The sequence below is a fragment of the Electrona antarctica genome, assembly GCF_951216825.1.
Source record: "Electrona antarctica genome assembly, chromosome: 12".
Lineage (NCBI taxonomy): Eukaryota > Metazoa > Chordata > Actinopteri > Myctophiformes > Myctophidae > Electrona > Electrona antarctica.
Window position 1 is genome coordinate 44102302 of NC_136793.1, and position 144179 is coordinate 44246480.

The 144179-nt window shown below is 43.5% G+C and overlaps 3 protein-coding genes across 3 annotated transcripts; 2 read left to right on the forward strand and 1 right to left on the reverse strand.

Moving 5' to 3' along the window:
* The first annotated feature begins 14143 nt into the window (after positions 1-14143).
* cabin1 (calcineurin binding protein 1) lies at positions 14144-93295 on the forward strand. The gene is made up of 38 exons (XM_079515541.1): positions 14144-14279; positions 15089-15142; positions 15347-15439; positions 15559-15672; positions 16191-16325; positions 16424-16604; positions 17042-17171; positions 17485-17634; positions 18118-18425; positions 18520-18691; positions 18786-18919; positions 19501-19718; positions 19820-19892; positions 19988-20169; positions 20286-20423; positions 20562-20750; positions 21867-22109; positions 22900-23053; positions 23474-23589; positions 24106-24276; positions 25870-26076; positions 26618-26763; positions 27451-27712; positions 28172-28342; positions 30740-30829; positions 31029-31189; positions 31296-31504; positions 42319-42501; positions 42607-43019; positions 44526-44639; positions 54212-54375; positions 54550-54646; positions 54749-55474; positions 69809-69883; positions 76193-76460; positions 86457-86618; positions 90112-90317; positions 90814-93295. The coding sequence occupies exons 2-38, from the start codon at positions 15140-15142 to the stop codon at positions 90955-90957; spliced, it is 6702 nt and encodes a 2233-aa protein (XP_079371667.1). The 5' UTR covers positions 14144-14279; positions 15089-15139; the 3' UTR covers positions 90958-93295.
* Positions 93296-97816: 4521 nt separating this feature from the next.
* Positions 97817-101460, forward strand: tbx16 (T-box transcription factor 16; the record flags this gene model as incomplete). The annotated part of the gene is made up of 7 exons (XM_079516990.1): positions 97817-97998; positions 98828-98930; positions 99368-99532; positions 99654-99800; positions 99925-100093; positions 100199-100403; positions 100671-101460. 7 exons carry the CDS (start codon positions 97817-97819, stop codon positions 101080-101082), a joined length of 1383 nt encoding a protein of 460 aa, XP_079373116.1. The 3' UTR covers positions 101083-101460.
* Positions 101461-106237: 4777 nt separating this feature from the next.
* On the reverse strand, positions 106238-111718 carry klhl22 (kelch-like family member 22). Its single transcript, XM_079517339.1, has 8 exons — positions 111576-111718; positions 110766-111102; positions 110475-110640; positions 110084-110395; positions 108895-109304; positions 108391-108583; positions 107662-107895; positions 106238-107574 (listed from the first exon to the last, which is right to left on the reverse strand). The coding sequence occupies exons 2-8, from the start codon at positions 111041-111043 to the stop codon at positions 107233-107235; spliced, it is 1935 nt and encodes a 644-aa protein (XP_079373465.1). The 5' UTR covers positions 111044-111102; positions 111576-111718; the 3' UTR covers positions 106238-107232.
* Positions 111719-144179: the final 32461 nt, after the last annotated feature.

Consider the following 144179-nt stretch of genomic DNA (forward strand, 5'->3'; position numbering starts at 1 on the left):
AAAAATAAATAAATATATATATACTGTACATATACATAAATATTATATATACATAAATATTATATATATATATATATATATATATATATATATATATATATATATATATATATGTATGAGATGAGTAAAGAGAGCCTACTGTCAGCTGTCCAGCAGTCCAAATATTATTAAATTAAATTTCAGAATGGTAGACCTGAGGCCTGAGGCCTACCATACCAGGCCTGAGGTCTACCATTGCGTGGCACATCTTTGCACGAAATGTCTATGTTCACAGGCTTCTGTGTGCGGCCTAGAGGGCATCTGAGCATGTGCAGCACTACAAGTCTTACATTATGCGTTTGGGAAACCCAGCCAATGCCCACTGCGAAAGTAGGGATCCATTACAGACTGTGGAACTTGTGATGACCAGCTGCCCAAAATAACCACCGAATGGTGAGCGTGGCTTAATTTACCTACTGTCTATACTCTATGACACAATGGACTGGCTTGCTGCAACGGAGCTGAAGGTGTAAGGGTATACAACAGAAGAATAAGAAAATATTTTTTTTTAAAGATTTGTTTTGGGCTTTTCTTCCTTTATTGATAGTATTGAATGAAGATGGACTGGAAAGAGGGAGAGAGAGAACTGGAGAGACATGCAGCAAAGGTCGTCATGAACGGGACTCGAACACGCGACACGCTGTCAGGCCAAAGCCTATATGTGGCATGCACCTGGGGTAGAGTGGCCGGTAGAGCAGCTGGATGGGAAGCGCAAGGACCGCAAGGTTCCCAGTTCGAGGAACTGGGCTCCCCCAGAGTTAGTGTCGAAGTGTCCTTGAGCAAGACGAATTGCTCCTGATGTGCAGGTGCCTTGCATGGTTTCCTCCGCCATCGGTGTATGAATGTGTGTGACTGTGACTGGGTGACTGTAATGCACATATATGTGAAGTGCTTTGGATAAAAGCGCTATATAAATGCACCATTTACCATTTACAAACAGTACAGCAGGGTTCCCCAATTAATTTTTCTCAAGGGCCATTCCTCAAGGGCCTGCCACTAGGGTTCCAGGCTGGGGGCCCAGTCCACACGCGCAAAAAAATAGGGTTTTTATTTTTTCATGAATTAATTAAGCTTAGAATAGATGTAGAACAGTGGTTCTCAACCAGTGGTCCGGGGACCACCAGTGGTCCTTGAGGGGGTTCCAGGTGGTCCCCAGCTAAATGATGGAGAGTTGGTAAATGGTAACCAAATGGACCCTTATAGATCTTTAACTCTTGAGAGTGTAAAATGAATTAATTTTCAGGGCAAGACCCCATTTGAAAAGGGCAGGGCAGGGCTCTATAGCAGATTCTCATCATTTTAATTTGAATGATGTCCAGTTTGACATGCATAGGCTACTGACCCCCATTTAATGCCATTTATATCTGGCACATCAATTTATTATAACTTTTATTTAATTATTTTTACATCATAAAATCAATGTCAACTTAACTCTGAGAGTACAAATGGAACCAAATGGACCTGTTGTGGTCCATTTGGTTCCATTTGTACACTCTCCATTTGTACACTCTCCATTTGTACACTCTCCATTTGTACACTCTCTGAGCAACTTGAATATAATTAAGTATTAATGTCATTATGGTAATCTCACACTTCATATCGCACACACCATACCTGTGACTTTCATTAGCCCTTCCAGGGGCCACAAGGTTGCCTATTGGGGAACCCTGCAGTACAGCAAGTACAACAAAAGGATCACACAAAAAGCCCCGTGTGTGTTTCCATTGTAGTCTGTACATCCCAGTCCATGTACAAATGTGCCAGAGCCAGCAGGAGTCATTAATCAAAAAACAGTATGGGGCATGGTGGAGCTGGAGCACGAGAAAGACCTGACCAGGTTGCTCTTATCCTACCAGGGGACGAGGAGGATGTATGTAGGCCTATGTACTGTATGTACACCTGAGCAGTTTTTGTCCCTTAAAACTGTGGGTACAGTTTTATGGAATCTTAAAGAATCACACTGACTTTATTTGCAGGCATGTCACAGTTAAAAATCACACCTGTGTGAAGTGAGGGACGCTAATATATTAAAGTCTAACTCATGTTGATTAGGTGATGTAATGGTGATGTTAAACAAACGTTGCCAACACTAATGATTTGTATTGCATTAGGTATTACTAATGCTGAGTAATTTAAAAATGTGCTCTGCCAAGCAAAGTGTGGCACATCATTGAAAGTCACCTTCTATGCTGTCAGATGATCTGCAGTGGAAGTTCCCTGATATCCAATATCGAAGCAAAGTGGTCTAGCTGTGTCCATGATCCAAGAATCTGTCGAGCATCATCACTGGCACAGAGGTTTTCCCAGGGCAAGAGAACATTTAACTACCAACATTTTGTTTTTGTTTTGTCTTGTTTGGAAATATGAAATATGAAAAGAAAAGAAAGGGAACATTACAGTCATATTTTGAGCTCTGCTCTATTGCTTAAAGACTTACCCAAGTCACCTTGGGACAAATTCATATGAAATCTAACCTCTTCCCTGTTAAAAAATAAACACTGCTTTCCTTGAACCTCCAACAGAGAATTATCGGTGAGGTTGATGCACACAGTGTAATTTTTCATATTCCACCCCAATCAATAAATCAATAAAAGTGAGGCTCACTTGCTCTAGAAGAAATGTGATCCATCTTAAGAAATGCCCATGCGGAATCTTGCTACAGTACACTAATTGAAAAGGGGACGTTCGTTGTGCAAACCACACTGTTTGCACAAATCTCTCCATGCACAATACCTACTGCATGCCATAGGAAACACAACGCACTATAATTACCGTACAGTTTGCATTTGACTGAAAAACTATGTTATTGCGCAACATTTTACTGTGATGCACATTACATCACATTTTCTGTTTGACCGACGTAGAGTGCCACAGCCAGTACAGTACACTAGTACCGTACCGTACCGTACCGTACCGTACCGTACCGTACCGTACCGTACCGTACAGTAACCATGTCATTACACAACAAATGCTATCTTATTTCCAACTACTTCCCGTCTGCTTTTACACCCTTGCTCACTACATGTAAACAATTAGCAATGCAACATCGCAAAGGTGACAACGTCGCAAGGGAGCCACCGATGTGTGGCGCTAGAATAGGATAGAGCAGTAATCACCAGGATAACAGAGTCCATGGAGCTACATCGGGACCCTGGACCAAAGAAACATTTCAGAGAAGATGACACCCAGTGGGCATACCGGTACATCGGCATTCAGCACATTGCAGAAGAATTCAGAGAAGATGTGATTATAATAAGATCTTACTGCCACTCTCCATACTAAACCTAGAGGTCAGAGTTTCTTTTCTACACTGAACATAATATGGTCACACAAAATCATATTTGTTTTTGTTGTAAAATCTACTTTTACAGATATCTGCAAAAGTTGATTTTACAATGAAAACAGATGTGATTTTTCTCCTTATTGTGATTTGATCTATAGCCCACTTTTTATAGAAGGGTCTCTTAGATTTTAGAAAGCTCCAATTTCCTTAATTAATTTAGCTTCTCCTCTAATTTAATTTAATTTAAACAACATTTGAAGATATAGGTTATGCAGATATTCTGATACAGAATGATGAATCTGATAGGTCATATGATATAGGGTATGCGCATGCATAAAGTGAATGGCAAATCGAGTGGCAAATTGAGTGGCAAAGTGAGTGGAAAAGTGAGTTTAACATTGTTAACGTCGTTTAATGCAATCAAATAGGACTTTTCTGTTTGGATGTATGGGCTGTCAAGGCCAGAAAGTAGTTTTTTGCCACTCAGTAGGTGTTCCCCCATAACTTCTGGGTTTGATGATGATGGCACACGCATACCCTCTATCCGATAGAGGGTATGCGTGGGCTTAGGTTAAATCAGGTTGTGGTTAAACCTGATAGAGACTATCGGGTTGATAGAGACTATCGGGTTTAACCACAACCTGATTTAACCTAAGCCCATAACGCTTTGCATCATGACACATTGTAACTTGTGAGCTCACCTTGTAGATCTGCTATTTTCAAAAATATATTGAAAGATTGTGACTAAGTCTCCACCAGGCCGAAGGCATGGGGAGAGAGTATGTTTTGCACTCCGTCCGTCCGTCCGTGTGTCCGTGTGTGTGTCCGTGTGTCCGTCCGTCCGTCCGTCTGTGACCAGCTAATCTCTGGCACCGTTGGCTTGATCGCAGCCACACTCTGCACACACACTCCCTGAATGCCAGAGTTGAACCTCTGCCCCAAAGTTTGCACATTGGCCTGTTATAGCGCCACCAGGAGGCCGCTTTGTGCAAAACAAATATTTGGACAGTACACCTACAGATTTTGTCCAAACATAACGCAAATTGGTACACAGTCTCTCTAGAGCCATTCCACGAAACGGGTCTTTCAGATTTTTCTGGCTCCATCCTGATTGGCTAAGATTGGCTTCCAAAGTTTGCAGGAGTGCTCCGTTTCAAACAAAATGCTGCAAATCATGAACACATTGTGTGAGTTCCGTGAAATTTTGCATGCACATTCCCACTAGGCCGAGAAAGAAATGCCACTTGAAAATTTCCAACTCAGCCTCATGGTGGCGCTATAACTGGCCAATTAGTGTTTTGACCTATAACTGCACCGATCTGTGTAAAACCTTGTATGCACACTCCCTAGAGGCCAAGGAAAAACCTTTGCATGGACATTTTCACATCTGCTCTTTATAGCGCCATCAGGAGGCCGACATGTGTAAAAGACATTTTCGAATATTACTCCTTCAGATCTTATCCAAATTTCACGCAAATCGGTACACATGATCTCCATAGTCATGTGATCAAGACAGGTTTGTTTGATTTCTCACATTCCATCCGGATTGGCCACGATTGGCTCCTACAGTTTTCAGGAGTAGCCCGTTTTGTACAAATCGCCACAACTCCTCAACGCAGTGTCCGATTGAGATGAAACTGTGCACGCATATTCCCACTAGGATGAGGAAGAAATGCCATTTGACAGTTTTCAAATCAGCCTCATGGTGGCGCTACAACAAGCCAAGTCGCGTCATGCACACACACACACACACACACACACACACACACACACACACACACACACACACACACACACACACACACACACACACGCTCTTACATGTGGGAACTGTCTTTATGACCTCTAGCATTTGCACTCAATATGATCTCAATTAAAGTGTTGACAAAGCATGCTCTTTTTGAGATAAGAGTTTTCTGGAGCATCTACATAACAAAGGATACTGTTTACAGCTGTCCTCGGAAAGCCTGACTGAAGTCATTGACCTACTGTAGTCAAACCAGCATGTTTACTCAGGTAAACCTTAATTTTGCAGAAAAGTACAAACTTAATACACAATATTGCATTGCAACATGGTGGATCTTGAAGATCAAGTATTGTCAGAACAGATATTCAATGCAACGTAAACACAAAAACACATTCATACACTGATGGCGGAGGAACCCATAGGCCTATAATAATAACAATAGTGGTGGTAGTTTGAGTAGTAATACTAGTAGTACTTATTAGTTAAGTAGTAGTAGCACTTACATTATTAATGATAATAACACTTATTATTATGACTGCATGCCTATTTTAGTTCCTATCCTAATATGAATGCCTTTATTATAAAACAGCAAACTGTTTATTTGTATCCGAAACTTTCATGGACTGTGTGAATAGCAAGGTCACTGTTTTGCCATTACAATGACGTACCTTGGTCAATAACATGCCATTTGTATAATGCATGCCATCATATGCCATTCATCTTTATAACATTACTTTTTTTTTTTTAAGAATTTTTTATCCCACGATTTTGTAACCCATTTTTCACCCCCGTGTCAATTATCTAATGTGATCCTGGGCTCTACACACCCTCCGCCAACCTAGTCCCCATATATGGGGGACATGGGGAAAGCAACGGACTTGAACTCATGCTTCCTTCATGCCTGAGTGTCCAAGTTGCTCCTTTACACCTGACAGGGGGGAGTTTCCCTGGTTGGACGTAACGCGTGGAAGGAACACGTTATTCCAACCAGTTCCTTTCCCCTCCATCAGGCGCCCCGGCTGGCCAGGGGGAGGCAGTTTAGAGACCAGGATTACTGCATGTTTTTTGTGAGGGTGCCTACCCTAGGGGACACGGGGAGAACATGCAAACTCCACACAGAAAGGCCCTTTCGCCAACCCCGCCTCGGGTATGGGCACTGATGACGCGGAGGAGGAAACACGCCGCCAGCACCCACAGCGTCCCGAGCGGGAATTGAACCCAGGACCTTCTAGCTGTGAGGCGACAGCACTACCAACTGTGCCACCGTGCCCCATCTTTATAACATTACTAAGCATTGTTATTACATGTTATATTATTCACTTTTGTTGCCCTGTTATCCAACCACCAGATGAAGGCAAGCTGCAATGTCTTACATTCCTATCCTCCTGGTGGTGCCCAGAAGGGCACTTTTTCTAGTTCAGAATGTTTTTGAAACATTTTAACAACACAAATCTTGAGGGGTCGATCCATATGCTGCAGCACAAACATATTTTCAGATGGAGGTCCACAACCAAAATACACATCAATTTGGGGGACCCTTAACATTTTTTTTTTTTTTTATCAAACCCGGAAGTTATGCGGGAACGCCTACCGAGTGGCAAAAACGACTTGAAATGAAATGAAATGATTACTATATTTACCCAGGGTATCTGGGCTAAGCTCAAGAACTTGTTTCCAGCCAGGCCCTGCTCATAGAACACATTTCATCGTAGTGGTTCAATGCCTTGTTCAAGGGCACTTCAGTGGTGGTAATTTTAACGTGTCGGACCGCTGATTCGAACTGGCGACCTTCCGGTATCAAGACCGCTCCGCTAGGTTCGGCCGCCGCTGCCACCGCTGCCACTTCCTGTTCCTGACCTTGACAGCCCATTCATCCAAACAGAAAAGTTGTATTTGATTGCATTAAACGACGTTAAACAACATTAAACTGACTTTGTCACTCACTTTGCCACTCGATTTGCCAGTGAATTTTGCCATTCACTTCATGCATGTGCATACCCTCTATCTATAGTATACTAACAAATTAGTTCGATAGTGCCCTCCTGTGTCAAATATGAAGTGATGCAGATTATTGTGAGTCTGCACATCAATTCAATTCAATTCAATTCAATTCAATTCAATTCAATTCAATTCAATTCAATTCAATTCAATTCAATTCAATTCAATTGAGCTTTATTGGCATGAGAAAACATACGTTTACATTGCCAATGAAGTGTCAAAATATCATAACAGGGAAAATGGGGAAAATATATACAGTTGGAGGGGTATGGGATCATATTGATGCCAATATTATTTTTTATTCCTAAAAATATGTGAGCACCTGTAAAATAATGTGTGCACTCTTAAAAAGTTGTTTTGTATTCAAAACAAAATGTATATAAAATAAATAAAACAGATTTTGTATTCGTAAAAAATGTGTGCATGGATGGTAACTGCAAGGTTGCCAGTTCGAACCCGGGCTCCCCCAGAGTTGGTGTCGAAGTGTCCTTGCACTATATATTTCTAAAACTATGAAACATTTAAAAGATTTATTTTCAGGCAAACATGTCCACCGTAAGATGAACCTAAATAGGTTTGAATGGGGTTTCTAGGTGTAAGTATGTAGGACTAGTAGCATGCCAAAGTTTGTGCTATTGCCATTGAGAATGCATTGGGCGTTTAAGTTAAATAACTCAGAAACTACAAATCATTTCAAAGTAAAAAGTAACAGCATTTGTCTCCACAGTAAGCTGAATTATAAAATATGTGAATGGAGTTTCTAGGTGAAAGTCATTTTTTTTTACGTGCCATAGAGCTGCCATTGAGCCCCATTATAAATTTCTCAAATTTGAAAGCACTATATATTTCTAAAACTATGAAACATTTCAAAGATTCCATTTCAGGCAAACATGTCCACCGTAAGATGAACCTAAATAGGTTTGAATGGGGTTTCTATAGGTGTAAGTATGTAGGACTAGTAGCATGCCACAGTTTGTGCTATTGCCATTGAGAATGCATTGGGCATTTAAGTTAAATAACTCAGAAACTACAAATAATTTCAAAGTAAAGAGTTCCAGCATGTGTCTCCACAGTAAGCTGAATTATAAAATGTGTGAATAGAGTTTCTAGGTGAAAGTAATTTTTTTGACGTGCCATAGAGCTGCCATTGAGCCCCATTATACATTTCTCAAATTTGAAAGCACTATATTTCTAAAACTATGAAACATTTCAAAGATTTATTTTCAGGCAAACATGTCCACCGTAAGATGAACCTAAATAGGTTTGAATGGGGTTTCTATAGTGTAAGTATGTAGGACTATAGTAGCATGCCAAAGTTTGTGCTATTGCCATTGAGAATGCATTGGGCGTTTAAGTTAAATAACTCCGAAACTACAAATCATTTCAAAGTAAAAAGTTCCAGCATGTGTCTCCACAGTAAGCTGAATTATAAAAATCACACCCGTGTGAACTGAGTGGTGTAAGGTTTTATATAGCATGATCAGCTGTGGTCTGACGTAATGTCTGACGTAATGAAATAAGGTAAGGTATTATGTAGCCTGATCAGCTCTGATCTGACGTAATGAAATCACACCCGGATGTGATTTCACAACTGGCTTTTTCTGTGCAGAGAAAATGACCATGGTTGCTACGGTCATCCAGTTCACCCGGGTGTGATTTAATTACGTCAGAAATTATTTTGAACATAGCAACCATGCTCATTTTTTTCTGCACACAAAAGCCAGTTGTAGGAGTGGTTTACACCACTCAAAAGTGTGAATGGAGTTTCTAGGTGAAAGTGCTTTTTTGACGTGCCAATATCTGCCATTGAGCCCCATTGTGAATTTCTCAAATTTGAAAGCACTATATTTCTAAAACTATGAAACATTTCAAAGATTTTTCAGGCAAACATGTCCACCGTATTGAACCTAAATAGGTTTGAATGGGGTTTCTAGGTGTAAGTATGTAGGACTAGTAGCATGCCAAAGTTTGTGCTATTGCCATTGAGAATGCATTGGGCGTTTAAGTTAAATACGGGGGCATTTTGACAGCAGAAACTGCCTGTCATAATTTCTCCCCCCTCCCTATTCCAAAGCCCCCTCAGGTACATTATATATTTAAACTATTTTCAGTGGGTAGATCTTGTTGAGCTGGTCATTTTGAAAGTAGATCTCACGTCATAAATGTGTGGGCACCCCTGACTTAAATTCTCCATTCATTGTCAATGGCATTTAATGTTTGTGTTGTCACAAAAAGCTGATTTGTTCAGACACATAAATTCTACTTTCATTGACAATGGCAAATGTGACACGAGTTAAGGACAAAAAGCTGTACCTTCCTGTCAGAAAGGTATCAGCTCTCCAACCGGCCAGGAACAAGGAAACACTGCAACCAAAATCTTACCAGGACTCCATTTCAGCCAGGAGAAGTAAAGACACATCCGATGCCTTACACGTGAACCATGTGTAAACAGTGTGACAAGAGTTTCAATCAGATTACCGGTAGTAAACTGAAGGAGAAAACCTTTCCACTGTGAACAATGTGACAAATCCTTCAGTCACTTACATCATCTGAGGAGACACCAACTTCTCCACATCGGAGAAAAGCCTTTCCACTGTCAACAATGTGACAAGAGCTTCACGGACACAGGAGACCTGAAGACACACCAGTGTGTTCACACTGGAGAAAAACCTTTCCACTGTAAACTGTGTGACAAAAGTTCCAGTCGCTTAGATAGTCTGAGGAAAAAACAACTTCTCCACACTGGAGAAAAACCCTACATTTGTAAACAGTGCGGCAAGAGCTTCAGTCAGTTAGCTCACCTGGCTAGTCACCAGCGTACGAGAACAACCTTTCCGCTGTAAACAATGTAGCAAGAGTTTCAGTCAGTTAGCTAACCTGGCCAGTCACCAGCGTACCCACACTGGAGAGAAATCTTTCTATTGTAAACAATGTGACAAGAGTTTCAGTCAGTTAGCTAACCTGGCTAGTGACCAGCGTACCCACACTGGAGAAAGACCCTACCATTGTAAACAATGTGGCAAGAGTTTCAGTTTGTTAAGTAATCTAAAGCGACACCTGTATATCCACACCGGAGAAAAACCTTACATTTGTAAACAGTGCAAGAAGAGTTTCAATCATTTAGTTCACCTGGCCAGTCACTCTAAGTAATTAGTCTCATGTCGCGCAGCTGCGCATAGTTTCTCCCGGCGGATCCTGCCGGGAGCTGCCTATGCCATAAAAAGCATAGGTGAGTTCCAGGCTACCAGCGTACCAACACGGGAGAAAAACCTTTCCATTGTAAACAATGTGGCAAGAATTTCAGTCATTCAGGTACCCTGAAGAAAGTGTCCACACTGGAGAAACACCCTTGTAGTGTAAACAATGTGACATGAGCTTAGATGCTCTGAAGCCACACCGGGTTTTCCTAACCTCCACAATTCAGGCCACCATCAGATGGTTGCTGAAATCAACAAAGCATACATGCTCTGAAACCATAAAGTGTAAAACAGATGGACGAAGGGAACGGCAAAATCACCTATACTAGCGTAATCCAATCACAACAGTATGTATGATGATGTAAGATGATGAGAGCGCCCCTCACTTCACACGGCTGTGATTCTTGTTTCTATGACATAAATTGGGTGCACTGACTTTGATTGATTGATTGATTGAAGAATTTATTAACCAATTAATCAAAACATTTAGAGACGTACAAATAGACACTTCTATAGACAGAACAGGAATTCATCATAAAGGAGGTAAAAAGGGAAAAGAAACATATACAGTGAGGGAAAAAAAGGGGTGGGCGGTGGAGGGGATTCACGTTCAGCTCCGTTAATTTGTTTGTTTTCCTGGGAGGAGCTGCGTTGGGTCCCCAAGTCGGCTCCGTGGCCGTACCTTGAGTTGGCTGTGTGGCCGTGACCGTCTCTTGTGTTGTCCTTGTGTTGGGTCCCCAAGTCGGCTCCGTGGCCGTACCTTGAGTTGGCTGTGTGGCCGCGACCGTCTCTTGTGTTGTCCTTGCGTTCGTGTTTGGGGGATTCCGATTTTACAGGGGCCAGTTTCGAATTGCAGCCGTCCGTAGGTGCCCTTTGAGAGCGGTTTTGAAGGAGTCAAGGGATTCGCATGTCTTAATGACAGTTGGTAGGGCGTTCCACATTTTGGTGGCATAGGAGCGAAAAGAATTTAGTCCCTTGTTTGTGCCGAATCTGGGTTGTACATGGTTCGTTGCACTCCCTCTGGTGTTGTGGGTGTGGACTTCGTTAACATTAAGGAAGTATCTAGACAGGTACATGGGTATCTTGGTGGTGTATCGAATCTTGTGGACCAGACCCATTGCAAGATGCTGTACTCTGTCGTCGACCCTAAGCCATTCCAGCCTGTCGAGCCTGACCAGTTTGTTTTGGGAAGTCTGGAGCCTGGTTTTAAGGGCCTTTGAGGTGCTGTGGTACCAGGAGGTGCATGCATAGTCAAAGAAACCCTGTACAAGGGCTCCTGTTAAGGTCTTCAAGGTGTTTTTGTTGACCAGTGAGGAGATCCTGTAAAGGAATCTTGTTCTATGGTTGAATCACCCTCTCCGCAGAGCGTATCACCCGTTGCAGCTTGGCGAGATCTTTTGCAGCTGCAGTGGGGAACCAGGTGATGATGGAGTGTGTGAGGATGGACTAAATCATGCCTAGGAACCGACATGACTCTACTGGGGTCACCTGGGTGCCTCCCAGCATGATGGGAGGGGGCGGGGCTGCGTTCCTCCTGAAGTCCACCACCATTTCCACTGTCAAAGTTGTTGTTGCTGCACCAACTCCGCAGCCGCTCGATCTCCCTCCTGTAGGCCGACTCATCCCCTTTGGAGATGAGGCCCACCAGGGTGGTGTCATCCGCAAACGTCAGGAGCTTGACGGATGGGTGGAGGGAAACACAGCTGTTGGTGTACAGGGAGAACAGGAGTGGGGACAGGACACAGCCCTGCAGGGAACCGGTGTTGGTGGACCTAGAGCTGGAAATGCTCTTCCCCAGCTTCACCCGCTGCGACCTGTTGGTGAGGAAGTTCGTAATCCACCTCCGAGTGGAGTCCGGCACTTGCAGCAGGGACAGCTGGTGCTCCAGGATGGATGGCAGGATGGTATTGAAGGCCGAGCTGAAGTCCACGAACAGGATCCTGGCGTAGTCGCCTGCAGTGTCCAGATGTTGTAGGGTGTAATGCAGAGCCATGTTCACGGCATCCTCCGTGGATCTGTTGGCTCTGTACGCGAACTGCAGTGGGTCCAGTACAGGATCTGTGATGCTCTTCAGGTGAGCCAGGACAAGGCGGTCACCTTCATGACCACAGAGGTGGCGACGGTCTGTAGTCATTAAGGCCCGACACCTTGGTCTTCTTGGGGACGGGGATGATGGTCGAGACCTTGAAGCACGCTGGGACGTGACACTGCTCCAGCGAGGCATTGAAGATGTTGGTGAACACCGGGGCAAGCTATTTTTCACAAATTAATTAAATAATCTTCAATTAGGCAGGCTTTGCCAATAATTTAAACTCTAAACTAATATTCGACACAATATTGTTTTGTGCAAGACAAGCAATATAAATTCCAGGGCTCACTTGTAGCAGAAGCAAAAAGAGACGACCTCATAATTTTCTTAAGGTGTACTCAAATATACTACACGAGGCAAACTGAAAATGTAATTTCATCAGTTAATGTACGGAGCCCCGTTCAGCATCCTGAGTGAATTGTCTCCCATCTTACACTCTAACCATAACCACCACCACATTATTTCCTCAAGTTTCTCCCATTCTCTCGTCCTATCGCCCGGGTTGCAACCATAGTTGAGAGGATAGGGCCATATAGGGAGCCATATTTCTTACCAGATAATTTCCTCAAACAGTTTGTGGATGATAAGATGAGACAATTGGTCACCACAATGAGCAGAGTCACATGAGTCCAACCAAACTGAGGAAGACAATGACAGAAATTATCGGTAGCAGAATACAGTTGGAGCAGATGATTGACAGTTGACCAAGTGCCATAATGCCATGCAGCTTGAATGGTTTGTGTCACTTTTAATTCAACACTATAGTAGGCTATACACAAGTGGATGGGCTTTATTACTGTATAACCCGTAAGCCACATTAGCAAGAGAAGCAGGCTAGTGACTAGTTCAAATCCCTGGTATTGGAGTATGCTCTACCAGACTCTACTGCAGTCCCAGAATGCCGCTTCAAAGGCCAGCAGAAGACATGGTGGAACATGTAGAGCAGCATGTGTACTCCTCCACACGTAAAAATACTGAAGAGCAATGCAGACAGGTTTACAGTTGGATTCATTTTTCATTGTTTGACATTACTTGAATTAAGAAATGGTTCAATTAGGTATCTATAGTGTGTGTAATATCTGCTATAACATCAACCAATATTTACAATGGGGAATGAATACATCTTCTCTTCTGTTCCCAGTTACACTAGTTAAGTCAAGATTATTTTCAAATCTTGTGAAAATGTTAAAACATTTAAAGTTTATTTCAATCAACTACTGAAAGCCATCCTAACGAATCCCATCCTCACTACGAAGAGCGAGCATTGACATTTATGACATCTTTTTGGAGGATTGTGTGTTTTGTAACATGCTGCTGGTCTGGATGGATATTGGATAACCCGCAGCAGCCTCCAGGCAGGGGATCTGGGAGGAGGCAGAGTGTGGACCTGGTGTGGACCAGTGTGGACACTACCCTGCAGCAGATGTTTTGATTGATTGATTGAAATATTTATTAACAGTTTGCAGAATTACAGTACATTTCAAGCACAACTCAATACAAAGACTGTTAACTGTGAGTGGACCACCCTTGTCTACCCAGTTCCAATAGATGGCGCTCATGGCGGTAAAATTATGCCAAGTGGTGCCAACCAGATATCTATGGTGCCAACCGCCGGTCTCTGCAGCACACATGCAGTTAAAGCTGTTCGCCGAACATCAAAGTTCATGATTGGCCATATGAATACGCCCCCAGCTTACGTCGTGGTTATTGACCAATGAGTCACGACGTTACTCGAAGGTGATGACTCTGTTACATCAAAATTACCGATGATACACACACACACACGCGCACAAAACAACAAAGGAGGGTATTATTATAAAGTTATGCATGGACTTTGTAAACCCGTATCCTATCTATATAACCAGCATCTCCAATGTTTATGATCCTAACATTTTCACCATGCCATTGAAAAGGGGAACAAACCGCGTAAGTCATTTCACATTTTGCAGGTATTTTAGCAACATTGCTAACGCTAGCTTTCAGCAGAGATCACTTGCTAGCTACTCAAGCTTTTTAATGTATATTCAGACGTTCTTTTAGTTTTGTCCATTTGTTATAGTATCTCTTCCATTAGCGAAAAAGCGACAAAGCAAAGGTACGAGTTTTGTGTACTAGTGTATACCCTGCGCCTTGGATCCCCATCAAGAGTTAATGGACTCAATAAACTCATACAAATGCATTATTATTCAATCAGGATGAGCGCTAAGTGGACAATGGGGCATGAACATTCCGATTTTGTTGTAAATCCGTAGTATGTATGTATGTATGTATGTATGTATGTATGTATGTATGTATTTGGAGCAAGTGAGTTGACATCACTTAAAGTGACTGAAGTGATGACATCATGACAGTCACTTCAAGTGACTGTCATGATGTCATCATGGATTATACAATATACACAGTAAACATCTTAATATAACTCTGTCTGTGACAATGTACAATGGATGGTGAGTGAGTTGTCGCCTATACACTCTTTGGGAAAATAAATAGCAGAGATGATTTCAATAATAATAATACGTATACACTTTATTTGTTTAGCACCTTTAATGACAAATGTATGCAGCCAAAACCCAAAGTGCTTTACATAAAATCAAAATGCCGTGTATATGCATGCATATTATTCACACTATTCATTCTCTGCATTTTAGTATTTTATACTTAAATTCTGAATGTGTATCTTGTTTCTTACTGCTCTGACGGGCCTGTGACGTTTACTTTTTTTGATACACTTGCAGGTCCTGTAAAAAGCAATTACGTCTGCAGTGAGATCTACTGTCTATTCTAAAATGGTATGGGCAAACATCAGAAATTATGCATCAACTCAACTGCATCAATTCTGCATAGTGATGGCTATCGGTGTGAACTAGTTATTGTCAATGAGATAATGAGTAACAATATTTTACTAATATTAACATATATATATATATATATATATATATTTTATATATATTATATTTTATATATATATATATATTTTTTTTGCCCTTGTCCAGATCCGGATAGCAGCATTGAATGCTGCCTCAGCAGCTGCAGATGAGTCTCAAGACCCCTTGAGAAGTCGCAAGGGTCAAACAAAAGAAGCTCAGGTCCAGAATTACAAACCATACAGTTGAATCAAGTTATATTTGTCTTTCCTTAGTTTTCATGCAGACATGCATTTCCCTGGATCTTTTTTAAATAATGTTGTCACATTTGTTTTCTACAGGAAGCTGGGGCTTTTGCTCTGTATCACAAAGCTTTAGATCTGCAAAAACACGACAAGTTTGAGGAGTCTGCCAAGGCATATCATGAACTACTCAATACCCCACTGCTCAAAGAGGTATTATGTCACAACATATACATATACATATACATATACATTTACATATATCATGAACTACTCAATACCCCACTGCTCAAAGAGGTATTATGTCACAACTCAATACCCCACTGCTCAAAGAGGTATTATGTCACAACATTCAGAGATTAAAATAGGGTGCATTTTGCATCCCAAAACGCAGTTTATAAAACAACATCTGCATCAACGGGATGCACTACTGTACTACTGTACTGTTTTTTATTCTAGTTTATTTTGCTAGCTTTAGTTATAATAATAATTTCTTCTTCTGTTTTCTACATGAATATAACCACATTATAACCATATAAAATGAAATGGGAGTTAAATGCTGCAATTTGTAAATGGCAAAATATGACTCCTAACGTCGTTGAAGTGGGACTCATGAAATGTCCCTGGGACTCATCTAAAAGACCATCCCTGCGTCCTGGGACTCATTACATTGAAAACCTATTTACATCACTGCACATTTGATAAATCCTTATCCTGATGTTTATTTTTAGGCTAAGCCCTCAGAGGATCAGAGAGTGGGTCTCAAGCATCCCGGGCTGATGTTGAAATACTCAACTTTCAAGAACTTGGCTAGCTTGGCTGCGTTGCGAGATGACCTTGAGACGGCTATGGAGTTTTACTTGGAGGTAAATTAATCAAACCCAAAGTCAGGAACGATGTAAGTTGGAAATGCAATGTCCATTGCATCATTTTCTTTTCTCCTTCCTTTTTATTTTTTCTCCAGGCTGTCATCCTGGATTCCACTGATGTGAACATGTGGTATAAGATTGGTCAGGTGGCAGTGAAATTGGTGCGTATCCCTCTGGCCCGACATGCTTTTGAGGAGGGTCTGCACTGTAACCCAGACCACTGGCCCTGCCTGGATGACCTCATTACTATTCTGTACACGCTTAGCGACTACAGCTGTAAGTATATACCTCCCTCATTGTGTTGATAACCCTTTGAATAACGGTTTATATTGGCATTATCTTATTGCCAAATCACAATTTATAACATTTTTGAGTGGTGTAAACCACTCCTACGACTTTGTTAGTTTACGTGTCTGTCTGTCTGTCTGTGCTCAAAAAATGAGCATGGTTGCTACGGTCACCCAGTTCACCCGGGTGTGATTTCATTACGTCAGACATTACGTCAGATCAGAGCTGATCAGGCTATATAATACCTTACACCACTCAGTTCACACGGGTGTGATTTTTTTTATTAACAGCCTGGTTGTTAATAATTCTCCATACAGACTTGATCTTTTGTAAGTGTGTGTATTACAAGTGACTCACATTTATATATTGTTTAAAGTTCAGACGGAGAGAAGCATGTATCATTTATGTATTCTGTTACTTTCTAGGCTGTTTGTATTTCATCGCCAAAGCCTTGGAGAAAGACCACTGTTACACTAAAGGCCTGGTGTTGAAGGAGAAAATCTTTGACGAGCAGCCGTGTCTGAAGAGAGACACCATGCACATGTTCATGAAGTGGTGAGGCCCACATGTTCCTAAACTAGTGGCAGGTTAGCATAGTGCCTAATAGACATAATTATACTGTATGTTACAGGGTTCCCTTCAAAAGGCATTATCTGCAGCTGCTATGTTCTCTGGTTAATGTGTATGTGATAGGAAGCTGAACCCAATCTTCTTACTTGTAGTTAAAGTAGCTAATAGATTGTAGAATGGAGTTACATCTTTTGGAGTATGTAATTCATCTTTTAGAATTGTGGCTCTAGTGGTGTACATTAACATATCTGAATCTCTCTGCTGCTGTAGTCTTGAGCCTCTGTGGTTTTGTTTGCAGTGACATGTCTATTCACTATGTGGATGTGGACGAAGAGGTGAGCAAATCCATTGTACAGGAAGGATCAGACTTAAGGAAGCGCAGACAGGCTCTGTCTAACCGTGAGCCTAAACCTGACCTGATCCTTGTTCAGCCCATACGCTGCTTCTCGTGAGTGATAGCCTGATTTTTCTCTTTTTACTTAAGCATTTAACCCATTTTGGGCGGGAACCCCTTTTGGTGTTAGCATTATGTTATGCTTTAGCTATTTAAAAATAGCAGATCTACAAGCTCATAGCACGCCACCGAGTGGCACGCTACGAGCTCATAGCGCGCCACCGAGTGGCACGCTACGAGCTTGTAGGTCTGCTATTTTTTAAAAATCGAAGAATGACTGACATTTTTAGATATCTGTATAATATTACAGATTATACTTCCACTGACAATAGATATACGTAGGTATAAACAGAATATGCATAATATAGGGCAATGTTAAAATTCTATTGTATCAACTTCACAAAAATGTGATATGTATGAATCGTATCATTCTATTGTGAGGAGGATGTGTGTTCTCTCTTTGCCCCGTCACAGCATGTTTTACGTTTGAAGTTGCCCTTTAATAACAATTCTTTGGTTGCATTTGTTGATCTCCAGGTGGAAACATGTGGGAGAGTGCTTTCTTGCAATGTACAGACATCAGACTACATGTGAGCCTCCACACCCAAGTCTGGGTCGCAGGATTGACCTGTCGGAATATCGCGAGTCAAACTGCCTCCAGAACCTGCCCCAGCCCAGTAGCCCGGCCAGCACAGTCCAGACCACTGTGCCTAGCAGCAGCCCCAGCTCGTCCCTGCCCCCAATAGCCATACCTGAAGCCCCTGCCTTGCCACAACCCACCACGCTGGCTCAGGCCATCCCCAGTCAGACCACTGTGGAGGTCACCACAGAGCCACCTCTTGTTGGTCAGTGCAAATACATTGCTATTGATTTTATGTAATTATTATGCAGTATGAGTTATTGATGATTAGATTTCAAATGCTTATGGCACCTTTGCAGCTATGGATACCTCCCTGACTGACAAGGGAAAGAAAGCCCCCAAGAGGAAACGCGTGGTGGAAGACAGCGGGGAGACGGCCAAACGGCGGTCGGCCCGTGTCCGAAATACAAAGTGCAAGAAGGAAGAGAAGATTGATTTTCAAGAGCTGCTTTTCAAATATCTGCCTTCCAGGTAAATCTCGACAAACCTAACAAACGCACCTAGCATGCATGCAGACACTGATGTAATTCTAACAACCACAGTTGTTTTCTTCTTTTTTTTTTAGGCTACGGAAGTTTGATCCTGAAGACGATGACGAGAGCCTCAGTAATCTGGAGGCCCAGTGTGATGTCAAGGATGACGCGCAGCATCTCCATGGAAGTTGTTTGCCCATGGACTCAGTTCAATACATGGAAACTGGTATGTGGTACAGGGTTCTCAATGGGCCTGATATTAAAACCTGAACAGACTGGAGTGAGTTGAAGGCTCAATAATAACGTATAATAATGTGCCTGGTCTGACCCATAACCAAAACCATTACTCTTCAGAAAATGGAATAAAGAACCCGTGTTCCAGTGGATTTAATGTAGTAGTTATTTTTTTGTATTCACAAGTAAGCTGAGTAAGTTTAAGTGGTTAAATATGGCATGTAAATCCTCCTGATGCTGTATTAACAATGGTCCACTAGTGTTTGTTGTCTCTGATAAACATCCCCAAAACAGTAACTGTGCCATGGTCCTGTTGTGGGCAAACCTTTCCAGAATTCTTCTAAAATAGATAAAATGGCAGATCAGCAAACCTTTAGCTACTTTTGCATGTTGTGAGCTTGTAGATCAGCAATTTTAGCTACTTTTGCATGACTCACTCGACAGAGACAAGGCATTAATTGGGAAACTGTTGAAATATAGAAATGCAAGGTTTCTGCCCTTACAGGGACAACATTCTTCTCACATGTCGCCTATTTATCAGGTTAACAAACTATGCCATCCACCTATCTGTAGAAAAACTGGATGTCCACAACTTCCTGCTGAATAACATGACTAATGGTGGCATCCTGGAGCTCATGATGCGCTACCTGAAGGCGGTTGGTCAGAAGTTTATGGAGGAGTGGTCCCGGGGGCTCGCCGCTGTGGTACTGGATGTCTATCAGACATGGAGGAAGCACAGTGGTGGACTTCCCAATCCTCTGCTCAGAGACTGCAGCAACCAACACATAGGGGTAAATGAAATCTGTTAATGTTAAAGTTCAACTTCAAAGATATATTTGTCACACAAACGGTTGTACTTGCACAATACAATAACTAGATATTTCTTGTGCAGGAAATGTTGGAGATGAGCTTAGCATGCATGGAGCTACAATTGGAGCAATGGTCGCATAGCAAGGGGAAGACGGGTATGTACCAATAATTGACAAACTGATTATTGTCATTGTCTATTCCTCAATAATGGTATGAAACGTAATTTTCTTTTTATATTCTACGTTCATAGTGTCTCCAAGAATGAACGGTCAGGGCAGCGATGCAGCTGACACAGAGTTCCCCGGACAGCACTTTGAGGGTGATCTGCTGCTGCTGGCCTTAGGTTCTACCCAGAGGGACATCTTTGATGATGGCTGGCTAGACGTTATGGTGCGTGTCTACTGGCTCAAGGCAAGGTTCTTAGCTCTTCAGGTAAGACCTTTATGCTGCCTTTGCCTCAATTGTCATTACTGTATGTGGGATTCTCTATGCTTGACATAAACCAGTAACTCAAGTCTTCTTTCTGGGTGCATCCATATCTTTCTCAGGGGGATATGGAGCTGGCCCTAGAGAGCTATGACGTGTGCATAGGCCTGCTGCAGAGCAAACCAAAGACCTCTGATGAGAAATATTACACCATCAACCTGCCCAATCTACGAGTAGATGCAGCAATTTCAGTGGAGGAGGTTGGTGCCGTTTGATTTCAATGTGAATTTGAGATATTGTCGAGTGTACTTGCGGCAAACCAAATGCACAAGTGAAGCCATGGCAACCCTTCTGTTTTGTTGCTGGTTCAGTGAAAATCTATTCTCTCCCATTGACAGATTGATAAGAGACTTAAGTCCCTTGAGCGTTGTCAGTCTCTGGAGGAAATACAGCGCCTCTTTGAGTCTGGGGATTTTGAATCTGTTGTGCGTCTGCTACAGCCCACCCTCAATTATGGCGGCAGAAGCAAACCTCTTGAATTTGTCAGCGCAGCACCTGAAAGGCCTGCTCAGTTAATGCTGTTGCAGGTAAGATATTCTACAAGTTTGACACAGTGACATACATGTAGCTTTGGCAACACATTTTAATAAGTCTGCATAATGAATCATGTACTGAATAGTCTACACACCATACCACCTTTTAATAAGCATAAGATATTGGCATGTTGTCATACATACATATACTGATATATGTATGACAGCACTGCTATTTTGGAATCTCCAAATTAATGCACGATCTGTAACTAGTATCATTCAGTTGTCCATAATTGTCTCCACCAGGCCGAAGGCATGGGGAGAGAGTATGTTTTGCACTCCGTCCGTGTGTGTGTGTGTGTGTCCGTCCTTCCGTCCGTCTGTGAACAGCTAATCTCCGGCACCGTTAACCTGGTCGATGCCAAACTTTGCACACACACTCCCTGGATGCCAACGATGAACCTCTGCCCCACATTTTCCAGAACGGCCTGTTATAGCGCCACCATGAGGCAGCTTTTGACATTTTTTACCTAAAACTGCACCGATAAACGTTCCATGCACACTCCCTAGAGGCCAAGGATAAACCTTTGACCTGCATTTTCCGCATCTGCCATTTATAGCGCCACCAGGAGGCCGACTTTTGTAAAACAATTTTTTTGATATTACTCCTCCAGATTCTGTCCAAAAATCTCACAAATCGTTACACAGTATCTCTATGGTCATGTGCTCAAGTCGGATCTGTCCGATATTTCATATTCCATCCTAATTGGCTATAATTAGCTTTCACAGTTTGCAAGATTGCCCCGTTTTGAACAAAAGCCTCAAATCATGAACGCAGCATGCAATTTACGTGAAATCTTTCACACATTTTCTTACTAGGCTGAGGAATATATCCCACCCTTTTCACATTGGCCTGTTATAGGTTGATTTTTGCAAAACACATTTTTGGAACAAAATGCCTCAAATCATCCAATTGCCATCAAAGGCATATGAAGAAATGGCACCCTTTTCACATTGGCCTATTATAGCGCCACCAGGAGGCCACAACCTGACCTGCCCTGGTGGAGACCTGTGCCCCGAGGGGCACCTTTTCTAGTTTGAAATGAAACTGCCCGCTCAGTTGACAGACACAGTTTGTTGTCCTCCATTCACATCTGTGTGTGGCCTTAGAACTCCCTGTTGAAGCAGAAGGATTATCAGCAGTGTATGGAGTGCACCGAGGTGGCCCTGAACGAAACCATGCAGCAGCTCAACTCCGCTCCGACCAGCTCCCCGTGTGCCAAAGAGGAGTGGGTCAGCACCGTCACACAGCTACTGACTGGCATTGAGGTCTGCTTCGCCGAGGACCCACAGCTTCTTGCCAACGTTCCTCGCTCCTCCAGCTTGGCCCGTCTGGCCAACAACCTCATCCAGGTGAGAAGTGTTAAACTCGGGGGCTGTTCTTTATTTATCTTTAGTTAATAAACTGTATGTTCATGTTGTAGAATACATGAGTATCCCAAATCACAGCCAGGACTCAAATATTACGAAAGATTACGAAAAAGATTACGAAAAAACTAAACAATATACAATAACATCAATCAGCGAACAAAGTATAGAAAATGACCTAAGTGCAGGTTCCATGTAGCCCATGGATGCCACACCTGGGTCAGAGTTAAGGTATGTGCGAGCAATGTTATTTTAAGACTGTGTGATTTAGCCTGTTTAGTTAGTTAGTTTATTTTATCATCTTCACCAGTATCAATACAATCCTACATCAACATAAGCAAACTCTTACATAGTTAAAGGTGATGAAAAGGAATAGGCTGAAGCTAAAAGCTAAAAAAGAAAGCTAAGAAAGTGCCTAACTTGCATACAAAAAACTATTTTAGTTACAATGAGTAATCAATCTAAACAAAATAATTTCCAGATTGAAATACATAAACCAAAGACAAAAACAAGCCCACACCTATCTTTCAATACCTGTGTCATTATAGATCCACCTGGATCCATACAAGCTATACACTACTACTTAACCATTTTTTAATATTATTATTATATCATTATTATAATACTTATTGTTAGAATTAATACCATTATCATCACCACCATACTACCCTCACTGCTTACATAAAACTGTGAAATGAAGGTAGCGGCTCAGGGAGTGACTGGAGCATTGTGTGATTGCTACACGTGTTCTCTAAACGTGATGTGTTGTCTCCAGCTGATTGACCTCAGCATGACGATACCTGACGATCCTAAGGAGCCTTGTTTCTCCTCTGTTCTGCCATGGATCATCCTGCATCGTGTCATCAAACACGAGGAGGCTGCTTTTGACTGCATGCTTCGACAGCACATATCTGTAGGGGATGAAGAAGGTATGGTGGTTGGTTGGTCACACAAACTGGAATTTGTATAGAAGGAATGACCCACTGTTTGTTTACTGCTAAAGACTACCATCTAGTGGTGACATAAGTTTATATGTCATTATTTAATAGCAATAGCTCATTGCAATTCTTGAAATATTGGTGTTGCAAAGCCTGCATTTGACGAACTTGACTTGACATTGACTGATTAATTCATACCCAGTGGTACACATACAAATGGCCACCGCACTGCCCTTTGGTTAGGAGACTCCTGTGCTTGTCTTGCCTATTATGTAATTTGTCTGTTTACATGCATCTCTTGCATTTTATATTATCTGATCTACAGCCATTTCCACATATTTTATTTTTTAATACACCTAACTCTTTGGGATATTAAAGGAACTGTGCATTGTTGTGACCTTTTCTCCTCAGATGGCACTGACACTCCCATGCTGCCTTCCTCTCTGATGTTGCTGAATACAGCCCATGAGTACCTGGGCCGGCGCTCCTGGTGCTGCAACTCGGATGGCACGCTCCTCAAGTTCTATGTGAGTGTTATCGTAACGCGTCACCTCAGTCAGTCGTTTTTATTTGAGCCATTGTTGCGTTATACACAAAAGGCGTCATAAGTTCCACATCGAACAGCCCGGAGCAGTTTGTATTTCTATTGTCACATTTGTGGATGTACTGCAAGTAAATTGTGCTTTAAAATTACAATATTCTCAAAACAACATTATTGTTTAAAGTACCAAACCTTGAGAATGTATTTAAAGTGATCCTGGAATATTACGTTTCAGGTCAAACATTAGGCTAACTCTTCAACATCATGCTATGACTTCCAACCTTTTGACTATCTCTTACTTTATACGGCAAATAACATTATTAAGCCAGTAGAGACGATAGAATAGAACGTTGCTCACAAACAGTACATGAAAATAGTTGATAATTAATTATATGACACTACAGCATTTGAAAATCCTTCAACCATTATGCCTTTGTTTAAATCCTTTGGGCTCAGCATCTAAACTTGTTTCACACGACTACATGAAATATGTTTGATGCAGATCGGTGTTCTGGAAAAAGAGTTTGCAGCCGCAGCCGCCGCCAGCAACAAAGACTCCCATCCGTTTAAAGAGGAGCTAGAGATGGCCTTGGAGCAATGCTTCTACTGCCTGTATGGCTACCCCAGTAAGAAGAGCAAGCCTCGTTACCTCGAGGACCACGCTGCGCCACAGGTCACACACACACACACACACACACACACACACACACACACACACACACACACACACACACACACACACACACGCGCGTCATCCTAGTCATGCTGCTTGTGTGACGTGAGTTACAGTGTGTGTTATATGTTATATGAAGTCACTATGACCTGTAGTACACATATCTGGACACTAGGTGGGTATCAACCCCACATTTTAATGTAGATAAACCTTGATGACTGGCGTTGTAAGTCACAGTAGATGCATGATGAACAGATTATGTTAGCTGACTTAATTAGCCAAATTTAATGAACTGGTTGGTCATCTGTGCCATACGAGTTTGAGAATGTCTCACAACAAGTCAGTACACTGATAAGCAAATGGCTTTACTTCCAGGGGGCTTGAAATTACAATGCATCAGACATGAATTGACACCGGTTTTGCACACTGCGACGTTCAGAAAATCAATTTTCAGGTTGGGATAACAATTTCATCTAATCAGGACTAAGGAGAGAGATATCATTCAGCATAAACTGGATAAACATTTGAAATCGGAAGTGATGAAACGAGGGAGAAGAAAAAGAGCAGACAGAATTGGAAGACTATAAAACTGAAGCTAATAAATGGATTCTTTCTCCTGACCCACCTGAAAACGTATTTTCTGTTTATTCAAGTGCTGGAGATTACCGTTGCTGAACAAACGCTATCAGAAACAGAGCTTTAACTTTATAACAATAAATTGAGGCCCAAACGTGCAGTGAAAGCGCGACGCGTCTCGTTGGCACCGTTAACCCGGTCGATTCCAAAATTTGTACACACAATCCCTGGATGCCAACGATGAACCTCTGCCCCAAACCTTCCAGAACGTCCTGTTATAGCGCCACCAGGAGGCCGACTTTTGTAAAACACATTTTTGGATATTACTCCTCCAGATTTTGTCCAAAAATCCCGCAAATCGTTACACAGTATCTCTATAGTCATGTGTTCAAGACGGATCTGTCCGATATTTCATATTCCATCCTAATTGGCTAATATTGGCTTGCAAAGTTTGCACATAAAGCCTCAAATCATGAACACTGTGCAATTTACGTTACATCCTTCACAGACTTTCCTACTAGGCTGAGGAATATATCCCACCCTTTTCACATTGGCCTGTTATAGCGCCAACAACAGGTGGATTTTCGCAAAACACATTTTTGGAACAAAATGCCTCAAATCATCCAATTGCCATCCAAGGCGTAAGAAGAAACCCTTTTCACATTGGCCTATTATTGCGCCACGCCACACACACACAAATATTAAATATTAATGTGCACCCCTACTTATATGAGACAATTTAAAATGAAACTTCTATGACAGTGCTGACATAATGAAGTGACATTATTCCGGTACAGCCTTAAGGCGTCTTACTGGTAACAATACGTTTTATTTAACCAATGAATATCAATTAGAGCTTATAATTCTTTAAGTAGCATACATGATGCTATCGTTTGGCACTGCACTCATAGTGCACATTAGCACTCTCACATTAATCACCGCAGCAGCACATTACTGCCATGTGACTTAAACATTACAGCCCGTAGTATTTAGTATTAACTCATGTCTGAACTGCAGGTGGAGCTCCTGTGGAGCAATGCTTTCAACATGCTGCAGTATTTTAAGCCGAAGACGTTGGCCGAGTTTGACAGTTACAAGACCAGTACGGTGTCTGCTGACCTGGCCAACCTTCTGAGGAGGTTCTCTGGCATGGCGCCCCCCAGCGACACCCCTACTCTCTCTATGGACGAAGTGGCAGCGTACATCGAGGGCATGACGGCAAAGGTCAGCAATGCATGTTATCCCTATCTTGAGGCAGGTCTTTATACGTTTCCCTCACAACACTCACATTGCTGTGTTATCAGCTTGTAATTTGGCTATTTTCACCACGTGATGGACCACGAATCAGGAAATCACGTGATCGCTAAAAACAGCTCGTTTAGCTGCGCTCCTGTATCGTTCCTCTTTTTGGTACGCCATTATTGGATTTTATTTTTTAGAATTCCCAGCAAATGTAACCATGTAATTATCAATGATCAGGGGATTGATCATAGAGGACATAAATATTCTGTGAGTATTTAAAAGGCAAGGACAATCAGAGAATCTGCACTGGGTGATTTCAATATTTACTCAGTGAAATAATATATCACTAGTCCATGCCTGGGGATGGGCAGTCTTGGGACTTCCAAATCCCATAGACAATGACAAAGATGATACAATTTGGGAAAAGTTACAAATCTGGCACTTGCCAATCCGTCATTGGCATATGTCAATGCCCATGTGTAATTTAAGTGGTCAATCCAATTTCTGTTGTATTCTCTTTAAGACTCCATGTCTTCCTGAGGGTGGTGCCACAGCTCCTCCAATCATTAATGAGATCTACTACCTCCTGGCCGACTACCACTTCAAGAACAAGGAGCAGTCCAAAGCCATCAAGTTCTACATGCACGATATATGCGTGTGTCCCAACAGGTTGGCATCATCAGTGATGGTCTCTATACCAGTTCAAAATGTTAGACTTATGAGCAAAAAAACAAACAGTATCTGCCTATTTTCTGGTGTTTTACAATTCTGCGTGCTTCAGAATTTGTCTTGGTGGCACATTAAGTTTTATGTGTATGGCGTCCTTCAGACTGATTCTGAACTCAAAGGTGCTTTACATAAAAACAAACGGCACACAAACAAGTAGCTTTAGAACCACCCTTTTGTTTTATATCGCTATAATTATTCCAAATTGATTTTTAGTCTGCGTATTACTCTCTGGTGATACTGTAGGTGCGAGTAAAAATGGGAGCAAGAAAGCAACGTAAGCATAATTGGATGATACAAAGTTCAGTTTGTGCACTTTATTAAACATTTACGTATGCTAAAAACTATCATTGAAAGTTCCAACGGACTGTTTTTCATAGTCATTCATAGTATTTAAAAAGCTACATTATTTATTTTCAATCTGAATATTTACATTTACAATCACAGTATCGAATCAGTGTGTTGGAACTGATCGTATCGGGAGAGCCCTGATGATTCCCGTCCCTAGTATACTACCAACTCTGTTTGAATGTGCATATTATGTGCACGGCATCCACAGAACATACTATTTTTGTCCACTGACATACGATACGATGCACGATCGTATGTCATGTATGTGTATTCGTTCAGGTTTGACTCCTGGGCTGGCATGGCACTGGCCAGGGCCAGTCGCATCCAGGAGAAGCTGAACTCCAACGAGCTGAAGAGCGACGGGCCCATCTGGAAGCACTCCCAAGCAGTGCTCATCTGCTTCAAAAGGGCCCTGGAGATAGACAGCTCCAACCTGTCTCTGTGGATCGAATATGGCACCATGTGCTATGCCCTGCACTCCTTCGCCTCGCGGCAGCTCAAGCAGTGGCGGAGCGAGCTTCCCCATGACGTGGTTAAACAGGTAACCTGACGACGTGCACTTCATGCCAGGGTGCAGTTTTGCACTGTCCACTGTCGGGCCCAGTGGGCACGTTTCCCTCCCTGGTGTGCTAAATGCCATGTATTATCACTTGTGGTCATGCCACATGAGAATTCACTGTTGAGTTAATGTATATCTGTTCCCTTGAGGTACATCAGTCTTGATAGTCCCTCTTCCTCTGTTTGAGCTTTTAGCGGCTGATAGTGACTCCCAATGAATATGTTCACCCGGCAGGCTAATCCTGGGTGATGGCTCGTCAAATCGAAAGCCCTACTTCAGTCAATCGCCAAATATTACAATACAAACTTCCAATAAATCTGTATACATAAATATGTGCAAAGAAATAAATGAAACGATGAGCATTTCCCCAAATTGTGTGTTGTGGGTATCTGCATATGCCTGCGCCTAAACTACGGTACGTCGGTCCGTGTGCTGTTCCAGATGGAGGAAAGGAGAGACTCCATGCTGGAGACCGCCTCGCAGTGTTTCCAGGGGGCTTCTCGTTGTGAGGGTGACAACGATGAAGAAGAGTGGCTGATCAACTACATGCTGGGAAAGATAGCAGAGAAACGCAAGCAGCCTCCACGGGAATACCTAGAACTCTACAAAAAGGTACAAGCAGCCTCCACGGGAATACCTAGAACTCTACAAGAAGGTACTCGGCAGGGAACTCTACAGACCTTGCTCTTAACCCATTCAGGCCTGACGTCGAAATAAAAAAAAACGTTCGCTCTGAAAGAATATATATTCAAAGATTTGTGCCGCATTTTTACGATTTTTCAAAAATAGCAGACCAGTGGCGCGCTATGAGCTTGTAGATCAGCTATTTTTCAATAGCTAAAGTATAACATAATGCTTGGGAAAGATAGCAGAGAAACGCAAGCAGCCTCCACGGGAATACCTAGAACTCTACAAGAAGGTACTCAGCAGGGAACTCTACAGACCTTGCTCTTAAAAGCTATAATATGACACAGATGCGTCCTCAGGTCTAAATGGGTTAAGATTAGAGTTCTCATCGGGCCCGAAATTTGAAGCCCGGCACGGCCCGGCCCTAACTGGTTCAGCCCGAAGCTCGGCCCGACCCTAAAGATTTCCATAATGTTAGGCCCGAAGCCCGATGAAGCCCAAAAAAAAAAGAAAAAAAAGAACGCCACTTTAATGCATGGCCAGCGCAGCGGCGTGCGCCGTCAGTGGTTCAGTGTGTGTGTGAGTGAGAAAGGAGTTCAATGGACTTATCGCCGAAATAAAGGATTTATGTAGCTCACGTTAGACTGTTAATGTACCATTTCCATATCATTCTAATGGATTCCATTTCCAGTGGTGGTGAGTAGCTCCCCTTAGTTTCCTCTGAAGTGAAGCAGCTATGTCCAAGACCCCAAGTATCGTCCCCGTTGCGTTCGGTGTCCAAAAGAACAAACATAGCCTACAAAGTTTACAAACCATCCACGCACCCGCTCATGGCGTGTCTCGACAGCTTAGAGATCTGTTATTTTAAATCGGGCACATATAACGAGGAGCGCCGCCGCACTGAGGGACGGCGGTTATAATACTAATCATTTTGTAAATCAAATAGCCTGTAGCCTGCAGTGGACTGTAACATTGCGTGGTCATCATACACTACAGAATTATATGGAACGGTTGGTGACTATATGACGTTGATTAGCTGGCCTAATGATTAGGTTATTCATTTCATCGCAGCCAGCTGGGTTTAACGAGATGGCTCAGTGCAACTGTGCAACTGTTTTCGTCATGTTGCAGTCACACGATAGCTGAATCAGATATCGTGTGATAATCCGATTGATTTATAAAACATTTAGTATATGAACTGAAGCTCATTTGGTGCGCCGCAAACCAGAGGCCAGCCAGCGGTATAAACAACCACCCCACCGTTCACTTCTCTCTGCTCATGCCTGCGCACTGTGCACAGTCAGTAATCCAAGCCCCCTGCCTCCACTCCTCCGTCTTCCTCCTGTCACAATTAAGTGAAGCCCTCTTTATAATAAATACATACTTGTAGGCAGTATAGCCTACACATTACACAAATAACAGAATTGCTATTTTTATTATAATAACATTCTTGAAAAAAGGAGAAAGAAAAAAGAAAAAATCACGGAAAATCACAGAGCCCGAGGCTCGGCCCGGCCCGACTAATTAGCATAATGTTTTGGGCCCGGCCCGGCCCGAAAATGTCGGGCCGGGCCGGGTTCGGGCAGAAAATGAGAACTCTAGTTAAGATAACCACCTGTCATAAGAACTGATTGGCATAAGATATAATCAATGCGAGTGCCGAGGAAGACGTGGCGTCTTCCTAGATAAAGGATTTATAAATAGATAAAATAAGCAACCTTGTTAATGTGGAGTTGATTGCGGGCGATCTTTGAAAATCCCCCATGAGTGGTTACATAACCCACCTACCCCCTCATCCCTAGCCTGCGTGATGTTTTCTACCATAGAACAATGTATGGAGAGATAGGTCTGTTCAGAGTTGATCAGTGGAGGGCAGTGAGCTCACAGGAACAAGAAGGGTTTGTGGAGGTCGGCAAAGTGGAGGAGGTGGAAATGAGGAGGAGGGGGGCCATTGGGAACACTGTGAACTCACCATGTCAGCTCATGAAGCTCTGCTACAGTGTTTATTCCCTCCATTTCATCTCTTTTCCATGGGTTGTCTCTAGTCCCCTTTGGTCTGAAGTAATCGTGTGTGTGCATTGCTTACCACAATTCTTCTATCGTTTCTAATCAAGTCAAGTATCATTGTTTTATTTAATTTAGAATGCCTGCCTGCTGTGGTTGAAAATATTCACCCTAGTAATATAAAATGCGAAAATGGTTTAGCGTATATTTATTCCCCAAGTCTGTGAGACTAATGAGGTGTAAAGGATAATGGTGTTCTCAATTTTAATGCAGAATAATCATGATTATCTCTTTAAACCTTTTTGTCCTTTGTTTAATCTTGTGGATCCCTGAGGGACCTTCGGAGAAAGGTGTAATGAGATATTGCTCTCTGTACAGGCTGCACACTATTTGCATGAGGAGGCAGCCAGGTACCCACGGAAAATCCACTACCACAATCCTCCTGATTTGGCGATGGAGGCCTTAGAGGTAAGCTACTGTACCGTCCATGTATATTGTGGTTCAACAGTGTGAGTGGGTGCATGTTAAAAACTCATGTAAGTATACTTACTTTATACTGTTTTTCCCCCTCCACAGCAGTTGACCAGCAAAAATTCCCTGAAGGTATAATAAACTAAGTGGAATATAAACCTCTAACTAACCCTTGTCTCCATCACCTCCCCTCCAGTTGTATTTCCGTATGAGTGCCACCATCCTGAAGCTCCTGGAAGCCAATGAACCCGACCTGGACCATGAGCTCTTTTTCACCCAGCTGGTGGAGGCGGCCTGTGGGCCGTTTGCCAGAGGGGAGGAGAAGAGCATGCCAAGCATGCCCAGGTCGCATGAAAAGTGAGATGTGAAAACATTTAACCCCCTGCCCAAGAAGAAACGAGATTCCTTAACTGTTGTTGAAGCCTCCATACTGACCCTTTCTCTCTCCACCTTTTCATTCCAGGGAGAAGCCCCTTTCTGCGTTGGACGAAGACTCCCTGGGTTCGTCCGTTTGCACGGCTGCCATCATGGGTGCCTCCCTCCCGCACAGCGCCGCACCAGGTCTGACATCCCCTCCTTACATCTCCACACCGGTCGACCACGATTACGCCAAACGTAAAACACTCCGGCGGCAACAGTGGCAGCAGCAGCATGAGGAGCAGCAGGCCGATGGTACAGTCCCAGTCCTAGACACTAGTCTCTGGGGATGGGCCCTTTGTTTGCCCCCTTTTTGCACTGGGACAGGAAGCCCATCATAGGGAGTGCTCAGAAGGCTAATCACAATGCTAATCGCTTTGGTTTCAGTAATAATGATAATCCCCTGTCTGCACACTGGGTGATTGGGATGCGGTAAAATGGGCAATATGGCTATTGATTATTTCTTGCTTTGCTGCACTTGAAAATAACAGAAGTATTAATGTAAACACTACATGGGTGTGAGGAGGTTTGGTAGACAGCATCTGTGTCTGCGTGCGTGTGTGTGTGTGTGTGTGTGTGTGCGTGTGTGTGTGTGTGTGTGTGTGTTGTGCCAGTTGCATTATTCTTCACCATTCTTATTTTCCTTGCCTTCCCTCTTCCCTTGCATCTCTAGATCTCCAGTTGGTTGTAAAAAGATTTACAACAGAGAACTTTACTTGAGCCATTTTGAAACGACATTGGCATGAAATACTGCTGCATAATAGTTTGTCAATCTTACAGCTGTAAGTTTGACACCCAGGTCATTAAACTTGACAAGTAGTTACCACCATACTGCTTGGCATAAAGCAATTTAAAGCAGTTTATGCCTGCAACTAAGGTTATTGTTATAGTCAATGAATATTTATTTTAGTGTGCAGTTAATCTAAAACCAATTCATTTAGAACATAAAATTAATGAATGATTAATTTCTTTAACTAGCGGTCAATAACATTTTCATTTATGGAACAAAGATACAGTAAAACAATTCCAAAAACGTAGCACATCCAAAAATTAAACAAATGGCGGACAAAGTACTCACATTTCCATTTCTTTATTGGCACATACCAAAAAGGAACGCTTACGCGTTTCGGCTATGCAGCCTTCATCAGAGCATGTCAGTCACATATTTGTTTTTGTTTTTTTTATTGTAAATGGCATGATTAGATACATTTTATATCCATTAATTTATGTTCAATTAAATATTTGACCCCTAAAGTAGTTCTATTTAACCATAAGCTTAAGTATTTGTTTTGCTCATGGTATGTATGCTATAGTATAATATACTTTTGCCATAGCCTCCATGACAATTAATTCAGAGGCTTAATATAGGCTAAGGCTATGCTAGTCTTTTTGGTCATGGACAATCCTAGCAGAAATTCCAGAATGGAGAATTGTAATATTCCTTATTATGCATTGGAACAGAGAAATGGTGTGCATCTACATTATTGCTGTTAGACTTCATAGTTGAGGACCTTAATGTGTATTGAAAGGAAGGAATAGATTTAGTTCACATCGCGTACTATTTATCATGTACTCAATCTCATTTACATTCTCTATCATACACATATCACATCATATTTATATCCGTTTAGTGAACTGTTGCAGTGGTGTTGAATGGCAGAAACATGTCAAAGAATTACTGTAACTTGAGAGCAAAGCAAAAATGGTTTGTATTCTACAATACTCATAAATAGGGATGCAATTATAGTATATTTGTATGGAAAAATCACGGCTTTGCGGTTATTACATAAACATTTATTCCACAACAATGGATGTATAAAATTACATCACATGAGCATTAGGTTTGCGGTCTTTCAAAACAAATTATACATTAGCCAAATAATACATACAAAATAGAAATAAACGTATACCGGTAAACGTAAAGTATGTCTTGTGTTAAATATTAATAGTTCTACATTTCTTTTGAACCTGAGTAGAGAAGGTTGTCTATTTGCAATGCAACATTTGCTGCATTTTGAAACCTCTCGGGATCCACAACGGTGTGGCTCTAATGTGAACCTGGACGTATTGTGGCCAGCCTGTGACGTGACATACAGTATCTGTGACATATGACTCCCAATTTGGGTGAGATTTCAGCCCGATAAGAGCCCTTGACTTCCATTATAAAATTAAAGTTACATTTTCAAAAAATGAAAAATATGTGCCCTACTGGTCGTGTGCACTAGAAATGTGGTGCTGTTAGGTCCAGTCCATTGTGAGATTAGCAGCCAGACACACAGACACTCCCTCTTCTAGACGGTTACGGCTCCAGAACACTCAAACGGAACAAGAACTTTGTTCAGCATCTGCCAGAGCTTGCCGACGTGGAACAAAGTTCTGGACAAAAGCATTTTTATTACTTCCTAAATTCAGTTCTGTGTTCTGAACGCTAGACCCAGCTCACTCTGCAATCTGCCTTTCAACACTGCGGCTCGCTCCGTCGCTGGAGCCACTGAAGCTTTGTGTACAGTGCTGTAACCGCTGGTTTCACCATGCCTACGCGCTGTGGCATGCAGATTTTGCCATTTATTGCCACACATTGTGTTTATGGTCACTGGGATCATAGAGCTGCTTGTACCACAAGGCTAGTACCTCCTAATCTCTCAAGACAGATTCAGAGCTCTGCAGCTGAATCTGTCGGCAACTCCCATTACGTGTAGAGTTGTTGCTATTAGGTATGTAAACAAAGGAGCACCACCGGAAGAGGAGGGCTGAACTAGAGTGAACGGGCCGACATCCGGTCTCTACACGGCGAGCAAACTCGAAGGAAAAACTTTCATTTTATTTATTTGGGTGGATGGGTTCCCAGATTGAGTACCTCCAACCTCCTCAACCAACGTCTGTTCTGGCAGAATCAAACCTTGGACAGTAATCGTGCCCACTTCTGATCAGTCACACATGACGTTTGGCTAAGATCTTAGCTCGGCTAGTTACAAAGTCTGAGAGGTCCATGATCTACTATCCAATGTTCTGAAAGGCACTTCTGAAGTTTATTGACCTACAGTACCGTAGCCAAACACACATTCGGTTGGATTATGCTGCAGACTTTAGCCTTTTAGACTCTGATGAACCATTCTAGGGTTTGGCCCTGAATGGTAACCAAACTTGAAGCTGGTTGAAATAAATATAACGGGCACTAGAACAAACTGGTCTGGAAACAAAGATGCCGAGACACTTTGGGGAAATCTTTCCCTGGCTCATTCATTTCCATGGAATAAAAGTGCAACTGAAGACATTCTTTCACCCATCCCATACTCTGAATCATGTTTAACTTGGATGTGTAAATATTGCAGCCATATTGCCCATGTTGCCAGTTTTGTCACCCTCCAGATTCCTTCCTACCTACCTACCTGCCTGCTACCTCTCTGCCTGCTTGCTTCTACCACCTGCTTTATCATTTATTATATATGCATGTAGATCTAACGGAGGGATTGCCTCTACTTTCTCTAGGATCACTTAATGGTATAGTGTGTCTGGCCACATTCGATTTGGGTTTGGTGTTGGCTTGAATGCACTATTGCCTTTCTAATTATGCTCACTTAATTTGATGTTGGAAAGAATGTAGATGGCCCCTTATTGGCACACAACTCTGATTCTGAAGACACAAATAGTCTTGTGTGCAGGTTTGCTGGTGGGTGTCACTGTCATATCCTTGTTGTCTGAGGCCTGTTCTAACTTGGAAGAGCCTGATTCAGACACACAACTCCATTTGATTGCCATGAAACTTAAATCGCTTTCCTTTCCATATAAACTATTGTATGACATACCTATAATGTTATTGATTTGTGATATTGAATTAGAATTAGAAAAGCAGTGGAAAAAATTCAATGTACCATTTTTGTTTTCCCTTTTTTTGTTTACCCCCTATTAGTTAGTTTCTCCCCACACACATTTCTGTGTGTTGTCACTGCTGTTGTCCTACTGGCTCACCTGTCGGTGAGGAGCCCCCACTGGGAGGACATGGAGCCTCCGTCCTGATGGGTGCAGAGCCAGCCAAAGTACAGGAGTCGCTCTGCTGACAGCAAATGCATACATTTCTTTTCAGCACTTTATGTTAGCGCTGTGGTCAAATGAAGCTCATTTGGATGTTAAACGTCATACATTAAAGAAGCCAGAAATTCACTCCACTACTGCTCCGTTCCAGGGCCAATGCCGCAACTGCCGAGCCCGAGACATGCTTTGCCGGTTAAAAATCACCATGTCTTCCCTGTGGGGTAGGGGCATAGAGTATAAAGAAGGATAGAGACTTAACCGGCACGATAGCCCAGCCCCCGCTATTCATGTCAGTGGAAGTTGCTCAGTGGTGTTTTGAAGCACCCGGAAGAACCGTCTACTTCCGCCTTTTTTCGATTTGGACACCAAAATTTGGTGTCCAAAATGCGGAAGTGAAAACGAGCGCTCAACGTTAAAGCCCAGCTGCACAGGGTTTCCTCGTCATACCTCCACGGTATGCCTGCAGTCCCTCCTCTTACCACTAGGGCCCAGTGCTTCAACGTTGGAGAGCCTCACTGGGGCCTTGGGTAGGAGTCAGCGTCGCTGGTTAAAACTCACCTGTAGCTCCTGACATGCGCTGGCGTCCGCGGGTGTTGTCGGCAATTGGCGGTGACTCCACGGCATCAGCCGCTGCCGGAAAATGCACTCGCTCTCCCTCTAATTTGCAACCAAACTATTCACGGTGTAAAATCAAAGCTGTTAATTAAAACCTAGCATTAAGGTAATTTCAGATGGGCTCTGCCTAGTAATTAATCAATGAGACCTGTGTTTTTTTTCTGTACGCACGGAGAAGTCGAGGGTGAGAAGTAGAGGGGCGGTAAATACGCAAGCGTATTTACCTGAGTGCGTTCCCGTGAAATTGTCACGTGCGTGCTCGTTTTGTGCACACGCCCGCGACTAACTAGACCTGGATTGAGTTGAGCTTTTTCTTTTACGCTTGCGTTAACTTGTCACGGCCCACTTGAGCAGACCTGGAGCAGACCTGCGGTTGATCCAGGCGACAACGTCTGTAAATCGATGCCTGTCTGAAAGCACCTTTTAGAAAGAGTTCGGATATTCAGTAACAGTGTTCATAACGGACATCCATGATCACGTACTTGATTTTTTTTTGTTCCTGAACGGTGTTTGTTTGATTCTGAAATTTCTTATGAGTTCTGATGTTATGATGGGGAAGTTCACGCAGTTGTGAACAATAGTTATTTATGCCACCTCATGTTATTTCTGATGCCTCTGGTTGACAGTAATTTACAAGGTGTTAAATTTCAGGACATTATTTTAAGTAAATTCAGGTTCTCAGGAAAATCACAGCTTATCAATTAGTCGACATCGATTGATTAGGTCAGGGGTTCCCAACCTCTCGGTTTCCACTGACTGGCTAGTAGGTAAAAGAAAATGTGCGGACTGGCATTGTTCTTGGGGTGTGTGTGTGTGAGGGTGTCGTGCGGTTTAGTCGTGAGACTCGTGACTGGCTGGCTGCTATTTATATGTTATGTTATATCATTGACCTGAATGGCGTTATATCAACAAGGATTAAAAAAGGTTCATTTTGTCTATCACAAATTACTTTGGACAGGTGTAAAACTTGCAAAGTGACACATTACTTTACCCGTGTTACATCTTCTGATAGTTGTACTTGAATGTTGACATGAAATAATAATAATTTAGTGTTTAATTAGCGTGACCGTGACAAAATAGGACAGCTTCTTGTGACGCATCTGTGCATGAGCGGATTGAACGCACATGAAACTAATACTACGATAAAGATATCAAGGATTAGACAGTGATGCCACTCACTGTTATGCAACACGGAAGTAGCACAGACTCAACTGTTTAAAAAACACAGTGACACTGACGATTCATGAATCCTTGGTATTGGTATCTCACGAACGAGTCAACTTCTTTCTGCTGGAAGGTTATTTTCACTCGCACCTCGCTTAGCGGTGGTACATGTCCCGTACCGGTGGTTGGGAACCTCTGGATTAGGTCAATCAACGATTGATGATAGTTAGTGATAGTAATGATGATTTGCATCCCTACCAGATGTAATCATTGAGAAATATAATATTATATGCAGTTGAACTGAATCCAAACCATTATTTAGTAACACAAATGTTATAGCAAGACAGACGTAAAAAGGCGACAGCCCTTGTTTAATCAATTTAGCAACCGTTGCTAAGGATGGTCAAGCTTTCGTCACCTCATAGCTGTCAGTGTTATTTTGCATGGCTGTGTTGTTGAACACATACACAGCTAACGTCGGGAAAGTTACACGACTGGCGCTTTGGCATGGGGGGTCAGATCAACATATGGAATGAATTCTGTACTGGCCATATATGGAGTGTGTCTTGAGTGTACAGGGTTTGATAAGGTCAGATCAACATATGGAATGTCAGAACAGGTCAACTCCATATCTAAGGGTGGCAGCGTCTTGAGTGTACACTACAGGGTTTGATGAGGGCCCAGGTAGGGCCGGGCCTTAATTTTCGTGCTTGTTGAATGGACGGGTATCAGTCAAAAGGGAGACATCAAAGAGGAAGGACGGGTGGGGAAGGATTAAGGATCAACATATGGAATGTCAGAACAGGTTAGCTCCATATATAGAGATCTAAGGGTTTGAGGTCAGATGTAGAGTTGCTGGCCGGCTCCATATTTGCAGATCTAGATGTATGGCTATCCAGGGTTTGATGAGGTCAGTGTCGTGATCTTCATATATGGAGACGGCCATATGGAGACGTGATGTCACGAGGTGTGATGTCACAAGGACTGATAACCATATATGGAGGCGTGACACGACTGCCGGGTGGGTTTCGCAGGTTTTCATAGTAATCTGCGACGGTCACAATCACTGTAGTCTTGGTCTTACCGTGCATTACATGAAAACTTTGGACGTTAAAGTTGATTGAGGATACTGTTTCTCCCTCTGATGATCGATCATTTATATGGAGAAATCCCGTCATTTAACATGCATCTCAATGGGTGAGAAGGAAAGCTTGCCGTGTCGCCTCTCTTAACCATTGCTAACGTGCCTATTGGACAACGACGGGTTGGGGAGGGACTTTGTGAAGGGCTAATTGGCCGTGTTTGCGGGAGGTAAGCCGGACGGGTTGATCTCTAACTGTGCCAGCTACTCCTAGGCTGCATAAACACATATCAAACGAACATGCTCTGTTCCGTCTGTGTTTCATGGCCGCCTCAATGCTTTTCCAATGGAAGTCATGTGGTTTGACCAAACACTTGTGTTTGATGGCCCCCCTCCCCCCATTAAACAAGTGTTTGGTCAAACCATGTGACTTCCATTGGAAAAGCATTGAGGCGGCCATGAAACACAGACGGAACAGAGCATGTTCGTTTGATATGTGTGTATGAGGCCATACAGAACACGTGTTTGATGGCCTCCCCAATGCATTTCCAATGGGAGTCACATGGTTTAACCAAACATTTTTGTTTGATGGCTGTGGTCTGCCCCCTCCCCCCATCAAAAAAAAGGTCAAACAATGTGACTTCCATTGGAAATGCATTGAGGTGGCCATCAAACACGTGTTCTGTATTGGCTGCATTGTGTGAATGCAGCCTGCTCAGTTGGTTGTTGAACTAGCTGGAGCAGTGTGTTCCATATGAGTTGTGTCCTCTCAGTGAAACTCTTCACTGTAGGATGAAAAGAAGCAAGCCTTGATATCACACGTATCGGAGGATAGACGTGATGGTCTGTGCTCTCCCTAGAACCGACTGTAGGAGTTAGCAGTGACAAGGGGCTAGAACACATGGGGAATTGGTCAACCTTAGGCAGAGGTTTGGGTTGTGTAGTTACCTTGCTATGATGCAACTCCAAATATTGGGAAGATAGCTTCGATATTGCTCCGTTGATTAGAAACTGATCACTCTAAATATTGTCCACTTTGACTTTTACTGCAGAGTGAAACGGGGGTCTCAAAGTAATTGTGTACATAAACAAATGCATTGGTACATAAACAAATGCAAGCGGATTCTGACAATGTGCAACATTACGAAACCTGACACGGTTTTATGTCAACGTCCTTCTGGTTCTACTATTTGAATTAGGATGAAGATTCAGACTGGTTCCATGGATCCAGATTCAGACTGGTTCCATGGATCCAGATTCAGACTGGTTCCATGGATCCAGATTCAGATCTTAACATAGTAAGAAGGAATCTAAAGAAATCCACAGGAAGTAGGAACAATGGGCTCCATTTTCGTCACCGCTAAACCCCTTTATATCCCTAAACTTCTTTGCCTTTTTTTTTTTTTTACTATTTTGCTAAACATTTTTTAATAGTTAAAATGGCCAGTCTACAAGCTCACAACGTGTCAATATAGATTGGCTAGTTGAACTATTCAAAAATGTTTTTCAAAATAGTAAAAAAAAGGCAAAGAAGTTTAGGGATAAGGGGTTTAGCGGTGACGAAAATGGAGCCCAATGTCTATTATTGAAGATCTGTCGCCAATATTTGATTTTACATGGCACGGTATCTACATAACTCAAACCATAGTGTGATTTTACTTAATTTGGGATGAAGAAAATGGGGGGGGGGGGGGGATAAAAGGAAAAACATTATTGCCAAAAGAAAAGGATACAGCTTGGCTTGAATATGTTTTTAAACCTCCCCGTATCTTCAACAGCCTCCCCAGAGTTTGATCATGATTACTGCCTGCCCAGGTCTACAATATGGCTGGCTTCCCTGAATGGTACTGCACTTAATACCCACTGAAATCTAAGAGGCTATGTATTCCATCCAACAGAAATGTTGCTTTAGGTTATAGGACCTGTGATACTTTTTAATTGTGTTTTTTTCTATTGATTTGATCATTAAGGTCCACAGAATGAGAGGTCTGGCTCTGCCACAGCCGCCATCACAAATGACGGCACAAAATCCAATGGGATTCAGAATCATGAGAACCCCCTTGTTTGACATGTCACATACTACTTAGGAAATTTGGAAAATTTTGCCTTATATTGGTTGTCTGTGTGCTATACAAAAATTGCCATAAACTTTTTTCGTGATGTTTCCGGCAGAGCAGACCTCTCATTCTGTGACCAAGTGAATAGAAAAAACACAAATAAAAAGTATGTCATGACATCACAGGTTAATCTCTATTCCTTGAGCTTTTGGGCCTGGGCTCCCCGGCTACATTCTGGGCGGGAACCTCTTTTGGTTTTTTACTGTTTTACCCCTTCAGGCCGGGAACCCATTTTGGGGTTCTGTACAGTATGTACATTATTCAAAAATGTAAAAAATTTGATGCTGCTATATAAATATTTGAAGTTTTTCAGAAAACTTCAGGATTTAGAAGGCCTTTTTAGAATCGGCCTCAGGCCTAAATAGGTTAAGTAAGTTTACTTCTATAGGAAGCACAAATCACTTGGAGGCTAAATGAAATCCCACTTGAGTTACCTGTTAGTAACTTATGATATCTTATTTGGTTTATATGCTTTATGTTTGCCATATATTTTCCTCAGTCTCGTGATATTAATTGGAATTCAGGCTACTGTGAATCTTTTGAATATTCCCATGCGATCATTTATCTCTGAAACTGCAGAGCCCTGTTGTGCTCTTGTTAATTGTGTTATTTACAGTCGCCTGCAGAGGATCTTTCTTGCTGAGGCTGCACAATGTAGCCTAATGCAATTAAGAGGAATGCTGCCATTTTACTTTTGGCCACCTTGTTTTAATAAAACGATTAGAACTTTGTAGTTACTGTTGTAAAGATTCTCTTATTATGAATTGTTTCTCATAATTCAGTTTCAGCAATTATCTAAGTGTCTGTTTTCTTTAGTTTTATCTGAATGTAAAGTTGTGTTTATTTTCCGTCTCCATAAATCTGCATGCAGAACTTTGACAAAGGCCCACACAACATCAAAACTAGTACATGATGACAAAGGCCCACACAACATCAAAACTAGTACATGATGACAAAGGCCCACACAACATCAAAACTAGTACATGATGACAAAGGCCCACACAACATCAAAACTAGTACATGACAACAGGCAACAGCAGTTCAATCATTATGTAGCACAGAAGGTGCAGCAATAATTTCGCGCAATACAATTTTTTGTTTTATTTAGTCTTAGTATTTTGGGTATCATGAGGAACACCTTGATTTATAGAAGATCCCATGGATCAGATGAAGAATGCATGACATCACATTTTATTTACAGAACATGTCCATTCCAGTCAGTTCCACCAGATATAACGAGCACCACAGTGCAATTCTAATTCGTTTTTTTTTCTTCTGCTTATTATGATTTTTGGTATACAGGCATTTCAAGAATGTTCAACCAGTAGGTTACAGATTGGAAAAAATAGCAGAAACATACAAACAAAACAAGAGACTTACAATAAAAAGAGACAAAACATAACCATCAAAGAAAAAGACAAACAATACAATAATAACTAACATGGCTGACTATAACGCAATTCTAATTTGTTTTAAGTTGGTTTAACATTGTCTTTAATTATGCTATATTTAATAAATATTAAATGCCCATTTTGCGGTTTTCTAGTATTTGAAGGCTAGTCTAGTGACTAGTTTATAGCCTCCCTGGCTAGCACAATTTCTCTCCAAAAAAGTGGTATACCTAGTTCCTACTTCCTAGTAGGTATAGCAGCTTGCTGCTGGGGAACCACAAACGGCAATGGGAGTTGAAGGCCCTTTTTTACCCAATTAATTTAAAAACCTCCCACTTTATTGACTGATACCACTGTTGTCACACTTGGAAAACAGGAAGGGGACTCCAATTTTTATTCACAGCAGCAACAAAAAAAACCTTTTTGAAAAAAATATTTTTAAAGTGAGTTGCGAGCCCCCTTTTTGTTTTTCACGATTCTGCTGTTTTGCATTTTGGCTCGGCACCAAAGACCGAGGCTCTGTGTAATTTTTGTATTTGAAAAGTCTTGCCCATCGGGACCTCCAGGGTCTCCTTGATATTCCAGGGGTCTGGCCTGGATGTGGGTCTGGCCACATGGCCAGGCAGCTTGCCACATGACCTATGTTTTGTGCCACATCCCCTCTGACAGAGCGCAGTCAGGACAGTGAGGTAGTGATGCTCTCTGACTCCAACTCTACACAAGATGCCTTCACAGACCCCGCCAGCTCCCAGGACAGCGGCCACAAACCAGCCTGTGTGAAGGCCAGCTCCTCCTCTTCATCGGAAAACACCACGCCTGTGAAGGAAGGACAGCCTACGACTGATGACACAGGTGCAGAAAAGTGTAGTGCATTTTGTGTTGATGTGTGTTTGTAATTCGATAATAGTTGAATTATATACATAATAATATATCATTTGTATTTGAATCTTGCGTTAGCTTCTCAAGGTGAGGAAAACAACGAAGGAGGCAAAGCTTCTGACGCCCAGATGGAGGATAAAGCTACCCAAGATGCAGTAGCCGTGTCGGCACCACTGATTGAAACGGCCGCCCCCAAGACCACCGCAGAACCAAGTCCTCTTCCTCTACCAGTCATGGTCACCCCTCCCAAGCCAAGTCCCTCCCAACAGGCTACCCCTCAGACCCCGGCCAGCGACGGGAAGAGGAAGCCGGAGGCACCCCCTGAGGTGGTGGAGATCCCAAAGGCCCTGCCTGCGGAGCGGAGCGACCAGAGGTGCATGCTGGTGGAGATGTGTGTCCGTGCTCTGTTCCTCTGCCTGGGCCGCTTCCCCCAGCATTACAAAAGCCTCTACCGGCTGGCCTTCTTCTACACCAACAGCAAGGCCTATCAGGTCAGTCCAAGCTCTGCAGTAGCCAGCTAAATTACAGCACCACACACACCACATTCTACTCGGTTTCTATCACAGGGTCAGCTCACTCTGATGAACCTGTCATCAGTGTTTCTTGCCATTAAGGCTGACATTTACAGAAGATGGAGCCATTATTTCCCTACGTCAATTGCTATTATCCCATGACAGACACAATAACCTTCTATTGTTTGTTGCGTACATCACACCGCTGTCATGTTTATTTAGTTTAGTTTTTTGTTTTTTTTGCCTGTGGGCTTTTCTGCACTGTACATGAGTTGCTGATACTGTGTGTGTAGGACACAAGGCACTGTGGGCAGAGAAGTGCGTGGGCGATAGCGCAGTGCTCTCTCAGCCAACTTGGCACAGGGAGATTGTGATGAGCTTTACTGTGGTGGCGTCCTTCTGTCAGCATTCTGCTTGTAGAGCACTTTTACTGCATCTTGTCCTTACTCAATAACGCCAGGTTGGGGAGGACGTAGCAGTAGTTACTCGACTCAAATGTATTTAAATCACTGTTACAGTCCCTGAGGGTTTTACAATATTGAAATAAAAAACAAACAAAAGACCTAATCTATTAAATATTTTATGTTTATAGAAAGTGTAGTAGAAAACTTTCGCACACCTAGAAATCAGGCATATGCACAGGTGCATAGGCCAGTGGACATCAATGAAAGCAATAAGGTACACCTGCACACTGTGTATTTGCTCTGTACATGAGTATTTTCTTATTTAATGAAGCAACGTTCCGGTCCCTCCGGACCTTCCTCAGGCCGTTTATAGAAAGTTGTAATTGTATTAATATTCTTTGCTAATGATGACCGGCAGTCTTGCGGAGTCTCCTTGCCAGTCATCAAATTATTGGCTTAGGAATGTGCCGACAACCAAAAGATTCAAGGCTTCATGGGGTGTGTAATTAATAGGAAATTTGTCGTTTTTTTGGGTGAACTACTCCTTTAACAAGCACAATTAGGCTTGAATATGTCTGGAAACATTGCAAAAGAGGGACTTGTAAGGTACCCTGGGCTGTGTTGACGTGCCATTCGTGCACACACCCCCCCTTACATCTAAAATGTGTCCACAGACCTCTTGTTCACAGGACATTACCTTCATCTGCCACAGCTGTAGTCCAGTGTGGCTTTCACTAGAAAGAAGGAGAGAGCTGAGAGCATGTGATCATGTTCTCTGCCATGCAGGGCGGGGGCGCAGACTCAGAGCTCCAAATGCATCGTGTTGTGAGCTGGCTGTAATTTAAAACAAAGAACTGGTGTTGTAGGCACTGATTTTTGAGTCACATTATGCTGCTAAAGGACTCTATCCTGTCTGCATGATCTTATCAGCGGTGTCATTTATGTTTTAAATATGTGATTTGTCTTTGCTCTAATATGTCAATCCTTGTTCAATGGATGAGCGGGAAAACCCTTTTTTTGTTAACCTATATTTTGAAATTGTATTCCTTTTTAATTATGTAACCCCCCTCCCCCTCCACAGAACCTACAGTGGGCCCGAGATGTGTTGCTAGGAAGCAGTGTCCCATGGCAACCGCTGAAGCACATGCCAGCACAAGGACTTTTCTGCGAGAGAAACAAGACAAACCTGTTCAATGTAAGTCAGAGATTTGAAGCCTGCTTGGATTCTTCTCCACTCCCATCACGCACTGTACTGAAATATGCAGTGACGTAGTCACCTTTGCTAAGTGTATTTTGGAGACACCTGTAACTAGATGCATATCGTTTACTGTTCTTTGTTTGCTGTACAATCTCAATTATTTTCACTTTGATAGATTTATCTTAAAATTATATTCATTGATTAGTCATTGGCATTCAAATACAATAAAAGCAACGTGACCTTTGTGCAATAGGGCCTTGGTTTTTGTTGCCATTGATGCAGGAATATTTAGATTTCACTGCTTCAACATAAGGGAACGCCCCATCTCTTTCATGGACACACCTATTGCAAAGGAATATTTCTATTTTCACATTCAATTCATGACTCCAATCCATTTGATGCACAAAACAAGTCTGAATCATGGGTCTAGGTACAAAACACGACCGAATGTGAAGACACGTGAGGGTCATTGTGGTATAGTCAGCTTCCCAGAACAGAAAGGCCTCTAGAGGTTTGTACCGACAGGTGGACTGGGGACGAGGGTGGTTACTCTGTGAATCTGTCATTTACCGCTTTTCACATTTAGCTTGAAAGGAGTACCAAAGGACACGTTGGCACTATATCAGAATATGTTGGAAATTGGTTTGCTTTGTGATTCTGCCTCCCTCCTTGTGATGCTCTATTTTTGTCATACAAATACAAGCTTCATTGCAGTCACAACAACACATTTTGCATGTATGTCTGCAGGTTATGGGGTTGCCTCCATTAGGCTCTTCTGGTGTGTGTGTGTGTGTGTGTGTGTGTGTGTGTGTGTGTGTGTGTGTGTGTGTGTGTGTGTGTGTGTGTGTGTGTGTGTGTGTGTGTGTGTGTGTGTGTGTGTGTGTGTGTGTGTGTGTGTGTGTGTGTGTGTGTGTGTGTGTGTGTGTGTGTGTGTGTGTGTGTGTGTGAGAGATGGAAAGCTTGAAGACACAACACTCCCTATTTTTACCAGCACTGCTAATTTCTCCTGTTAATCTTCCTATTTCGTCATGGGCGACACTCTCTCAATGAATGCTATTAAGGCACCAACGTATTCGCAAGCAGTTCAGGATTCCCAACTTCCTACGGTCATGAAACCTGTCCTGGAAAAGGTTTATAAAGTGTTCTGGAAAGATATTTGGCTATGCTTGTTTTGGGCTATTGATTTTGTTAATCAAAAAATGTTCCAAATATGTCTAACATGTAACATATTAACCCATTTAGTGCGTGTGTGTGTTGGGGGACAGGCCTTGGTTCCCACTGAGAGTTCTGAGAGAGCCCCCTTCTGGAGAGAAATCTGCTACCCTGGCAGTCAGAGCCATAGACATATAAAGGTAGACGCCCCTTTCGGCTCTGGAGCGTATGTGCTCAAGGGAGGGCAAAATATTCCCGAGATTCCTTGCGAAGCCCCACGGAAGCATGAGAGTGCGTCACAGAGTGCATGTTCGGGTCTGATAAGTCCCGGAAAAGCTGTTGCCAGACTTACCAGAGAGCCGCGGGCATTTTCTGCTGTCTCCCGGCTTCCTTTCCGGGGTTTTAGACAGCTGGTGGATGGAACTTAAGCTCCACCCACGCGGCTGACTGCCGCGGGGGCGTTTCCGGAAACGTCGGCGGCTGTCTGGTAGGTCTGGCAACAGCTAAAAGATGCGCTGTGACGTAGTGTGCCGTCCACTCTTCCGGCGCCAGTGTAAATTCTTCCACCCTCCTGTCAACACACATGGCTCCAACGAACTGCAGCAGCCAATGAGGCATCTATGGTCAGAGCAACTATGACATCTTTAAGCCTGATGTATACTTCATTGCACTCCAGTGACACACGGCAATATATCAATCGAGCCTTACAAATCGCTTTTGATCTAAGGCCGCTCTTTCCAACACGATGCTGTGGAACCTCCATCCATCATGAATTAAAATAGACGTATTCTTAGTTCTAGTGATTATTTGTAACAGTAGAGTAATTTATAGTAGCCCTACGGCTGGCTTTGATTGGCCTGTAGTATCGCATTCACATTGGTTGTGACCCATCTGCGATCAATCACTGCCCATGTCACATGATTATGTTTTGCCCTGTGCTGGGAGGAGAGAGAGCACAGCTGTTATGCTGTGTTCTGTCAGTGACGGGATGACCAAGTGAGGGCATGTGTACTGGCAGAAGTTGACACAGACTGTGGATCATCAAAAAGTTGTGAGGGCATGGATGTCCAAGGGACTTGTCTCAACAGGATATGCACTTCACTGAGTGTGTTGGTGAATACTTAGTCTTATTATGTAGGTCATGGCGCCCTACTTTCCCTCTTGCTTTGGCTGGTTTGTATCAAGCGGGCCTACATAAAGTAACCTATATAACTGTTGTTTTGAAATGTTCCAGATCAGTTGAAGCCCGGTGTTGCATTATTTATCACTGTTAAGCCTCCAATGCCAGTGGTCTTTGGGAGGACCAGTGACACATTCAGCTAATAATGAGCCCATAAGTATTGGCAATCGTGCAGTCACTTTCTTTCCTCTAGTAAAAGTCATGGTGCTTTGACAGATGTTACGGTTTGTTTAGGGGAGCACATAACAGGATTATGTAAAAGAGGTTGTGAAAGGTTGAGAAGTTAATACCCGGGCTGAGGTCACGTGACTAAATATCGTATTTCATTAAATTGCTGTTGGCCGTAGTAGTGCTTACTCGTCATGACAGGAAATCCCTCTGGACCCTCTGACTGCACAGTACTGCTATTGTGTGATCCTGTGGAGTCACCATGTGCTTGCTCAGGCAGAGTGGCCCGTGTTCTACGCGCGCACACATGCACGCGCGGCGCACACACACACACACACACACACACACACACACAGTTGCATATTTCACCACCCACTCACTATACTCTCTTCTAAGCTCCAGTGAAAATGGATGCACTTGTTGACCTAACAGTGTTCCATTACTATTTAACTTTTTGGTTAAGGTTTTTTGCATCGTTCCTGTCTCTTCGGGTGGAGGGGCGGTGATGGGTGGTTGGCTTCATTTAAACTTGGTCTTCAGTGCCTGGTTGCTTCAGGGTATTGCAGTCTTTTCATGGATACATGTTCTTGCATTACTCTCTATTACATGTTGTGTGCTCAGCTGTGCAGCATTGGAGAGTAGGTGGAGCTCAACTATTTTTTTTCACTCTTCGTTTTGAGTGAGGAGTGTTGAGCCAGATGAATGCATGTGTTGAAGAAGTTGATGTTTTGGTTCAAGTCTACCTGTACCCGCCAAGTGCTGTGTTCTCCACCAACGTGCGCTGCTCTCACTTCTGGTGAGCTCAACATTCTTTCAGCAGGATTTTTCTTTTCTTTCTTTTTTTCCTGCCTCTTGACTCGAGCAGCAGCAGGAAGCAGGAAAAACAAGGTACGTTTTCCTAGTGTGTGTGTGTGTGTGTGTGTGTGTTTATTTTCCTTTTTTTCTGATTATACTTTAGTCTTCAGTTTTATGTAAAACACTTTATAAAAGCGTTTTGATAAAAGCGAATTATTAGCATATAATGTTTGTTGCCCGGGTGGAGAGAAACGATTAAAGATGGATGAGAGCCAAAGTGGAAGGTGAGGTACTCAGTGTGCCGAGCTTGCTTGAGGTGAAAACATTTTTGTTTACCCTTCTCTATCTTGTCTGCACAGGCAACGGCACTCTTCTTCAGCCTGGGTCTTTTATTTCCTTGTTGATCACGAAGGGCTTTTATGTACGTTTCTTCCTTCCCCGTCTTTGGTTGCAGCTCTCTGCATTTCCCACAACATTGATCTGCTTGCTATCTGGTCCATTTAATGTTGTGTTTTGTTTTTAAACCAGCTCAATGTTCTTGGGTTCCTTCCTTTCCTGTTTCTCTCTGTCTTGAGGGTGATCGTGCCTAGTTTTACCCCTCCCTCTTGCTGGCTCTACCCTCGCTCACTCCCCCTCTCTCTTTCTGTTGCACTGGTGGTGCGCTCTTTCCTCATTACTTTTCTCTCTCTCTCTCACTCACTCCTCTATTTGTGTATGTATTGTGTGGGTGTGCACTAATGGGCGGGCTCAGTCTCCGATTGGAGGCCGGGTCCTAAACGGATTGGCTGCTGCGTGCTGTGTATAGTGAGAGGGAAAAGAAGGCGAGAGGGGGAGGAGGAGCCGGGGGCAGGCTCTGGGGTCAGGGGAGAGCGGCGATGGAGGGAGTGCGTGGGTGTTTTTGTTTTGAGATGGCAGGGCTCGAACGAGGGAGAGGAACAAGTCATCTCGCTGTCTGTCAGCGGTACAATGATTCTACAGACCCTGACGCCAAGCTCAGTTTCTCCTCTTATCAAGACTTGCCGCTGTCCACTTCATCTTCCTCTCCTTCTCTCCCCATTCTGTTCGGTGCAGCTGTGCTTCCCTCCTCCTTCCTCCCGCTGCTCTTGTAGCCCCGGCGCTTAAATGCAGCCCACCCCTCGCTGTCTGAGCGTGAGCTGCTTTCAGGCTGAGAGTGGCTGCCAGGGGGCTGCTGCTGGTGCTGCACCAGCCAGCAGGAAACTGTCCAAAAGAATACTAACACAGACGCCAGTGGAGTAGCTTTCCTTGGTGATGGTGAGTTGCTTTCCCTTTTTAGTGTACGGTCGTTGTCCGTTTATATGAGTAGAGTTGCTCTGCAATGTTGTGGAGATGGTGATGTACTTGGAGTCGAGCTGTTTTACTCCGTCGTTCGAGTGGCCAGTAGAAAAACTGATGTGTGTTTACGCTCTGCCTGCTTTTCTTGTGCAGTTGATAAACTTAGGCCAGTGTTGCTGCACATGGTCGGGCCAATGGGACCTGGGGAACACACCGAGTGGTGTGTATTGTGAGTGTTTATATTAGTTTTGCCCTGCCAAGGTCTCAGGAATTGTTCTGATATCTTGACTAATTAGGCAAAAGTGTGGAAGGTTGAAACTACCAGATGTCAGAACTCGGAACACAGGACTTGGCTTGAGGTGATGTGAGTGTACCAAGATCAGCATACAGAGGGGTGGTTTAATAGCTCATGGAATTGAGTGCAACAATGAATGCAACAATACTGTGATTGAGTGGGTGGGCTCTCTAATTCAAATGTATCTCTCTAATAATGCATATGGAATGACGCCCAATAATTTGAGGATGACAAAGTCGAGAGACTGTCATCTTTTTGCACTCTGAACTGTACAGATTGCTAAAATCGATAATACACTGTGTGTGTGTGTGTGTGTGTGTGTGTGTGTGTGTGTGTGTGTGTGTGTGTGTGTGTGTGTGTGTGTGTGTGTGTGTGTGTGTGTGTGTGTGTGTGTGTGTGTGTGTGTGTGTGTGTGTGTGTGTGTGTGTGTGTGTGTGTGTGTGTGTGTGTGTGTACACGAAGTATCTGTAATTCTGTATCCATGGTTATGCTTTATTGTGCACAATGCAGTCTATAAATCCAGACACTAAGCTACCCCCAACCCCTCAATTACTGGTACAGAAGTTCCTCATAGAGATTTATCTTTGTTATTGTTGTTCTTGTTATGTTGCTTTAACGCAGTGTTTTTTAACCTTGCCACAATGGCATTTTACTTGCACCTGCATGAGTAGTGACAAACTAGAAAGAAATGAGAAGAGTTGAGTTGGGTATGTCACCTGTATCCAATCACATGAGGGCAAAGCCCACAAATGCCTTGGGAAGAGTTCCGAATCACTGGCCAATCGGAGGGGAGAATGGAGAGTTATTGCACGATTTAAACCTTTTTCAGAGCTGGAGTGTAATAACATAACAATAGTCTGCTTGCCTATAGGGAACCACACTAATAAACCTTATGATTGTATCAGAAACCGACCGTGGATGTTTAGCAGCACCCACTTTGGCAGGTAACCAACAACTATCATTTGGTGGCTCTAGTCTTCTCTGTTCTGAAAGTCTTTTGAAAGTCTTTTAAGATGGTGCTGCAGAGGTTTGTGGCCACCATTTATGAATAATTAGCGGTGTTCTGCTCTGGTTGTTGGCTTTATAGAAACATGCATGTTGTAATAATTTGATTCCCCTTGTTTCCAGCTTTGGCTGAAGATGTGATGAAGTGAAATATTTTTTTTATTATGTGAGTCGTGACTGTTTTGACGTTGATAACGATGTTGAGGTTATAGACGTAGTACTGGCTCCAGTAATTGAATAGGAAGCCATAGTTGGTTGCTGTAATATTTGATTGCTGTAAGACATTAGGAATGATTTGCTGCCCATCTCTTCGCTGGCGATTGATTGAATACTTTGTTAGACATTTGAGCTAAAAGGATAACACAAAAATTGTCCTGGGGACTTGTTTCCATTGTGGTCCTATGTATTAAATTCATCCACATAGCATAAAAATAATGCAAATATTATATCATCAACAAATATAAAACTATAATATTATGTACAGAGTATAAAAAGGGAAGAAAACTGGTATTGGTGGTGTACTGCAGAGAGACTGTGAACTACATGGCTAAGATGTCATGCCATGGGCTTTCCTGAGACATGCTGTTTGGGAAACATCCGGTGTCATGGCTCAGGATTTCCCAGAGGGAGAATCCCCTGTCTGTATCACAGTGTTACAAGTTATTTAATTTTTTGCATTTATTAAAAGTTTCTCAGTCTTTGTGTCTTGTTTTTCTTAATATACTGTATGTTTACAGCTTTCTTAATATGCTTTAATGCTTGATTTAGTTGGCACTTAAAACGTAATTGTTTTGATGGCGTTTCAACTTGTTTGCCAACAATTGCTGGACTTGGCTTGAATGTAATGTTCCTATTGGTAATCCATCCCTAGTTCCTTCCTCTTTTATAGTGAAACTTAATCTCTCTTTGCTTCCTGAGTGATCTAATTTGTTCAGCCACATGTCTGTACCAAATAGCTGCTGCTACAGTTTACTGTATGAGTGTATGTATATGTAGTTTACAGGTATTAACACATAAACACCAATTAACGTAAGCTAAGTTAATTGATTTGTCTGGCCGACCCGTAAATTACGTTAATTCAGTTTTATACATGTTTTGATCCGATCTAGTCGAAACGCTACTCACTTTAGCTTCGGATGGCTATCTGTTGTTATCCATAACACTGGACTGCGCCATCTTGATCTGCGCGTGCACCCACGCTTTCAGGTGCTTTTATCTCCAATTCCCCATCCCAGGCGGCATTTCAGGTCAAAACGAGGCTTATTGCACGGAGCATAGCGGTCGCTCTAATGGCGCCGGCCTGTACTCCTCATCGGCTAGCGAGAGATCAACACCTAATCCGACAACACACACACCATTATGTCAACATCCGGTCATGGTGTTTTGGATCTTCAAAATAAGGGTTGAACGGGGGAAAATAGTAGTAATATATGGTTACTATATAGAAATATAGTATACCATTACTATATAGACATATAGTAACCATTCTTTAATTAATCGTGGCGGTCTAAGTGTTAAATGGCTCTCTATTCCGATATGAATCATTGCTAGAGATTAGTTTTTTCTTTCAGTAACAGTGGTCTCCCAATCTCTCCAGCACGTTACTTAACGGAAAATACAATTTCAGGTTTGGATGCCATTTTCAAGGAGGGAGAACTCACAGGATACAGGATAAACAAGTGATGAAACAAAAATGAACTGGAGTCTGGGAAGCTATACAATTGAAGCTGATAAATGGTCTTCTCTCTCTTGGTTGGATAAACATATTTATTTTTCTGGAGTTGGAGATGTGGAGAGTGAGACCCATGAACAGTCAGTCGCTATGAGAAAATCAAGATTTACGTACACATTTTTAAAAAAAACATTGCTGCTGGGAAAGTCTAAATTTGCCTCATCTGTTGTGTTATAGCATCATCTGTGCAAAGCCATGGCTCTGGTCTCCCTAAACAGATTTCCTGTGGTCAGATGGTTCTCTGCTGAGGCACAACTCTCCTCCTATTAGAGCAGTTTATCCAGTGAACAGCCCGCCGTCCCACCTATGGTTTCTTTTTTTGGTTAGGTAATCTGTGCATTGAAAGCTTAAAACCTTCCCTAGCACTGAATGATTATGACATTATATAATAATACATCATCTCTGTTTCACACATGATGCTGTGCTTCTTCTCTGGGATTCGTTTTCCAGCCACTGGCAATCAACATTAAACGATCATTCACCTAGCCCCTCAATGGGATTTAATCACCCAGTTGTTCAAATGCTGCATTTATTCTTTATTCTAATAAATCCAATAAATGTATTAGAATGAAAAATAAATCATATTGCTGGTTGTTATCATACAGTTGGTGAACAACCGTGCCTATAGATTACATTTCTGATAGCCAGCCTTGTAGTGAATAGTCCAATTACAGTGGATGCATTTGTTTAGCCCGTCTTTTTTTTCCTGCTTGGTTTTTCTGTGGTGGATTTAGAAATATCATCTGCCAATCTGGAGTTGTCTGATTCAGTGGGCGAGGAGGAGGAGGTTCCCCGGCCGGAGCTTGCAGAAGCTGATAGAGCCATCTCGTTTGTTTTGTTCCACGCTTGCTGATATCGTCGTCTTCTCTCACTCCCTCTGTACTCTCTCTCTCACTCCGAGTCTCTCCCTCACGCACTCCTTGCAAGGCTCTGGCCGTGCCAAGTATACTATGACGGACCATCTGCACTCGCTCACATTGCTGTGGAGCATTTGGGTCCAGCCCAGCTCACCTACTGGGTCTGCTCACTGGTCGTGCAGTCAGTTTGCCTGTCATGAACCCCTGCTATTTTTTTCGGTGACTCGGGGCTGTCCTCGTTGGGCACAGACTCTTGTTTTTGTTTTTTATTCTTGTATTGCTTTGCCTGAAACGAGTATAGCGGGTCTCAGTTCCCCATATTGGTTTGATGAGGTCAGAGCAGTGCACTAATGAGGTGCCTGGGCACAGGATCCTCTGTCAAAAATATTTCCATTCTCTCATTAGGACTTTACTTGATGAATGCCATGTTTTTTAGCTCAAATTAATTCCTACGGTTTTCTTCTCTTCTTTCCCTCCTTCTTTCCATGTCTCACTGATATAAAGTCGTTGTTGGGGCGAAGCCTTGTCCAAAACAGTTACTTTTCAGGAAATGGGTAAAAAGAACCTGTGTTTCCTTGGATCCAATGCAGTTATTTAGTCACACGTGCTTGTTAATACTTTTCATTGGTTAAATATTTATGAAACTCAGATTTTCACCGTGGCAGAAGATCTATAAACTCAACAAAGCAATTTGAGCTTGTAGATGTGCTATTTGCTACTTTTGTGCGAGAGTTATAGGCCAAAATGTGAAGCCACACATAGCACCACCATGAGCCCAATTTAAAAAAATTGGGAAGTGCCGGTTCTTACTTGGCCTGTAGCGAATGTGTGTACAAAGTTTCATGTCGATCTGTCCAGCAGTGCCAGAGATTAGCTGTTCAGAAAGGCGGACACACTCTTGCAAACTGGACTCCAGACAGCTCCCGCACCGCTTGTTTGTTTGGGGTTATAACCTTTCTTTAAGCTAGTACAGTATGCCCTGCCCCCCGCCACAGGAAGTTTTTGTTTATTATTCTGCTTTTTTGTGACACAGCAGCAACACAGAACTAATTCCTTCTCCCATTGTTTCTCCTCCTCCAATCTCCCCAACAGGGCATCTGGCGTATTCCAGTGGATGAGATTGATCGCCCGGGCAGCTTTGCATCTCATATGAACCGATCCATCGTCCTTTTGCTGGAGGTGCTGTCTCAGCTCAAGGATCACGACACACTGCTCAAAGTCTCTTTCACACTCCAGCGAACACCTGACCAGGGAAAGTAAGGATAAAACCTGCCGAGAGATTCCTCTGGATTACAGTACATGTGTTTGTTCTAAAACTGATCTCAGTTTCCTTTCCCATTCTCTCTCTCTCTCTCTCTCTCTCTCTCTCTCTCTCTCTCTCTCTCTCTCTCTCTCTCTCTCTCTCTCTCTCTCTCTCTCTCTCTCTGAAGGAAATATTTACGGGATGTGGACCGCCAGGTTTTGGCTAAGAGAGCGTTTTTCCTAACTGTAAAAGTGCTGGAGGACAGTCTGAACAGTCTCGCTGGGGTAATGCTCACTGCCTGGTACACACTCTTGAGATCTCCAGAGTGCTCTACACCTCTGGCATGCTTTGTGTGTCTTGTTGTGACAGGCTCTGTTCTTTCTCAGGTGTCTGAGCAGCCCTCCAAAGTGCTTGCACCCTCCATGGGGGAGATGACCACGACGGATGCATCCAACAGGCCCGCCGCTGCTGCAGCAGACGACAGTAAACATGTGTTGCCGAAGAAGCCTGGGCTCGCCGAGGCCACCTGCGCTGCCGGCGGCCCCGACCCGGGGCCCCGAGAGGCCTGCAAAGCACCGCCTGCCTCCGTCCTGCTGGCCACAGACAGAGGGGATAAACCTCAGGACCTCCAGCCTGGGAAGGTGGAGGCTGCCGGGAGCGAAGGAGCCAGAGTAGAGCCCGAGGAGCCCATGGAGCTGGACCCGGTCACAGGCCACTGGAGAAAACCCTCCACTGCTGTGGATTCTCAGGGCAACCAGGCGGTGCCCGAGGCCCCCAGGACTGCGGTGGAGCCTGGGGAGAAAGTGGCCGAGTGCAGCCGGCCAACGTCAGAGCTGTCTCTGGAGGAGCTGAGCATCAGCTCCAGGCAACAGCAACTCCCGCCTCTGCCAATCAAGAGCCCACTGGCTGCCTGCGGGCTGGATCAGGGCCTGTTCCTGCCTAACAGGAACCAACGGCCCAACAGAAAGAGGAAGCTGCTGGAAGATGTGGAGTCGGGCAAGACCCTGCTGTTGGATGCCTACAGGGTGTGGCAGCAGGGCCAGAAGGTCATGACCTATGACTTGGCACGTATTGAAAAGATCATGTCGGAGACTTACATGCTCATAAAACAGGTATGCCTCCTCATTTGGTATTTCAGGAGTTCATATGTCATGGTAAATTTAGGAAAACATTTACCAACAGACATTTTTTTTCTAGGAAATGTAGACAGACGGAGAAGTGTGTGTGTGTGTGTGTGTGTGTGTGTGTGTGGATTGGATGGGGGGGGGGCACCTGTTTTTACTCGAATGAATAAAGATTAGATTTACATGCATTACTTTTTACATATCATGAAAGCAAGGCATCGGCATCAATAGCAAGTCCAATCAGTGACTGCAAGACCTGACGCATCATGTGTCTGTGTTGGTAGGCCACGATGGATGGAATAGTTTACCATCACTTGTTTCGAATTGCAAATACACAGGATGATGTTTAGTGTAAGAAAACAAGCACTTTCTTATCCCCGATACGACCTGATTCCGCCCTCTAGTATAATTTTAAATAAATATTTAAACATGATTTGGAACAAGAGAGCTGGGGCCTTCTATGAAGCTGGATTTGGGGCTTGATGTCAGTTTTAACCCTGGGTTTTTAGGTTACTACTATTCCCATGGGGCAAAAACGTTTGGCTTTCCCCTGTATAGGTTCTTGTTGGAGAGATTCTTTCCCCTGTATAGGTTCTTGTTGGAGAGATTCTTGTCGGAGAAAATAAGTTATCTGTGTCAGTTTCTTGAGCCAAGCAATATCAAAGACTTTGTATACCCATATCATCTTACAATAGACACTGTTTGAAGCACTAAAGAATTGTACTTATTGCCTAGTAGGTTATGAAATGAATTGCCTAATGTAGCACTGTGTGTGCCACTGTGCGTGCGTGAGTGCATGATGGAGAGAGAGCCTTGAGCATTTACACAATTTGCGATTACCAAGTAACTAGTAACTAAAGTTTTCAAATGTAGTGAAGTAAAAGTATAATATTTGGATCCAAGATGTAGTGGAGCAGAAGTAAAAGTATTGGAAATTGGAAATACTCAAGTAAAGTACAAATATCTCAAATTTGTACTTAAATACAGGTACTTAAGTAAATGTACTTAGTTACTTTACACCACTGCTTTTATGTGACTTTTGTGTGTGTTACCAGCTAATCTCCGGCACCGTTAACCCATTTAGACCCTAGGACGTGTGGAAACATCATAGCTAATCCAACCGATGGATAGCGACGACGTGTACAGTACACACGTCCTAGCGCATTTTCATTGATATCAAACGAGAGAAAAATATTCAGTTTTTTTTGGGGGGGCGGGGGGGGGGGTCTCTCCTGCACCATACTCCTTGCTGTTCACTTCCCTGTTTACGGCTCAGAAAGAAAGGCTCGTATCTCCTAATCTAGGGAGCTCTCTGTGGTTTTGACCAGATGGATATACTAAGCTCTTCATTTCTGACTTCAACATACCTCTTGTTCAAAATATGAACGCGAGGGATTATCCAGCGACTTTTCCGTAATCATAGCGAGGTATGCAAGCAACATTATTTCTCCCGGTTTTTGTACGGAACGGAAGGGGGGGGATTTCCGAGTAAAAGCTGCCATATCTGCGCGGCACCCCAAGCTGCTATTTTGAAAGAAATCCCGGTGCTGATTGTGTTAACCCGGGGCGATGCCAAATTTTGCACACACACTCCCTGGATGCTAATCATAGCATGATAAGAGCGCCCCTCACTTCACACGGGTGTGATTTTATTTTTATTTACTCAAATCATCCAATTGCCATCCAAGGCGTAAGAAGAAATGGCACCCTTTTCACATCGGCCTATTATAGCGCCACCAGGAGGCCACAACCTGGCCTGGTGGAGACCTGTCCCCCGAGTGGCACTTTATCTAGTTAATTCTGCATTGTCACACAAGCCTGATAAGAGGCAGCAGTAAAAAGAAAATGGATTTGGGGAATCCCCTCATTTTAGATTAAAATAGCAGCATCAACCCCCAATGCAAATAAGGGACTTTCCCTGTCTATTTAAGTTGATAAACGCTACCGTAACGCAAGCTTATATGTGCTTGTGTCACTCTCTGCTGCTCATAGTAAGCCACATTAAACTCTGTACGTTAGCGATTGATTACCCACATTCACAGATTCTCAGATAAGTTCACAAGTGTGTCTAGGTTAGCCTCATTTTGTAGTCTATTTGAGAATAGCATCAAAAGTAAGTAAGCCTTACCGAGTCATGAGGCCTATAGGGCCCATGGAGCATTCAAAGTAGTATCCCTTTTAGTCGTTATGCCAATGAATTCCTCCCCAGACACACATTTCTGTGTTGTCACTGCTATTGTAACCTACTGACTCACCGCCCTAGCCCGTAGGAGTACATGCAATGACCAATATCACCCACCCCCGAACACTGGCCAATTGCATTCGCATAGATGCCCGGAAAAGCTGGTTGCACCACGGTGGATTCTAACCCACAACTGGAGGTTATGCAATAACCATGGTTATATAAAGGATATGAGTGAATCAATTCACTATGGGTTATGTCCATTCTTGGACGTAAGACAGAAGAAATCTATACACTCACGTTCTAATGATATTAGAACGGGCTTTTACGTCATGACGCAGCGCAAGTCCCTCCCCCGAGGACATAAATACCTGCGCTGTCGTCTAGGCGTCATTCGGTAATACTTTCTCCTTCTGCCGTTAACAAGCTAGAAGGGTATTTTGGTGAATTGATTCACTCATATCCTTTATATAACCATGGTTATTGCATAACCTCCAGTTATATTAAAGTCTACTCGTGAATCAATTCACTATGGGAGACCTAATAAACTCCCTTCAAATCACTGAAGAACGCACCCGTCCTCACGTGCCCCTCCAAGCTGTGACGTCACAGGCGTGACGGGCACAACCCTTACGAGACATTCATTTTGAGGTCAAAAGGTCACCGACCTAGTGACTTATAAGAGGCGGGACCAAAAAGACCTCCGGTCAAAATGGTCCCTGTTCCTATATAAGGAGCTGATGAACCATGTCACCTTATGTGCCCCGAGGCCTAGCCACTAACAGTCTCTATCGTCCTGTGAGTGTCGGCCTAAGTCCCATCCTAGCCATCAATATACGTACGGCTTCCCGGTATATAGAGTCAGGTTGACTGTTTATTCATACATGCATCCAAAATGCACATATCTATATGTCCACATATACTATATGCTCACCACCTTTATTCATACATGAACATCCTTAAGGGGCATACCTCAGCGGGAGGCAACCTGCAGAACCGCATGTGCCACAGTTGGTTCAGTAACGTCCAGGTTATAGAACCTGGCAAAGGTCGACGGCGAGGACCAACTCGCTGCCGCGCAGACATCCTGTATCGAGATACCCTTGTAGAGTGCCCAGGATGCCGAGATACCTCTAGTGGAGTGTGCCCTCAACCCCACTGGAGGCACCACCCCAGCCGTGGAATAGGCCAACTGTATGGCCTCCACAATCCATTGGGACAACCGCACTTTGGTGACCGGTTTCCCCTTTGCGCTAGCGCCCCAGGCCACAAACAGCTGGTTGCCCTTCCTGAAGAGAGCCACCCTGTCCATGTACACACGCAGGGCTCGTACCGGGCATAGACAATGCAACCTCCCGTCCTCCTCCATCCTAAATGGGGGCGGATGGAATGACCGCAGGTCCACTGGAACACTGGCCAGGCTGGAATTCTTGGGTATGAAGGCCGGGTTTGGTTTTACCGTGACCCGCATTCTATCCTCACTAAAGACAGTGCAATCAGGACTTACTGAGAGCGCTTGTAGATCGCTAACTCTTTTAGCCGTAGTGAGAGCTAATAGGAGGACGGTTTTTAATGTTAAGAATTTCCATTCCACTGATTCCAGTGGCTCAAATGGAGCCTTTGTCAGGGCGTCCAGTACTAAAGATAGGTCCCAAGGAGGAACCAGGGACCGAGTAACTGGGCGGGCCTTCCGAACCCCCCTCATGTATTGTCGTATGAGTGGGTGTTCACTCAGAGCCTTATCCCCCATGCCAATATGACACGCTGATATAGCAGCCAGATTGACTTTGATAGATGATTGTGACTTCCCGTCATCCAGCATGCCCTGCAGGAACGTCAGAACCGTTCTCACTGAGGCCTGGAATGGTAACTCCTGGCCTGGCCTATCCGCACACCATCGCTCAAAAACTTTCCATGCAACGTCGTACTGTCTCCTAGTGGACTGAGCCCTAGCCCCCTGAATAATTTGATGAATTCCTGTTCTGTCTATAGAAGTGTCTATTTGTACGTCTCTAAATGTTTTGATGATTTGAACATGGTGGACCCTGTTGGAAACAAGTGTAATGCTTAATTGGGTCGTCCACTCACAGTTAACAGCCTTTGTATTGAGTTTGTGCTTGAAATGTACTGTAATTCTGCAAACTGTTAATAAATTCTTCAATCAATCAATCAAAGCTATCACGTTCGGGGGTAAGCCCTCAGCACTCAAATTGATCCTTTGACGGGCCAGGCCCATAGATCCAGGGTCTGAGGGCAAGGGTGGAAAATCTCGTAACCTGCTTGCGTGAGCAGGTCCTTCCGCAACGGGAGCTGCCACGCCTGGTCGTACAGGAGGGAGGCTATCTCTGACCTCCATGACCCCCAGGCCGGAGCTATGAGGACCACCTCTAGGCCTTGAGTCCTCACTCTGTCCAAGGTGGGTCGTATTAATGACAGCGGAGGGAAGGCATAAAGCAGACCCCGTGGCCATTCGTGAGCCAGAGCATCCAGTCCCAGTGACGAGCTCCCCTTGATGGAGAAGAACAGGTGGCACTTCGTGTTCTCCTCTGATGCAAACAGGTCCACTTTGGCCATGCCAAACCTGTCCCATAACTGCGTGGCCACCTCCGGGTGGAGAGACCAATCCGCATAGCGGAGCTGGCCCCTGGATAGCAGGTCTGCTCCTGCATTCAGGAGCCCCGGGACGTGACAGGCTCTGACCGAAAGGAGGTGCATGTCGCACCACGTGATCAACCTGTGGGCTAGTAGATGCAGAGTCCTGGACTTGAGTCCGCCCTGTTTGTTGATGTAACACATCGTAGTGGTGTTGTCCGTCCTCACTAGGACGTGGCGGCCACGAATAAACGGTTCGAACTGGTGCAGTGCTAAAAATACTGCCATCAGTTCTAGATAGTTGATGTGGGCGTGCCTCAGAGCATCGCTCCACACCCCCCTGGTCGCCATGCCGTCGAGAGTGGCCCCCCACCCCGACATACTGGCATCCGTGGTAACCACCTTCCTGGAGGTGACAATCCCCATAGGGACGCCCTCCGTAAGTGTGGCTCTGTTTTCCCACCATTTGAGTGCCTGCACACACCCCACCGTCACTCTGACTTTCTGATGTCGGCGGCTGGTAGGAATACATAGAGATCGCATCCATTCTTGAAACGGTCTCATATGTAGCCTGCCTAGGCGTACCAGCGAAATGGCAGACGCCATGAGCCCTGCCATTCGTAGACACACACTGAACGGCACCTTGTGCCCCATTTTGAAAAGTGTCATACATTTGAGAAACGATTCCGCTCTCTCCTGGCTCAGTCTGGCCGAGAACGAGAGGGAGTTCAACGTTATGCCTATGTAGTCTATCGACTGGGTGGGCGTCATCGTGCTCTTTGCATGATTTATAGTAAAACCCAGGGCGTTCAACTGATCTACCACAAGTTTTGTGTGAAACTGCGCCTCTGCTGGCGAGCTCGCGCACAGCAGGAGATCGTCTATGTAGGACATAATGCGGGTCCCTTGGTGACACAAGGGAGCCAGCGCCGCCTGAGTGCATTTCACGAATACCCTGGGGGATAATGACATCCCGACGGGGAGAACCATATATTCGTATATCTTCCCTTCGAATCCAAAGCGCAGGAATTTCCTGTGCGGCGGATAGATCGGGACATGGAAATAGGCGTCCTTGAGATCGATACTGGTGTACCAGTCGCCCTGGCGCAGAGAACGCAGTAGAGTCGTTGCCGTCAGCATTTTGAATTTGAAAATTTTGAGGTATTTGTTGAGAGCCTGCAGATCTAGGATCGGTCGTAGCCCCCCCCCCTTCTTTCGGACCAGAAAATAGCGGCTGTAGAAACCGATGTTCTGTTGGTCTAAAGGCACCTCTCTGACAGCTCTCTTGGCTAGTAATTCGAGGATTTCCGCCCGAAGTACTTCCGCTGCCTGCCCCCCCACTTGAGAGAGAATTATCTTCCCGAACGTGGGTGGTGGTCGTGCAAATTGTAGTTTGTACCCCGTCTTTACCGTGCGTAAAACCCACGGGGACGCGCCACATAGCTCCCACTGTTGAAAGCACCGTGCCAGAGGATTCTCTAGCATGGGCTTCATTACTAGTGGAGCGATAGCAACCCCTAGTGGCCTGGGGACGTAACGGTCGCGGTGCTCCTGTGTTAGGAGCTCCCCCCCGCCTAATCGAGCCGGCGGGGAGGAATTGCGACCGTGAGGAGCCCAGCCTGTGGCGAGCTTTTTCTTCGCCACAGGGCTGAAGTACTGTCCCACCGCTGTCGAGAGGCCTAGCGGCTCTTTCTGCGGTGGGCTCATAATGCCCATACGGGTTCGATGTTGTCTTTTTATTGTGTTTTGTTTTTTTAAAGTATGAGGCATTGATATAATCAAGCGCTTTATTGGACAAATAGTTGCATTTGTAAAAAACATTTTGCGTGCGGTAATGGCTTTTTTTATTACAGCAGCATTCAACACAGTAGCATGTAGCACAACAACATTTGGAGGAATGTTCAATGTCACTTTCCCGCTCTCTGCGGGGTGCACGAATCTCTTCCTCTTCGCCACTGGTTCCGACGTGGGGCCCGTGGCCTCTACGGTCGGGACCGGGCTCGAACCCTTGGGCACGGGATAAGTCCACTCAGGCTATCTAGCGCGCCCGCGTCCCCGTCCGCGGAAAGCGCCTCTTCCACGAGGAGCCCTCTGGGGGACGTATTCCCGTGGCTGGCTGCGAGCGCGGCCAGCTGCCGCTCTGTCGACAGGCTGAGCCCGAGCCTGTCCTCTCTCTGCACGGGGCCTATACGGCATCCTGCCTCTGTCAGTAGGTGGGCGGGCGTGGCCCACCGTCGGTGGACGGTACGATGGTGCAGCTTGCCTGGCTGGCTCCTGTAGGTGCCGCAATCCCTCGGCATTCCTCCTGCTATTCTCGCCAGCGGTGATGAGCTCCGCCAGTGCCCCTTGAAACAGGTCTGTTGGCACGGCGACTCCCTCCGCAGCGACGCGCCGATCTAGCAGGGTGACGCGGAGCGTTCCGGTCACCGGGTAAATGTCCGCCCACCTGAAGCGTTCTTGCATAAAGCACAGCGTCATGGCTCGACCCAGGGACCCCGTGGCTGACCTAGTCAGGAGTTTCGCCTCGTCATTCAGGCGCCTCACCTCCGCCAGCTGTGCCGCTGTGGGGGCATCTCCTGCCATCTCCAGTAGTACGGTGAGGGAGCCCTGCAGGAGGGCCTCGGCATTCAGAGCCCTAGCTACGGCTACGAGATGTCCGTAGATGCGCTTGAGTGAGGCCGAGGCAGCCTTGTCCTTCTGGTCTGGGAAGGTGGGGGCTTTTCCGATAGGCCCATACTGGGGCCGTGTTGGGTTTATCAGATACCCCGCCAGCAGGCGATCAATATCGGGGAAGCCCGCTAGCCCCGCAGCCTCAGGTGTCTCGGTCTCTACCGGGAAAACGCTTCTGTCGCGGGGGGGGTCGGCGGCATTTGGACGGTCCCACGTCAAAGTGAGGAATTCTTTGACGCCCTCCGCCAAAGGCAGGAGGTGTCTGTCCGGCAGTCTGGCAGCGGCCGGAGCGACGCCTTGCCACCGCAGGGTTTGTGCCGGGTTAGCCGGTGCTGGTCGTGGCCACTCTCGTCCGCACCTGAGCGCCGCCATCATGTAGATAGCTAGCAGCTCCGTTTCGTCTCGGGGAAGCAGAGCGGGCGGAGCGGCGGCAACGGGGGGTACTCCGACGGGCGCTATCGCTGGCGGAGCACCAGCGACCGCCATTGGAGCCGCCTGAGCGAGTGGGAGTCCTTGTGCGATCTCCATTAGCGCTGCTACGGCTTCATCGTCCAGATGGGGGGCTTCTGGAGCCTGCTCCTCCTCTCTGTAATGCTGGTCGTTGAGGCCAAAATCGAAGAGATCCTCTTCCTCCTCGTAATCAGAATCTCTCACTCCTCCGTCCTCGTAGCGAGGTTGCTGGGGGTAGGGGGGTTCTCCCTCCTCATCCATCAGCCCTCCCCAGGCATGCTCCTCCGTGGCGGAGGGGGCTGGAGGCCAGGGCAGTTCCTCCAGCGCCGCCGCCGGTCCTGAGAAGGTGACTGCTGGCACCGAGGAGGCAGCCGTCGCGCTCGCCGAGGCTCCCCGGCTTGGGGCCTGGTTAGCACGAGGCCTAGCACCCAGGCGTGCATAAACGTCCCGGCTGCCCGAAGCATTCGGGCGGACGGCGTCTTCATCCACCATGTGGCTCGGCCATTCCTGTTGTGGCGGGAGACCTTCGCTAGGTTCGCGCACCTCGGATTCTTCATCCTCATCTTCGTCACCTTCGTCGAAAGGTTCGTTGACTGGGGAAAGGAAGAATTTCCGAGCCCGCCTCTGGCGTCTGAACAGCATGAACCGTTGTATGGCGGCACACTTCAGGCACTGGTTTGGCGCGGTCAGGGCCTCTTCGGCGTGCTTTAACCCCAGGCAGTAAACGCATGTGAGATGCGGGTCCATCCCCGACATTTTATTGCCACAGTCCGCCACGCGGCAGTACTTTTGCGGCAGGGAAACGGCTCCACTCCGGTCTCGACGGGCCATCGCCTTGGACCTCGCTGTCTTCCCTTCCATTTTCTGCTTGCGGAACTCCTAGTTCACGGCAAGGTGTTTTCTGTGGGCCTCTGACGCCTCGACAGGGGAGCTAACCGTTAGCTTGTTGCGAACACGCTAGCGTTTAGCTATCAGGTAAGCTGCTCCTAGCTCCGCCACCTGTATCTCTAGAGCTGAGTTGTTCTTTCAAACCGGAGCGTCTGAGGCCAACACGGTAACAAAACAGCAAAAGTTTCTTTTTCTTTTGTGAGTGTAGCTTTGCACTTACTAACGATTCCAATTTCCACCTCGTGGTACCGAGCAACTGTGTCACTCGTCCTGATGAGATATGTAAGGAAAGTTGGCTTCAGTAGCAGTGGTTTAGCTTGTTGTCTTACGCAGAAGAAGAAACGAATGACGCCTAGACGACAGCGCAGGTATTTATGTCCTCGGGGGAGGGACTTGCGCTGCGTCATGACGTAAAAGCCCGTTCTAATATCATTAGAACGTGAGTGTATAGATTTCTTCTGTCTTACGTCCAAGAATGGACATAACCCATAGTGAATTGATTCACGAGTAGACTTTAATATAACCTCCGTGGTGGTTGTGAGTGTCCAAAAGTATTATCTGTGGACACTCTGTAAAGGGCTCTCTGAATGTAGTGGCAGTACATTCGCTCTGAAAGAGTCTGATGTCTTGCAATCTCCAAGAGCAGCACCGCCGCCACCGCATTCTCGTTGTTGGTAATAAAGGGAAAACTGACCAAAGTGAGAACTGAAGAGTGTCACAGAGCAGTAAGTGAAAGGACTACACACTAGTGTTAAGTTAAAGCATTCCACAGAGGAGCTTGCCAGTTGTATTTAAACAGATGAACACACCCTGTCTGTTTTCTAGATGTGTGATGTATCTACCGAGTAGGAGAGTTGGTACACAACTCTAATGCTAACTCCTGAGGACTTGCCTTGATATTGGCCGTGAGGCAGGCCAGAAGGCTGCTCCTGGAGTTGAACATAAGAGTTTTGAGGGGCAGGAGAGGAGAACATAGGCCATCTACTGAGGCATTTGAATTAAATTCAGTACAGTTCACTTCACTTCAGTCTTTATTGCCCCACTAGGGAACAAAGGCTAATTACTAAATGGACTGAATTCCAATCCACCGTACAACAGCAGGATAAAAACAAAATTAAATGCATAATGTGTTCTCTCTACTTGGCATCAACAATTGAATAATGAACATGCTGCTGTGCATCGCCTATAGATCGGAACTGTCCGAGAACGCTATGCAACCATAGTAATCAGACGGTATGAACAATAGTAGGAATAATGATAATATGATAAGACTACATGAAGTCCTTTCATCCATTTGCCCTAGCTTCCGTCCTGCAGTAGCTATCACTTTTCCTGTTCTGTAGAAGAGGCAACAATGACAGAAAACATTCTCAGACACACCCTGGAAGATTAGCCATCCCGATACCTTCGCGTGGTGGTTTCATGTCATCGGATCACTTGTTTTCCAGTTCTGTCCTCTGATCGGGATAGTTCCTACCTCTGTATCACATGCTTTATTGCACAGCCCTATGCAAGAATCATTCAAATACATGGCCATGTGTCTTGCTGTATTAAAAGATTATGTCCAGGAGAACCAAACGCATGCATATTTCAATCTGAGGATACATTTTTTTCTTTAAAATCTTTGGTTGGTATTTTCAGTCTGATATATGAAGGATAAGCCCTTCAGATGTCCATCCATACAGAGTACAGACCCATCAACATAATAATGGAGGCCCCTTCTGCATGTCACATGGCACAGCATGGCATCACAATGTGTTCATACGACAGCTCCCTGGTGTTATCAAACACTGTCTGGCGATGACACTACAACAACAACCCCTCCAGCATTTCTGAAAAGCCCTTTCTGTCGTCCTCTGTTTTCCAAGCCGTCCAACAGGCTTCTTCTGTTCAGACTTCATCACTTCCACTTTCACCCTGTAGAAGTAAGAGAACCATGCTTAATAAAAAAGACCATTTAAAGGGACACTTCACCCCTTTTGCAAAATAATATATGTTAATGACATTTAGAATATGTAGAACACTTTCCTGGGGGTCTTTTTGTGTGTATGGTTTTAGATTTTTAGCAGTGAGCCCAGTGGCTCTGATTTTGTTTTTTGTTTTTTCCCCAAGTATTTGTATTGAAGTTTGCACATTCAAGGACAGACAACAAATACAGAACAGATACAGAACAAAACAACAACACCAGTACTCAACATTCATGTATAGAGTATAAAATTCTGAAATGCAATGTAAAAACCACAAATTGTATATTAATGAAATAAACTATAACTGAAATTAAAAAAATAAAAAAGGGGGGAGGGTGGGGGCGGGGGGGAGGAAGGGGGGGGGGGGGTGATGGCCAATGACTAAGTAGAAAATACTACCGCAAAGTAGGTTAGAAACGGTTGCCAAACTCTGGTATATTTAAATTCTTCGAGTTTGAGATGTGACATAACATCCTCCACCCAGCGTTTGTGAGATGGCGGCGCTGCCTTTTTCCAATTAAATAATATCAGGCGTCTGGCAAGTAAAGAGTAAAACGCTATAGCTTCAGCCTGATGAGTTGGTATGTATTCCCTCTGGAGGGGCACCAAACAACGCCGTCATTGGATTGGGATCTATAGTTGAGTTACAAATATACGAGAAGGTATTAAATATCTCTGTCCAAAATGCAGTCAATCTGGGACACGACAAACATGTGGCTAAGCGTAGCAGACTCCTGACCACACCTGGCACAGGCTGGGTCTGAGTCTGGATAAATTGTGGCTAGTCTGCTAGGGGATAAATGTAGTCTATGTAAAACCTTAAATTGTAACAATCCATGTCTAATGCATATTGAGGATGAGTGTGCCAGGTTAAATCTGGTAAATCCATACCTAACTCCTCCTCCCATGCCCCTTTCACACGTTCAAGTGATGGGGAAGCCACCCTCTGAATGCAGTCATATAGCCTAGAAATTATGCCCCTGTCAACCGGATCCCAACTCAAACACTCGTCAACCCAAGTACTTGGTGGAGTTGTCAAAGAGAAATATTTTCTAACAAAGCTACGTACTTGCAAATACCTAAAGAAGTTTGACTGTGGAATATTAAAAACCTGCTTCATTTGCTCGAAAGAAAGGAAGTGCCCATCTTTGAATAGGTCTTTCACACATTTAATTCCCTTTCCATGCCACTGCTGAAATGATGGGTCTGTAAGAGATGGAACAAAATTGCAGTTCGCTTGAATGGGGGAGGTGACAAGTGCTTTTTTTTAAGTTTGAAGTGGGTTCTGAACTGAGACCAAATCTCCAGAGAACCTTGAACAACTGGGTTATTTGTCCTTTGACGTTTACTTAGAGGTAATTGGGCACATATCAAAGAGCCCAGTGATACCGGGCTACTTGCATGTTGTTCCATGCTCAACCACATTGGGGATTCATTCTCAGGTAGATCCAAGACCCAAAACATTAACATATGGATATTAGCTGCCCAGTAATAATACAGATAATTAGGTAATGCTAGGCCACCCTCCTCCTTTCGTCGCTCTAGAAATTCTCTCCTTATGCGGGGCACTTTGCTATCCCAAATACATTTTATTGGGATTGCCTGAAAAAGAAACAGAAACCAAGGCATAATAGTCATTTTTATCGAATTTATCCTACCAGCTAGCGACAATGGAAGTGCTGCCCATCTTTCCATGTCCTGTTTGGCTTTTCGGAGTGTAGTTTTGACATTTTTTGTCAAAAAGATCATTGTATTTATGAGTAACACAGACTCCTAAGTAAATAAAACTGTCCGTGCTGACCGAGAAGGGGAAATTCCCATTGATATTATAATTTCTGGCTCTATCGTTGGGTTGATAAATAATATTGAACACCCGGCGAAGATTGATGTCATGGACACTTGGCTCACTTGCCCCCCCCCCCCCCCCCGCTATTCAGGTCAGTGGAAGTTTGAAGCACCCGGAATAGCCTTCTACTTCCGCCTTTTTTCGATTTGTGTTTGCACTTCCGCATTTTGGGCACCACATTTTGGTGCCCAAAATGCGGAAGTGCAAACACGCTCAACGTTAAAGCCCAGCTGCACGGGGTTTCCCAATCATACTTCCATGGGTCCGCCTGCAGTCCCTCCTCTTACCACTAGGGCCCAGTGCTTCAACGTTGGAGAGCCTCACTGGCCCCTTGTTGTGGATATGGGGAGGGCTGCCTTACTGAGACAACATGTAGTCCAGGAAGTAAGTGAGCCCAGTGTCCCATGACATCAGAAACACTGGGCTCACTGCTAAAATCTAAAATATATAAAACCCACATTACACACATAAAGACCCCCAGGAAAGTGTCATAAATCTTCTAAACGTCATTAACATATATTATTTTGCAAAAAGGGTGAAGTGTCCCTTTAAGGCTAAAACAAGGGGGGAAATGAGTACTTCATGCATCTATGCCAGTGAGTACACCAGTAATTAATAAGCATACATACCAAGTTCCAACATTTTCTGCCACAGACGGATACACTTCATGTAGCAGGTCCAGGTTCCACATTTGTACACTCTTTACACGCTTTTTCAGTATAGCGTAGTTCCGAGCACCCAGACCGTTTCCTTTCTCTTACAGTATAGTGTATTTGACATACACACACTGGCGACAAAGGAAACCAAACCATGCAAGGCACCAACCCGCTCATCAGGATCTGTTCAGGTTTCAGTGCCTTGCTCAAGAACGCTTACACGCAGCCATGCCTCTACCCCCTGGGTCACCGCCACGCGAGTGGTGCTTTCCAACCGGATAGCTATAACTTGGCAACACCCCCTTCTGCCTCTCGCATGAGCAGACCGTGTTAAATAACTCCGGACCTATTACAGAAAACCATACAACAGAATATAATTTATTACAAACGCTCATATATTTTAATATAAATACATTTGTTTTAATGAATTCTGTCAAACAATAGGGGGGTGTACAGTATCCATTTCTCTTGCTCGCTTTCTTGTCGACTGTGCCTTCACCTCCTTGGCTCCTTCGTTTCTCTTCTGTTTTTTGACTGATTGAATACTTTAACAGTTTGCAAAAAGAGGTACACTGCAGATTCATACAAAAGGATGTTAAAGACAAACAATAATATGCTAAAACAGCAAACAGTTGAGGTGTGTGTGTGTGGTCATTTAGACTTTTTACAGGGTCCAGTTACGAATTGCACCTGTAAGTGCTCTTTTTGAAGGAGAGTAAGGAGACTAGTACAGATGGAGTGCTCTCTAGTCTCTAGTGAGTCGTTCGGAAAACCAAAGCGGTCAGTTCGTTGCCATCGAAAAAACTGATATCAGAGAACACTCTGAAACTAGTACATCCTTAGAGCCTGCCTGTCTCTCTACCGACATGCAACGGTCACAGCTGCCCATGGGGACAGCCGTGAGATGGTTACAGTAAATGCACTAGCATGAAATGCACAGAATAATTTTGTATCATTATGTAATATGTAACAGAGACATAATTGTTTGTACAGTATATACGCCCTGCTTTCATTTACAACCTCATAATCTGTCTAATTAGGTAATAATAATAATGCTGTTCATTCTCTCAGGTTGACGAGGACGTAGCTTTGGACCAAGCTGTGAAATTCTGTCAGATACAGTTGGCCACCTCTGCTCAAAGACAGGTAAAAACACTGGACCCCCCCGCCCCCCCTCTCACACGCACACACATACACACACACACACACACACTTACACACACTTACTTTTCCCCCTTTCTTTGCCCTAACTCTCACACAGAGCAGAATCGGACTCATTCAAATATACTCGCAGCACACCCCTCATATATTATCTCACCAGCGTACATTTCTTCTGTTTTTGCATTTCTTTCATGCTAGTTACCACTATCTTTCACTTGTACCCATTATTACCAGCCTCCTCAAACTCCTTCATAACACCATCCCTCTCAGATTCTTTTGATTCTTTTGTTGCCGTCATCCTTTCTACAGAAAGATCGAAAATAGCTGATATACACACGCTCACAAGACGTTGTGCGACATTTCAGCCATTATTTTGTGCGACACCTTCGGCATTACCATGTACAGTACAGTGCACATGCAGCTCTATCCAGAGATACTTTGCAACCATCTATTGAAATGAAACTTGAGATGCTACACGCATAGAAAGCAGTCTGCTCTGCGCTCACTGTGAAGTAGGGTTTGCGGAGTAGTCAATACATCATCCCCATCCCAGTCATCACCATGGTAACAGGACTGAGGGGCATTCAAAAACAAAACCATCAGCTACACCGGATCTTTAACTTTTATGTATTTTTAAATAATGGTAATTTGTACTTCAAGGATTTTCATGTGTCTTATAGAATGCCCGCACTCCAAATACACATGTGTACACACACACACACACACCTACACCTATCTACAAGCTCATAGCGCGGCACCGAGTGCCGCGCTATGAACTTGTAGGTCTGCTATTTTTTAAAAATCGTTAAAATGTGCCTCAAATCTTTCAGAAAATTGTCATGATTTAGAAGATTTTTTTTTAAATTTCGACGTCAGGCCTAAATGGGTTAAAGGACCAGCTCCCCAAATATATATGCATTTATTTATTTATTTATTTATTTATTTATATACACATTATCAACAGAATTCAGTAAAAATGTCTAGTGTGGCATTATCCTTTAATGTAATAGACAGTACAGTCAAACAAGGGATCCAAAAGGGATAGCACCAAAAATAGTCCTTGCGGTCTCGTTTCCATTTAGGCCCTATGCAATCATTTCATAGTCATGACATGAAGAATAACATCAAGACAATTATGCTTCTCCACTGTCAAATAGACCAAGATCTAGATTAGGGACTCGTTCAAATGACCACCAGTGAGTCCTGGGACTCACTTCATTGAAAACCTAACATCACTGATTATTGTATTAGTTGTATTTGATATTATTGTGATATTATAGTCACTGTATTTTATTTTATTAGATATGTGCTGTTACCTGACAATTAGTTGACTTTTGGTGAAAAGGCCTGCATATATCGCTATCGGTTGATATCGTTATCGGAAATTAGGAGTTGGACAATATCGGATATCGGCAAAAAAGTCAATATCAGACATTCCTGATGCTGCCACACAAGGCACACATGCATGGGGCAGGGCAACAATAGCTCAGACATTTAGGGCAGTATTATGCGTGTCTTAAGTACCAGGTCTTATTACTTAACTTAAGACCTGGAGGCGTGGTCAATGCTGTTTGGCCACTCAGAATAGCCAAATGGCATTGATCACGCCTCCAGGTCTTAGTAATAAGACCTAGTAAGTAATAAGACCTGGTACTTAAGACACGCATAATACTGCCCTTAGTGTCCAAGGTCCTGATTTTCTTTTGATTACTGAAACCTGTTGAAGAGTTCCAGCGGTGTTAAGGGATCAAATCAACAGATTTGAGAATGTGATCAATGTTCTTACCGGGTGGGTGTTGTTAGCTCTTGTTCTAGGCTTTCTCACACAAGGTTGTATCACCGTATTCTAAAATGGACAAGGGTTAGATCTGCCCTTGATTACTCCAGATACTTAACAATGGTTTATTCAACTGACTGGATATTTCTCCTAAAGCCCAGGCTTTGCATCCATGCAGCAAAGCTGTAGGAGGAGCCACGCAGTATGTTGATGGTCTTGGCAATAACAGACAAAGCAAACTGAACTGCAAGTTGAGCTTATAACTGCTACTTTAATATTGGGGGAAATAAAGTACCCATTGTGATATCATCTAATGATTAGATGATATCACAATGGGTACTTTATTGTTCACATTCTCATAATAAGCTATGATTGATTAGATTCTAATCAGCTAGTCTAATCAGCTTCATTTCAGCAGCCATAGCATCACTGGTTGATTCAGTGTCCATCACCTCCTAGACTATGGATTCAGATGGGATTAGGAAAGTAACATCCAGGAAAAGCCTCACTAATGCACTCTGACTGTGTGTCAGCGTTGTCTAGATTGTAGTTTTAGATTACTCTATGACTCTTGAACAAAATGTATTTAATAAAACAATACATTACACACAGAGCTGACTGCTATTTGGAGACTTGTCTACTCCATTCCACAGTTTGCCTTATTTGGGTGGTAAATAATGGCAATGGAGGCCTATAGAGGCCTGATTGGTAAGAGCAGTTCAGTAGACTTACTAACAGATATGAGTCGACTTCAAATAGTATTCACACACAATTGTTAATGTTGGTTTTAACTTTCTTTTAATGCCATGCGGGTGGGGTATACCATACTGTATATAGGATAACCCAATACATGCCAGAAAGCTTGGGAAACAAACATGAACTATAACACTATGACTACTGTCCTGCTGTGCTGAACTTTGTTTAGCAGTGAAGAGTTATGTGCCAATTCTGTTGGACACAGCTCAGCAGTGGAGCTCTGAATAATCTTATGCATGGATATCCTGCTATTATTAGCTCTGCTTGTGGCGTGGCACAGGGGTGGCCGATGTTGGTCCATCCCTGCAATCATCACTTTGGTGATGTCGAAATGCATAGAAAACTGCATTTTGGCACTATTATCATTGCGACCATAGGTTGCAGATTACTGTGAAAACCTGAAAAACCCGTCCGTCACTCATGTCTCCAGATTTGATTGTCAGTCCATCACGCCTCGTTCCATCACGCCTCGTGACATCACGCATCGTGACATCACGCCTCGTGACTCGCTCCACATATGGCCATCTCCATATATGAGGATCACGACACTGTCGATCTGAGTCTGACATCATCAAACCCTCTACACTCGAGGCACGCGGGGCGAGGTTGCTTCATTTATTTTTTAAATTGCATTCTGTCACAAAAGTTGCCGGTATTCATCAGTTTCCCTTTCGTTTGTTTTATTTTTTTCTTTCCAGATTTATTTTTTCTTTCCAGAAAAGACTAACTATCGTTAAGTGTCAAATCTGTCAGCCAACCAGAAACAATGTTTTGAACATTGGTGTAATTTAATTCATCAAAGAGCCTGCATACTCTATCCGGACTTTACTGTACTGGTGTTACTGAATACAACATTTTTGGGTGGTACTCTATAAATAAAGTCGAGCCATTACTATAGTGTGATTGCCCTAAGCCTAAGCCACTAATTATGAAAAACTATGATCCTGGAAATGGTCTGAGTGACCAGTAATTATGAATATTATGAATACTTAAATGTATAAGTCATTATAAAAGGGTTTATAGTGTATTATGAGTCTTAGGAGAGCTTAGAACTGACATTTATTGTGCTATAAGCTGACCACATAAACTGTCATAAACTGCTTCATAATGTGTTATGGTTAGCATTATGAATATAGTTCTTAAAACTATAATACCGTATACAGCATGATAATAAACATCATCATAATCATATAATGCATTGTATGTTTATAAAACATGTCATGGGATGCATCGCAAGTATTGCCATATGAGAGAGAGAGAAGATTATTATTATTTTTGCCAGGTGCATGAATGGGAGTTGGGACTTAAGTGTTAATAGCGTATCTAGCTAGCTAGCACATTCCAGGTGCATCTGCATACTGAATAGGGACTTTATTACTGGATGTAATTGGGTCACTGCCATGTGACTGCATACAGATTACAATTAATCATATTCATGTGGTCATATTTGTGTTCCGTTATGGTCCCTGATATACTTTCTACATAGTGAGGTTTAATATGTTTGAAGTCCATCTAATGGCTACTTATGTCTGTCTGTGCATCAGGTGCTTTTATGAGATGAACTACAGTATGTGAGTGACTCATCCAGGGGTCTTGGAGGGCTAAGATATGAAAATGCAAAAGTCCCTGTCTGTGCGTCCCTGTGTTCCAAACTCGATAAACGACTTAATTCTTTCAACTTCAAGCCACCACAACTGTAGAGCCGTCAGTATAGGTCTGCTGTCGATGGTTCTTAGCCTCAGTATCAACTGTAGAGCCGTCAGTATAGGTCTGCTGTCGATGGTTCTTAGCCACAGTATCAGCGGTGCCATTGTGCTACGCTGTGTTCCCTTTTTATTCATGTTATTTTGCTTCCTATATACAGTATCAGCAGCAACGATTATGTGGCAAAGGAGCGTCGTCTTTCACCTGCTCTCCTGTCCTCTGAAGCCTGATTTATGCTTTGGTGACAAAGTGGTGTGTGAAGTGTCGTTAGAGAAATGTGACACGTCAACACTTTTTGCAGGCGAAAATACATTTTTGTGAGTGACACATCTGGAGTCGCACGTCTAACCCACACTGTAGTGTCACCCACTGAATTGGCAGGCTTAGCCCTGTGTTGGAATATTGAGCTTTTCCTATGGACAAATATAGTCATTTAACATCACAAAAGAGCTCTTGTCATCAGTCTTGTTTAGGGAGGCAATTTAATTAAAATGTTAGGTCGGCGGCCTGCCTTTCCTATTGTGTTTGAAAGATGACCATAGCCTCCGATGACATCCATAGCTGCGATAAGCTGATTTAAAGCCCCATCTCAGTAATTGCAGAGAACCACCATTGTTTGATAAACAGTTATGGTAGGCTGCCGGCAGCCCACTTTTATCGCACGGTGAACACCTGAGGAACCCGCAACGCAACTGCATGAAATCTATGTTTTCAGGTATAGTGTTTCCTGGGGCACTGGCTTGCATTTGTCTATAGTATGTTTAATTAATGACAAAGTGAATCACCAAGGCTAGTGTTAGAACTCTTGTGTGTGTGTATGCTTTTATGTGCATGGTGGTACTTGCTAGACTGAGACGCCTGTACATAGTTGAGGAGATCAATTGCCGTCTTGAGTATTTTGGAGAGCAGCTGTGTTTTTTTTTGGGGGGGGGGTTGACGCGAGTAGGTCTTCCATGTGATTTCTGTCGTCAGCCTCATCATACAAGCTCTGACTGGTACATTACGTGGTGGTAAAACTGTTGCACACTTTGATAGTTAATTTTGATGTTTTGGGCATTAATCCGGTATGCAAGAACCCTTGTCACGTGCTATGGACAGTGATTGGAATAGTCTACATATGATAGCTGTCAGGTAGAAACCTTGTATCTCAATTTTTATTGGCCTATTTTATGCCCTAGTGGACTCGCTCAAAAATAGCGAGAATAGCTGATCTTTTTTGAAGAATATTGACATACGCAAGATAGCAACGCCATACTCTTTGTGGATTTTATAAATATTTAACCATATTTAACTCTCCATTTCCTGAAAAGTAACATTGTCAGGTATAAACCTTGTATGTCCAAAACAAACTATATAACTTTCAGTGGCATAATTGTGTATTGGGATATGCTATGGTCCACTAGGTGCTGGAATGAGTGAAATTAATTTTTCCCTAATTTCTATAGTTTCATCTTGTATACATTTTGGGCAGTTTTGATGCGTGAAGATGGCATGTTGTCCAGTTCAATGTCGATTACGTTTAGACTAGAGGGTAAAACTGTGGAGAAAAGTGTATTCATTGCCTTTGACTGTGCTCCTCTGCGTTGCCATGACAGCGACCGTGGGAGCAGGGCGGCTGTTGTCATAGGTTGTTTGTGTGGCTCTTGTGTTTATGAGTGGCCCTCAAAAGACAAGACAGTAAGACATTTAAGAAAGTAGCAGCATGCTCTGGAGTTGTCATCATCAAAACCAACCAGCCCACTGGGACACGAGGTCCAGGGCAAAGTAAGGCTCACAACATTGTATAAGATATCCTAGCCTCCCAGTGTGGACAGCATTGCATAATAGGTGTTGTTCAGTATTGTCTGAAAAAGTGCAGCGGTATCGGCTGTGACTCATCCTGTTTCCATGGCTCTGAATCCTGCACAATTATGACTCTGCCTCCAGGGAAGAGGATGTGCAGTTCTCAGCATTGTACCTGTACGGGGGGTGGGTGGGGGTGTCTATCGGTACTGCAGATGGATAACCAAGGTCAGTCTCACACTTCATTACCACTGCTACTCCCTCTGTGTCCGCAGTCTGCCGGCGATGCCCCGACCACACCTAAGTACGCCAAGGACCACCGTGATATTTTCTTCCCTGCCTCGTTGCCAACGCCGGTCCTGCTCAGCCACGGCGCCTGCCACCCACTGTCTGCCCAGGACGGCCAGCCTGCCAAAGTACTGTACGAACCCCCTGGCAAGGTGCCCAGACCTTTTGCCTCCTCCTCCGTCTTCCACGAGCAGCCACAGCACCGAAGACCAGCCAGTCACCCTGCAGCAGCCATGGCCTTCCTACCACACACAGGTCAGTAGTATAGCCTGCTTTGACCACCTCTCACCCTGCGGCAGCCATGGCCTCCCCACCACACACAGTTCAGTGGTATAGCCTGCTTTGACCACCTCTCACCCTGCGGCAGCCATGGCCTTCCTACCACACACAGGTCAGTAGCCTGCTTTGACCACCTCTCACCCTGCTGCAGCCATGGCCTCCCCACCACACACAGGTCAGTGTATAGCCTGCTTTGACCACCTCTCCTCTCCTTGTTTTAGAAGGCAAATGCTGTCTTTTGTGTGTGTGTGTGTGTGTGTGTGTGTGTGTGTGTGTGTGTGTGTGTGTGTGTGTGTGTGTGTGTGTGTGTGTGTGTGTGTGTGTGTGTGTGTGTGTGTGTGTGTGTGTGTGTGTGTGTGTGTGTGTGTGTGTGTGTGTGTGTGTGTGTGTGTGTGTGTGTGTGTGTGTGTGTGTGTGTGTGTGTGTGTGTGAGATGCTTGAGGGTGTCAGTGCAGCTGTGCGATATCTCCTGTGCATAGCCATAGTCTGACCAGCAGGGGGCACACTTGGCCTTTCACAACTGAATGTTACATAATCTCTGACCTGGTTTATTTTGCCTATTGGGCTTTCTTTGTTTGGCACCTAATTAAGTTAGAATGATGTCTCTGTAAAATTGTGACCTTTTCTTTTTTGTTTGTTTAGCATTTGATGTCTATATGAAATCCCAGAGCTGTTTAAAATAAGTGGCTTATAAACGTATGAATGTTCTGTTGGTGATTATGCATTTCACCATCTAGCACCAGCTATTTGATTTGAACCTAGGGGCAATGACATTGTGGGTCTGAATTAACAGAGATAAAGTGGATAATTATTTCCTGTATACATCCTACCACATAGTTGTTGTTTTTTTGTGACTTTTGCCTTTTGGGATGACATGCAGTAAAGGCCGTCGGGATCGGGAGTCTAACCTGCGGCCACACTGCCAGACTGGATTACCAGCCAAGGTGCCTGGACCGCTGAGCCATGGCCCAGGCCCTACCACATAGTTTTACCTTAACCGTTTCCCCGCCAGGATTAATTAATAACATGCCAGGATATCGCGCCGTTCAACCCTTATTTTGAAGATCCAAAACACTGCAACCGGATGTTGTCAGCTTAATGGTGTGTGTGTTGTCTCGACGGGATTTTATTTTCCTGGAGCATGAGAAGCAGTGGCCGACGCCATTACTGCCACTGCCAGGCTCCGTGCAATAAGCGCTGTTTTGACCAGAAATGCTGCCCGGGAGGGGGTTTTGGAGACTAAAGCGTCTGAAAGCGTGCGTGCGCGTGCATTCATCAAGATGGCGCAGCCCAGGGTCTAAGCTAACAACAGTGAGGGTGGAAAGGCTAATGTGAGTAGCCTTTCCACTAGATCGAATCAAACACATTTATACAACTGAATAAACGTAGATACGTATTTTGGCAGAGTCGCAACAACAAATAATGCAGAATACGTTTTTTAGCGGGGAAAATGTTAATCAGAAACATTATACAAAACCTTGGCAGAGGACGGCCACCTTAAAAATTGTAACCCTTCACAAAACACCATCTTGTTCTTTTTTTAAGCAACACAGAAAAGAAACAAGAAATGATGACATAGTCATATTTGTCAGGTGAAACAAACGCTGTCTCCGTTCTCCCCCCCCCCCCCCATATTATTATTATTTTTGTAATGTGTATGTTTCTGTGTCGCAACCTCACGGCCATTGTTCGTTTCTGACGTTCTGTTCATGGTTCAATCACTGTTTTGTTATGGCTTTCCTGCTGTCTATGGCTTCACTCACACTATCACACAGCCTTGCTCTGTTGCTCTGTTCTGCCCCCCTCCCACGCATCGAGCAGAGCTGTTCTGTCAAAACCATGTGACTCCCATTGAGAATGAATTGCGAGCTGCTCTTCCCCCCCTCTCCCCCCAGAACAGAGACGGAACACGCGCTCTGTCGCTGTTTCGACAGTGTGAGCGAAGCCCATGCAGTTAGCTCATAACATTAGTAACTGTTGTCGCTTTGAGCTGCGGTCAGAGTGGCTTGCGTTGTGGTGTTGCCAGACTTCCGCAGTGCGTGGCAGGGTCTTAGGAGGCATCCAATCATGACTAGGTCGCTACTACGTGATTGGCTACACGGGTGGTGCAGTCTCCCATTGGTTTAGGGGGCAGTCAATCATGACTAGGTCGCTAATAAAAATGGGCCTGTTGTATGTCAGGTTTCACCTGACAAAAAATAATAAACAATAAAACTATATACATTCTGAGACCATGGAAGCACATACACAATAGCATACCTTAGTGAGGCAGGAAATATTTCACTTTTTTCAGTTTTTTTATATCATTGCCCTGTAATGTCTTGTCGAATGTCATGTTTTTATGTTTTGTGTGAACTCCAGGAAGAGTATCTGTTGTTATGCCCCAGCTAATGGGGATCCTAATAAACTCTATAAATGATCTCTTATATGCATACACGATTATAATTGCAGCAAAGAAGATAAACTCATAACTTTGTTTGCCACTAGATCTACAGTCTCTTGTCAGAGGAATGCAGAGTTTGCTGTAGCTGTTGGTAGTTGGGCGTTCATACTAGCAGCTGTTTTGTGCCTGTTCTCACATGTACTTTCCAGGTTCAGTATCATCCCTGGAATGTCACTGACAAAACTTTTAGTCTTGGGTCACGTGGAGGCCCCTGACATTTTTAAAGGAAGCTGAAGGATCGGCCTGTAGCTTCCTGGCCTATAACTGTTGTTTATGACTATTTAGCAAAGAAATATACAAACAAATTATAACCAGATATTAAGCAAAGATAATGATAGATAGTAATAAACAAATAACTAAATAATAAAATAATAGCTGCCTGTAATACTAATATGTGTGTGCAGTTGTAAACCATACACCACATGACAAGGAACTGACCTACAAGCTCACAACATGCTGCAGCGTGATGCGTTGTAAGTTTGTAGATCTGAATCAATCATGTGACACAACAAATAGTGATGGGAATTATCATTCTTTACAGTCTTCTGAATCATTCCGTACAGTTCTCTAAAATATCTGTTCACCAGTTTGTCCAGTACTATTTACTGCGTTGCTCACACTGAATCAGGAACGTTACGGTACTGACCGTTTGTCCAGTACTATTTACTGCGTTGCTCACTCTGAATGAGGAACGGTACTGACTGTTTGTCCAGTACTATTTACTGCGTTGCTCACTCTGAATGAGGAACGTTACGGTACTGACCGTTTGTCCAGTACTATTTACTGCGTTGCTCACTCTGAATCAGGAACGTTACGGTACTGACCGTTTGTCCAGTACTATTTACTGCGTTGCTCACTCTGAATCAGGAACAGTACTGACCGAAACCACATCCAAACGTTCAGTAAATTACTGAGCGGTTTGAGGTGGTCTCGGGCAGTACTGTCTACATGCATGAGTGAATGTGAACGAGTGTCTGTTATCGTTGTTCACTTCAAGTCAGTGAAAGAGTAGCTTAAGAGGGGAAAGAATTATGGTCGAATGCCATAATGAGTGAGTCTATGTGTCTATGCCCTAGGATAGGTGGTTTAGCAACATTTATTTTACTATATTTGTATTGATTGATTAAATACTTTATTAACGTTTGCAGAAAAAAACACAGGAAAGTACCGCTAAGGTGGAGAAGGGGATAACATTTCTATATGAATTACATCTTCGTCAGGTTCTGATAAAATGAGTTGCTCCAGTGCCTCATTCTTACCTCTGTTGACCACTGTCTTGCTTGTGTGATGAGTGGACCAGCTTTCCCAACGTACCTGGTTGATCTGTGATGGAACCCATTGTTCTTCTAGTACAGGGGTTCTCAACCCGTGGGTCGCGACCCCTCGGGGGGTCGCCAAATTATTTTGGGGGGTCCCCAAATAAAAAAAAGAAAAAAAATATATAGTACATGCATACACCTTCCCTAATGATTATATCTGGTTTCAGTATTTATTTATGGTGTATTGTCTCTATTATTAAGGTTATTGTAGCAAAAACGTTAACCCCTGTTCTAGTATACCATTCTATAGCCTCTTCTATGTAACCAGAACGCTCGCCCCAAAACACACTCCCCCTCTTTTTTTCCCCCTTTCTGCGGACTGCTCGCCCCTAGTGGTTCTTGTATTCGTTTGACTGAGGTTACGTTATAGGAATAAGGCTAGGTTTAGCCATAGTTTTACTTGGGTTACGGTTAGGAATACCTGGTGGCGACTGGCGACCTTTCAGACCCAGGCAGACGAGCGTGTTTTGGTGGCACTGGAGTGAGAGACTCAACATTGCGCTGAATGATTTGCTATATAGGCTTGGAAATCTGATTAAATCTTTTTGGAAACGTTTTGAAAATTCATTGGTCGAAATGTGTGGGAACCGTGAGGGTTGAGTGTCTTGCTCAAGGACCCAGTCGGTCACCTAGCCGATTCCCAAGTGGCCGCTCTGCCTCCTGAGTCACTGCTGCCCCCAGTGTTTGTTCAGTAAAGGTACAGTTGGGTACCACCAATATTGTCCCTTATCATTTGACCCATTTAGGCCTGACCTCAAAACTTTTAAAAATCCTGAAAAAATCCTTCTAAATTTTCACGATTTAAAAAAAATAGCAGACCTACAAGCTCATAGCGCGCCACTCGGTGGCGCGCTATGAGCTTGTAGATCTGCTATTTTTCAATAGCTAAATTATAACAATGTTTAAAACACCAAAAGGGGTTCCCGCCCAAAATGGGTTAACTGTCCTTTTGCGCAGATCACGCAAACCTCAGCAAAAAGAAAAGGACAATATCGATGGCCTCCAACTGTAGCTCTCCACCGCACTGACAAGTGTTGGAAAGCGTCGTAGGGAAGTGTCTTTTGACCGTCGGATAGAAGCAGGCTTGTTGTTGAAAAACACATGAAGCCAATCCAGCCATAGGCTATTTTCAGCACCATAGTAGCAGTCTGTTGGTGTTGGCTCTCATAAATATGGCTCACATTTTTGGGTGGGAGGGTTTGGAATCCGGCCAATTGTGACAAGCCAGGGAAGGGGAACGCTTGTTTTCCTTGACAAGACTCGGCCGTGTGGGACGGCGAGCGACTGAGGGGCTTTGGGCGGGGCTTGTACGGAAACCAAGCGATCCCCATCCCTCGCAAACCATCTGTGCTGGATTCCCGGCTGCCAGGCTAAGCAGCTAGGCAGGCTTGCCATTTATACAAGAAGCTCACAAGTTAAATTTAGTAGCTAAATCTGTCTTTAAAAAAAATCACACCCGTTTGAACTGAGTGGTGTAACTCTGTGTGAGGGTCCCCGGAACTTCCAGACCCACAGGGTGTGTGCCCAGGATGCCGGCCCGGTTCCGGCGAGCCGCCTCGCGTGACCACGTCCGAAACGGTTGAGAAATGACCGTTACCGTGTGGGGGAATTAGCAGACAACACTCTCTCACAAGTAAAGTGCCTTGCAGAGTCGAACGTAATCGACGCAAGAATACATACGCAACGGAGGGTGAGAGAAATTTCTCCCTTGCGTCACGTCAGTTACGTGATCCAACAAACCGTGTTTTCTGTTGATGATCATCCACTAGCGGCTTCCTTTGACAATGAATGGTAGACTGCAATCTGCCCGTGTGAACGCAATGATTAATTGATTACAGCACTAGCAAAATACGCGGGAACGCACCCAGGGTGCCGGCCCGATTCCGGCGAGCCGCCCGCGTCCGAAACAGTCCCTCTACTGTACCCTCTACTGTACTGTACTGTCACTTTACTATACTGGCACACACAAAATCACCATATATACAGTTAATATGTGCTTGTGTGTGTGTTAGGTTGCGCACAGGTGGTGAAAAACAACCAAGCTGTTTTCGTGCTCAGACGCACCCACCCACCCAGCCAGCCACCCACACACATAGTCACTTAAGGAAGTGGTTGCACCACTTAAAATTAAAGTGGCACGTTGTACAGTTTATACAATCTAAACATATTTGACGCATCGCATCCGCATGTAATAAAATCGACCAACTGCAGGTGCCAGGGGGTGTCACAGCTGCCATCTAGTGGGCGAGTAGATGCTTGCACATTAAAGATTATAATAGACCGACGCAAGCGACGGAGCGACTATATATGTATAAAATAAGCTTTCGTTTTTTGTGTCCGTTTGACTCCCCCACGCAAGGAACAAAACGGACTATGTAGAGGCCTTAAGATTGTGGCATTCTCTCTTCCTCCCTTCCTCCCCTCCCTCCCTCCCTCTGTCTCTCGCATGCACGCACGCTCCACATTGTAATTAGCAGGCAACAGTGCAACACTCTCTCTCTGACAGACATACATTGCTGATCCTTGAAGTAGTTGCACCACTTAAAAATGATGAAGTCTATTCTTAGTTGCAATGACATTTACAACTAAGTTTTGTTTCTCTATTATCTTTGTTTGGGAAAAGTTGATGTTTAACACAAGTAAACAGCCACTAGTCTGTCAGCAAGTTGCTCTTCCTGGTAGCCAGGAACTACTTTCTTGTAGAAGTTCTTGTAGTGAAACACACATACGTAGTGAAACACACATAATGACATATTTATGACTGTTTTAGAATAGTTTGCCCTATTTTATAATGGCTGAGAGGCTCACTACGCCCCTCAGCCATTATAAAATACTCTTTAAACTATGACCTCTAGTGGCTTATCGCTTATACTACTCTCTTTGATTGATTGATTGATTGAAATATTTATCTGTTTGCAGAATTACAGTACATTTCAAGCACAAACTCAATACAAAGACTGTTAACTGTGAGTGGACAACCCAATTAAGCATTACACTTGTTTACAAGAGGGTCCACCTTGTTCAATTCATCAAAACATTTAGAGACGTACAAATAGACACTTCTATATAGTCAAAGAACAGAACAGGAATTCATCATAAAGGAGGTAAAAAGGGAAAAGAAACATACAGTGAGGGGAAAAAGATTCAGACCCAGACCCATTGCAAGATGCTGTACTCTGTCGTCGACCCTAAGCCATTCCAGCCTGTCAAAGTGGGCAGGGGTGAGGTGGGTTCGGGGGGTGAGGCCAAGTAGGAGCCTGACCAGTTTGTTTTGGGAAGTCTGGAGCCTAGTTTTAAGGGCCTTTGAGGTGCTGTGGTACCAGGAGGTGCATGCATAGTCAAAGAAACCTTGTACGAGGGCTCCTGTTAAGGTCTTCAAGGTGTTTTTGTTGACCAGTGAGGAGATCCTGTAAAGGAATCTTGTTCTTTTTTGATTACGTTGGTGGCCATTTTATCACCGGAAAGATTGGCCTCCAGGATGGAACCTAGGTAGGTAATTTCATCTTTACGTGTGATAACATTGTCACCCACTCTAACCAAGAAGCCATTTTCCTTGCTGAGATTACTATTAGATCCAAAGAGAATGGATTCTGTTTTTCCCAGGTGTAAAGATAGTTTATCAGCAGGAGAGCTCACAGGCAGGGAGAATAAACACATTAAACAGGCACTTATTTTCCTTAAAGGATCTATACACGTCGAATGGTGCATTTATATAGTTCCTTTATCCAAAGTGCATTCACACTTGCATTCCCACAACGAAAGCGGAGGAAACCATGCAAGACTGCTCACCTGGAGCAGTTTGGGTTTCTGTGTCTTGCTTAAGGACACTTTGACACTAATCTCTCAATCTGTCAGCACTTCTGCCTTAGACATGTAATGTTGTTGTTAGTAGGAAGAGCACAGAAGGCACCCAGGAGGAAGTGGACTTAAAAAGGGGGAGGGGCAAAACCTGCGTTCCTGTTTAACACAAAAAGGAGGTTGTACCAGAGGCAAAAACTTTTTTGAGGGGCGCTAGCCAGTTTTGAGTTTTTTTTGTGCAAACACAAACATTGAAGACGAAGGTGAGGACACAAAATTGTGATTGGCCGGAACGAGATGATGATGAGAGTGCCCCTCACTTCACACGGGTGTGATTTTTAACAGAATGAATACCCAGATTGCTTTGACACTAACTCGGGGTGAGCCAGGGATCGAAGTGGCCGCTCTACCTCCTGAGCCACGGCTGCCCCTATACATGAATCCACGGAGGGGTGCCCTGGGCGCGGCCATAGCTGCGATGTACCATTAAACGCTGCTTTTCACCGCAGCACTGATTAGCTACACCTGGCCTACAGGGCACTGCTCCATGGATTCTTTTGCATCTACCTCCATGGGTGGGAAACAGAAGTTCAGGGTGAAATATGCTGTAAAAACAATGATAGCCAATTTATTGTGCAGTATAATAGTAGCATGAACCCCAGGGTCGTCATTTGGGTTCCATGGGGATGGGATTTTCCACCCCTAGCGTTCACATTTAACCTCATAATAATAGTCATGGGATGCAACCTAGCTCTGTGCTGTTTGGCAACGTAATGAACAGCATACTCTATCCACGTGGCATTGCAAAAGGGGAATAATGTTTCTGTCCCAGCTAAAGATTATCTGTATAAAATTAACTGTATAGAGAGGGTATGTGCATGCATAAAGTGAGTGGCAAAGTGAGTTCTGCCACTCAGGGCTCCCCCAAAAGCCACTGTGTAATTTTGAACACGGTCGGTATCATCCATTTCTGCATGTGACATAATGTTGTGCATACTGTAGATTTAACCTTGTTCTAATAATGATTTGTGAAATTCCAGAGTTATGCATCAATTATACAATTTCATTGCAGCTCCCAGGACAAGCTTTTTATGGATACTCAGTTTTGTGTGTGTCTGTCTGTCTGTCTGTCCGTCCGTCCTTCAGTAACCTGCTGCATTGCACTACATGGAATGTTAGAACATGTGGTATTGCCTAGCACCAACAACAAAGTTTAAAGTTACTATTTGTATGTAATCACCCCTTGTCACCACATGTCGATGCCTCTGATGAAGCCTGAGTTCTAGTTTAGAACTTCTAGTTATTTGTTTAAATCAGTGTCCGGTACCGCACGTAGCCACGCTCACGACGCATGAAAGCATGCGTTGTAGATCTGCGATTTCTGTTATAAGTCTGTATAAATCATGCTTAAAGGAGAATTCCAGAGTAGCCCTTTTCTTACCAAATTCTGATGAATTCTGATATTATATATCCATTAAGCACTGGTATAGGCAAAAAATAAATCTGCACGCTGTAACTTTATGCAGGGAGGTGGAGTCTTATCGGCTTCTCGCCGTAGGCTGAAGCTTATTTGTGACAAAACTCTGGACGCATTTCAGACATCATAGACGACAGATGTAAAAAATATAATTTTCGAGTGATAAGTGATTTAGCGATTAACCCGCCGTGCACGGTCCCGCATCTACCAGTGGTTAATGGATATATTGCCGTCTTATTATTTTTACGGTAAGAAAACAACTACCCCGGAATTCTCCTTTAACCGAATCTGTGCCAGAATGAGATCATCTCGTGAATAGCTACTGTACTCCACTGTGCCATCCACGAGATTACGAGATTTGATTAATAAGAACTAATCCAGCATTAAAATTATTATTTTTTTTTTACTCCCATGGTAGAAACACCTACATCCCAATCGCACGTGACCGCGCACACGCTTAATAGTCCCTTTTCTCCTCAAAATGAGACAAACTGCGATCTTTGGGACCTTATATGTATAGTGTCATTATATAGATATGTTCTAGTCACGTTCTTAGCTTACGCATGTTTCGCGATAAATGCTTTTTACATATGTGATGTATTCCCATGCTTTTTGTTCTTGCTTATTGTAAGTCGCTCTGGATTAAGAGCGTCTGCTAAATGCCTAAATTGTAAATTGTAAATTGTTATAAAACCCTAATCTTTGATCGCGCTAAGAAAGTTAATACGTGCGTTGATACACAGCCTAGAATGAGGATGTGGCTCAAATATGGAGGGCAATCACTTACAGATGGGGCAGAAGTGGTCTCTTCTTCTGCGTTTTTTGCGCATTACACTGGCACTGGCCTCACAATCCCGCCTATAGTAACGATGGGAATGTGTTATTACCTCTGGTCTGGGTTGTTGTGAACTTGTGACCTTGTGATGTATCTACAGAGGAGCGAGAGGAACCCCCAGAAGGCTTGTCGTACCGCCAGCAAGAGTCTCACCTTTGCCAACAAATGAAGATGGCCACTGTCTCTCCTGGGCAAGACGCTGCAGGGGCTGGCTGGTACCAGGAGGAGCCCGCCACGTGTAGTGCCACACAGTCATACAGTGGTAAGTAGTGCTGCATTACTATATTTTTGCTGGGCGCTAGCCCCTCCTATGCCAGCTTTGTGTGTTTGTGTGAACACAAACATTGGCTGATGATTGGCTGATCACCCCATGGCGATTATTTGATTGGCTGAGCAAAGTACATATTGAAGATAAAAGTGAGGGCAGAAAAGTGAAGACGCCAAAAGTGATTGGCGGGAATGATATATTTGTGATGATTTGATTGGCTGAGCAGTGAGCACGGAATGTTATGTATGATGGTATGATGATAAGGGCACCCCTCACTTCACACTTTTTGAGGGGCTATATTAGCTATAGTGTAGATTTTTGTCCTAACACAAACATTAAATGCCATTGACAATGAAGGGAGAATTTATGTCTTATGTAGATGAGCAAATCGTCTATTTTTTAACACAAAGGTTAAAATCCCATTGACAATGAATGGAGAATTTACGCCATATGTGGACGAGCAAATTGACCTACCTCCCCAAACTGCTATGATCACAGCTAAGCATAACATGGGTTAGACAAACCTCCACCAATAGTTTTCCTATATGATAAAATATTGTATAAAAGAAATGTCATGCACATATTTTTTCCAGTGCATATGACAGGCCTTATTGACAGATTTGTAAGAGATTTTGATGGTCTAGTTCTAAAAATGAACCAGTATTTAATGTGTAAAATCCATGATATTTACGTTGGAATGAATGAGCCCGGCTGGAAAGTGTCCAAGTGGGAGTGTCTAAGTGGTAGAGGGCGGGGCTTTGCTGGTGAATTGTCTATTTTTAGTTTTACGTCATGATGTACGATGATAAGAGCGCCCCTCACTTCACACAGGTGTTATTTTTATGTGTTTCCACCACTGGCAGTGATGGAAGAATTAATTAATACCTGGCAGGTTAATGTGTTCAAATTTGATTATCAAGAAGCTCCACTTTGCTGGTTCCTACCCAGTCCGACCGGCTGGTTAAAGGGGAATTTCTCCCTAACCCTTTTTTTACAAAAGTAAGTTGATAATTATGTATATTGAGTTATTGACAAAAAATAAATAAAACAAATAAAGATATAGGGGAGCTGAAGCTGGAGCTGGAGCTGCTCCTGGAGGGGTCTAAAATCAGCTCACGTAGACCAGGAAGAGTGCATTGTCAACAATGCATGGAGTGTTGCTGTCACATCATCTAGAACAGATGTAAACAAAAACCAATTGCGCGATTGAATAGGAGTTCTAGCGTTAGACCCCTCCAGCAGCAGCTCCAGCTTCAGCTCCTATATCTTTATTTTATTTTTGGTCAATATACATAATTATCAACTTACTTTTGTAAAAAAAAAAAAGGGAGAAATTCCCCTTTAAGGCAATTTAGAAGTCTGTAGTCTGAAAACTCTCACTTGTCCTAGCCTCGATGACCTTGCAGGCGTATGCAAAGGCAAAAATATGTAATTTGGATAGCATATTATGTAGACATAGTATTAGTAAATATAGTGTTTACTATAGTGTTTACTTATAGTTTCATTGTACAGATATTCTACTGTTCAAAAAAAGGTTCTTAGTTTACTTATGATCCTAGATGACTATTTCTATTTATTTCATGTATTACATTGTGGTGTTCTTACTTTAACCCATTGATGCCTGGTGCAACCTATACGTTGTTCTACCTTTGATGCCGGCGCGCTCTCTGTGTCTCATCAGCTATTGCTATACATGTAGCAACATAACTATTTTCTTTTAAAATAATCCGATTTTGAAGTATTTCAGAAACCTTAGGTCAGGCCCTAGAAGGCATTCCCAGATTCGGCCTCAGGCATCAATGGGAGACACAAATTGAGCTGAAATCTCAACCCATTCTTTCAGCATAGACAGAATCACTTGCCTGTATTCTATCCTTTATCACAGACAAGGCCACCTGTTATTTTATAAACCTTGTTCAAACATGAAGCAGTTTGATTGCGTGGGTTTTCCTTTGAAGTACATGGTCCTGTATAAGCTAGGAGTCCCGTCTGTTCCTGTTCACCCATTTGCCAGAGAAGCTTGCAGCTTACAACGGGAAAGTAAAAATGGACAGGCATGACATCCTTGTACATTTTAACCACATCAGGTGGCCAGAGAAGCTTGCAGCTTACAACGGGAAAGTAAAAATGGACAGGCATGACATCCTTGTACATTTTAACCACATCAGGTGGTCTAGACCAGGGGTTCTCAACCCGTGGGTCGCGACCCCGCGGGGGGTCGCCAAATTATTCTGGGGGGTCCCCAAATTATTTTACAAAAAAAACATTTTACTTTTTTTTCTTTTTTTTGCAACTGAATGGAAATGAAGAGTTTACATATAGTACACATGTAGTACATGCATACACCTTCCCTAATGATTATATCTGGTTTCAGTATTTATTTACGGTATGGTGTAGTCTCTATTATTAAGGTTATTGAAGCAGTCAATTTATATCGGGGGTCGGGAGTGGGCGGGGCGGGGGTCCCGAGACATTGCCAAAGCATTTCCGGGGGTCCCCGGCCTTTGACTTATAGGTCTATTCATTGTCTGGATTTTCGGTGGTGAGGTGACCACCGGAGCTGTAATAACGTGGAGCGGTGGTGAGTAAAAACAGAGAGAAGGGCTGGGGAGAGCGGTGGTTGGCTCTTCACAGCGGCTCCATGGCGTCATGTTGTAGTTGCGGTGGTCACCTCACCAACGATAAATCAGACTATGAATAACGCTTAAGTAGGCTAAATCGCAACATAATGATGTATCATTGACCTAAATGGCGTTATGTCAACAATGATAGTATAATTAAAAAAGGTTAGGCTTATGTCTTTTTCAGAAATGACTTTGGACGTGTGGAAAACTTTAGTTAAACATGCAGAGTGACGCATTACTTTACCTGGGTAACATCATCTTCTGATACTTTTGATAATGTTTTGACATGAAATAATAATCTTGTACCGTCACCGTGTTTTGTTTCATTAGAGCGAGCGTGACAAAATAGCCTACAGCTTGTTGTTACTGCTGCTGCTCGCTGAGCACACATGAACGGTAAAGATACCAAGGATTGGACAGTGATGTCACTGTTACGCTACGCAACACAGAAGTAACACAGACTCGAAGCCGTTTATAAATCAGTCACTGACGCGTCCGCTGACGAATCCTTGGTATTTTCATTCGAACGGAGTCAATTTTTCACCGCTGTTTGGAAAATCCTGGTGACGGTTGGGAAAACTTGGGATTCCCTTCTCGCGTACCAGTGGCCGCGAGAAGGTTTGCGGACCGGTGGTTGGGGACCTCTGGTCTAGACTAGAGAAGTAATGTCTCATCCATAGACATGAAAATGAGAAAAAGTACCAAGAGTTCATGGAGAGGCCCTTTGTGGCTCCATGGAATGAGGCAGGTGATGCGTCTCATAAATGTGCCACTTTTTACTTGCACATTCTCCACCAGTGATACTGCATCCAATGAATGTGCTACTCCAGCATTAGGTTAATTTCTGCTTATCTCTCAATCAGACCAGCAGCAGTATGCCAGCAGTGGTGAGCGGTCTACACTTCCAGATCCCAATCGAATCCGGAATCGGATCCCCCCCAACATGCCAAAGCTTTTTATCCCTTCCACGGTGACCAAGTTCCCCCCAGAGATCACAGTAACACCACCCACGCCCACCTTACTCTCACCCAAAGGCAGCATCTCGGAAGAAACCAAGCAGAGGCTCAAGGTAGTGTGTGTGTGTGTGTGTGTGTGTGTGTAGGTGCTGCCAGACTTATAAAAGAGCCGTGCACGTTCTCGGCTGTGCGCAGCTTCTTTTTCCGGGTTTTTAGACAGCTGGTGGATGGAAATTAAGCTCCACCTCCGCGGACGACTTGCGCGACGGCCAGATTCCCGGAAACGCTCTCCTCCGCAAGTCATCTGCGGAGGTGGAGCTTAATTTCCATCCACCAGCTGTCTAAAAACTCGGAAAATAAGCTGCGGACAGCGTAAGACGTGCGCGGCTGTCGGCCGTTTTGTGCTTAGGTGTGGAAACACTGTGTGTGTGTGTGTGTGTGTGTGTGTGTGTGTGTGTGTGTGTGTGTGTGTGTGTGTGTGTGTGTGTGTGTGTGCGTGTGCGTGTGTGTGCGTGCGTGCGTGCGTACACGCGTGCGTGTGTAAGCACCTCTCCATCCAGCCATTGAATATATAACACTTAACCAGTACCCCTGTTCCTTCCCGTTCAGAACGTCATCCTGTCGTCCCAGTCGGCGGCCACGGTGAAGAAGGACACACTGAGCCAGCCGGCTCTGGAGGTGCAGGAGACCTCCAGCCAAGAGTCGTCCCTGGAGAGCGAGTCGGACGAGGAGGATGACTACATGGACATCTGAGGACATCTCATTACATGTCATTATGCTGTGTCCGTCGTCACGGACTCACGGCCTCCTCCGATCCTCGGCCTTCTGTGGAATGCAAAAAAAAAACGAGCCGAAGTCTGGCCGCTCTTTTTGAGCAGCACCACTGCGTTGACCTGGCCCCTTGAATCAACAGAACAGTACCTGTCACTGCAGCTAAAAGAATCTCTAAATGCCATTATTCTCTCTTTTTAAGTGTGTATTTACAGATTATTCTTGGGGCCGGAGAAAGAAAGAACCTCCCCAATGGAACAGATGCAGTATTTTCTTTGTCTGTGCTGTGACAGGTTTCCTCTTGCTGTGAGCGGTGTGTAAGCAGCTAGTGTCTGTATTTCTGCAGCATGTCTGTAATGTGCTGTTCACATGTATCATATATTGGCTAACTATGCCTTCAATGACAACAGGGAAATCCCACGAAAGAACAATTCAGCACCTAGATACTGGCTGATTTATTTTATTTTATTATTATTTTGTGGCAGTCCAGTCATTTTGTTTAAGCATCTTTTCTTACTTTGTTTGCACGCTACTTGTGTCTCTGACCTGCAGCTAAATCCTTGAGAAGTTCACATCCCCAAACCTGAGGTCAGTGAGGTGTTCTTGTCGGGACGTTTGCTCGGCGGCATGTTGTTAGAATACTACTTAACTGCTGCCAACCATTTTTACAGAGGCATGAGAATTAAAATGCACTTGGCATTTATTTGTATATGACATTTCAATGGACACTAAGGTGAAATTAAGTACAATCAGCCTAGTTCAAGACCTGTCAGTCATGGCCAGTAGGCCACACAGCCTCATAACCTGTAGCAGATTGGATATGTTTACACTTTACACATGGGTTGTCTTTTATTTGTCACTTAATATTTGTTTGGTTTTATATTTGTACTGTTTTTCTTGTAATACTAGTCCCTTTTGGTTTTTTCGTGTGCATTTGTGTAGCTAAAGAGGAATGGTACTTACTAGGAGGAAGTTGTGACACCAGCATCGCACTGAATGATATGGAGTTGGTTTTAATTATTGCAAACTAGCTTTTGTACATAACTTTATCAAAAAATATTTTTTTCCACGATGACTGCTTTAAATAGTGTTCAGGGTGTTAAGTTAGGCAGGGTGTGTGTGTGTGTGTGTGTGTGTGTGTGTGTGTGTGTGTGTGTGTGTGTGTGTGTGTGTGTGTGTGTGTGTGTGTGTGTGTGTGTGTGTGTGTGTGTGTGTGTGTGTGTGTGTGTGTGTGTGTGTGTGTGTGTGTGTGTGTGTGTGTGTGTGTGTGTCAACTATTGATAGGTCTAGTTAATGGGTAGATTGATTTGGTCTTTTTTCTTTGTTGATAATTCCTAAATTCATTGTAATTGAAATGAGTATGGAATACCTTCTATATAGATGCCTTTACAGTGGATCCATTTTGGTAAGTTTGTCAAAATTTTGGACTAACTCAGAGGAAGACAACCGAATGTTTTTTTTTCTCGTTTTCTTTTTTTTACAGATTGTTTTCTACAAAAAGGACATTTACTGATTGTCTAAAAACAGAGTTTCAAAAAACAAAAGCATGCAAATCAATGGCTGTAAATGATATTCACCTTTGAGAAAACCTGTTGGGAGTTTGTATTTTTTGGTGTAAGATACCTTTTCTATTCTAGTGCTGAGAGTCTTCTGAGAATGTATAATGGCCAAAGGCCAAATTTGTCGCACAACAGCGTCACTTTTTTCAGTCACTCATTTTTGTCGAGCGAAGCAGTTGTGATACGAACATTTTAGCCTTGGAGGTTACTGGGTTCCAGGATTTTTTTTCTGCCCCCTCTTAGCTCAGGCTACTTAGAGGGGAATTGTTTTGTTTTATTATTTTTTTGGACTGATTCAAGATGTCACAAACCAAAAATATTGAGAAACACATATCTGTTCTGTGTGGTAATTAAAATGCCTTCAAAACAATGCATACAAACTAACACTGCATGAGGTCTTTTACATATATTTATATATTAATGGCTGTAGTGTCAATTGAGAACTGGGTAAGATGCAAATATTTCAGTATGTATCTGTCCATTTCCACAGGAAATATATTTTTGAACTGTACTTGCAAATCCATTCAAATGAGGATGGGATCCAAATGAGGATGGGAAATGTTTAAGCAACATGCTACAATGGAAATAAAATATAAAATACTGTTACATTGTAGTCATTTTAGTCAAATTGCCAGTGCTACATATTATTTTAGCATTCAAATTACTTTATTTCTATATTAATTAGACAAATGTTTGCCTTTCTATGCACTTCCCCGTCAGAGTATACATATATTGTGGCTCTTTGAGAATGTTGAAGTATAATCTATGTGGTGCAATATTGTAATAATATTTCTGCTGTTACCAATTCTTCATGGATCATGAACAAATGGCCATGCATGATTACAGTTTTTAATGAGAAGCTTTGCCTTTCAAGAAATGGCAACACAGTTCTCTTAAGAAATATAGCCTGGAGTGAAAGGTGTCTCGCTCTTCTGTGTATCACTGCTATTTTTCTTCTCTCCTGACAGACCACCCTGCTGACCATTGACATTGTGGCCAATGGGCTTGTACACTGTAGTGCGAAGTCTCCGACACGAGGGAAGTCATTAGTCTTCATTAGCAACTTCCAGAAGTTTCTTATGAAGTGCTGTGAAGTTGTCATTTGCCCCTTTACCAGGCAAGCTAAATTTGAGGTTTGTTTTCTTATGTAGCAGGCCAAATGTGTGCTCCCCCACAGCCACTAGTTTGAGGATGTGAGATGACTGTCACTCCTAATTTAAAGAGGTGTTCAGAGAGGGATTGTAACAATATGGGTACTACAAATCTGTATGCTCTATCCTTAAATAAGACTTATTGTTTAACCTACGTGACAAAATAATTTAATACAACAAAACTGATGTCACCTACCGGTATGAGTCGCTTTTTTTCAGTGTTTTAGTTCATATGCATTACTTTAGAATCAAATACTGTTCTCATTCATCGGAAGAGATGGACGTTGTACCCTCTAACACTTTCTCCCAGCGCACAGCAATGACAATATACATTCAAATTGCGATGGATGTGTTGTCAATACATAGCAATCACTTCTGTCTGATCTGGGAGGACACCTTTCTAGGTCTTCTGTGACATCAGGTTGTTTTCCAGCCGAAGGGTGCTAACCACTACAAACCACTCCAAAGTGGCCAATTAAGGCATCAAAAGGGCATGCTGCATGGCTAATGTGAGCGAAAGGTGCGAGATTTCTCGTCAGACCACTCCAGGGGCTCTTTATTGGGCTGCTAGAAAGCCGTCTGAACCCTGGGACCTGGCTGTGTATTGGCAGCTGTTAAGCATGGAGCACAAGGGGATCTGTGCACTTAAAGCAAATGGCCAAACACCTGGGGGAGGCCGGGCACTGGTGGTGAAGGTGGGCAGTTAGCAGAAATATGGGTTAGACCACAATGGACTGGTAAACAAAAACAAAATGCCAGTGGAAACATCAGTCGTATAGATCTGGATGAATACTGTAACCTTATTGAGCACAGAGCAACTCAATGTAAACAAAATATACACTGAATGTGCTTTCTGTGTGCGGAAAATAGCCTCCATTGTTCTCCATTATTCACTTTTCACTGTAAAATATTAATGAGCGGTGTAATACATATTCAATAATTCAACTAATTAAAGATGCTCAATTTTAGTCTGTTCACAGGAGGAAATTAGCGAGGGCATTGGACGGTAATACGGTATACCTCCAGTTTGTTGTTGGAACTGGCAGTCATTATCAATGTTCTCACTCACTGATGTGCTATCCAAGTCCAAATCCCCCTGAGGCTAGCAGTGGCCTCTCATGTGGCACTGGCCTCTGTTGCCACGTACTGAAACAGAAGCCCCCCAGACCTCACAGACCTGCCACCTCCAGACGCAGTGTGTAATGGAAATGACACTGGCACTGTTGAAATGTACACCTTAGCTCTCGACAGCGACACTCACTTTGAGAGGCATGAGCCTGATAAATGTGTTCTCTGTTCGTTTAAATCAGCTGCTGCACAACCCGGGGTCCGGATGGGGGGCTTGAGGCCTTGTGTGTCTAAAGTAATCCAAAATGTTCTCAATGTGATAATAGTCCAACTTTTCATACATAATCTATTATCCTGTTACTTTTTTAAGCTAACTTTTAACATTATGAAGCAAAATGTAATCACTTTCAACCTGACATCCCTATTTTGAGTGTGTCGTATTGTAAAAATAAAAATAGGTGTGGCCAAAAGTGAAGTACAGATACTTTTTGTGTGTGTGTGGAGGGGGCTCAGCTTTTGTCAGAAAAAAAGATTGGAAACCACTGATTTAAATATAAAGAGCTGTGTGATTTATCTCCTTGAGAAACGGTTACATTAAGGGTCCTATGCTGGATACCTGGTAATCCTTGACTGGGAGAGGAAGATTACCCAGTGGTCCCTGGCTGGGAATTTAGCGTTGCCCTCAGAAGTGCAAAGTGAGGAGAGCAACACTGAACCTGTGATTAATAACTCCTTCACAACAATTGGGTTCACGTAAAGAGCATAATGCCACACATCACACTTCCTCAAGTTCTCCCACCAAGGTGACTCCAACCAGGGGCATTATTGAAATGGTCCTCTGGCTGTTATCCTGTTTTGTTTTGCTTTGACATTTTATGGTTTATTTAAGACATACAGTGAGTGAGAGAGAAGAGGGTGACGAGCACAAAAACACCCTGGGTTGAACTTGAACAATCCACAGCTACTGCTGTCGAGCCGAAAGCAACTAGAATTGTGCTTGTGTGTACTTGTAAATGAGATGTAACAAATAATCTTGTAAACTAGTGTAGCATTTGTCATACAAGTGTTGTGCAGAGCTTTGCATCTTTTAAGTGCATCTCGTTGATGACACCATTATTCTATGTTCGTATTCTAAATGGACTCTTCATGGGGCCCTTAGACGAGCAACTCAATAATTTCACAGGCATGTCGCTGTAGTTGTAAACGTCTTTAGGTGAGCTTAACTGCTTGTCCCTCAGGGGGCCATGCTCTGCTTATTTGCAGAGTGCCCGTTGTCTGTCTTTTTCACATGCATTTGTTTTGTATTTTTGCAATATAGTTGTTTTTCATACAATTGCTGAGTCACAAGCAATCGTTCCCATCGACCGTGTATGGCTGCAAGATAACTACTAGACTGCAGATGATATTGTATTGTATGCAATATACATGTAAGAATACAATGTGAGATTGGGTAGGTGTAATTGGACGTGTGAGGGGAAGCTAGCTTGAGATTGGATATATCTGTTTTTAATGTAAACCCCAGCCAGTGGAGACAGGACATTTGGAACTGTGCTCAGATGTGAATTCAAGATCAAACAATGCCTGTGTTTAGCATTTGCATTGCCTATGGTAACAGGCCACAATGCAAGATGTGTACTATGAATAACGCCCGTAGATTTGCTCTGGATGTGAGTCGTGGCATGGTTCAGGCTATTGGGGAAGGTCTTTATTCTCTGTCTCTCTTGCCCCATTCATGGCTGACTTGGGCTTGTGGTGCTAACAGGCTGTTAATTGCTTGCCCATACACTGTCTTTCTCCACATGCAGAAACCATCTCCTTCAAGGGAAACTAGCCTAATATAATGAGATTATCTATCAAAGTCTAGACACCCAATACACAACCCCCACTGCTCTGAGGCCATCAGTGGACACCCTCAGGTAAAACTCACCTGGAGAATTACTGCTGTGGTATCATCACCCTATTATGGGTTTACACAGAGGTCCCCTCCCACTTTTCAGTTTCCATTATGAAGAGTGGCCCTAAGAAGCAGAGACATTTAGAAAAGTGTGAAAGTGTGGCCATAATCGCCAGATATTGCATTATATTGTCATTTGTTTTTAATTAGAATCCACGCCAGTAGGCTAAATGTGTTCAATGAAATGTGTAAAGCGTATTTCGGAGACTTATCATAACTTGTTTAGTTTTGGTGATCACAAGGCAATTATTTAATGGAAAAATGTGTTTATTTTACACCGCTTTAAATCTTGTTCATTCTATGAGTTCTGTCAATGGAATCATAATGGGATATTTTACCACATTGCATAGATACACTAAATAGGTATTTTGTTTACACTTATGTGTGAATTGTACTTGGGCAGGCTATGTCTGAATTGTACACTTATGTCTGAATTGTATTTTCACTTGATTTTGTGCCGGGGGGAGATGCACTGAAGGCTGTCCATATTTTGTTTAAAAGTCTCTTAGCAGTTAATAAAGATGCATTTCCTCTGTCCCTCTTCCTGTGGGGACGGTATCAAGGCTCTGTTAAGTCTCTTTGATTTCCAGCAGCCTCCAATCAGAGTGGAACATTGACCCATCATTGTGCCACTTCAAAGACACAGAATGGCTGTCTTGACCCCACCCACTACAGGGCTCCCCTTAAAAGTCAGGGACACCCCATACCACAGATATGTCCTGCTGCAGATCTCTAAAGTAACTGATGACTCAACATTGACTTGCTGCCTCACCTACTTCTTAAACCACTGGATTTTACACAGCACACAAGACATAGGAGGGACCGGTCCGCAGACCAAAACCAACACTCACTTTGGATATTTCAGGATAACTGGACTACAGATTGACCCTATCTGCATTATTCTCCTCTTTTCCACCATTGAATCAGAATGATGCAATCCATTAGAGGTGAGTGTTACTCTCTGACCATGAAGTGTGCATTGCTTAGCCTATTGCTAAGCTTTGTCTAATCAGTATTATTCTATAATCTATAGCATTTACCGTATGTTTAATTTTCATTTGATCACGATGGCTCAAATTTCTTGATCATCCAGTATTTAATGTGTGACTATGATCCATCTCCCCTCTTTGCTAGACCTGAAGCCCAACTTCAGTATCCCAGCTCCATCCTCTGTGGCCCCTGGACCTGATGCTTACCACCAGAGCAGCATCAAGCTCACTCTTGAGGACAATGACCTCTGGAAGGACTTTCATGAAATAGGAACAGAGATGATCATTACTAAATCTGGCAGGTAAGATAAAGAAACCACATGCACTTCCAAGCAATTTAATTTAACTTGTGTTAAAAGAGTCTAAAGATGACTATTAACATGAAATTTATGTTCAGAATAGTACAGTGTAGCTGAAGTTGTAGAATTTTGGATTACATTAACCCTGGCATCCCTGCCTATTCGTGGCATGTCATAATAGCCAAACATTTGCTGAAAATAGCCGATCTATAAGCTCACAATGTACAGCAGTGTGAATAGATTTTGTGTTGATGGAAAAAAGGAGGGGTTCAAGTATGGCAGTCTGTGGGACCCTGGTCAACAAAGTATATAGGGTTTAAGTCAATGGTTCTCAACCAGTGGTCCTTGAGGGGGTTCCAGGTGGTCCTCAGCTAAATGATAGAGTTGGTAATGGTAACCAAATGGACCCTTATAGATCTTTAACTCTTGATAGCGTAAAATGAAACCAAATTGACCCATATTCATTAATATTCATTTCATTTTACGCTCTCAAGAGTTAAATCATTGTTAAACATCTGCATCACTTAATTTACAAGAAGTATACACAATTTGAGAATGTAGAATAATTGTTATTTTGATCAATGTTTGCTGTTATCTCTATCGTACCAACATCAATACAGAATGGAATTGTGGACAAAATCTTATAACGACAACAAAATATTCAAAGGGTCTGAGAGGCTAAATCTAATCAAATGGTGGTCTGTGGCTCAAATGCCAAATATATAATGGGCCTTGATACAAAATGGGTTGAAAACCAAAGGTTAAGGAAACACTACGTTTATTTTGACTGTTCCCATGTATTTATGCATCTGTGCATTTATTGTTTTTCCAGGAGAATGTTTCCCCACTGTAAAGTCAACCTCGCTGGCCTGATTCCATGTGTCAAGTACATCTTGTTGGTAGACATGGTACCAGTGGATAGCTTCAGATATAAGGTAAGAGTGTATGTTTATTTGTTAAAAAAATATCAAGAATCCAGTCAGAAATGTATCAAATTTCAACCCTTGCCTAAAATATTAGCACTTTTTGGCTTAAATTGTAAATGGAAACTAATATATAATTCACCCCACACCCATGACATTGGAAATAGAGTTCCCTGAAATGGTTACCACAACAAATCCCCCTGTTTATCACCCCCCTCTCCTGACATTGCACATCAAAGGATGTTATCTCTTCCTGTTTTTCTATCCCCTGCTGGGACCCCACTGTACTATCCCTTTTTCTCTGTGGGTGGTAACCAGCCAGCCATCACTCTGGGCTCTATCTATCCTGCCCCCAACACTGTGGGAAGGGAAGACGGTGCTCTGCTACAATATCACCTCTCGTATGACAGACAATAATGACACTTTGGCTTATCTTGTCCTCCTTATAGTGGAATAAAGAGAAATGGGAGGTGGCAGGAAAAGCGGAGCCCCAGCCTCCCTGCAGGACTTACGTCCACCCAGACTCTCCCGCCCCGGGGTGTCACTGGATGAAGCAGTCTGTCTCCTTCCTCAAGCTGAAGCTCACCAACAATACTCTGGACCAACATGGCCATGTAAGTTGAACTGATAGCACAATGAATATAGTTATAGAACTACGTCCCCAGTTCCACTCCAAAAAACTCAGAATTGGAAAAATCGTGCCTCCACCTAAGTGTCAATTCTTTCTCTCACCAGATAATTTTGCACTCCATGCATCGTTACCATCCACGCTTCCACATTGTTCAAGCAGAAGACCTGTACAGCGTCGGTTGGAGCATGTTTCAGACCTTCACCTTCCCTGAGACGTCGTTCACAGCGGTCACTGCTTACCAGAACACCAAGGTGAGTGGTTTTTCCACTGTTGCCACTGTGACTCTTGTCACTCATAATTCATAAACATTACATTTAAGTGAGAACAAGAAGTCTTTGATAACTGTGATTTTAACCAACCTTTCTTCATCCATAGATAACAAAACTGAAGGTTGATAACAACCCGTTTGCAAAACGTTTCCGTGATGAAGAGGAAGGAGCTAATGGCAAAAGACGTGCAGCCAAAATCGCAGTCTGCCCACCAGAAAAGAAAGCCAAGAAGAATGCCATCGTGAAAAGGGAGTCTGATGAGGACAGTCCTACAGGTACTGCTGGTTTCAAAATGTTCACTCTGTTGGTGTTTGTTTCTGTTTGCGATGATGATTGATATGTTTTGGTTTGGTTTATAACATTTTTGTATTTGATTACAGATTTTTGCCAGTCATATGAGGGTTATGAGGGTGAGGAAGGAGATGTCCCAAAAAGGAAAGAAGATGTCAAGGAAGAAAGCTACTCCCCATGGGCCCCTGAGAGGGAACAGAGTGTACGCACAGAATCACCCCCAGGCACTGACACTAGAGATATGTACAATACAGAACAGCTTGTACCAGCACCAGCATCTTATCAACCTTACAGGTAATTACTTACACCCATCACCACCACCCTGACAAATATTGGGAAACGGAAGCATGCTGAAAAAACATAATGTCCCCCCTTTTCTTCTAATGCCCAGGGGTTTAAAGCCCATAAATTGACAAAAATATGATATGCATGATGTTTCGATCTGAGAGATAACTGTTCTTGTGTTGTGTGGTTGAGCAATGACCCCCCCTCAATGTGGGCAATGAAATTCCTGTTCTTGGTTTGTAAGATGACTCTGAACCTTCTCTTTTGAATTTTTAGGATCCATGATTATGCAAAACCTCCCTCTCCTGAGTCTAGAGTCCCAGATGTCGCAACTGTGGCGGATCACCCCGACTCTTCTAAGTCCCGCACTCATGACATCGGCCCATCTTCTTGTGGGCCACAGCAACAGCCCCTCCCGGCCCACCACCAGGACTACACCAACATGACAGGGGTACTCAACACCATGGCTCAGGCCAGTAAGCAGGGAGTGCTTAGCCACCACATTTACAGCCCCTATGGTGCTGAGCAGGCCCTGGGCCAGTGGGGAGGTCCCGGTCCCACCCAATACCCGCCTCCACCTCACCATTTGCCCACTGATTACACCACACAAGCGGTGCACCATGGGTATCACCATAGCAACGTAGCGGAATGGAGCCAGTATCCACTCTTCTCCTATGGTTGTTGGTGAACGTAATCCCGCAAAGTGGTGAGTTATACTGACTGAGGGTGAAGCTGTAGAGGCTGTCGCACACATCTTCCTGGGGGTGTTCATCCCCGTGCTCACAGCTATGAGAATGCATGCCCAGACATGGCTGACAGCCAGAGACTTGTGTCAGAGCACCAAAAAAACTGAACAGTGAAATTGAGTGAGGAGCGACTTATTGCCACCGTATCATCACTAGTGGTCGTATGGTTCAGTTCTACAGCAGAGTCCAGTCTCCAGCACGGACTGCAACCGAAGTGCTGATTAGTTGTTATGAATTGTCTATTTATTTTGTATTTGAATTTAAGTTCCTCCTGTCGAGTTTCAATAGCCTATTATTTTTGTAAAAAAGCGTGAAAAAGGTGTGCAATTATTTGATATGTTAAAACTGTGATGTGATCTGTATGAAAATAAAAACCTTAAAGTTATTTTAATCTATTCTTTGTGTCGAAAAAAGATATACCGGTATATTAATTATATAGCATTAGCAACATGATTGAACACATCTTTTTAAGTGGAATTGTAACAGATTATTTTTTATTTCTTCATATTTCTTTTCAAAATATATAACTTCAAGTGCCCAATGCATTGGCAATGGCCACGGCCATGGCCAAGACTGTTCCCTTTTGCAGGGGGGTCCAGTTTGAAGCAAAGGGCCCCCCCCCTGGCCTGAAGCCCCCCCCCCCCCCCCCCCCCCGCACGTGCCTGTATTTTACACACTTTTTATTAAAAGTGTGGAGAAGATGTATAGGCCTGTGCTCTGTTTTCAAGATTTTAGGGTATAAGGCCCAGAACCATTAGGCCATTTTTCCTGCACGTGAGCAAGCCTGGCAATGGTTTACCTGTTGTAGGCTGAGTTAATTACCTAAATAAGAATTGCACATTTTCTGTGAATTGGCTTATATGGGACGTGGTTATCAAAGACAGAAATGTAGTAAATTCTTAGTCATTTCTCCAATATGGCAGATGCTGCTTTCAAAATCCACATGAACACACATGCAACATGCACAGAGAACTGGCATTTCTTCCAACCACATCCATGTGCCTCCACTCCAGTAACAGGAAGAGTGAGCACCTAAACATTGGGCACCTCAATGTTAAATTCCCATTCTTTTTCAGCTATACCTCCATGGAAAGAATTAACCGACTGGGAAAGTTGGTCATGCACCCCCCTTTGATTTTTGACAGAAGCACTTTCTTTTATTTCACTATGCATGTTATGATGGAACTAAGTGTGTTTTTCATTCCCTGACAAACTAAAAGTAAAAGCTGCACATCATGTATAGTTTAATGACTATGCCAAAGATCATAAACAGGTCTTAATAACAAATAAAAATCACACCCGTGTGAACTGAGTGGTGTAAGGTTTTATATAGCACGATCAGCTGTGGTCTGACGTAATGTCTGACGTAATGAAATCACACAAAATATGTTAAGTAAAAAAAGCTATCATTTTTGATAAATGTATGTATCACACCTGGATGTGATTTCACAACTGGCTTTTTTTGCGCAGAGAAAATGACCACGGTTGCTACGGTCATCCAGTTCACCCGGGTGTGATTTAATTACGTCAGAAATTATTTTGAACATAGCAACCATGGTCATTTTTTTATGCACACAAAAGCCAGTTGTAGGAGTGGTTTACACCACTCAAAAAAGCCAGTTGTAGGAGTGGTTTACACCACTCAAAAAAACAGGTCTTAATAACAAAAAAAATCACACCCGTGTGAACTGAGTGGTGTAAGGTCTTATATAGACTGATCAGCTGTGGTCTGACGTAATGTCTGACGTAATGAAATCACACCCGTGTGACCTGGGTGACCATAGCAACCATGCTCATTTTTTGGTACGAACAGACAGACAGACAGACAGACAGACACGTAAACTAACAAAGCCAGTTGTAGGAGTGGTTTACACCACTCAAAAACAGTTATTTAACAATCTCACCAAAGTGATGAACAGGTGACTAAATATACTTAATTGTAGAGGTACAAAGAACACTTCCTCTCTGGGGCAACTTCCTCCACTAAATCTGAGTGTTAAAACAACTAGCAAAACACAACAATATTCGAAAAAGAGTAGGATGAAGCATTTACTCTTAATTATCACAATTTTATACACAACACAAACATTTACACTCCATGTTCAGAGAAAACGAATAAAATCTTAATTAACAGTAGTAATACAATAAACTAGAACTGCACAAGTACTGTCGACCGCTACAAACGTTCAAATCTCAGCCTATACCTCCGAGCATACGTACATTTGTACAAGCACGACCACAGTACTTGCGCGCTCTGCTTGCGCAAGTAATAAAACGAATGAGTTTACCAATTTAAACCCTGCATAGTACTTGAGTTATTGGCTATTGGATGGGCTGTCTAATAGCCTACAGTGGATACATACAGTATTTGATGATGTTGCATTGCAGTATGTTCACGTAACACTTTAGTATTTAGTTTGCATCAATGTGTGTTTTTGTCTGACAGTCGAAGGCCCAGAGACTGTTTTCGCTGGTAGTTTGAGTGTAATAAATAATATAAATAATTTTAACTGGAGGGAAAGTATACCAGGAAGGTCTGGGGAGGGGACATCTAGGATCTAACTCGTTACAAGTGAAGGTAGCCTAATACACAAGTTTTGAAAAACAGTATTCTTCCTGAAGTAGGCTTAATGTTTCTTTTTACTTTCCATTAGCTGATGTAATAAAGATGACAGTAGTTTCTGTCCCAACCCAACATGCATTAAAAGAGCCTTGCTGTGACTCTGAACAGGGTGTGTGTGGGTGGGGGAGGTTCACCTGCTGAGGTTTACCCACTGGCATCATAAAACATGGTACGACTATCGTTCTCCATCTCAATGAGCGTTAAATAGCCTGAAAATGGGGGGCTGTCGGCTTCCTTTCACAGTTGAAAAACAGGGCTGTGCTGGGTGGATATGAACCGCTAATGACCGTTGTAAAGGTTAGGATGGGAGGAGGAGGAGGGGATGTCATCCCCCAGGAACAATTCTGTGGTGATGTGGGCTTTTACTCAGCTCAATTCATTAGTTAGTAGGCCTCTTGAGCCATTAGTGGGGCCGGATGTCTGGTCCCTTTCTCCCTTTTCCTCAGCTGAAGCATGATGCACACAAGTTTATTTACACATTTTGATGAGGAAAGGTAATGGAGGGCAGAGTGGCATCTGTATTGATCCTTGCTACAAAGAGCAGTCATCCTGTCCAGGGATGGTCAACATAATCAAGTGGAAATTAAGAGTTATTATTACAAAAAAAACCCTCAGAGGTCAATTTGAGATAGCGGTAAGAGCATTTTGGAATCCTCTAAATTAATAATCCACACAGCTCCCCAGCTCAAACTAACATAGTGATAACCTCTCCTCCAAAACGTTTTGACTCCAGTCAATGTCAAGTTCATACTACTAACTACAGTATGTCTGTGGAAGCCAATGTGATTTGGCTGTGCTTTGGGTCATGTGTGCAGGTGTCTGGCCTATACTTTCTGGATGTCTAGGTTGGATGTACAATTAAAGAGACCCTCCGTGCAGAACTACCTCCAAGGTGTCTTAACATTTCTCATTCTCCACCATTCTAATGGCGTTTGTAGGGACAACCTTGTTTATGCTCAATGTTATGTCACCCTTCACAGCAGGAGAAACAGCAAGAAGAGGGCACAAGCACTTAGCAATGTAAACCCCCACTCCCACTGAGTTTAAACTGCTCAGCACTACACCAATGGGCAATTTAAGGGTTTTAATTGCTCTGATAATGGACAAGCAAAGAGCAACAGATCGACCTGCACTGAGATGATGGTAAAGGCCTCTGGCAAGGCTAAGTGCATAGCATATGTCTTAATTATCCCCCAGGTGGTGATAGTTTTAGGATGAATAGACTGCTATTAACAAACACATAAACATAAAGATTGTTACAGGTTGATGTCCAGTGGAAGAGTGAGCAGACTGCAGCCAGACATCATGATGGGGGCTAGCACAGCAGTGTGAAATAGAGAGGGGGTGCACTGACTTGGGGCTGGTGGGGGTAACAGATGTAGATGAAACAGCCTCAGAGAGGAAAGCAGCAGTCAAGCTTCATAAAGTCAATGGACTATAGGGCCAAATGGAGAGGAACTGGTAGAGACTGGGCGGGATAAAAGGCAAAACACAACAACCATCACCGCCTGCTCACTCAGCTGCTTAGTGGCTTTCATTTCAGTTCAATTGAGAAAAACCAAGATCAATGGGAACATTCTCTTTCAACTACACTGTAAAATGCTCAGAGTTAAATTGACAATGAGCATTTTATACCGTGTACACTTCTGAAAATGAACTGCATAAACCTTAGGGAGACATGTATAGACCAGGAGGGGGGAAACCTCCAAAGCCTGAATGAAACTCACTTGTGAAAACTGCAGTGTATTCATTTTTATTAATTTCCAAGCTCTACCCATGAATCAACTTCATTACTTGCATATTTTGACCCAAGTGTGGCACTGAATACCATTATAATGTATCCTTTTTATTGTATGAAAAATTAAAATGCAACATATTGAATCATTGTTGACCGAGCCTTTCTGTGACAGAGAATGCATAGTAGTGGTATTGATGTCATAAGCTTCATTGTTATTGGTTTGTATTAAGCAATAGAATGATGCAACATTCTCTACTTGTACACATTTTCTATACCATTTGTGTATTCTTTGGATTATGTCACCAAATGGCTTTGAACACGTGAATGTTCAGCATACTATTAAGTCTATCCATTGATATCAAGTGCATTTTGTGATTAAAAAATCACACCCATGTGAAGTGAGCGGTACCTTTTATCATGATGTAGACCCACCCGACGTCACAGGGGGTGAAATAATATAAAACCCAAACACGCACGTCCAACGTTCTACCAAGTTTCAATATCTCTTTATATCACATGGGCATGGCAGCATAAAGAGGTGGTGTGTCGCACTTGAGTATACCTCCTTAGGTAACCGGTACGGTCGCCCCTTTTCCATCTCGCCCCACTACTCTACCTAGCTGTAAATAACAAACATAATTCATGTTGGTGTATAGAGATCGACTACTATACAATCAAATAAATCTGTATACAAGATAAGTTCAGATAGGGAGGGAAATACTAAATTAACTGTTAACTACATTAAAACATTTCATGGGGGCAAGTTGGTAAAGGGGCGAGTCGTTTGGTATTCCCTCCTTACACAGTTGCTTAAAATAATGCATCTTTAGTTTACACTTTTATTTGCCTATAAATATTTATAATCGAGGCACAATACCCTAAAGGCCCATCACCATCAAAACAAAATATAATGGACAACATAAGATTCTGTATTGTGACTGAGAAAACAAGGCACAAACAATGACATTTATCATTATGCGAGTTATTTTTGTACTGCCCACAGTTTGGCAATAATCACTAGTTGATAAGACAAACATGAACAAAAAACTGGTAAAAACACTAACAGATTATACAATTAGCTTGCTAAGGACATTACAAAATGACACAGTAGTACCATTAGTCTAAGGTTGTGGTCACACCGAAATTCGATTCTGCCTATGCAGTGGACTCTATGCGGTTTGTTGCCATTCGCAGATTTCCACAAATAAACACTACGTTTCCATTGAAAAGCATTGCCAGAATGAAAGTTCGGTGAGACAGCACCCTAAAGCCTAATTTATGCTTTGGCGAAAAAGTATTGTGACCTGTTTGACAAAATAATGTGTATTTTCAACTGAGAAAAGTGTAAAATCCATACCAAGAGGAAAATAGCATTGGTGAGCCATGTGTATTCCAGAAAACCCTGGTAATTACATAGCCTATATTGCTGCTTTTGATTGACATAAATGGGGTCACCTATGGATTTTATTCTTGTAAGACATGTGAGCTAGGCAAGGATCGGTGGACAGATTAAATATCTTATGCTATACTTTAGCAATAACAACACAAAACGGCCCAGATTAACATTTTGGTTCAGAGGCACATGTTGATCGTCAAAGTGGTCAACATGCAGGGACGCAACAACTCCATAACCACTAGAAAAGGAACAAAGTGCTTGAGAGACAGTCTTGAGCCCCCAATCATTCTGAACAGCTGCTTCTGGACAGTATCAGTACCCTATAAAGAATCAAATCAGTCGTCACTGGAGTCCTCTGTGTTGTCCATCTCCACGTCTTCCCAGGGGGCCTTGTTGCGCTGCTCCCAGGTTTTGGCCTGAGCGAGAACAGCCGAGGGGAGGAGCAGCTCACAGGCTGCCAAACCAGAGATACGGCCCTCAAACGGCATCCCATCCGTCCAGTCGTCTGTCTCAGTGTTGTATATGTGAACATACCTCATCCTTCTGCCTTTGTCGTGGGAGCGCCCTCCCAGTATGTAGATGAAATTGTTCAGCACGGCCATGCCTGGTTCACCATGTCCAGCTGGGAGAGGGCTCACCAGAGACCAAGAGTTAGCTGCTGGGTTGAAGCATGCCACCTGAAAAGTTGGAAAACGTATTACTCTCCGTTATATCTGTAGTGCTGTACAATTGGTAACAACCACCAGGGAATGGAGATGCTCTACCTTAAGGACATCACGGCGGTAGCCACGCTGATCATTGCTTCCGCCGATAACATAGGCACGTCCATTAACAGAAGCCATGCTATGCCATGCCCGCTCCACGGGCCCCTCTGCACATCCTACCCACTCATTGGCAGCTGGGTCAAAACAGTACGTCTCTTTCAGATATGTAGCACCTCTGCGTCCACAGGTGATATATATTTTGCCATTCACCACTGCTGCAGCATGGGCATACACCTAGAAGGAAGGCTAGACTATTATTCAAGGACATTTATCATGAAAAGATCAAATTTACCTATGTTTCACCTATCCACTGACTCTAAACTGGTTCTGCACTACTTCTACACTCTTGCTTTTAATTGATCTTATATTCATGTACTCACTGTATTGAATTACTGCTATTATTTTAATGTTTTATGCTTTTCTTTTTTTTCTCCATTGCTCTGTAAAGCAATTTGAGCTGCATTTCATGTCATGAAAGGTGCTATACAAATAACGTTTATTATTATTATTATTATTATTAAACTGATCCACTACTGACAGTTACTGAAATACTGAGATAGTATCTCAGTATCTCATGGCTGATCACCATTATAGCGATTATTTGATTTACTGAGCAAAGTACATTTGTATGTGGGTATGTTCAACACTAAGTGGAGTTCTAGCACCATCAGGTGGACTGTAAGAGTATTGTGACTTTTGTTTTGCAATTAATGTATGTGTGCACTATACCTCTCTCTTGAGGGCAGCAACATAATCCCAGGTGTTGGTTTGTGGATTATAGCACTCCACTGCATCCAGTTCATTGCTGTAGTCCCGACCACCGATGGCATAGATATGTTCGCCCACTACACAAACACAGTGGTCGGCATGTTGCTGCTGCAGAGGCTTAATCATGCACCAGCTGTTGTGACGAGGGTCATACCTGGGAAAAGAGAAAGCAGCTCAAAGCAATCAAGTAGAAAATATGACTACATTGCCAGGTTAGTCACAAATTCAATCAGCAGTAAACAGATTAGAGGGTGCAAATTAGAGTTCCAAATTGAATCAAGTGCAAGCCTGACCAAAAAGAGTGACAGAGAAACAAAAACAAATCTTTAGACTCATCTTTAGTCAAATAAAAACTGACATGTTTACTCCATCTCAATTAATAACATTTTAAAGTGTTATCTTTCTGGAATACAGACTACTTAGTACAAAACAATTTGACACAAACTGTTAAGTGGTTATTCCCACCTCCAGCAGCGGGTTTCAGCACGAAATCCACTGGTGTTCTTGTCCCCTCCGATCAGGTAGACAAAGTTGTTTAGCACAGCGATACCCTGGTTTGACATGCGCGGAGCCTGATTTGCAGTGAGTGTACGCCACTTCTCCCAGCTTGGGTGGTACACCTGGAACAAATCTTCTGTGTCTGAGAGGGATCTGGAGTTAAACATCCCCCCAAAACCCACAATGCAGCGGAGGCTGGAACGAGGCTGGGTGAGAGGAACTTGCAGAACAGGCTGCCTGATTTCCTGCTCATGGTAGCGCAGCGCAGCTCCAACTGAGTCCCGCAGCGGGCACTCCTTCAGCCGGCCATACAGCCTTAGCAACACCTGTTTCTCCATCAGGCAGAAACGCACAGCTTCAAGCATCTTCAGATCGTCCTTTGAGACAGAAATAAACATTGGATATGGTTAGCGTAGAATGGTCAAGGATAAAAGCAATTAATATATAGTTATAATATGATTGTTAATATGTCACCATAGAGAGCAGGTCTCCACCTGCTCTCTCTGTGCCATACTAGTTGCGTCATGTCCAGGGGGTGTACTTATACATCAGGCCGCCTCACGCAACCTATGGGCCACAAGGCTAGGGTCATTCTGCTTGTGAACAACTAATCTGCACTGTTGGCTTGCTTGCAGTGAAACTGCAGACACACTCCCTGGATGCTGGGACAGAACCTTTGGCCCACATATTTCATGCAGACCTTTTATAGCGCCACCAGGAGGCCCAAATATTTCATGCAGACCTTTTATAGCGCCACCAGGAGGCCCATTTCTCCACATTACTCTTTTTTTTGTCCAAAAATCACACACATAGGTACACAGTATCTAACGAAACAGGTCTTTCAGATTTTTTGGGCGCTAGCCCCTCCTATATACGGGTTTAATGTTTGTTTTTAGTTCAATGTTTGTTTTAAAAACGTCACATGTCCTGTCCCGTCCACTGAGGGAACGGGACAGGACATGTGGCTGGAGGAGGTCAGAGAGGTATGGGGAGCCAGGTTGTCTAGTGCTTTATAGGTGGTGTCATGGTGAGGAGCATTTTGAAGTGAATTCTTCGTAATGTTCGGTGGGAGTTTCTGCCCAAAAACTGCAAAGACCTAATTTGCAGTCAGACAAAGACAAGAGGCTTATGTCAAGCGGACACACTTATGACCCACCTGCAAGCACACCTGGTCTGTCTCCACCTGCTCAGGACTGTAATGGTAGTGCAGCGCTGCCTCATACACCTCGTTTTCAGAGTCCACGTCTAGTTCGTCGCTGCACAGCACTCTGAAGACTTTATCTGGGGGGAGCTGGCGGTAAACCTCGGTTCGAGAGAAAGCCTGGATGTTTTTGAGGATGTAGGTGTGCAGCTTGGACTGTAGTTGTTGCAGCCCATACATGTCAGCCAATCTATCGACCTCTAATATGTTGCTGTCATCCAGCCAGGAGAAGAGGAAGTCACAGCAGAATCCGATAACATCTTCAATCTATAAAAACAAACAGAGCTTGGTTACAAGCAACAAGTTAACTAAATGTGTAAGAAAGGGGCAGAGAGAAGCAGCCTACCTGTACCAGAGTGGCTGCAATAAGGACTTCCTGTACATTATCTACATCTAACTCGATCTCTGACGTGTAGATGAAATCAAGAAGTTTCGTCATAGCCAAGTAAGTTACACCATGTACTGGGATCTCTGTCAGCTGTGTCTCCCGGAGCCCTCCGGCAAACATCCCCCTAATGAAGACACATTGATTGAACTGGTAAACGGTGGCTGTTAAGAAATCTACTCCATTGGAGTTTCCTTTACGATTAAAAGCACTCTAGTGAGCCGAAGACATCAGGATTAATGTAACCATTACCTAAAGTAATCGCAGGAGGCTGCCAGAAGGATGCGGTGGGCTTGAATGGGGCGAGCCTCCACCAATAGCACAACGTCAAAAAGGATGCCGTTTTCCCTCAATGCAAGCAGGCCGCCCAGTAAGCTCTGGGAGTGGCCAGAACTTCTGTAGGTTTGGCGGCCACAGTGGCCTGATGAATCAGCATGTCCTCCCATTGGACTCAGCCTCAGCAGCTGATCACCATCCTCAGCCATCGCAGGATCCTTATGTGGCTTGGCTACATCACTTGTGCCTGCCATACTTTACCGACACCATCTTTGCACAGCTTAGTAGTTAACAGAATGAATGTTGTTGGTATCTAAAAAAAAAAAAAAAGGAGAAAAAAAAGACACAGATATAGAGAAGATACAGTAAGTAGGAAGTGGAGAGATTAAACTGGAGTCATGTTTGACAAACACTTTGCTTGAAAGTACTCATGGAGCAATAATACATTTTATTTATATTGCACTTTATTGAAACAAATCTCAAAGTGCCACAGTACAGAATAAAAACATGTGCATAAAACATCATTAACATAAATTAAAGAAGTCTAAAAACAATGGTACCGGTATGTGCCGGTTTTCCCGGAAGTTCTATATTTCACAGCCGTTTCTGAACGATATCTAGAGACTTAACAATGTTTTAGTATCTTGCGAGACACTACAGCGAACTATAAACTCGTCAAAGTGGTATGTAAACATTAGCTGACAAGCTAGGTGGGAGCACGGATTAAACCAAACAACTTGCTAGAATAAAACAGAAATTTGATTCAAGGAAATGTTAAAGTCTTACATTACATGTAAACCCTCCAATTGCTTTAAATTTTATTTAAAATGACACCGCAGGTTTAGGCGTAGGCAGCGCTGCAGCTGGCTTGACAGAATCAAAACAGGACTGTTTACTTTCTTTCAGTGGTACACCCCATAGCTCGGAGGGGCGGTCGCGCTGTTGGCTTAAATGGCTAGTTGCTGGTTGTTAGGCAACCACTAATTTGCATTACTAGTGTGAACAAAGACCATCGTGCGAAGTTTCTTTTCTTTTCTTTTGTATGTATTTCTAAACATTTAATGGGGGGAACGTAATCTATTCTATTTGACTCGTGGGAGTCTGGGACCACCAGGACCTACGTACAAGCCTCGGTCTCTGGGTCCCAGGCTTGTCTACGTACAGTACTGTTTAGTCAAACTGTGAGACGTGCTTGTCTGCAGTTGCTTGACAACGAACTACCCAATGACAACCTTAGAACACGGCCGTCCTTCCAGCCTGCGGGACCGTCCTACTCCTACACACCCTGATTAGAGACGTTTGCTTTCTGGCATATTGGTGCTGGTAGCATCTTAGCATCCATAGAACTAAACTTTAGAAGCTGGTACCGACCTAAGGTACCCTACCGACCATAGCGTTATAATATGGTACATTATATGGTAAGACCAGGTTACCTAGCAAAGGCCAATCATTCATTTGTTACACGATGTGTGGGTAAATTAATAATCATTACAATTATAATTATAATTATCTTTTGATTAATTTATTGTGACATTATTATTAAGTGTTCCTTTAACTTTCTCTTGAGCAGATGTGAGAAAGCTAGCCTCTCGATGTCAAACACAAGAGGGCACTGTTTCCATCTCGTGTGATGAGCTGACAAATTGAACTGGAACGCGTCGCTACACATTTATAAATGGGTACTCTCCAGATTGGCTAGAATTGGCAACCCAACTGACCTGTTTTCTGGATATAAAGCTTTTTTTTAAAACAAATTTGCAGTCACTTTGGGACAAATGCATTTTTTTTTCAAATAGCATACAAAAAATCACACCCGTGTGAACTGAGTGGTGTAAGGTCTGTCTGACGTAATGAAATCATGTCTGACGTAATGAAATCACACCCGGGTGTGATTTCATTACCTGGCTTTGTTTGTGCAGAAAAAATGAGCATGGTTGCTATGTTCACCCTGTTCACCCGGGTGTGATTTCATTACGTCATTACAACAGGGTGAACATAGCAACCATGCTCATTTTTTCTGCACAAAAAAGCCAGTTGTAGGAGTGGTTTACACCACTCAAAAACCCTCAGATTGAAGATGTGTTTAAAGGTAGCAGCTCTGTTTACATTTGCAGTAGGTCTAGCAACTTGGTACAGATAGTAGTAGTCCTAGTCCTTAGGGTGGTTGTATTCCATTGGCTTCTTTTGTCGCAACAGTTCACAAATCTTGCTGCTGTGTTTTTTTCCCAATAGGTATGGGAGTGTTTTTGTCGTTGGTCATAGTTTCAGACTCAATTTGTGTGTGTGTAATCTGGGAAGTAGCCTATGTGTCTCAGTGAACAGTGAACACAGCCTTGAAATAGAGAAAGGCTGCCACAGACAGACCCCGCTCCCAAGGGAAGACAGACTATGCACCCACTGCACACAAAATGTGGTTGAAACAGAGCTACACTTTCTAACCACCTGCCCACTATACCAAGACATCAGAGACACATACCGTAGGCTACTTCCCACAGATTATACACACACAAAGGCTTTCCTACGTTTTGGGTAGTCTTTCTTGCTCATATATAGGGCCTTTCAGTTGAAGTCCCTCTCAGTCGACACAAATTATTGATTCAGGTATTCTAATGGTGTTTTTCGTACCATATCTTCCCTTTACAATTACAATTTACGATTTAGGCATTTAGCAGACGCTCTTAATCCAGAGCGATTTACATTAGGCAAGAACAAAAGTATGGGAATACATCACATATATAAAATACATTTATCATGAAACATGCGTAAGCTAAGTAAGAACGTAACTAGAACATATCTATATAATTACACTATACATATATACTATACTATGCTATACATATGTACTATGATGTGCTATGACTACATACAATGCAATTATTGTGCTGTCTACATGACATGCTATAAGTCTGTTTCAAATGCTATCTAAGTCTAAAAAGTGCTATAAGGGGGTAGGATAAGTGCTATGGGCCATGATGGAGTCTGAAAAGGTGGGTCTTCAGACTACGGCGGAAGATTAGGAGTGATGCTGCAGTTCTGATTGCAACGGGGAGTGCAGAGAAGAGTTTGGGACGTGTGGAGCGTTGTCCCGGCGTTTATAGTGAGGTTACTTCCAGCTTTCCTGCGTTTTGCTGATCTGAGTGCGCGGGAGGGTTTGTAGGGTTCAATCATGCTTGCAAGATATGGGGGAGCCATACCTTTGGTTGCTTTGAATGCCAGCATCAGAGTTTTGTATTCTGTGCGGGCAGCGACTGGGAGCCAGTGCAGGGAGCGGAGCAGGGGGGAGACATGTGAGAATTTTGGCTGGTTGAAGACCAAACGAGCTGCGGCATTTTGGATCAGTTGGAGAGGCTTAAGTGCACATGCCGGTAGGCCAGTAAGGAGCGAATTACAATAGTCAAGTTTTGACAAGACTGTTGTCTGGATTAGGAGCTGGGCTGATTCCTGGGTGAGGAACGGTCTAATTCGTCGTATGTTATAGAGTGTGAACCTACAGGATCGAGTGACAGCTGTGATGTGAGTTTTAAACGAGAGCTGACTGTCCAGGACAACACCAAGGTTCCTGGCTGTTGGGACAGACGTTACCTGGGCGTTGTCTACGGAAATAGTTAGCTCCCGCATAGGGCAGGATTTAGCTGGGAAGAAGAGAAGCTCAGTCTTGTCTGGGTTCAGCTTGAGGTGGTTGGAGGACATCCACTGTGAGATGTCAGCCAGGCATGCAGTGATGCGCTCTTCCACCTGAGTGGCAGAGGGGGGGAAGGATAGAAACAGTTGTGTGTCATCGGCATAGCAGTGATAGGATATATTGTGAGCAGAGATGATAGTGCCAAGGGATTTGGTGTACAGTGAGAAAAGGAGGGGACCAAGTACAGATCCCTGTGGGACCCCAGTCTGGAGGGTTCGGGGGGATGATAGCATACCTTTCCAGGAAACCTGGTAGGTCCGGTCGGTGAGATAGGAAGAGAACCACTTTAGTGCTGTCCCGCCGATGCCTAGATCCGCTAGGGTGTCTAGGAGCATCTGGTGGTTCACTGTGTCAAATGCTGCTGATAGGTCTAGGAGAATCAGGACATCAGAGTGGGAAGCAGCCTGGGCAGCATGTAGTGCTTCTGTGACTGCCAGCAGGGCAGTTTCTGTGGAGTGTGCCTTCTTGAATCCTGATTGGTTGGGATCCAGCAGGTTGTTCTGTGAGAGATGGAGAGAGAGCTGGTTGGAGACAACACGTTCAATGCTTTTTGACAGAAATGAAAGGAGTGATACCGGTCTGTAGTTCTTGACATCTGAGGGGTCAAGGGTTGGTTTCTTGAGGAGTGGTGCTGGCTGACTTGAGGGCAGATGGGACGCAGCCTGAGGTTACTGAGGTGTTGATGATGGAGGTGATGAAGGGGAGCAGATCAGGTGCGATGGTCTGGAAGATTGGAGACGGGACAGGGTTGAGAGGACAGGTGGTAGGTCTAGTGGATGTCACTAGTTGTAGGACGTCGTCTGGGGAAAGAGGAGAGAAGGAGGACATGCATGGTAAGTTGGGGTTAGTGTTGGTTGAGTCAGCTGCCACTTTATGGGGGAGGGGGGGAAAGGAGCTGCTGATATCGTCAACCTTCTTCTCAAAGTAGTTGACAAAAACATCAGCAGTGAGGGATGCAGGTTGAGTGGGGGGAGGGGGCTTAAGGAGGGAGGAGAAAGTGGAGAAGAGCTTCCTTGGGTTAGAAGTACAGGATTGGATTTTGGTGTGGTAGAAAGAGGTTTTAGCAGTGGTTAGTGAGAGGGAGAAGGCAGAGAGGAGTGAGTGAAAGTGGGAAAGGTCATCAGGTAGCTTTGTCTTGTGCCACCTTCTTTCGGCTGCCCTTAGAGGTGTTGCAGGTTGCAGTGTTAGGTGAGAGAGAGAGGAAGGACTCCAGGGAGGGTAGAGAGGAGAGAATAGAGGATGAGAGGGAGGAGGGGTTTAGGGACTTTATAGCACCGTCAGTTACTAGCTCTGGTGTCATGTTCACCGACTTCTAATTTAATCTAATGTCTACCTGTAAAACAAGTAGACATTAACTGCAATGAGTTCTAAGCCAAGTGTATAATAATATAATGCTTAGCCTGGGTGGGAAGGCAGACTCAGGAATGGATGCATGGTTATTTTGCCAAATGGGATTTATTTTTTATTTACAGCAGTGCTGGGTCATTAATTTCCAAACATAATTCAAAAACTCTACCCCACAGGAAATTCCCTCCACTTGGACTGGTCCAGTGACATCATCGACGATGACACCAATCATATATAAGGAACAAAATTCTGGCCAGCACCCTATCAAACATTGTATCTACATGGTGAGTGGAAAAGGAAAAACAAATAAATGAATGATGAATGCTTACTCTTGTACTAAATATAGCAATATAGAAACAAACACTGCTGATGTGTTTCCTTTTAAACAGAATATATGCTTGTAATGTATAACACAAAGAAACGCATAGTCCATGTTGACTTCATGATTGGCTACAGCTGTAGGAAGTTTGAAGCATTCTGTATGCAGTGGTACCCAAACTAGTGAAAACAGCAGATCTACAAGCTCACGTGTTTCTTCGCGCTGTGTTATGAGCTTGTTATTGACTAGGCCTACTTCTTAAACTTAACTTTCTATTTAATTTATTTATGGAAATGATTATTATTATTATTTCTTTTTTGTATTTATGAAATACTTTTGAAAAATGTTGGATTTGTTTTTAAATGTTTTGAAATAATATATATAAATAATATATATAATGAGATATACGCAACCCATAAAAAGTGTTCCACGACCCAAAGATTGGCACTGTTTGGGATAATGGTGAGACAGCACCCACTCTGTCACAAATAATAATAATAAGCTTTATTTGTATAGCACCTTTCTAATCAGTGTTACAGTACTTCACAATACACACAAATAAGGCAGTGAGACATGGCAACAGATGACATAAAAAGTAAAAGTTGTAAAATAGTTGGGGAATAAAAGCAGCAAGTGTGTTTTCAGGACAAATTTGAAACGGAGCAGAGATGCCCTTATATGGGCTCTATGCACAGCAGCCATATACATACATAGACATGGACAGCTAGATGCCTCCTTCGGCTCTGGGGTACGTGTCTGTATCTCAAGGGAAGGCAAGCTTCTGTGACGAAAGCTTGCCAAGCTTCCACATGCGCCACAGAAGGGGACGTTCGGTAGGCCAATCAGAGGCAATGTTTTCTCATGCAAATAAAGCTCCTTTGAATTCAATTGACAAGTCCCGGAAAATATACGCTGTGATTGGCCAGTAGTCACTTTGAGTGGCAGAGTGCCTTCTGCACTTACGCTTGACTTCCGCCTACCCGTCCGATACAGGTCGCTCAAATGAACTGCGGCGAATGAGGCATCTAGGTTTTTATATGGCTCTGTTCCATTTAGTAGGCTACAGCACAGTGGTTCTCAAACCTCTTAATTTCAAGGGCCCCATAACTCTGAGGGACCTGTAAATCATTTGTTTTCATTTGTACACTCTAACAGTTACACATCCGTAAGGGTCCATTTGGTTCCATCTGTTCGAGTCTACTTGAACCGTGGACCTTGAACCTGTGCTGAACGTTGCGAAGTCTGCTTCAGTCGACTTGGCACTATTCGAGTCTTGGCTGGCCAGCATTGAAGCGCTGAGCCCTACAGGTGATAGCTGAGAATGCAGGCGGGCCCCTGCATTTAGCATGAGGAAACCCTGTGCAGCTCAGGTTTAACATTACACATTTCCCAAATCGAAAAAATGCGGAAGTAGACCGTTCTTCTGGGTGCTTCAAAACGCCACTGAGCGACTTCAATCGAAATGAACAGTAGGGGGCGGGGCAGTCCGCCCTCTATCCTTTATACTCAGCCATGTTTGACGTCTTGGGGGTACCAAGCATAGAGTTATATTTATTTATTTGTGGTGCTGGCTAGATTGGAATGTTATAATTTTTGTCTTAGTTGGGCTCACTGTCTAGGCCCCGGTCTGGGATTATTCATGGAGATGATATACTGTTGTTGTAGGGGCCCTTATTTGGTTTAGAGACAAACAAACATTTGGCAATTCAGTTTTAATGATTGATGAGTTATTAACACTGTATGATAATATTTCAGCTGGGTAAATACCCTTTTTCCCCCAGGGAAGGTTAGCTGAGAACAAATCATTTTTAGGAATGGCCTGCCACACACACACACACACACACACACACACACACACACACACACACACACACACACACACACACACACACACTATTTATCTATTTATCAGACACCATAATGATTTTCAGAAAATCCTGGTGCATGGCTACTGTACTAAACTTAAAATTAAAATATTGTTAATGCTCTACTAATAGGCCTATAGCATTAAAAGGGTTTCATCTTTTTCACAAAAAGAATGCCACAGTATCTGAACACCTAGATTTACTATGGTGTTCTGCGTGATAAAGCTGCTGTATCCATAGAAGCGGCTCTGACTGTGTAATTTATGATATAAAAGTATGATACAACTTGCATGAGTGCACAAGTACAAACAATTTCACCTCAACCGATATTACATTTGGAATTGCCAAATATTTGATCAGTAGACATCTGGCTTTAGCCATCTCCCATTTTATCTTAAATTTACAAAGTTTGCAAAGAGCAACAGATGACTGGTCTTTAAATATTAGATAGGCCTCTAACTAAACAAACTGTTTATCCACATGAAGTCAGAGCTCTGCACAAACTCAGAGATAGGATCCTGTCATGACGCTGAGGACTCCATATTGCTTGAGTTTTAAAATTGCATTCATCTTTGGAGCGGACTTGCATTTGAACATAATTTCCTGACACTGTTTGTAATAATCTACCCCTGTCCAGTCATTGTACATTGTACATTGTCGTGGAATTCTGGATCAATCAGTAATTTATGAGGCAATAGGAGTATTGCAGTATTTCAATATTCTAGTGTGCCTTTGTGCCTTTATATTTGATACAGAGGGTTGTTATGTGTTTCCTGTCCAGTTGCTCCTCTATCTATCATCCACTCCGCGACCAACACAGCCCCACAGGACTAATTAAACAGACTTGCACTGAACTGAGGTGGTAAATAACATTGGAAATGACACTGTTTGCTTCCTAACTATCTAGCCTTTAATTGCCTTTCAATAAAACCACATTTGGGGAAGTGTAGCGCCCCGGAATTACATTAGATAATTGACACTGGGTGAAAAAATGCGTTGCAAAATCGTGGGATACATTTTTTGAAAGAAAAAATAAAATAAAACCACGTTTGGTTGACACAAGTTTTTATATTGTAATCCATTAAATACTTGCTCTGCAATGGGTGGATGAAACTGAATGAGCAAATCGCGCACAATGAACGGCACAAATCAAATAACTTATTTGAATCGACAATTATATGAACACAATGAACTGACACTGTTGATTATAGTAAAATTACGATCACAGAGATTTTATGGAGAATTGGGACCTCTGAGCTGTGAATGTTCTGCAGAATTGTGCGTCGAGGCAGCTCCAACTCAGGAGTGCCTTCTTCTATCAAACGGAATTCGCATTGTGGGTGGTTTGAGGAGGTGATTTCCGCTACCCTAAACCTGTGTGGGCAAGATAGCAATTTCAAGGAAAGCGCATCAACAAGCCACGAACACACCTCCACCCGCAAATATAGGAGTCTGCAAAATGTAGTGGGTTGCGTGGCCGCTAGATACCGTTTACGGATAGTGGAAGCTCCTAAATGCGTAATTCACGGATTGTGGTTAATGCTGGCAGGTAAGACATGGCATACGCTAGAGTCCCTAGGTTCTTGCAAGCTACCAATATATCATCACCTAGATCTGCATATATGGAGCAAGCCAGCAACTATATCTGACCTCAAACCCTTAGATCTCCATATACAGTATGGAGATGACCTGTTTTGACATTCCATAATATGTTGATCTGACCTCATAAAACCCTGTACACTCAAGACACGCTCCATATATGGACAGTACATAATTCATTCCATATGTTGATCTGACCCCGCATGCCAAAGCGCCAGCGCTCGCCCAGAAGTCTGCTGTCACTCAGGCGGATGTGTGCACGCGACCTCGCCCTTTAGTTCGAGGTTGCTTCTCGCCCTCAGGGCGTCTTACTATTACCAATATAGTATAATGAATAATTATTCTGCAACTATAATTGCGTGAAATCTCTGTCTGTTCGTGAGTACGTAAGTGCGCCGTTAGCGCGCATTGGCGACGACCCGAGTGGGTGTGGTGCCCGGTCTTGAGTTGGTTGGCTAGGTGTCAAGAACCACAATCTGACCGTTATGCCCATATAGGCATATACTGATGACATCAGGGATTTCCATATAGCATAAAATGGACACAGTCAGGAAGACAGATATTGAAAAATATTGATAAAACCAAAACAAACCAAACAAACCAAATCACCATATAGACCCATAGTGTAATAAAAGGATAGAGACCGAACCGGAGTGTTAGCCCCGCCCCCCGCTATTCATTTCAGTGGAAGTTGCTCAGTGGCGTTTTGAAGCACCCGGAAGACTGCCGGAAGTATAATTATATATATGGTGAGCGAGTGGAAGTTTAGCCTAGCCTAGCCCCGGACCTCAATTTTGAGGTCCGGGCTTACGCACGTGACGTCATGAACGTCTGTCCACCTCCATGAAAGTGCTGCAATTCCACATTTCGCCACATTTGGCATCTTCAACGTTGGATAGCCTTACTGGGGGCTTGTATAGGCCTAATGGAGTACCCTGATGTCATCAATGTCATAGTACTGGTGTCATAGACTGACCTGGACAGGCTGGACTCCATATATGGATATAAAAGGGACACAGATAGATGGGAAAGGGTACGATGACAACCGAGAACAACAGGTATGCATAACCAGGTGCCATTTCCAACTTGCATCATTCCAGAGTAGGTCTACTGAAAGGAATTATAAGGTTCTTTCTCGTATAATTTAATTCCTCTTGGCTCAGTGCTTTGGCTTACAGGATATTTTAAATTGTATCAGTGTCATTGGTCATGAGCACTTAATCTTTCTCTCCAAATAATTCAAGAGGCCACTCTTCTCCGAACATTGAAATGGACAGTGGGAGACCTCAATCCTGTGAGTGAGGCAGTATATGCACAGCAAAATCCTCAGTGTAGACCAGTGAATTACTGGGACGCATAGCAGAGGATTCAAACCCGTCTCTGCAGTGGTGGGCACTACAGGAACTTTACTCCAGCATGACGCCCTGTTGTTGTAGGCTACAGGTTATTTCAGTCCAAAAAGAAGAGGCAACATACATTACAGTACAGCAGTAACCATACAAACTGCAATATAGCCTACAGAATACAGTGTGACAATTATAGTATAGACATAATCAATAATAGAGTAACATTTTAATCAGGTGTGGGCAATATGGTGATAAATATTGTCAAGATGATACAATGTCTCCATGATATGCCTTTTCAGAGATATTATTGCTTATACTGTAGCAGCTTTAAGCAATGTTTCGTCAAAGACCTTCAGGTGTCTCTCTTAGCCTATCGGGCATAAGACTTTGTTGCCTAATAGTAATATATGGAAATGGTGAATACGCTGCCGCATTAAATGAGTAGTATGGTAAACAGAAAATAATGAATATGTAAACATGAGAATGAGAATCATAATTGAACAAGTGAGGCTACAAAGGTAAAGTGGGAAAGGTAAAGTCTCTGTCTTTACCATGGACAGATAGATAGAATCTGTGCATTTGCACAATCATTTTTTTTATCTAACTCTACAATTATAAGTAGCCTCGGTATACTGTTGGCTAATGACTCCAATTAATTTTCGATTCGCCTTTCACTTCCATTATAAAATATTTATTTTAAAGTACAAACTATGAAAAGTTGATGCTGATCCGTCCAGCCCCGGACACAAACACACATGTCAGGAGGGCACACTATAACTAGAAAAAGTGCCCCTCGGGGCACAGGTCTCCACCAGGGCAGGTCAGGTTGTGGCCTCCTGGTGGCGCTATAATAGGCCAATGTGAAAAGGGTGCCATTTCTTCGTACGCCTTTGCCTTTGATGATGGCAATTGGATGATTTGAGGCATTTTGTTCCAAAAATTTGTTTTGCAAAAATCAACCTGTTGGTGGCGCTATAACAGGCCAATGTGAAAAGGGTGGGATATATTCCTCAGCCTAGTAAGAAAATGTGTGAAAGATTTCACGTAAATTGCATGCTCCGTTTTTGAGGCTTTTGTTCAAAACGGGGCAATCTTGCAAACTGTGAAAGCCAATTATAGCCAATTAGGATGGAATATGAAATATCGGACAGATCCGACTTGAGCACATGACCATAGAGATACTGTGTAACGATTTGTGGACAGAATCTGGAGGAGTAATATAAAAAAATGTGTTTTACAAAAGTCGGCCTCCTGGTGGCGCTATAAAAGGCAGATGCGGAAAATGCAGGTCAAAGGTTTGTCCTTGGCTTCTAGGGAGTGTGCATGCAACATTTCAGGCAGATCGGTGCAGTTTTAGGTAAAGAATGTGAAAAGCTGCCTCATGGTGGCGCTATAACAGGCCGCTCTGGAAAATGTGGGGCAGAGGTTCATCGTTGGCATCCAGGGAGTGTGTGTGCAAAGTTTGGCATCGACCGGGTTAACGGTGCCGGAGATTAGCTGGTAACAGACGGACGGAAGGACGGACACACACACACACACACACACGGACGGAGTGCAAAACATACTCTCTCCCCATGCCTTCGGCCTGGTGGAGACAATAACAATTTGCTGCTGCAGTGAGATGCCAAAAAGTGAGTGTTACAACCTCTGCTTCTCACCATAGCTCCTGAATACTGCACCTGAAGGACCTGTCAGACCTATGGACAATGCAGTTGATTACTGTGGGTCCGGGACATCTGAGCCCAAGTGCTGCCAACTATGGTGTGGTAGGAGAACAAGGTAAGGAAATCGTACTAGTTTAGTCGGTTACATTGATAGGCATTGGAGGCATACGTTCTTAAAATCTACTTGGGGGAAGAAGAAGAAAAACAGTGATGTGAAGATTTTGAGACTGTCCCTACCATAGATATAAAGTCTAGATGGCTTAAGGCGGAGTTTCTGACGTCGTTCACCCGGCGGCCATCTTACTTCGGGGCTACAGTACAGTATGTTCAAACAAGCAGCTCAAACAAAAACAGTCATAACTCGCTCAAATCTTGACGGATTTACAAACGGGTTGGTGTATTACAAACGTTGTCAACGTGGCTATTATTCAGGGCGCTTATCTGCTTAATTTTGTTTTTTATATGAACGTTGTATAAAAGCATATAAGTATGCGAACGTCTCTGACGTTTATAACAAACCAAACCGTTTGAAAATCGGTTGAAAATTGAGCAAGTTGTGGTTATTTAAAAGTACATGCCCCATAGACACAATGTTATGTGGCCCAGAGGTAAGATGGCCGCCATGTAGCAACGTCGCTCTCCATTGGCCAGAGCACGGGTGAGCCATCTAGCTTTCTTATATATATCTATGGTCCCTACGGGATCTGTATAATCAGGATGAACTAGAAAAAGTGCCCTTCCGGGCACAGGTCTCCACCAGTGTGTGTGATGTTTGGCAAAATGTGTAGGAGTAATATATAAACGTGTGTGTGTGTGTGTGTGTGTGTGTGTGTGTGTGTGTGTGTGTGTGTGAGACGCGGCTTGGCCTGTTGTAGCGCCACCATGAGGCTGATTCGAAAACTGTCAAGTGGCATTTCTTCCTCAGCCTAGTGGGAATATGCATGCACAGTTTCACCGCAAAAAAGGACGCTGCGTTGAGTAGTTGTGGCGATTTGTACAAAACGGGTACAAAGCAGGCTACTCCTGAAAAGTTTAGAAGCCAATCGTAGCCAATGAGGGTGGATTATGATAAATCAAACAAACCCGTCTTGATCACATGACTATGGAGAACATGTGTACTGATTTGCGTGAAATTTGGATAAAATCTGAAGGAGTAATATTAGAAAATGTGTTTTACATATGTCGGCCTCCTGGTGGCGCTATAAAGAGCAGATGTGAAAAATTCCAGGCAAAGGTTTTTCCTTGGCCTCTAGGGAGTTGGCATACAAAGTTATCCACAGATCCATGCAGTTAGAGGTAAAAACACTTTTCGGACAGTTATAGCGCCACCATGAGGCTGAGTTGAAAATGTTCATGTGGCATTTCTTCCTCGGCCTAGTGGGAATGTGCGTGCACAATTTCACGGAAATCACATGATGTGTTCATGATTTGCAGCATTTTGTTTGAAACTGAGCACTCCTGCGAACTTTGGAAGCCAATCTTAGCCAATCAGGATGGAGTCTGAGAAATCTGAAAGACCTGTTTCGTTGAATGGCTCTAGAGAGACTGTGTACCAATTTGTGTGATGTTTGGACAAAATCTGTAGGTGTACTGTCCAAAAACTTGTTTTGCACAAAGCGGCCTCCTGGTGGCGCTATAACAGGCCGTTCTGGAAAATGTGGGGCAGAGGTTCATCGTTGGCATCCAGGGAGTGTGTGTGCAAAGTTTGGCATCGACCGGGTTAACGGTGCCGGAGATTAGCTGGTAACAGACGGACGGAAGGACACACACACGGACACACACACACACACACGGACGGAGTGCAAAACATACTCTCTCCCCATGCCTTCGGCCTGGTGGAGACAATCAACAGGTTTGAACCAGTATCCCATCCCTCCTATATTAAGATTGTCTTAAGGAAGCACGGAATGGCGGGCCGGCTGGCTGGCTAGCGGGGGGCGGAGGGAGTCAGCCATAACCATAAGGAGTTCCCAATACAGCTATGCCCAAATATGGAGTGTGTTGTGTTGTCTAACCACAATGTGTCATCACTTATACTGGTGACATCAGTGATCTCTATGGAGAAGCCATGATGACACATTGAGGTTAGACAACACACTCCATATTATGGCCATATAAGGGACTGACAGATACAAAGATCTCCATATATTGGCATAAGATATCTCATAAAGGGACATGGACTAACTGATACATCTGACATCAGGGATCTCCATATATGGCCTTAAAAGGGCCAAGGAGTGACGGATACAGAGATGTCCATATGGCCATATATCATTTGGATCGGCGGTGCGATGTAGGTGTGAGGGCTGCGTAGCGGCCCGAACCTCTAGTATCTTAAAAGAATTTCCACGATGTGATTACTGTGATCGTTGTGTGCAGAGATTGAGGCATAAGTGTGGCAGGTGTAATTTTGCAGCGATTTGCTTGGTGATTACAAACTGCGTGATCAATTCTCCTCTGCACCAAAATCCTATAGCAGAACTGCTCCCTGGACTGCAGTTTGATGAAGCTTACACTTTGTCTAAACTGGCAGTTTGAGTAATACATAATTCTCTCCCTTTTAATGATAAATATGGGGATTTCTTCCTCCATTTTTGCTACCATATCAGTCAGGATTCAGACAGGTCTACTTTGGTATTGCCATGGTCATGAATCATTTTATGAATCTAAAACTGTGAAACACAGAACATTTGTCTGATAAAATATACTACCTTTGCTGTGATTTTCATGCTTTGGTTTATATTCGGAGGGGAATTCAGAAGAAGGCAAGCAACTGTTGAAAATATTACATTCTTTGCTGCTTTAAATTTACAGTATGACCTTAATGCAGGGGTGTTCAAAGGGCTCGCGGGCCAAATGTGGCCCTGAGACAAATTTTATACGGCCCTCAGGTTTATACTTGAATTGTATGATGAACGGCCCACCCAACATTATGGTTCATTTTTACATTCAAGTTTTTTAACCTGGGCATTTCCGAGTGTATAATTTGTCAGTGTTCCTTGTTCCTTGTATTTACTTTTTTTTTTACCTTGCTATATGTTACATTTGGTAATGTAACATATGGCTGAAAAAAGGCAGAGTTACACTTTTTGTTCACAGCACACAAAAAGACCATTGATATTAAATATTGATATCATCATCATAATATTGATGATGATAGTTAAATTGAATTGTTTAAATACGATGCATACGTATGTGACTTTGTTATAGTCCGAAGGTACATTATGTCAGGAGATGTAGCTGGCCCTTGGGTATTTTCTAATATGGCCCCCTTTGAAAAAAGTTTGGACACCCCTGCCATAATGGCTGCACAATGGTTACAACAAGGGACGTCTTCCCCTTGTGCTTTCTTCCCTGTTACCAGTCTCGACTGAGGTCGATGTATAGCTGTATAGCTTGCTGTTTTAATCTTGCTCTGTGCAGCACTTTGGAACTATGTTTTGAAAAGCGCTACACAAATAAAGTTCATATCATATCATATCATATCATATCATATCATAGAGTAGGCCTGGGACATCCATGGAAAGGCCAAGACGTTTCCATAGCTCACATGGGAGCCACAAGAAACCAGCTGCAGGAAAGATCAATATGTCATTGCATTTAAGAACATAAACACTCGGCCTCCCCAGTGGAATGCATATGATTATGTATGTTGAGTAGTTAGTCAAGCAAGAAAGAAAACAGGAAACTACCATCTAATTTTAGTTTGTGATATTTGAAAACCGGGTTTCTTGATTTCTGTTTCAAGTGCTATTGTTTTGACTAATGCTGGGTATTGTTTTCCAGTGGCCCCACCTGCTCATTCCACAATGCACATTTGTTGTGGAACAATTTTATGACTTCCCACACTCAGTAAAATCCTCTGTGTTAAAACACTGAAGACTTTACTGGTCTGTCTTGTTGGAAATGTTCAGAATATTTCTACTTCATGTTGCAGGAAAAGACCGGGGGCAGTGGCTCAGGGGTAGAGTGGCTGGATGGGAACCGCAAGGTTCCCTGTTCTATTCAGGCCCAGGGCTCCCCCAGAGTTGGTGTCGAAGTGTCCTTTTTTCTTTTTATATATATATATTTTTTTGGGGGGCTTTTTCTGCCTTTATTGATAGGTTGAAAGTAGACTGACAGGAAATAGGGAGAGAGATGGGGGTGAAGACACGCAGCAAAGGCCGTCGGGATCGGGAGTCGAACCCGCGGCACGCCGTCAGGCTGGCTCAGCAGCCTAGGTGCCCAGACGGTTAAGCTAACCGTTCAGGGTGTCGAAGTGTCCTTGAGCAAGACGCTGAACCCCTGATTGCTCCTGATGTGGAGGTTGGTGCCTTGCATGGTTTCCAACAACATTGGTGGGTGAATGTAATGCACAATCTATGTAAAGTACTTTGAATAAAAGCTCTAGATAAATGCACCATTTACCATTTAAGACCACATATAGCCGGACTGAACTGCTCCATGACGGCTATGGACATATTTGGTCTGACTATAGAGCCCACATTACACTTGGTCACATGCTTTCAACGGGGAGGCCCGTGCACTTGCCCTGGCCTCGTCAGGGCAAGTCAAGCCCCCAGAACGGCTGGCCAACTTTGAAGCTGTCGACCCTACTGGTCAAAGCTGGAACTGCAGGCGGGCCCGTGCATTTAGCACGAGTAAACCCCGAGCATCTGGGGTTTAACATTGAGCGCTCGTTAGCACTTCCGCATTTTGGACATCAACTGTTGGTGTCTAAATCGAAGAAATTCGGAAGTAGAGCGTTCGTCTAGGTGCTTCAAAACGCCACTGAGCAACTTCCATTGAAATGAAAAGCTGGGGGCAGGGCCCTCTATCCTTTATAACTCTATGGGGCAAGCACGCTGGGCAAGACATAGTCCTACGCTGTAAGAGTGTATCGGCGGAAGTAGCGGGATTTTGGTGGAAGTACCAAGGAAATTATGTTGACTGATCTGACGGATGTTCCGGCCTGACACTTCCGCCAATACACTCTCTGCCTTAGGTTGTGACCAGGCTTTCTTCGCAGATGAGTAAGGCTGGTACAGAGGCTATGGGGCAAGTGCTCTCACTTGTACTGGTTTCTCACTTGTACGAACATATGTTCAATTTGCCGTTATCTGACACTGTAAAACTCCATAAATGAGCCAAATTAGAATTAGACTGATATGCTATTTCAAACCCTCTGGTGCTCAATTGAATATGTTTTACTCATTTGTAATCTGTGCCCAGGCACCCCTTGTCAGCATCTAGTCAGATCTACCATAATTATGTCAGTGGATGTGGGATCAAATTGAACTGGGCTTCTGTGGATCAATATCAGCTTGGCTTATCAGTTTGTACAACCAGTGAATTGAGCTCTCATGACAGGGATTACTGAAGCAATACATTTTTAGGTGTGACGTCCACCATCTTATTCACTGTCATACAACCTGTACATATTAAGTGATACCAGGGAACAAAATGTATGTATGAAATGAAGGTAGTCCTGTGGTCTAGGCCAGTGGTTCTTAACCTGTGGGTCGGGACCCCCAGTGGGTCCCCACATGATTTTTTGGGGGGGGTCCCCAGGTGACAGTGACAATTTAAGGACATGTAAGACCTTTTTAATGGAAAAAACTTAAGAAATAAAAGAAAAAGACCATTCATCAAAATTATACTATAAAAATGTATCAAATAATATAAATATATGAAATAGGCAAAAGTTGTAGATCTGCTATTTTCACAATATCGGTGGAACCGAGTCACACAACATTGAATGCCTCCTTGGTAAGTGCACATCAGCCTGGGGGGTCCCCAGTTTAAATATGATTATTTTGGGGGGTTGCAACTTGCAGCCTGAAAAGGTTGAGAACCACTGGTCTAGTACTCTAGGGGCTACAAGTAGAGGTGACGGGCGGTTAGTTGAACACAAGTGCCTTTACACTTAATAAAATGTAATTTTGAATAGGTCATTGCAGTTTAATTATCATTGACATTGTGTATAATTTGCACCAAATGGCAAAAAGGACATTATATAGAGTCTGAATTGTTTTCTTACCCTTGTTTGTGTCATACCTATACAGTATCATTACTGATTCATAGATGAGAGGAGTTGGGACTCGGGGAGAGCCAGAGTTACAGCAGGAGCTGTAACCTGAACAACACACTTAATGCTTCCTGTGACAACTTCGATCATTTTCCAACCTAGGGGTGACGGTCGGAAATAAGTCAAGCCACACTTCCAAGCATCTGATATGTTAAGTGGACAGGACACACACACACACACACACACACACACACACACACACACACACACACACACACACACACACACACACACACACGCAGCTCTTGAATCATGCTCCTGTTTATGTTCTTTAAAGTCCCATTTTAACCAAGGAACATCAGGGTGACTTCAATGTCAGATGTGATATGTGCAACCAGGGGGTTGTTTGTCATCCTTGAGTACCAGAGGCACTGTGGCCTTTGTTCTCAGCGAGGGTTATTTAAAGCCCCAGGGGATTTATAGGACTGTGTTGCAGTGCATGGTGTCAAGGATCACTTCAACTTACAGTAGGTTCTTGTAAGGGACAGAGAGGAAGATTACCCTGATATTTTGCTAAAATAATGACTACTTGTCTGGTCACGACTCAGCACTGTATAGGTAAGCCTCAAAGAAAAATCCAAACATTATCTGTTTTGTTTATCTGAATGCAAAAATACTAGAAACTTGGAGTGTGATGGTCAAAATGTATTTTTCCTTTTGTAGTTTTGTGTTGTCACTCCGGCCTTGAAATCTCAAGATTAATCTTGTTCCCCTGTTGGGGACCGTTATTATACACAGTTCTGCAGTGTAGGGAAACATCAAACGTATCCTAATTTAGTCGACTCTTCACAGTATGATCGTGTCACTCAAGGAAAATAACTGATTTGCATGCCATAGAGCAACACGGTCCTGCGACAAAGTATGAATTAGCATTTTCATGTGTGACGTCAAACGTACTTAAAGTCTTAAACCCAATCTCTTTGTGTACTAACCAATGCGCCACAATTGCCACTACAAACAATAATGGACAATATTATCCTTTGGTATTATTATTACATAATTATTATGCTCTTCTCTTGCTGGTTCAGTACGTTCAATTTCTCCCATTCTTTGGAATGTCTTTGCAACCCAACCTACCCCTGTCACCTGTCGCCCAATGACAGCTTTATTTTTGTCCCTGTGTGTATAAATAATCAATGTAGGATGGCTGTATCTGTATGTCTCTTTTTCTCTATATTCTTTGTTGAATCATGCTAATTCTTTAAAAAAAATCACACCCGTGTGAAGTGTGGGGTGCTCTTATCATCGTACATTATCATGACGTAAAATAGACTATTGACGATTATCAATAGGAATTTAATGTTTGGGACAAAGTTTGTGGACAGACACCAAAAGCTGGATATAGAAGGGGCTAGCGTCCCTCAAAAATAGTTGTTCCAAGACCGACCAACATAACATAAGACGTCTAAAATATTATTCCAATAAGAATGCCAAAACTACATTTTAAATAAGAAATTACCCCATTACAACTACAAGATGTGTGTATTGTCTGTGGTGCAATTTGGTTTGGAAGCACCACTGACCACCAGGGAATTTAAAGTGTGTTTTGAAATGAGAGTAATCTCCAGGACAAATTACAATCACGCTTTGGGCTTAGAATTTAAAACAGCATTCTCTTCACGTTTGGTGAATTACAGATATCTTGAACTCCAGGGTACAATTTACTGTTTGTTGACATGGAAAGGCACTTTATTGATTTACACTGCCAGTGACACAAAACTATTAACCATATTCCAACATGGACTACACCCACAGCCCACTTGCTTATGTGATATGAGACTCGTATCACATGGCCATATTTGGGATTGGAGTGCAACTCATATTATGAGTTTCACTCCAATCCCAAATATGGCCATATGTTTGTATCAAGTCACAGTTTGTGCTGTCTTAATAGGAATTAGGTTACAGGAACTACGCAAATAGTTTAGACATGATTAAACAACCATCAAATGACAGGATAAGACAATATTTCAAAAGTGTTTGGAACATGTTATCTGTTGTTTTTAATCCTCAAAGACCTGGCGGAGGAGGCAGAACAAGGGAGCTTCTGGCTACCGAGAAAGAACAAGGAGTGGGAAGCAAGGATCTTAGGCTTGGTTACAGGGTTAGGGAACGATCCCTTCTGCTATTCCACCCCCCTGAGATGTTGTGGTATGCTGTCAGTTTTATGCTTGACTGAGGGAAGAGGACGCCGCTGACTTGCATAGTCCCTTGGGACACATTCCACAGACACATACTGTATGTATATAATTTAAGACAGTGTGTCGGCAGAACAAGATCCTTGAGCTGGAAGGAGTGAAATATCAGTGAAGGGTGGCTCCCAGCTGATAACCCTGCAGTCGGCACACTGGTACTGTCAGAGGTGCAATGCAAGGAGCATTGCACTTGAGTGTGAGCACAAGTGGGTACCACTTGTGCTCACATCGTTCTCTTCATTGATACAAAGCAATCCACTCGTTTCAGTGGTTGATTCTCTTTTTCCCCCTTTTTGCTCACATTTTGTAGGTATAAGGGATTTCGTTGCTGTCGGGAAGAAACCACCAAAATGTCATTTTTCAGAGAATGAAAAATATACATTTTGAAGGAAATGAAGAAAACCATATATTTTTTGCGATGCAATACTGCCTCATCAAAGTTGGTGTTGTGACTTGTCTTTATATATTGTCAATTACTTGCATGAGAAGGAGAGAGGTGGTGGAGTTTGCTTTAGGAGTTTTAGCAATCAGTTTGAGGGTCCAATGGAGTTAAGAGGTTTTGTCCAATGCGTCTTTCCATTGGTTCAATATTTTCAAAACGACACACAGACGTAAAGGGTGTTCAATACCACTGATTTATGGAAGAAAAACTCAAAAATTGAGTTGTGACGTTTCCTCTGACTGACTTTCTCATTTGGAAACAATATTCAGTTCTACAAGAGGTATTTTGTCTTTTCCATATTTCATAAGCCATAAAATTGGTGCTGTGGGAACACGGGCATCGATCACAAGGACGTTCCACACTCAAGAATGATGCAGGAGCGCAAAGTACCGACGAACTGGACAGATGTATGGAGATCAATGACTGGAAGTGATGATGGAGGGCTCGTCTGAGGATGACCTAGAGAGAGAGACCTCAGTGTGATGCATTGACTATACTCTAAATTAGCCCCTAACTTAATTCCTTATGATTATTATTGGTTTATCTTGGTGTAAAATAAAATACTGCCATGCTATTGTATGTATTTGTTTGCATTGAAAGGACAACCTAGAGTGACCTTTACTATCAACGGCCTATTTCAGTCTTACCTGAAATTTACCTCCAGCCTCTGCAAGCCAGTTTAGTGAAAGGACGTGCATGTGCGTGTGCGTGTGTGACAGTTGCAGTGATTGCACAGGGGAGATGTACAGCAGGAACTCTGTCTCAGGAGGATATTGACTGGTTGCTGAATGGGATAAACAATTCATCTGCAGTACATCACAGCCACTGTCGATGTTCCTTTTTCTCTGCAGAATCATATATTCTAAAGCTCGCTGCATAGTAGAATAGTAGAATAATTATGCAGGGTGAACTGACACCGCTTTTGTTCTTGAACACCTACTGTATTATTATTGGCAGCAACCGGTTGTTTGAGTGTTACCTCTCAGACAAATCATTGCTAATTATAAGAAGTCTCCAGTGGAGACTGGCCTTATAAGGAGCAATGATTTGAGACTCCTCTAACACTTGAAGTTGAACCCCAGCATCCATATTCTGGGGACAACATTAGCCAAAAAGAATAGAGCTACGTAACAGAATTGGATCATTCTGGGTCTTTACTAGTGACAAAAGACCTGTCTGAAGTGAGTGGCTCTTTGTGGTACTGTACTGTACTGTACTGTACTGTACTGTACTGTACTGTACTGTACTGTACTGTACTGTACTGTACTGTACTGTACTGTACTGTACTGTTCTTTGTAGTACTGTACTGTACTGTACTGTACTGTACTGTACTGTACTGTACTGTACTGTACTGTACTGTACTGTACTGTTCTTTGTAGTACTGTACTGTACTCTACTCTACTCTACTGTACTGTACTGTACTGTACTGTACTGTACTGTACTGTACTGTACTGCACAAGCTTGTGGATCTGAGAATATTTGTGCTGTACGTGTGTTAGGCTTGCGCAACAGTGACACTTGGTGGTGAACAAAAGGTACTTCCATGCCCATACATACACACATACATACAATCATACATACCGGTACATACAATCATACATACAGACAGACATACAGTACATACATACAGACACACATTGCTGTGTGTAGGAGTGGTTAGCACTACTCAAAAACCTCACATTTCCATTTTATTTGTATTTCTTTCCATAAATGAAGCCCTACTTCATCACACAAGTAGTGAAAATAGCAGATCTGCGATGCGTTGTGAGCTTGCAGATCAACTGTTTTCACCATTTTAAAATGTTTTTAAAATAATGGACATAAGAGGTTTCCACTCTACAGTGACAATGTGAGAGTTTATGCAACACTGACACCGCCAACTTGACACCTGCTTCATGAAGCCTGAACTGTAATCAGCAATCTGTGATATAATTGCGCAAACACCAGCTTAATGAGCTTGAGTAATGTTCCTGCAATCCCCGATGGTTTGGCATCATAGGTGAAAAAGAATGCCCAGTCAAATGAGTGTGAAAACCTGTTGATGGAACCCTAAAACTTAAGATTATCATCCTCACTCCCATTTTAACCATTTCACCCTTTAAACCTTTCTGTTGTTTATTTGAAGGTTTATCCATTACCCATGTTTTCTACTTTTAGAATATACAGTTACAGTACAATGTAAACGTATTTATCTGTCAACATTGAACAATTAAATAGAATTAGAATGTAGTAGAAAAAAGTACTTTATATATCTGCAGAATCATATTTGGATTTTGACGTGAATATTTGACTCTGCTTGACCTCCCTCCCCAATCCAAATATTTTGTCTCAAGGGGAAATGATGTCAAAATACAGCTTTGTTGTTATCTTATGGCCCCGGGATCCTATACTACAGTAAAAATATTATAATGTCCCAGGGTTACTGAGAAGGACTTGTTTTACGAGTATGCCTTAATGTCTCCACCGGGCCGAAGACATGGGGAGAGAGTATGTTTTGCACTCCGTCCGTCCGTCTGTCCGTCCGTCTGTGTACAGCTAATCTCCGGCATTGTTGGCCTGGTCACTGCCAAACTGTGCACAGAATCCCTGCATGCCAATTCCAAACCTCCAAACATATTTTTGATTACTCCTTCAGATATTACCCCTTCTTAGTTAGTATAGATTCCTAAATTGCCATAGCTCTTTCTTACAACCTTGAATCAAGTCATTACTGTGTAGTCATTACTGGTCTTTTATTCCTCCATGAACTGGATCGGGTCCTGTGTGTGCGGAGAGGAAGGTCAAAGGTTGGGTGAATGTAAAGGAGTTGCCCTCCCTGATTCCCCCTCAATTGAGCAGTATACATGCTTGGTTTCTTATGCGGTGGTACACACACTCACACAGGCCAGAGAACAGAACAGCCCTACTTCTTTTCACCTGAAAGTGAGGAGTTTCACCAGAATGGCGGACTAGTGCAACTATAGTGCAGCGACAGAGTTCACCCTCCCGGCCAAGCTGGATGCACCGTGGAGGGTTTGGCGGGCAGGAACTTTACTTGTGTGCTACCCTGACAACACATTTTGTGCCCCTTCTTATTTTTCCCAAGTTTACTTTGGAGAACACGTTGTCTCCTGTCAGCTTTAGCTTCACCCCAAACCTCACCCTTTGGATATACTCAGCATACCTAGCCTGATTGTCAGACTCTGAGCCTGTCAGTGCGCTCAGTGTAGTGGGCGGGGTCTATGGGCTGGAAACCAGGCTACAGCATATCGGTATTCCCAAATAGGTCTATCAGTGCAGGCACAGCATTTTTCAGGAATATTCAGGGTGGGCCGGTCGGTCCGTGAGCCGGAACCTGTCTTGTTGAGTGGTGCAACCACTCCTATAGACAGCTATGTGGGTCCCTGGGTCCCTGGGTCTCTGGGTCTGTCCCTGCCTGGCTGGGTCTGTCCGAGCACGAAAATAGCTTTTGGTTGGTTTTCACAACCAAGTGTCACTGTTGCGCAGCCTAACACACACACTCACACACACACACACACACACACACACACACACACACACACACACACACACACACACACACACACACACACACACACACACACATTAACTGTATACATGATGATTTGGGGTGTAACAGTACAGTACAGTGAAGGTACAGTACAGTACAGTACAGTACAGTACAGTACAGTACAGTACAGTACAGTACAGTACAGTACAGTACAGTACAGTACAGTACAGTACAGTAGAGGGACCCCCCGGGGACCCCCACACTGTAACTCTGTCATTTCTCGACCGTTTCGGACGCGAGGCAGCTCACCGGAACCGGGCCGGCCCCCTGGGGGTTTGGATGTCCCGGGGACCCCCAGGGACCACCCAGAATTGCTCAGAACTTTATTGAAAGGATAGCCCCTTGAGATGCAGCATCTCATTTTAGAGGGGGTCCCATACACAGGGACAGTACATACAGTACAGTGCAGTTACACAAATAGACAATACAGACATGTACAGTTAGCTTTCTCATCCTCTCGCACCCAACCCCCCAACTCTCTCTCTAGACAAGCAAATTGAGAGTACAGTACAGTGACTTGAACAGCGGTCAAAAGTAAACAGCAGTACGGGCAGTGTTAGTAGCATGAACAAGTGTTTGAGGTGTTAATAGGTGTGAGGTGGGAAGTCCTGAAGCGGGGACCCCCACACCGTAACTCATTTCTCGACCGTTTCGGACGCGGGCGGCTCGCCGGAACCGGGCTGGCACCCTGGCCGCGATCCTGTGGGTGGAACTTCCGGGGACCCCCTGGGGACCCGCACACAGAGTTGCACCACTCACTTCACACGGGTGTGATTTTCTTTGTTTGAAGGTAACATTACATGTATGTAGGCCTAATATATGGTTTACAACCATAGACCAGTGACCTCCCTCCCCAATCTAAATGAACTTCCATAATAACGATTATGTAACCAATGAGCAATGATACAAATGTCCAGTTGTATTTGTTACTAGTTATGTCTGTTTACAAATGTGGTGTATTTGTGTATGTGATGTGCTTATATATTAGTATTTTATAATATAATATTTGAGTAGTTATAGTATTTAGTGTGTATGGGCCTGCCTAGTTCTCCTGTGGGACACAGAGACACAGGCAAAAATCACTACTTGCACATCAGGCGCGTAGCGTGGATTAAATGATTGACTGGGAAAATTAGCATCGGGGGGGGGTCAGTGCATCTCAGGCCGATAGCATGAGAACGGTTTTGCCGACGTGCTAATGGGGGACCATTTAAAACAAAGGCGGCTTGCATGCTGTGGTTTGCTACTAACAGAAATGCACAAGGGCTGCCAAAGTAGGCCCAATGGATCCTACGCCGGTGTTGCACATTGTTCTCTGCATCCGGGAAAATATACAATAACAAAACGTATACAAAACCTTTCGTACACCTTAAATGTATATTCAGTGATTTCACTTAATTCAAATATCACTTATTTTTTTGTTTTGTTGTGATAACCCTCCCTACTATAGAGTGTGATGACCATATAAGGAGTTTCTTCCTGTCCCCAGTGAACCCTTGGGGTCAAAAAACCATAGGTTTCGTTTTTGGCCAATCATGATCGAGCGGGGGCGGGCCTTGGTGTGCGTGCTGTTGGCCTGTCTTGTGTCCCCCCCCACTGTAGTGCATGCATGTGCACATCTTGTTACCGGGGTAGACCGGGGGGTTTTCCAAATCACCCAAATCACTGAATGCTAAAGGGATATTTCACTTAATAACGTTTGGTCATTTTATCGTCTACTCAGGCTTATGTGAACACCACAGACAGTTTTTAAGTTGCTTGATTCAGTATTTAGATATTTGATATTCATTTTAGCTGCCCCGCCCCTTCCTATACAAACCCATTATAACTTAAAACTCCATTTTAACCATGATAGATTCATCGGAAACACCCAACCTTTTTTCTGTTGACTGATAATGTCCTAATACGTGAGGGGGCCGTGGTTTTTCATTTACTGTTTTCATTTATTTTTAATAATACTTTTTGATTTTCTGAGCGGCGCTGGAGGAGATTCTTTTTTTATTTTATCCCACGATTTTGTAACCCATTTTTCACCCCATGTGTCAATTATCTAATGTGATCCTGGGCTCTACACACCCTCCACCAACCTGGGGAGAGAACTCATGCTTCCTTCATGCATGAGTGTCCAAGTCGCTCCTTTACACCTGACAGTGGGGAGTTTTCCTGGTTGGACGTAGCGTGTGGAAGGAACACGTTATTCCAACCAGTTCCTTTCCCCTCCATTAGGCGCCCAGGCTGGCCAGGGGGAGGCAGTTTAGAGACCAGGATTACTGCATGTTTTTGTGAGGGTACCTACCCTAGGGGACACGGGTGGAACATGCAAACTCCACACAGAAAGGCCCTTTTGCCATCCCCGCCTCGGGTATGGGCACTGATGAGAGAAAAGAAGAGAGGAGAGAACACGCCGCCAGCACCCACAGCGTCCCCAGTGGGAATCGAACCCAGGACCTTCTAGCTGTGAGGCGACAGCACTACCGACTGTGCCACCATGCCCCCAGGAGGAGATTCTTTTCCAAAATAATTACTAAAGGACCACTTCATCACTTTTCAACCTATGTTCATATTATTGGTCCTCACTACTGTTCATGATAAAATAGCACAATGCTTTTCTACTTGGTCTGTGTCTCATAGGAGGGCCGTGGGAAGTTCAGAAACCAGTCCACCAGTGACGACATCATTAGGCAGATTCTTTTTTAAATACGATTTTTTTTAAATATATATTATATTTGTATTATCGTGAGAATGATGGCTTCCATTTTTACATTGCAACTTTTCAGGAATAGAAAGCCTGCAGTTTCTATTAGCTTGGATTCCCCATCGATGATCTCACTGGTGGACGGGTTTCTGAACTGCCCACAGTCTTCCTAGATGAGAGACAGACTGAGTAGAAAAAATTGGTCTAATTTATCATGATCAATAGTGAGGACCAATTATATGAAGAAAAGTGGTGAAGTGGTTTTGTAGGCGCGATAAAAGACACTATAATCTTCTCCTTAGATCTTTAATAAGACAAGTCAAGTCCCGACTTATGTCCCAGTAGCTACCCTCGATCAGTCCCGTTAGGGAAAAACCAGGGCCACACAATCCACTGCTGCAGAACTACTCTGCCGGTACTGGGAGGTAGAACCATCTGGCGCATGGAGGGACTATAGGCTCTGTGGGTTGACTCCTGGTCGGGCAACTCCTTCATTCGGGAGTGGTGGATTCTGCAGGCTCCACCTGCAGGGAAACATTGGTGCCGTATAGGCTCCGCTTGCGGCTTGAATGGCCCTCCTAAAGGCCTCACGTGGGTTTTTTGGGCTTCCTCCTCACGGAGGACACAGGCTGGGGCACTAACCCATACTGCTCACTCGGGTGACGTCTACATTCCGGCTGTCACCAAAAAAAGATGACAACACCTATATCATGGCGGATGATTTATAAGTAAAGGGTGACAGTAAAGGGTATCACTGTAGTCAGAAGAGTTTGTTTGTTTGTGAAATATTGACAATCTAGCACACAGCCATCTCTCATGGCTGAGTAAACAGGCACTAGTTTCTGTCAGGAAGTTGCTCTTCCTTGTAACCGAGAACTACATGTAGAAATTGTCCTTGTAGTGAATTATTGTCTCCACCAGGCCGAAGGCATGGGGAGAGAGTATGTTTTGCACTCCGTCCGTGTGTGTGTGTGTGTGTCCGTCTGTCCGTGTGTCCGTCCGTGTGTGTGTCCTTCCGTCCGTCCGTTACCAGCTAATCTCTGGCACCGTTAACCCGGTCGATGCCAAACTTTGCACACACACTCCCTGGATGCCAACGATGAACCTCTGCCCCACATTTTCCAGAACGGCCTGTTATAGCGCCACCATGAGGCAGCTTTTCACATGTTTTACCTAAAACTGCACCGATCTGCGTGAAACGTTGCATGCACACTCCCTAGAGGCCAAGGACAAACCTTTGACCTGCATTTTCCGCATCTTCCTTTTATAGCGCCACCAGGAGGCCGACTTTTGTAAAACACATTTTTTGATATTACTCCTCCAGATTCTGTCCAAAAATCTCACAAATCGTTACAGAGTATCTCTATGGTCATGTGCTCAACTCGGATCTGTCCCATATTTCATATTCCATCCTAATTGGCTATAATTGGCTTTCACAGTTTGCAAGATTGCCCCGTTTTGAACAAAAGCCTCAAATCATGAACGCAGCATGCAATTTACGTGAAATCTTTCACACATTTTCCTACTAGGCTGAGGAATATATCCCACCCTTTTCACATTGGCCTGTTATAGCGCCACCAACAGGTTGATTTTTGCAAAACACATTTTTGGAACAAAATGCCTCAAATCATCCAATTGCCATCAAAGGCAAACATGTTTATATTACTCCTAAACATGTTGCCAAACATCTCACACACTCCTATCCTCCTGGTGGAGACCTGTGCCCAGAAGGGCACTTTTTCTAGTTATATTATATTATTATATTAGAGTATGTTTTGCACTCCGTCCGTGTGTCCGTCCGTCCGTCCGTTACCAGCTAATCTCCGGCACCGTTAACCCGGTCGATGCCAAACTTTGCACACACACTCCCTGGATGCCAACGATGAACCTCTGCCCCACATTTTCCAGAACGGCCTGTTATAGCGCCACCATGAGGCAGCTTTTCACATTTTTTACCTAAAACTGCACCGATCTGCGTGAAACGTTGCATGCACACTCCCTAGAGGCCAAGGACAAACCTTTGACCTGCATTTTCCGCATCTGCCTTTTATAGCGCCACCATGAGGCTGACTTTTGTAAAACACATTTTTTGATATTACTCACAAATCGTTACACAGTATCTCTATGGTCATGTGCTCAAGTCGGATCTGTCCGATATTTCATATTCCATCCTAATTGGCTATAATTGGCTTTCACAGTTTGCAAGATTGCCCCGTTTTGAACAAAAGCCTCAAATCATGAACGCAGCATGCAATTTACGTGAAATCTTTCACACATTTTCTTACTAGGCTGAGGAATATATCCCACCCTTGTCACATTGGCCTGTTATAGCGCCACCAACAGGTTGATTTTTGCAAAACACATTTTTGGAACAAAATGCCTCAAATCATTCAATTGCCATCAAAGGCGTATGAAGAAATGGCAATCGGTACACATGATCTCTGTAGTCATGTGATCAAGACGAGTCTGTTGGATTTCTCAGATTGTACACTGATTGGCTAAGATTGCCTTCCAAAGTTTTCAGGAGTGGCCCGTTTTGTACAAAATGCTGCACATGTCCTGCTCATCCAGAATTCTATCCTCAGAGATGCTATGAGTGATCTGGCTCTGCATTTCCTCAACAAAATGAAGAAAATTGTTGCAAAAACAAATTAAAAAAAACATCCTCCTAAACATTTTGCAAAACATCACACACACTTCTATCCTCCTGGTGGAGAACTGTTTTAATTGGGACATTTTCATGTTGCCATATATATTTGTAACGGTTTTGAAAGCAATACGCCACACAAGGTCATTTCTCTGGATGGAGTTCTTATTCACTGATTCTCTGCTTGAGCTGTCTGGAAGTTTTACAACCAATCATATACCGGTAGGCCTATACCACATTATGTGGAAACAAGTAATAACACTATGGATCTTGAACTTCTTGCCTGTGGGGATGAATGAATGAAAAAATCTTGAAAGTATTGCTATACTGTGCACACATGGATAATTACCCAATAGGTAAGGGACTGTATTTGTGTGGCCGTATAGGAGTCTGAAAGTCTGCATGCACCAAATAATCTTTCCCATGTCTGAATGAGAATAAGGGAGGGTCTTTGATTGATACTGCCAATAATGAATAATGCCAATTCTGGGTCAGAGGTTAAAATATGCCAATGCTTTTTGAAAGTGGATTTGATTGAGGAGAATAGAAAAGAAAACAGATTATTTCTTCTCCTTTTTGTCAATATACCCTTTTTGACGAATACCCTCTTCGTGCAAATATGACTTTCATGGGCGGCAGTGGCTCAGAGTCAGGGGTAGAGTAGCCGGTAGAACAGCCGGATGGGAACTGCGAGGTTCCCAATTCGATCCCGGGCTCCCCCAGACTTAAGCGTCGAAGTGTCCTTGAGCTAGACGCTGAACCTCTAATTGCTCCCTATGTGCAGGTTGATCCCTTGCATGGTTTCCTTGCAATGAATCATGTGTGTGTGAATGGGTGAATGATGTAATGCACAATCTATGTTAAGCGCTTTTGATAAAAGCACTATATAAATGCACCATTCATCATGGAGGAACAAACTCTTTTAAGGCTATAGAACTGGCTAATGGGTAAACTAAAGGACCTAATGAGAGACGGGGGTGGTTATAGTAGCCAGTAGAGTGTATTGCAATGATGCAAGGTAGCAGACACACTATTCATCATTATCGATATATAAAATGTACCTGTGGAAAGGCTGGCCGATGGCCAGAGGCTCCCTAAAGCAGACAGGTGCAGTGGTGCACCAGTACATTATTTTCCTCCAAAAGTTCAAGACAAGCCGGCAACAAAACAAAATAAAAAATAACACTGGCCAAAAACTGCATTCCAAGAATAAGAAGCGAATGCACTTAAAGCTACACTTAACAACAAACAGGTACTTAGGAGGAATACTGCTGCTAACAGGCTAAACCTTTCACAAAAGGCCCTGGCATTTCTCCCCTGCTGTTGTCTCTGACTACTAGCTCAAGTCAAACTCAACCCTCCTCACTTGCAACATGCCTGCTCTTAAACAGGTGGGACAATCCATCCCCTAATCAGTAAGTGGTAACTCAAAACTCGGCTATAACTAAGGCATATGAGTAATCTTCCACATTACTGGGGCACCTAGGCTGCTGAGCCAGCCTGGCGGCGTGCCGCGGCCCGCGGGTTCGACTCCCGATCCCAACGACCTTTCCTGCATGTCTTCCATAGAGTAATAAAAGAATAGAGATAGAGAGCTGGTGAGGAAACACCCCTCATCCTCTACAGTGCTTGGCAACCTCCAATCTAGATAGGTGCCAGCCCTGATGAGTTGAGGTGACCAACCTCCAATCTAGATAGGTGCCAGCCCTGATGAGTTGAGGTGACCAACCTCCAATCTAGATAGGTGCCAGCCCTGATGAGTTGAGGTGACCAACATACAATTCAACTTCACAGTGACAATAAACCAGTAGGACGCCTGAGGGCGAGAAGCGACTTCACTATTCATCTTCACTATGAATAGTGAAGATGAATTAATAGGGTGGCAGCGGGGGCAGTGTCTTGAGTGTACAGGGTTTGATGAGGGCCCAGGTATAGGCCGGGCCATAATTTTCGGGCCTGTTGAGAAGTCTAGTTTTCGCCGGCTGCCGGGCCCGTCTAGAGTTTAAATGGACAGGTGTCAGATCTATATATACTATAATATAGTACATTGTCAAAGTCAAAGTGGTCGCACGGTATATACGTCAGGTTGTATATACGTCAGGTTGCATCCCTTGAGGTTTTCAATACCCAGATATATTTGTTGTATTTCGTTTTATATGCTATGTATTTGTTGAAAATGATCTAAACAGCATCTTGCAAGACTATTATTAATACTCATCTGGACAATTCACTAGGTAGTTGAAAATGTCAGGATGTCACTCCTCCATTTAGCTGGGTTATTTTCCCATGCAACTATTCAGCCAAGTTAATTATACAAGTTAATATATAAGTAACAAGTTAACAACGGTAAAACACACTGTCGGAGCTCCGAGGTAGGTAGAACATATTAGTAAGTCCGTGACATGTTCAAAATATAGACATGAATAACAAAGTCAGTCGCGATCGGGATGTATATTGAGAATTCCACTCTTCAAAGTCGGCGCTCGTAGCCTCGTAAAGGCAGTGACGTTCCTTAAAAGCGACAGGTTCTCTGTCTGCCGTCTCCCCTCTGCTCTGTTAACATTATGTAAATGTAAATTAAATGTGAAATACATCCTCTATTGAGAAAACAACAATATATGTTGACAAAGACACTACATACATTTGGAAACATATTTTTATTCAAATCAATATAGTCTTCAGTTCATTTCATATTATTTTAAAAGTAGGCTAACTACAGTTGAATTTCAGTGGACTTCTATGGGCTGGCCTGCAGTACAGTGAGTACACCGTTCCAACGGACCAGAAGTGGGGATGCTGTCTCATTTGGGGCCGTGAAATTTGTAGTCCCTGTGTGTCTCTGTATGGGTACACATGTCCTTGACTGTGCATGTATGTGTAGGCCACGGGCTACCTGTGACACTCGTGACAGTAACTTTTCTTGGCTACATTCCAAACTAAACTTCAAGGTTGGATCATCATAACCATTTACATTTAGTAATGTCACAAAGCTTTGGATTTCCCAAGGTACCCTTGAAAATACAGGTACCCATTTAATACAATTCGTGGATATACTTTATAGGATTGTATATGTCGTTTTTCCTTCATGACCCTGACCCATAAATAGGTTAGCATAGTTTGGTGCAAAGATGGAGCCCATGGATGCCCAGGGGTAGAGTGGCTGGATGGTAACCGCAAGGTTGCCAGTTTGAACCCGGGCTCCCCCAGAGTTAGCGTCGAAGTGTCCTTGAGCAAGACACTGAATTGCTCCCGATGTGCTGGTTGGTGCCTTGTATGGTTTCCGACGCCATCGGTGTATGCATGTGTGTGTGAATGGGTGAATGTAATGCACAATCTATGTAAAGCGCCTTGGATAAAGGCGCTATATAAATGCACCATTTACCATTTACCATGTGCCAGAAATCACTGTCAAAACTGAAATAATATAGTCAGGGAATATTATCAAAATAATGTCCAATCTGAGAATACATTTCTTACCAATACATTTCTTCACCAATGTGTTTGTAAAGGTGTCTAGTAACAAACACATCTCACAAAAATAGACATATAGGGGAATCTGTGACAGCTGCTGAAAGTTGGGGTACCATTAACAACCTATATGCAGGCAAAATTGACTGTTTCATTCTGCTTTAAGTGACACGTGACAGGTCAAACTAGAGTGTTTTCATGCTGTCATCACAAATTTGATGAGGTCATCACCATCAAGTGGCTATGGTCGTTTATAGCCCAAGGAGTGTTTTTTGTGCAAAACAAATGCTTGCAATGGATTCAGAAGCATGAAAACACCCTGATTTGACCCATATGCTATTAAAGCAGAATGACATATTGTTAATTTTGCCTGCATATAGGTTGTTAATGGTAGTTTTGTCAGCTTTGTCAGCTTTATTATCATTATTATTATTATTTCTTTTTTATTTGGTTCTGTAAACCAATAGGGTAGGCAATTATAAGCTTTTAGCTTCAGCCTACACC

Bases quoted from the DNA above. Each gene is read 5' to 3' on its own strand.
- cabin1 (XM_079515541.1), top strand. The intron at 16,326-16,423 runs GTAAATTAATCA...TTTTTTCTCCAG, and splicing joins CTATGGAGTTTTACTTGGAG to GCTGTCATCCTGGATTCCAC. The intron at 17,635-18,117 runs GTGAGTGATAGC...GTTGATCTCCAG, and splicing joins CAGCCCATACGCTGCTTCTC to GTGGAAACATGTGGGAGAGT.
- klhl22 (XM_079517339.1), bottom strand. From the start codon at position 111,043: ATGGCAGGCACAAGTGATGTAGCCAAGCCACATAAGGATCCTGCGATG. The intron at 110,396-110,474 runs GTAGGCTGCTTC...TTGTTTTTATAG, and splicing joins TTGCAGCCACTCTGGTACAG to ATTGAAGATGTTATCGGATT. The intron at 108,584-108,894 runs GTGGGAATAACC...CTCTTTTCCCAG, and splicing joins GCTGAAACCCGCTGCTGGAG to GTATGACCCTCGTCACAACA.